At 40.3% G+C, this 144179-nt stretch overlaps 1 pseudogene; it reads left to right on the forward strand.

Annotated features, from left to right (window-relative positions):
- Positions 1-65055: 65055 nt before the first annotated feature.
- On the forward strand, positions 65056-65215 carry LOC148808711 (U2 spliceosomal RNA; annotated as a pseudogene).
- Positions 65216-144179: the final 78964 nt, after the last annotated feature.

Here is a 144179-nt window from a genome sequence, read left to right on the forward strand (position 1 = left end):
AGGAGTGGTGCCCAAGTGAGTCCTTTTAAAACCGAATGCTGGCTCAGCCGCAATTGTATTTAGTTGCAAAGATGATAGTATATTATGACAATGCTCCCCACAAACAATTATATATAACAAAACAAAAAAAAAACATGAAAATGGAACTAGTACACACACACACAAAACAAACCCTTTCTCTAAGAAAGAGATCAGGAGTTCTACCACACATTGGTCCTATTAGCTCCACACTGTAGCGATAGCGAGACTAAGCCCCGTTAGATCTCTCCCCCCCCCTCCTAAATAGGTACCATATAGCCCTGCCCCCTTGGACTGTACCACTGTTACAAAATTATGGAGCTGCATTTCACCCCAGATAGACTAATTTCCCTAACATGGGAATTCCTTCTTTCTTTTAAAGAATAGTGTAAACAGAATGTACAAAAGAAAATTACCAACCCTGAATACATTTAACTTATTTTTACCTCCTGTAAAAATGGTACTTTCTTTGCCGGAAGATGTGCACATGCACCACTCCATGTTGACATTATAAAGCCAGGCTGAAAACGGGTATTGGGTTTGGACCCATGAGGCCACCATACCCGGAAGTCAGACAGCAACAGGGAAGAGACAAACAAACAGACGGAGCACTCTCTCACACAGATAAGTACAAATAAAGAGAAACAGAGTTTGTGTTTGTGTCTCTTCAGGTAACAGAAACTGATTTTGAAATAAAAGGTGATAAGGTATTGCATGTATGAAAATAGGAAAGTGCTAGCCAAGCCCCGGGTGTGCACCCTCATGAGCTAGCTAGCCGACAGGAAAGTGTATGCGAGATCGTGTGTAACTTAAGATGGATAATGAGTGTCGTGTAATGTACTGTTTGCGGACGGTGACAGAGATCCCTCTGTCACACAAACAAACATGGAAATATAAGTAGCAGAAAAATAAATAAGTATACACTTACATATATAGCATAAATAACAATTATGTTCTTAAAATAAAAATATATATTTTAAATCTGTTTAAAAAAAATAAGACCTACTTCCATTTCAGACTATTACATTTGTACATAAAATGTACATAAAATTTTAATAAAAATGTGCTATTATAATAATTATTATAAGAAGTTATCATGACTTTTAACATCTCAAGAACCACCTAAAAAACACCTAACATCCTCATTTGCAGTTTGTAGGACTGACTCTCCAAATCTAAGCACTTTTTGGAGAGGAAAAAAATACTTGAAAATTTGTGATGCTACAGCTTGTGTTGCACTGAAAAATCCTCGTATGCAAATGCTGAATTGGCCCACAGGAGGCCCCAGTCCCTGACACTTTGTGTGAGATGTGTTAGTAAGTGACAGTTATATGAGCAGTGTTCAGTGCCATAAAGATCTGTAACCTGAGCTACAAACTGTATAAGGCACAACTGAGCTCTTCATCAGTGACTGGGACAAAAGTATACACAGTGCGCAGACAAGAAGCATCCAGTGGTTACAACATTGCCTGGGCAAAGAATTTCTCAAGATGATGGGTGAATACAGGAGAAGAAAAGCTCGCCATTCAGATGCTTTCCAAAGATTTCTGTCTGAAAGAGGCCTTGGGTTTCTACGAACCTCATTTGGAGGATGGATTCCACACTTATTTTGATCTATTTCTGTTCGTGTGGAAGGTGTCAGATGGAAGGGTGAATTGGCATAGCTGGAATCAAACCAGAGGTTGACAGACTGTCTGACAGGCCCAAGACATACAGAGTGCATGTAGTCTGGTACAAAGCCTCTGATTATATCAAATGATGGTACCAAAACGAGGGGGCTTGGACCTTTTACACTCATGTCAGCTTGGCCATTATTCCTCTCTGGGATCAGTTAAGCCCATTGTATCTTCCATGTGTCTCGATTCCGATTCCTCCTCTAGACAGTAAACCTAGTGAATCCCCTGCCTTTAGCAACTATCTGACCTTGGTGATAGCAAATCCCACAATCAAATGTGCCATTTAACTGTTTAAAGTTCTGAACCATGGCTCGTGCTACTGTATCACACACACATACCTGGACTTTTACTCTGCTCCTATGTAGTAAAACATTTCTGTCTTCCTAAGTAAACCCAGCACTACCTAACTTCTGCATCTCGGAGATAATAGGGGTAAAATATGTGTCAACTCTAGATTTATGTCTGGCAAACCCTACTGTGTGCAATACAACATTTTACATCTATCAAAGACAGCTCATTAATGGTGCACAAAATGGGCCAGATAGGAATGTGTGATTACAAAAATTAATTATAATAAACCTAAATCTTGTCTTCATACATAGAAATCTGTAGCAATCATTCTCCTTAAAAATCACTGGAATTCTCCATTGATTACTTTGAAACACACTGAGGTATCAACTAAAGCTAAGCCCCTTGACCAGTGTTCTGGGTTTTAAAACTGGAAAGCAATTTGAAAACAGGGGACCCATCACAGTTGAATGATACTGTAATGTTCTCAGCAACATCTGTAAATTCCGCCTGCTCTTTGTAACCACAGAATGTATTAATCTCTGTGGAGTGGAAGTGCTTCCTGATCTTTGCATGAACTGATATCAGAATGAATACCTGAGCTGATTTGTGAGGGGCATGACTAAGAAGTAACTGGCTAATTTCAGTAGGCTTTCCTTATTAAATCTCATTTGACAGTCATCACACTGGGCACCAGGATTAACACCAAGGCAACGATGACATTCAGGACAGTAGTAGTGGGCTTGGTGTAACGAAGCGTCTTTCAGGACCCTATGCAGACGACACAATACGAGAAGAGTGAGGAAAACAGGGAAAAAAGCATGCAGGGGTCAGGAATGAAAACAGGGGTGCGTCCATGGTGCGCAGGTGTTCTGGGGGGTGTATCCAAGGAAAACTTTCCACAAGGGAGTCCAAAGGGAAATCCAAGACGAGACAAATGTCCAGAGCCGGACGGTCCATCTGAGACTAAGACAAACGGAATTAAAAACCGGAGCGGGATCCGGTGGAGGGTCGGGGGGAAGAGGGGGGGGAACGGGACCAGGCGCTCCAGGTTCCGGAGTCGCCTGGTACAGGAACCAACTCAGAGCCCGGAACAGAGTGAGCGTCTGGCTTTAAGGTGGGCTGGAACAGGGGGCAGGTGCACAAAATCAACTCAGAAGTGAAAGAGCCAGAGCAACCTTAAGGGGGAGGGACTACAGTCGTGACACTTTGGCTTTGTCACTCAAATAAAAAAACTGCTTGTCTAGAAACCTTTATGTTTTTGGAACACATCCTGGCACAATATACTTTTAACAGCTCAAGTAGATCTTTTGTAGCTGCTATTGACAATTTGTCTCAAGATAAATGCCATCATACTGTAAGTATTAGGAGTGCACCCATGGTCAGGTATGACCCAGTGTAGATCTTTTTGTCCGGATTGAAAGAGGCATCAAACAAGTTTTCCTGTTGGGCCATGACGGACTTTTATATCCTTGCATGCAGGCCATAAATAGTCCAATAAAACTAACAATAAAAAGGGTAAGAAATACAATCCCAAAAATTTTAACAAAAACAGCAAAGGGATTAAAACAGTCCATAAACCAAACTAAATAAACAAGTATAATAGAAATGTCCAGATGGGGCCACACAAAACACCTAACAAGGTGTACTGCATTACTGGTAGCTGGCAGCACAAACTGAACTATGATGGAGGTTGAGATGACGATGATATTATCATCTCACGTAAGATCTTGTATTATTTCAGGATTGGAATATACACACCTCTATGTCGTCATTATGAAAATCATCCTCATCAGTTGGGGTCTCATCAGATTCTTCTCCAATTAGCTGCAATGCTCAACACATTTATCAATCATGACAGCATTTTTTCTAATAATGGCATGACTTGCATTGTGACTTGGGGTGTGTAGTTAGAGAAACATATTTTTTGTTATTTTGGGATTGTAAGTCGTCATTATGAAAATTATCCTCTTCATTTGGGGTCTCATCAGATTCCTTACCACTTAGCTGCAATATTAAACAAATTTGTTAGTCATATCAAAATCTTCTCCATTAAAACACGACTTATATTGTGATTGGGCTATGTAGTTAGTGAAACTCAGTTTGAAGCTTTTTCTTTATTTAGGATTGAAATATACACACCTGCATGTTGTCATTTTCAATCACATTGTCTGAGTCCTCTTCACAGTGCTGCAGTTTGAGACAAATGTCTAATTATTAACAAATCAGCAAACTACATATGCCAGCAACGTAATGAACACTAGGTTAAAACTTCAGTAATGTACAGTGTATCCATACACTAGATTTTAGATTATGTTAACAAAGTTAAATCTTTCTTCTAACTTTAGACTGCGACCCCTTAGTAGTAGTCTAAGGTTCATTGTATAGGGTTAAGTGAGTTACAGAGTGTCATCTCCTACAGATGACAAGGCTGAACACATTGAAATAAGGAAAAGGCTGACAAGTACAGAGGAGACGTCGAAGAAATTCAGAAAAGGACATCGTACTAAGTGTTTAACAATGAGTCCACTGAGGTATGCCAAGTTCCAAAAAACACTTAACATGAACTTAACCTACCACTTTATTAGAAACACCTACCTTGAACCTACACTCACTGGTCACTTAATTAGGTAGGCCTACATCTACAGTACCTTATAGGTGTATAGCTTGTATTTATTTGAGATGCAGTCATTTTCTTGTATTTGGTTGTCAATGCGTGATGAAGTGGAAATCGAATTAGTAAATTGATTCTTAAAAATGTAGAGAGCTTTGAAAAAAATATATTGGTGCTTTTAGATAATATATTTCAAGGATGTAACTGCTGTGCTACAGTACGTGCAGAATTTTAGAAAACAGTTCGTCAACAAAGTACACTGTTTAGGTTAGTTTAGAAGACAATGTACCAAAACAATATATGCTGTCTGGGTCATTAGAATTAGCTGAAAGTAACTGATGAGCTTTGAATAACAAATCTAGTTTTTCTTCTCTCGCTCTATGATGTAATCTGTTTTCTCTTAGAGAAAGGGGAAGTTTTAGAAGGGACCAAGTCCTGAACTTTTTTACAGCGCAACGTCTTATAAAAACCCTGTACTGCTTGTAACAAATTGAGTCTCTGATTGCACTTTGCGAAGTGGCAGCCGGGCTCCCAATATTGCAATATTGAAATAAAGACCTTACTCAGGTGAGAACTCTCTCTTGTGGCTTCCTTGATAGTTACAGTGCCTTGCGAAAGTATTCGGCCCCCTTGAACTTTTCAACCTTTTGCCACATTTCAGGCTTCAAACATAAAGATATAATTTTTTTATTTTATGTGAAGAATCACCAACAAGTGGGACACAATTGTGAAGTGGAACGAAATCTATTGGATTTTTGAAACTTTTTTAACTAATAAAAAAATGAAAAGTGGGGCGTGCAAAATGATTCGGCCCCCTTGCGTTAATACTTTGTAGAGCCACCTTTTGCTGCGATTACAGCTGCAAGTCGCTTGGGGTATGTCTCTATCAGTTTTGCACATCGAGAGACTGAAATTCTTGCCCATTCTTCCTTGCAAAACAGCTCGAGCTCAGTGAGGTTGGATGGAGAGCGTTTGTGAACAGCAGTTTTCAGCTCTTTCCACAGATTGTCGATTGGATTCAGGTCTGGACTTTGACTTGGCCATTCAAACACCTGGATACGTTTATTTGTGAACCATTCCTTTGTAGATTTTGCTGTATGTTTGGGATCATTGTCTTGTTGGAAGATAAATCTCTGTCCCAGTCTCAGGTCTTTTGCAGACTCCAACAGGTTTTCATCCAGAATGGTCCTGTATTTGGCTGCATCCATCTTCCCCTCAATTGTAACCATCTTCCCTGTCCCTGCTGAAGAAAAGCAGGCCCAAACCATGATGCTGCCACCACCATGTTTGACAGTGGGGATGGTGTGTTGAGGGTGATGAGCTGTGTTGCTTTTACGCCAAACATATCGTTTTGCATTGTGGCCAAAAAGTTCGATTTTGGTTTCATCTGACCAGAGCACCTTCTTCCACATGTTTGGGGTGTCTCCCAGGTGGCTTGTGGCAAACTTTAGACGAGACTTTTTATGGATATCTTTGAGAAATGGCTTTCTTCTTGCCACTCTTCCATAAAGGCCAGATTTGTGCAGTGTAAGACTGATTGTTGTCCTATGGACAGACTCTCCCACCTCAGCTGTAGTTCTCTGCAGTTCATCCAGAGTGATCATGGGCCTCTTGGCTGCATCTCTGATCAGTCTTCTCCTTGTCTGAGCTGAAAGTTTAGAGGGACGGCCAGGTCTTGGTAGATTTGCAGTGGTCTGATACTCCTTCCATTTCAAGATGATCGCTTGCACAGTGCTCCTTGGGATGTTTGAAGCTTGGGAAATCTTTTTGTATCCAAATCCGGCTTTAAACTTCTCCACAACAGTATTACGGACCTGCCTGGTGTGTTCCTTGGTCTTCATGATGCTCTCTGCGCTTTCAACAGAACCTTGAGACTATCACAGAGCAGGTGCATTTATACAGAGACTTGATTACACACAGGTGGATTCTATTTATCACCATCAGTCATTTAGGACAACATTGGATCATTCAGAGATCCTCGCTGAACTTCTGGAGTGAGTTTGCTGCACTGAAAGTAAAGGGGCCGAATAATTTTGCACGCCCCACTTTTCATTTTTTTATTAGTTAAAAAAGTTTCAAAAATCCAATAGATTTCGTTCCACTTCACAATTGTGTCCCACTTGTTGGTGATTCTTCACATAAAATAAAAAATTTATATCTTTATGTTTGAAGCCTGAAATGTGGCAAAAGGTTGAAAAGTTCAAGGGGGCCGAATACTTTCGCAAGGCACTGTATGTGCTGGTTTTTGCTTTTGCGGTTTTGTTGGTAAAAATGTATGATATTGACATGCTGTGCTGGCCGGGTGTTTTTATTGGGATTCTGCTAGTTCATTAATTTATTGGTTTATTGCATTATACTGTCATATCTGTGGAAACACACTTTATGGTTTTGCTGTGATCATATTGGAGAATACGTGCATGTGAGAAAATTTGTGGAGCGGTTTAAAAAAAAACGTTGTTTATCTTGCGTTTTTATTTTTAAAAAAAGTGGCATCTGGGGAGACAGGCGTGGTCACCAGTGACCACGATCCGGGCAAACAGGTTATAGAGATATGGTTAATTTGATTAAACTGTTACGTTTTTATAATTAATAGTGATTTCTTAATTATACATTGTTGGAATGTTCCTGTTTTAGTAAATATACAAAGAGTAAATAACTTAATATATTGTTAAATATTGCTGTAAAAATCATTATTTCTTTAAAGAAATGCAATAAAAAGATTACTTTGCTTTATATTGAGTAGTGATGGCTCCCAAGTGCAGAGAGGACTTGAAACAGGGTTTTGTACAAAAGAATATTACAGATGCTTTTTCATATCTCTTTCACACTAACATCAGATTTGCAGTATTTCTGCCTGCATAGACATCAGACCTTGCTGCACAGAAAGCTTTAGTTTTATCTAATTATTTTCTGCTTCTTGCTTTCAGCAACAGGGGAAGCAGAACTGGGCATTTGTTGACAACATACTGAAAGTTAACTACCCAGGTAGACATTTATTTTGATAGAGGGAGTAAAGAAAAAAAATTTAAGAGATCTGTAAAAAAGATTTGTTATCCAAGGTCTTGGCTGTAATTTGTATTTAAAACTTAAAATCCAAGATTTGATTAAAAAAACTTCACTTTGTTATAGGATTGGATTATATTAGCAGTGTTTACTTTTCAGTGCCCAGTCAGGGGGTGGTGTGGGTTGGCAGTGGGACAGCCTTTCCCCTACAGGCTTCTGTCAATCAATCAATCAAGGTTTATTTATCAAATGCACAACAATACAGCATGCAGCAGTAGTTGCCGGTGTAAGGAATATGCCCCTGTGTATACCAGGGATCTCAGCCTCCCGAGCTGGGGGAGTTCTCCTTTAGCTCAGCCGGCACTGAGCCGTTGTGTTGTGTGACGCCGGAGACCCGGGTTCGAGCCCAGGCAGGGCAGGAGCACCGAGGGTAGAAACCCCAAGAACCGTTACTATGCAATACACCAGAGTAACGGAGTCACGTAATGCTTACAGTACTCAATTGAACACATACCCCTGCACAGTAGAATGTTAATAAGATCCTATTGGTTATAAATCCATTTCTTTTCAGGGCAACTAAAATATTGCTCACCTCTACAGTTCAGAAGGTATGGACGGAGAGGTTTGCGATAATGACATCACCAGCTACTGTACCGAAGTCTCTTAAAGTGACAAAACAGCCATCAGCAAAGGTCTTCAGCCCGGCTGCAGAACAAACATAAACATGAACAGTGCAACACAAATAAAACTGTTTACACAGAGCGAGTCAGGATGTGGTGAAGATTCATATTTTTTCTACATGTCCACATCTTCGTGTTTATTTTTGCTATTATACAGATGGCTTCAGTAAAGAACTGCCAGACCCAGGCTGTTGTCCGGCTGTTCAGTTTTCATGTCGGTCTAACGGATGTCCGAATAAGAGCCCAACGCAGAAGACTAACATGCAGCTGGGTTCCATGCAACGCTGGAGGACTTCTCTATCGAAGCCCCTGGATCTCATCCTGCAGGTGCCGCTGCAGCGCCGGTTTTTGAGACGAGGAACGTCCCGGGGAGGCAACTTTCTCCGCTCTCTCCCCCCGGCGCAGTGCCTTCTTCTCCTGGGCCTCTCTTGGGAAGCCGAGGGCTCTGCCTGGGGTCAGGTGCTCGAGTCTCTTGGGTTCGCAGCAGGAACCTCGACTCCTGGAAGCTGCCCGCCAGCTCCTGACTCTGCTCCTCTTGCTTGAGGACACTATCGGTCCTCATCCATGGTACTGTAAGCCTCCAAGGCCTTGTCTGTAAGCAGAGGCACTAGCCGACAGGGCCACTCCTCCTCTGGCCACTTCCGGGTTCTGGCCATGCGCTCAAATCGCAGGAGATAGTTTTCAATGTCCTCACCTTGCTGGTAGGGGGGCATCTTAGGCTCTTTACGGAACATGCCCTCTGCTGAAGCACGTGTAGCAGACATGGGGGTTGATGTCACTGTGTTGTCGTGGTACTGGTGTAGGAAGAGCAAGCCGTGGACTTTCTGCTGTCTCCATGTTTCCAGGTGTCACTCCCTAAACCTGCGATGCCGGTACAATAATGGGTACAATTAAGATCTCCTGAAGGGAGGTTTTAAGTCCACGTAATTCTTCAAACAATCCCTCCTCTCTCTTTTGTTGCCCAGACAGAAAGTCTCGGAGAAGGCTCACCATCTCCCCTTGAGGTTTTGTCTTGGACGCATGTCTCACACCTGTTACTTGTTGAGAGGTGACTCTAGGACTAGCTTCTAGCTCTTCACAGCATTCTTCTTCCTCTGATAAGGCCACCGTGTCCCAAGGCTCATCTGCTTTGAGCTGTGGCAGTGCCTTTCCTTGTGAACACAGTGCTGCCCGTTTTTTCCAGGGACGCACTGTCTTGCAGATAGCCATCCCACCGCTGCCACCAAATGTCACTGGGAGGGCAGGAGGGGTGCCCAAGTGAGTCCTTTTAAAACCGAATGATGGCTCAGCTGCAATTAGTATATTATGACAATGCTCCCCACAAACAATTATATATAACAAAACAAAAAAAAACAACAAAATGGAACTAGTACACACACACACACACACACAAAACAAACCCTTTCTCTAAGAAAGAGATCAGGAGTTCTACCACACGTTGGTCCTATCAGCTCCACACTGTAGCGATAGTGAGACTAAGCCCCGTTAGATCTCCCCCCCCCTCCTAAATAGGTACCATATAGCCCTGCCCCCTTGGACTGTACCACTGTTACAAAATTATGGAGCTGCATTTCACCCCAGATAAACTAATTTCCCTAACATGGGAATTCCTTCTTTCTTTTAAAGAATAGTGTAAACAGAATGTACAAAAGAAAGATACCAAGTTAAATGTATTCAGGGTTATTTTTAACCTCCTGTAAAATGGTACTTCCTTTACCGGAAGATGTGCACATGCACCACTCCATGTTGACATTATAAAGCCGGGCTGAAAACGGGTATTGGGTTTGGAACCCTGAGGCCACCATACCCGGAAGTCGGACGGCAACACGGAAGAGACAGACAAACAGACAGAGCACTCTCTCACACAGATAAGTACAAATAAAGAGAAAGAGTTTGTGTCTCTTCAGGTAACAGAAACTGATTTTGAAATAAAAGGTGATAATGTATTGCATGTATGAAAATAGGAAACTGCTAGCCAAGCCCCGAGTGTGCACCCTCATGAGCTAGCTAGCCGACAGGAAAGTGTATGCGAGATTGCGTATAACTTAAGATGGATAATGAGTGTCGTGTAATGTACTGTCTGCGGACGGTGACAGAGATGCCTCTGTCACACAAACGAACATGGAAATATAAGTAGCAGAAAAATAAATAAGTATACACTTACATATATAGCATAAATAACAATTATGTTCTTAAAATAAAAATATATATTTTAAATCTGTTTAAAAAAAATAAGACCCTTCCATTTCAGACTATTTCATTTGTACATAAAATTTTAATAAAAATGTGCTATTTTAATAATAATTATAAGAAGTTATCATGACTTTTAACATCTCAAGAACCACCTAAAAAACACCTAACATCCTCATTTGCAGTTTGTAGGACTGACTCTCCAAATCTAAGCACTTTTTGCTACAGCTTGTGTTGCACTGAAAAATCCTCGTATGCAAATGCTGAATTGGCCCACAGGAGGCCCCAGTCCCTGACACTTTGTGTGAGATGTGTTAGTAAGTGACAGTTATATGAGCAGTGTTTAATGCCATAAAGATCTGTAACCTGAGCTACAAACTGTATAAGGCACAACTCAGCACAACTGAGCTCTTCATCAGTGACCGTTTGGGACAAAAGTATATGTAGTGTACAGGCAAGAAGCATCCAGTTGTTACCACATTGCCTGGGCAAAGAATTTCTTAAGATGATGGGTGAATACAGGAGAAGAAAAGCTCACCATTCAGATGCTTTCCAAAGATTTCTGTCTGAAAGAGGCCTTGGGTTTCTACGAACCTCATTTGGAGGATGGATTCCACACTTATTTTGATCTATTTCTGTTCGTGTGGAAGGTGTCAGATGGAAGGGTGAATTGGCATAGCTGGAATCAAACCAGAGGTTGACAGACTGTCTGACAGGCCCAAGACATACAGAGTGCATGTAATCTGGTACAAAGCCTCTGATTATATCAAATGATGGTACCAAAACGAGGGGGCTTGGACCTTTTACACTCATGTCAGCTTGGCCATTATTCCTCTCTGGGATCAGTTAAGCCAGCCACATGTCAGCTTAGGGCTGGGCGACATGGCCAAAAACATTATCACGATTAAAATGTTCATATCAGTCGATATCGATAATTATCATGATAAATGTCAAATCATTATTTCTTTCAAGTTTAAAGGCAGATTTTTTCTCCTGAGTGAAAGTTGAAGAAACCAGACAGTTAATTGGTAAATGAAACAACTCTTTAAGAACACAACAAACACTTGCCAAATGCAGAAACATTAAACAAATTCAAGTCTTTTTTAGGTCAAAATATACATGAGTAAAATATATTAATAGAAAAATTAAATACTGCAGTGTGATAAATCACACATAGAAGATGGCTCAGACAGACTGCAAAGTTTAAAGTGCTCTGTTTTATGTCTGTTTAGGTTTAGGTTTTAGGTCTGTTTTATGCTACATAACAAAGGGCAAGACGAATACACATGAAGCTGTGAAACAAAACAACTTCCTGAGATCATACTGTATATAAGAGCTGGGAAACCCTTGCAGTTTGTCTGTCCTGCGGGGCAGACCCAACGCGCGTTGATGTCATTATTGAGCTCAATAAAACAACTGAATCCACAAAGACTGTCCTGCTCCTTGGATGAAGGATTTCCCACAACAATTTGGCGTAGTCGGCAAGGATTCTCCAGGTCTCCGGTAATTCCCAGACGGCACACAGGGTGAGTATATTGTGTACGTTACCACCCAATTAGGTTGCCGTAAGGGAAGGACCGGAAACGGAGAATATAAAGAATCATTTATAGGGAAAAGAGTAAGGACACGTCTCTGTGAGATTCAGGGTAAAAATCCCTAAACCGAGACAAGACACGATTCCTCTGAGCTTGGTTTCGAAACCAAGACAAGACGTGGTTCCTCTGAGCTCGGGGCAGGTCTCTAAACCAGGACGCTTTCCCCCTGGGGCGAGTCAAAGTCCCTAAACGGAACAAGGTGAGCTGAGCGACGGTATTGTGCCAGCAAGATTCCCTCTGAGTCCGGGCGGGCACCCCCTAAGGAAGCTAAAGTTAATATTATATTAATAATATGATTATAGACCAGTTGTGCTAGCAGTTTAATCACCAGTGACTGCTGAGCTGAGAGTTAAGCAAGGAGTTGGTCCTGTATGCTAACACCAGACTCATATTCACTGATTGACTGCTTCACAAGGGTACTTGTAAGTGTGCCGGCAGCTCGGCTGGCAGCACTGAGAGATCTGGAGATAGTATCTAGTCCAGATAAAACAGGGTCGGTTCTAGACCACTAGAGGAATATTTTAAGGACTAAAGAAAAGATGGTAAAGGGAACATGAAAAAATGAGTTGTGTATTGGGCTTGAATTATGAACAGAGTGGCAATAGTAGTGTTGTTGGGTTATGAGAATATGGAAAGGGAATCCATAAGAATGTTGTTTAGCTTTGCTAAATCAAGAAAAGAAGTCAAACATCTTTAACAGCAAAGTTAAAAGAAGGGGTTGTGCGACTAATAAAACGGGTAAAAAAAGAAGGTAGTGAGGGGCTGCGAGAGGTAGCGATGGCGGAGAAGAATGTGTGGTGTGATGAGGACAAGAAGTGTAAGTTTGGATATGGGATATAAAATGTGAAGAATAACCTTCCGCCTTCCACCACGTAACCCCGGTGAGGCGAGAAAGAATACTACAGCGCACAATAGCACAGAACGTGTGCTCAAAAGGACGATAAAAAATGGATCAACTGGATTGGAAGTAACAAACATTGCTTGTTGGAAAAAAAAAACCCACAATGGAATATGTGATGCTGTGTTTTAAAAGTTACAGAGCTGTTAAAACAGATACATGTAAAAGTAAAATGTATACCGCGTTTACGCTAAAATGTTCGTGAAATACGACACATGATCCAACAATTTCCAAATTTAATGTAAAAACACTATAGATGTGTACGTGTGTTTTTATTAATTTGTGTGCCGGCCTGTGTGTGTGTGCGCGTGTGTAGGTGAAAAAGCTCAGTGTGTGACTGCGTGTTTCAAATAAGACTATGTGAATGTTTTTAGCCAGCCGGACTGGCTAGACATTAGCGGACTTGATTAAAATAAATCAAGAAGCAACTCAGGTGAACAGAAAAATATAAGAACATCTAAAATGTATAAATACAAATACCAACAGAGTACAGGTAGACCTAAATGACTCAGATATATAAATAAGTCAGATAGTATTTGTATAAAAATTAGCTATACAAATTTAGTTGAAACAAAGCTGAAATACACGAGGAGAGCACAATCTCACAGTAATTAGCATTTGTGCCTCATACAGCTTAGCCTTGGGTTCAATTAATGGCGTGCTGTGTGCATGTCTTCTCCCCGTATTTGTGTGGGTTCTGTTCCTACGCTCTGGATTCCTCCCGCAGTCCAAAGACATGCGGGTGGGTCAAATGGAATCTAAAAAAAAGGGAAAGTTTGACCTAGGTGTGAGTGTGTACAGAGCCCCATATCTGTGTGTGCCTTGTGGTGGACTGGTGTCTCATTCAGGGTCTTGGACAGGGATGAGCTCCAGATCCCCTGCAAAGCTGAGATAGATAAAGCAGTAAAAAACAAAAGGGGAACAGATGAAAATAAGATTAGGACCCCTGGTTTTCACTTTAGAAGTAAGACCTCATAAAGAGTTTATAGTTCTCAGATAGGCAGGGAGTGAGCTTCAGAGCGGTGGAACAAGGTGGCTAAATTCATGTCCTGAAAAAAAATACTAAAGAAACTATTAAAAGATGTGCCTTAGCAGAGAGTTGGGCCCTGCTTATTTTACAGTTAGTAATTAAAATGTAAAGCATTGCAGGGTTCAGAATGCGAGACAGCCGAGGGTAAAAGTTAACAAATTTAAGTCAATGTGCTGAATAATGGAGAGCCAGTGCAGAGATGCCACAGTTGGGGCGATGTGGTCACAGTGCCTTAAATGTGTTAGGAGTCACACAGTGGAGTTTTAACCATATAGTTTATTTAGAAGGTGAATAGAGAGACCCACTGTAAACTTATAACAGTAATCTTGTTGAGGTGTGATGGAGGCATGAGTAAGGGTGTTTGCAGCACTGTGTACAGGGTGGTCTTGGCAGTTATGACTATGTGGTCTTCCTCACTATATGTTTGACTTAGATGTCTGAAAGCTGTAGTCGTCTATGTCTAGGAGAAGACTGACAATGACAGAGTCACAGCAAATTTAACAATGCGTTCTCAAAAGGGATTCTACAGTTGATTGAATGCAGAATTTATAGGGTGTGGGACAACACAGAGCCCTAAGGCAATCCAGTGGGAGAACAAAGCTGTTCTGATGTAACACCTTTAGGTCTCACTCTTTGTCATCATTTAAAAAAGGTAGATAAAGGCACCACTTTGTAACAAGAATGAGATTAAGGAATTTTTGACATCATATAGATTCCTTCTGGATGAAATAGCCATAGTATGTATTGAATCTTATTGGAATATACAAGTTTGGGAGTAACAGACGAATGTCTATATAATTAAGGTCGTGAAGGGATAAGCTAAGGTAATGGCCCTTTTGGTATCTGAAGTGACAGGGTCTTCCCAAATAGGAAATTTAAATATTCAAGACATCCAACAGAGAGCTTCACCCAGAGAGGAAACGGAATGGAAGCAGCAGGGTGTAACACCTGGAGAGAAGGGAATCTGGAGAGATTCTGAGCAGAAAGATACAGGAACTCCGAGGAGTTGACAGTCATAAAAATCAGGCCTGTTAAGTGATGGAATTTGATGCCACGAGCCCTGTGACCTCACGGAAGGAGCACAAAGCAGTAGGCCCTGGCTGATCAGAGCTGAAAGGTAAATGGCGACCAATCCTAATTTCTTCAGATAGGACAAGGGAAAAGCATGCGTCTAGTCCATTTGGAAGGATTTCTATCCAGATCAACGTGAAGTCTTAATGAATAACGACCCGTGTTTGTTGGACATCTTGTGAGAAAAAGGTGAAAGTAGAGAGGAAAATTGATAAAAAACTGTTATTAACATTCTATTTCTTCAGCAGGAGGGCCAGTAGCTGCTTTCTAAAAAATCTCATTACAGGTGTTATAATATCTGAGCGCTCGAAGAGTGAAGGCCTTGCTTCCGTTACCTTATCAGTCGTAAAACGCAACTCTGATTAATCTGCTTGAGGCCTGGGTGTGTTCAACTCCCAACAGGAGGGACCGGATTGACAAAATAACCTGGCCTTTTGGGTTCCGAGATGGACTTGACCTAGTGGACCACCACGTTATCACCCCAACGACCTCAAGTTAAAGGATTTATTGTTCTTTTCTGAACTGTGGATCCCAATGTTCAGGACGGACAGAGATGCCCCATTTATCTGGGAAACTGGACTGAACTATGAGGGGGGGGGGGATAACCTGACAGATGGTAAATATAGGTATAAGTGTTGTATTTTATTTTGTGCACATCGGAGGCCTGTGCAATATCCTGTTATTGCAGAGGCGCCTGATGATATTCTTTGTTATAAGATACCAAGGAAAGTGTTATATGTTGAAGTTTAGTCTAGTGTCTGAAATTGAGTTTTACATTAATTCCGAAGTAAATGGATTACATTGCATTTGAGCAATGACAAGTCAAGCTTTTGGAGAGTGTGAAACCAATTGGACTAAGTTAAACATGATAATTTAAAGAAGTTAATTTAGTAGTGAATTGGTGGTGATTTGTGCAATGGTGTGGAAATGTGGAAGCCATTATGAATCCTTTACTGGTAAACCCTTCCTCAGATAGCTCTGTGTAATATTTTAGTAATTAAGCTTATCTAGGAAAGCAGAGTTTATCACAAGAACCATAGAGGTTATAAAATATAGCCTGTGTAATAGCACAGATGACCACTCAGTAAGTAATGCACTGAGTCAGTCCATTAGATTACATTCTCTTGTGGCACTGCTTATATGTTAAATAATACCAGTTCTGATATAACCTCTTCTGAGCCAATCACTACCTCTTTAAGGGCTGTGCAGAGGTCGCCAACCCTGTTTTTCATGGTATCGAGGCATGGTGTGCCTGCAAAGTCTGTGCTGCTTGGTGCCACTGGCATCCACGTTCTGCCCACAAGTGTCAGGCTCCTTCACACTAGAGGGTTATTGTCATTTAAACCCTGGTGGAGTGCAGAGCTGACTGAAGATGGAGAACTAGGAGAGGTGGTTTAGCCTGCAGTATCCAGTAATTAACAGGCAGGACAATCATTAAAGAAGAGGAAATTAAAGGTCAGTCTGGAGCACGGAATAGTGATGAGGTTGGCAGACTGTGATGATTGGTGTGTATATAGCTCTTGACACAATTGGTGAGACATTGGGCAGTTGCCACATCAGGAGCCTCAGTGCTAGTTCCTGTGACTAGCATCATTATTTATTATTTACCAAACTGTGAGATTTCTATTCATGAAATAGTAATTGGCCTTCTAGTCAGATACGAGGAACTAGGGTTTTACCACTGACCCCTCACCCACACCACCAGTTCTTCAACAGAGTTCAGGAAATCAAATCTAAAACTCCCAAGCTCAGGTCCTTCCAATAGGGAATGGCTAAGGCTGTAAGAGGAGTACAAATACCCAAAACGTCAGGTCAAATGAGTCGACGGGCTCTGCTGATGTGTGCATGGAGGGTAATAGGTAACCTACCGGGGCTATCGCCAGGTGGTTAACAGGAGGGACTGAAGTAGAACATAAAACATACTTATATATATTATTGATGGAAAATATATATATAATTTATCTGTATTCAACACAACAATTTAATTCAAGCACATTGTGTAATGTGTCAGCTGTCTTAACATATCTTAAGCAGCTCCAACAATTACAGCTACACATCAAAGGACAGGACCAACCCGTCAACTCATGCTACATAACAAAGGGCAAGACGAATACACATGAAGCTGTGAAACCAAACAACTTCCTGAGATCATACTGTATATAAGAGCTGGGAAACCCTTGCAGTTTGTCTGTCCTGCGGGGCAGACCCAACGCGCGTTGATGTCATTATTGAGCTCAATAAAACATCTGAATCCACAAAGACTGTGTCCTGCTCCTTGGATGAAGGATTTCCCACAACAGTCAGATAGATCAGACTGTTGTCATCTTTCAGACAGTGAAAGATCAGACAGTGTAGATCTTTTTGTCTGGATTGAAAGAGGCATCAAACAGGTGTTCCTGTTGGGACATGACGGACTTTTATATCCTTGCATGCAGAGAACAGTCTATAGACCAAACTAAAAAGACAAGTATAATAGAAATGTCCAGATGGAGCCACACAAAACACCTAACAAGGTATACTGCATTACTGGTAGCTGCCAGCCCAAACTGAACTATGATGGAGGTTTAGATGACAATGATATAATTGTCCCACTTGAGATCCTTTGTTATTTCAGAATACACCTGTATGTTGTCATTATGAAAATCATCCTCAGCAGTTGGGGTCTCATCAGATTCTTCTCCAATTAGCTGCGATGTTCAACACATTTATCAATCATGCCAGCATTTTTTCTAATAATGCCATGACTTGCATTGTGACTTGGGGTATGTACTTAGAGAAACTTTTTTTTGTTATTTTGGGATTGTAATTTACACACCTGTAAATCATCATTATGAAAATCCTCCTTCTCATTTGGGGTCTCATCAGATTCTTTACCACTTAGCTGCAATATTAAACAAATTTGTTAGTCATATCAAAATCTTCTCCACTAAAACACGACTTATATTGTGATTAGGCTATGTAGTTAGTGAAACTCAGTTCAAAGCTTTTTCTTTTTTTAGGATTGAAATATACCCACCTGAATGTTGTCATTTTCAATCACACTGCCAGAGTCCTCTTCACTGTGCTGCAGTTTGAGACAAATGTCTAATTATTAACAAATCAGCAAACTACATACAGATGCAGCCATTCAAAATGCACGGTACAAACCCGCGGTACGGGAAACTACCCACAAGCCACCGCAGGGCACCACGGTAAGTGATTGGCTGGCCAAAATGACCGACAGGGGCACTCGTGGTGCATTGGTCGGTAGTGACCAGATTTTATCATTTAATCTCTTTACTGTGCACATTTTAATCCGCTTTGTATTGAATATTTATATGGAATTTTACCACTAAAGGGAAATTTTAGTAGCTGAGCATAAAAAGAAGAGGAGCATAAAGCATCTGAAGGTCATAAATGATATTAATTTAGGAACATAAACATTACTGTATGTAAACCGTACTGTGTATGGCTGGTCTTGGTAGTTTTAAGAAAAAATACACACCAGTCTTCCATTTCTCCCTAAACATTTTAAGCATGAAAGTTTTATGAAACGGTACCCAAATATGCGATTGCTGTATAGAATTAATTTAAAAAAAAATTATTTAACACGAAAATTAAGCTGTTTACGTCTTCCGCCTGAGAACATAGTCACCCGTTGCTACCCAACGCAGAAACACAGCCACTAACTAGCAAAGAGAGGACATTAGCTAGACAATATGATAAAGAAATAAATGATTATTTTGTTTATTTCTTTTGCACATTTATTTGAACATTTCCATCGATTGTACAAGCACTTTGAAACTGTCCAATCCCTAGTTCATCAGGCATTTTCTTTTACGCTGCGGGCATTCTCCCGGTCTGGCGCCGGTCTGTGTCTTCTAGGATATAATGGCAGCGATTTTTTGTTAAATTTGGGTTTCAAATTTGCTGCAACCAGTCCAACCCCAGGATACAGTCCTCACGGACTGGGGCAAGGTAAAAGGGGTGTTTCACCCTCGCAGCCCCAAAGTGCACGGTAAGCGCCCTGGAGGTCCGGCTGCCTCGGTTCCCGGCAGGACACCAGGCCAGGGCAGGGTGATGGTCGAACCGGTGTCGACAAGGGCCTGGCATGATCTGCCCTCGATGAGGCAGGGAAGAAATAAGCCCCGGCTGTGGCCAACCCTTCCCACAGCAGGCGGGGTGAAGCGCTCCTTCTGGCTTTCCGGAGCGGGGGTAGCGTCGCTCAAGGGCGGCCTTCCCCCCTTTAGGCCACCCCACTCCTGTTTCCCCAACAGCCTCTGGAGTCCCCGGGGATCCAGCGCCTGGCACTCTTGGGCGATGTGTCCCCTCTCCCCACAGCGGTGGCAGATGACCAGCCGTCGTCGCTCCCCTGGTGTCGCCGCGCTGGCCGTCTCCTCCTCCCCATCTGATTCCCCGTGAGCCCCTCTGTTGGTGCCCACCAGTCTCCTCGAATATGGCATCAACCTGCTCAGCCAGAGCCAGGGCCTGCTCCAAGAGGATTGGCGCGGCCAGCATCATGTGCCGCTGCACCTCAGTCGGCACCAGGGCCCAGAGAAACACCTTGAGCGTTATCTCCCGGTGGGCCTCCTCCGGGAGAGTATGGTAACCCTGGCAGGCTAAGTAGGCCACGTCTGCGGCGACTGGACCCAGTGGCTCTCCCGCTAGGCAGTAGCGTTGGGCCAACCTTGCCCGGAGCAGTCCTGGCGCCTCCCCTCTCCTGCCAAAACGCCTCCGGAAGGCCGATGCCAACGCCGCGTAGTTGTACCACTGGTCCCCGGGTACATCCAGCAGCACCTGGCAGGGCTTCCCCTCCAGGACGGCGGTGAGGTGGCCCACCATCTCCACCTGAGACCAGCCATTTGCCCAGGCCGCCATCTGGAACCGTTTCAGATATTTCACCGCCAGTGGCCACAGCCCTTATCAGGGCTACCCCACAGTGACCTACTCAGCGGAAGGGGGGCCCTTTCCCGGGTCACCTCAGGCCATGTGGCAGGAAAGAGATGCCAGACCAGCAGGGTCCAGCCCGCCACCCTTGCTCCAGCCTGCGCTGGCGAGACCGAGCCGTTATAATGGGGAGATCCCATGGCAAATGTTTGAGGGGCGCGATAATTGTTTTGTTCCTTGATACAGTATCTGATCTGCAAGGCCATTTGGCTGCAGCGAATGTGAATTCTGTCTGGCATTACCAGATTGTGAAAAAATAAAAGTATTTTAATCAAGATCCCCTTATAAAATTAACGTGAAACAAAAACTAAAAATAAGATACAATCTACAGACATTCACAACATAAACATATCTTAAAAAAATTACATATATTGTTAAATTATTACTTTAGATATATACTTTAGGTTACTAAAACAGCCAGTTAATAAAATCGTTGCAATTTTGTTCTTGTTTGGAGGTGGGGATATTCTGACAACAACTGATCTGTCAAAGTGCAATGAAACAATTACGCTGGGTGAACGTTCCAAGGTCAAATTCTTCCGCGACAGGGGTACCTTTAAAGCGCAGACGACGGCACCGAAAAATTTTGGCGCGCCCTCTCTTTAAAGCCCTGGCCAAATACGAAGACAGTACGTACAGTTATAATTCAAACTGAATTAAAAACTACTCCCGCAGAGAGTGATGAAAACCACGCAGCGTCAGGCAAATGCACATTAATATGTTGGGCTTTTGGGTTCGAGTGGATTTGCGCCCTACAGTTCAACCTGCGGTACCGCTGTGTACTGTACATACAGTATGAGCATATGTTATTTTGAAATATAAAAAATGTCAATATACTTTAGGAGAAATTGAGTATTGGTGTGTATTTTTTTCTTTAAAATACCAATAACAGCAACATACAGTTTACATAATATGTTTATGTTCCTAAATTAATATCAGTTATGACCTTTATGACCTTCATTATGCTCCTCTGCGTTTTATGCTTAGCTACTAAAATTTCCCTTTAGTGGTAAAATTTCATATAAATATTCAATACAAAGTGGATTAAAATGTGCACAGTAAAGAGATTAAATGATTAAATCTTTTTACTAACGACCAATACACCACATTATCTTCCGTGTCGCATTAACATTGGAATCATAACATTGGAGTGTCAAAAGAAGCGATACACAACCTGTCTCCTCTATAACTCTTCAGTTTACAGAGAAATTCCGCCAGAGCCTCACAATATTGTCCAATGATACTCTTCCTGTGTCTAATCTTTAGTTAAGCAGGATTTGAGCTACAGACCATAACGGACCAAAAAACAGAATCCACCTGCGATTCGGGTGTTAACAAAACGTGTTTACAAAGAAAGTGAAATACAGTAATACTACCAGCTATATAGATACAGAGATTTGGAAATTTAGATCCTTAAATTAATATCATGATTAATTTACATATTGCTTACATATTCTCGATTATAAAACAGATAATTCCAGGCCTGGAATCTGACTGGCTGACACCCTTCTGAAGCGGTACCATAATCTCTGGTATACGGATGCCCCTGAAATTTGACTTGTTACTGTGTGATAAATTTTAAAGACGTGGATAAAAAAGTTTGGATTCTCATGTATCTGGTACAAGTATCTTTTAAAACAGTCTTTGTTGTGCTCTTGAGGATCCTTGTGATATTTTGAGCTCTGGTTGAATGATAAGTGTCGCAGTTTAAATAATTTTCGTTAGAAATTATGAAACGCTCTGTTAAAAGCAAGGGAGTTTTTATGTCTGTTATACTAAAAGAAAATGCCCGACGAACTAGGGATTGGACAGTTTTTCAGTGCTTGTACAATCGATGGAAATTTTCAAATAAATGTGCTAAAGAAATAAACAAAAAAAGTTATTTATTCCTTTATCATATTGGCTAGCTAATGTCCCGTACTTGTTAGTTAAATCAACGAAATGCTGTGTTGTTACTTTTTGTCGATGAAAAAATAGTCATTTCATTTAAAATGACGGTAACAAATAATGTGGACCAGCGTAATACTTTGAGGTTACAGCTTGTCCAAGGTCATTCATTATTAATAATATGAGTAATATGTTCGGTAAAGGCTTTGATGCATAAAATATTTCTGCATAATTAAAATATTTATGATAAAGGTAGGTTGTGTACTTTTGCCCAACTGAGCAATCTTGCTTTCATAAAATATACCAACTTTTTAATGACTGATGATTAACATGCTGTAATACAGTTTAAATTTAAAAGCTCAAATGCTGTACATGAGAGGTTAAGCTTTATTGGCTCCTCCTGGCGGTTTTACAAGATGATTCCGGACACTTTCCGGTATGACGTCAAATGACGCGATACACCGCATGATACTACGTTTTGATGCAACACGCCCACCATGAAATACCCCACCCATTTTGAATGGCTGCATCTGTATCTGCTACACACCTCTGCAGTGCAATCTACAACAAGATGTCCCTCTGCACAAGTAGCTGCCCCAGGTAATACAAAAAGCCTCTATTGGAGCCTATGATACAGTTCCTTGTACATCAACTTATCTTTTAAAAAGGTATCTTCTTCCAAGGTTAAACAGATGTGCTGTCAGAGGCCTAAACTCTCTTGCAAATAAAGGCTCAATGAAAAAAAAAAAAGTCCATGCTTTTTTACTTTGATAGCAGTCCCTGTTCTTGAATACTGAACAGCAGACACCAAGGCAAAGTCAAAGATCTTTTTACCTGGAAAATGCTGAAGGCAGTAGACGTCCTCCAGCTCCAAACCAAGTGCCTGAAATGCACTTCATCCAAAAAGGTACTTCTTTTAATAAACCCATTATTCATGGTTGTTCTTCATCCAGTAATCCCTATTTATAGCCAAAAAAAGACTCAGACAAGCAACAAAAAAAAAAAACAAGTCAATAAAGCCGTCACTGGAACGAGGTGCAGGCATCTCACTAGTGGACTGCAGTATAGGCTGTTACCTCTGGAGCCCTGCAAAGGCACAGCTGGTGGCTTCCCTACAGCAGGGGGCCACTTTGCCTCCACTCCTGCTGTCACCTGCTACCAGCCAGATGCACTGGCGGGGGTCCTGATCTTCTGTCAATGGCCTGACAATGACCACAGCTATGGGGGAGGTTAACTCATTAGCATAGACCCACCCACAAGCAGCAGCAACACCTACCAACCTGAGAACAAAAATGGACCGACACCTACTGACCTGAAGGAGAAGGGAAGACACAGGGGAAGGAAGGAAACTGACAAAGCTGGTCTAATAGCATCAAATTGATGTCATTCATTTTGTTTCCGACCAGAAGGGAAGGTAAGAACTTAGGCCTAGGTAGGAATTTTTGCTACTGCCTGAAAACAATGAATTGCAGTTCATCCTCTCTAGCAGTTTCTGGAGGCTTTCTAAACTAATTGAAATAGCTATTAGAGCTTTTTATTATTTTTCAGTACTTTTTACAAAATTTCCTGGTATGTGAACAATACAATTCCAGGCCCTGTCTTAAAAAATACGTTGAATTTTATATATTAGTTCAATTTGTCTCAATTTTGTATCCAGGCTGGGAGACACACAGGGCAAGATCTACAAGCATTTTCATCTTCTTTTTTCAGGACACAACGTGAAAAATTGATCTTTGAACAAGAAAAAAAATCTGTTTCTTCTTGTTTTGTCTTTTTCATCTGGATATTTCTGTCTGGTGAGTGGACACAGTAAGACATGTTAGAAACTTGGTTTACATTTGATGCCCAAGGGGTTAACCCTTTAGGGCCATCTATCCAAGGATTCATTAGGTACAGTACATTATCTTTGCTTCAGAGAATCTATCTGGATCCTGTTTTATATTCATCTCAATTGTGCAGATTCACCACCATCACTGCCCTTCCTCTGCGTTGTGTTGTGGAATCAGATAAACGACTCAGACCAGGAGAGCACATTAAAAAAGTAAAGCCCACATGAGACAGGCTCCTCCTGGTTCGTCTGACGAGGGTCGACCTAAAGAACCACAAAAAAAAAACATCACATATAACCAAACTTATTGTAATTGTATGATTAACTTATGGTACACTAATTAATATGAATTATATATCCTTCCCAAACCCACCGGGAAACCTACAGTGAGGAGAGGGAGGGGCAGGAGAGCAGGAGCTCCGCTCAGGGCAACGCAGTGAGGAGAGGGAGGGGCAGGAGAGCAGGAGCTCTGCTCAGGGCCGCACAGTGAGGAGAGGGAGGGGCAGGAGAGCGGGAGCTCTGCTCAGGGCCGCACAGTGAGGAGACAGTGAGGAGAGGCAGGGGCTGGAGAGCAGGAGCTCTGCTCAGGGCTGTGCAGTGAGGAGACAGTGAGGAGAGGGAGGGGCAGGAGAGCAGGAGCTCTGCTCAGGGACCCACAGTGAGGAGACAGTGAGGAGAGGGAGGGGCTGGAGAGCGGGAGCTCTGCTCAGGGCCGCGCAGTGAGGAGAGGGAGGGGCTGGAGAGCGGGAGCTCTGCTCAGGGCTGTGCAGTGAGGAGACAGTGAGAAGAGGCAGGGGCAGGAGAGCGGGAGCTCTGCTCAGGGCTGTGCAGTGAGGAGACAGTGAGGAGAGGGAGGGGCAGGAGAGCAGGAGCTCTGCTCAGGGACCCACAGTGAGGAGACAGTGAGGAGAGGCAGGGGCAGGAGAGCGGGAGCTCTGCTCAGGGCTGTGCAGTGAGGAGACAGTGAGGAGAGGGAGGGGCAGGAGAGCGGGAGCTCTGCTCAGGGTGTGCAGTGAGGAGACAGTGAGGAGAGGGAGGGGCTGGAGAGCGGGAGCTCTGCTCAGGGCCGCTCAGGGCCGCGCAGTGAGGAGACAGTGAGGAGGGGAGGGGCAGGAGAGCGGGAGCTCTGCTCAGGGCTGTGCAGTGAGGAGACAGTGAGGAGAGGGAGGGGCAGGAGAGCGGGAGCTCTGCTCAGGGCCGCGCAGTGAGGAGACAGTGAGGAGAGGCAGGGGCAGGAGAGCGGGAGCTCTGCTCAGGGCCGCGCAGTGAGGAGAGGGAGGGGCTGGAGAGCGGGAGCTCCGCTCAGGGCCGCGCAGTGAGGAGAGGGAGAGCGGGAGAGTGGGAGCTCCGCTCAGGGCCGCGCAGTGAGGAGAGGGAGGGCAGGACAGCAGGAGCTCCACGCAGTGAGGAGAGGGAGGGGCTGGAGAGCAGGAGCTCTGCTCAGGGCTGTGCAGTGAGGAGACAGTGAGGAGAGGGAGGGGCAGGAGAGCAGGAGCTCTGCTCAGGGCTGTGCAGTGAGGAGACAGTGAGGAGAGGGAGGGGCTGGAGAGCAGGAGCTCTGCTCAGGGACCCACAGTGAGGAGAGGGAGGGCGGGAGAGCAGGAGCTCTGCTCAGGGCTGTGGCAGCGTGGCGCAGTGATGAGTGGGAGGGGAAACCAGACTTTCAGTCAGGAGCAGCTTCCTGAGAGCCGCCTGGCCACGCGTCTCACCCCACGTGTCCCTGAACTCTGCGTCATCTGCCAGATCTGCCCCAAGGACGGCCTCTTCGCCCACAGCTGCTCTGGCCACCTCATGGCCTGCTACTCCTGCGCCAGCAAGGTGTGTCCGGTGTGCAGGTGGCCCATCCAGGCCGTGGTCTTCACCTGCTGCAGCTGAGAGGACGCCTCAGTGAGCTGAAGTCCTCTAAGGGTCTGGGAGAGGCTTGAGTTCATGTAGATGTACAATTGGCAGAGGCAACACTGACAGTGAGCTGTTTCTGGACTGAACAATAAACTGATACATCTGTTCTTTTTCTTTTTCCCGTTTACAACCGTTTATGGGCAATATATGCCAGGGACCTGTGCAATACATTTATATTTATATTAATATTGTGCAATACGACTTTTTTGTGTACTGTACTGTTCTGGATTGTTCTTTGTGTGTTCTGGACTGTCAGTAATTCTTCTTAGTACACTTCTCACTGTACTGATTGTATTGTATTATTATTGTATCATTAATTACACTGTTGCTGTGTTAAGCTGCTGTTGCACTGCAATTTCCCTCACGGGATCAATAAAGTATCTATGTGTGACCTGGTGGTGAATAGCTGTCTGTTATGCCACGTCCAGTAGATGGCGCTGCCTCTTAGATAGCGGTGTCTCTTAGTTCCTGCCAGTTAATTTCAAAAACAACAAACTGCTGCAGAGAGTTGTAACGGTAAATACTGTTGTTTTCCTATTTACACTCTAAATGAGGTCTCAAATCAAAAGTATTAACGAGTATAAAGGTGTATTTCATAGACAAGATTAGTAAAATAGATGTTAGATTTTGACCGAGTGGACTGAAGCCGTAGCCTGAATTTCTAGACATCTACTCTGGCTAGGAAAACCTGTTTACTCATTTGTAAGTAATGTTTTTTCTATGTTCCTTTTATTTTGTGTTCCTTATACTTTACCGAGACTTATGTTTAGTTGTGAAATGGGTACAGCACCGTTTGCCAAGTGTATGCCATTGTAAGAGTATTATTCAATTTTCCGTTGTAATGTAGTTCTCAGTGAGGGTGGAGCCGAGAGGTGACCTGCGCAGCCTGTGAGCGGCCTATTTTTACTCGCGTTGCGTGGCGAGTTATTTCAATTTAAACTGCAATGTAATTCATTTTCTTGTTCAGTGTAGATGTGATTTTGTAACGGTTAGATGGAGAACCAAGAATGTTGAAACCGTCAAACTAAAATTTGTTTTTTTTAAATGTTCCCCCTCATGGTAGGAAGAGCCACTACCGTATTTTGTGTAGCTGAATATATCATTCTATGTCATTTCTTTTGTTTTTTATCATTTCCCAAACTAACAAAACAGATCAGGCACCATACTTACCTGGAAATAAAGAACCCCAAAAATATATCTGTGTCCTGTGCTGGTTATGCTTTGCCAGGCTACACATATGTTGGAGTTTTTGGTCAGTGTAAAACCTTGATCACCAAAGCTATGGCTTACAAACAAAAACCACTCTGGAAGACAAAACAAAAACCACATGGCTCTTAAGTAATGAAGCTGGAAATGTCTTTATCTTAATAAAAACGACACATTTTCATGAGTGGTTCATAAGTTTGTTGTCATATACAGAACACAATGAGACAGTTTAGACTCATTTTTGGGCAGTCACCCACAGTCCCTGTAAATCAGACACTGGATACAAAACCCACACCACCACCCATGGGTGTGAAGTAACCAGTAGAGCTGCTTCGCTTCAGCACTTGGGTATACTTCTCTGAGATCTGTACTTAACTGAATTATTTTAAGTACTTCGTCTTTTACTCAAGTACACATCACAGAGGACTTAACCTGGACCCACCACACCAACAACATGGTCAAAACAGCACAGCAGCGCCTATCCTTTCTCCACAGGCTACAGACATTCGGCGTGCCATCACATCCAGGCCAGCTTCTACAGGTACACTATTGAGAGCATCCTGACTGTTTGCATTACTGCCAGGTACGGGAACTGCTCTGCCCAGGATCGCAAAGTACTGCAGTGGGTGGTGAAGTCAGCGCAGCTCATTACCGGCTGTGAGCTACCAAACATCCAGGATATCTGCTCAGCTAGATGTCTGAAGAAGGCCAGGTCCATTCTCAAGGACCCCAGTCATCCCAGTCACAAACTGTTTTCTCTCCTACCGTCCGGTAAATGGTACCGAAGCATTCGGTCCAAGTCCAACAGATTACGGGACAGCTTCTACCTCCAGGCAATAAGACTGCTAAACAGCCAACCTGCAGCTCCTTCAGCAAATCACCCGTAATGGCTACATGGACACACAGTTTTCATTGTATTGGCACACTGCACTACTTGGACATAATGTATTGCATACACCCTGGTCACATCGCAGCTCTATTCATATTGAGTTTTGTCTGAGTTTATTTTATTCAATTTCTATTGCATTATTATCTATTATTATGTAACCTTAAAGTTGTGATTTTGAGAAATGGCATTTCACTGCCATTTCTGGCAGTGAACACACACAGAACTGACGTTCTCTGTGTGCGGGTAGCTGCACATAAGTCTTCTGCTTTGGGCTCTTATTCGGACATCTGTTAGATCGACGTGAAAACTGAACAGCCGGACAACAGTCTGGGTCTGGCAGTTCTTTACTGAAGCCATCTGTATAATATCAAAAATAAACACGAAGATGTGGACATGTAGAAAAAATATGAACCTTCACCACATCCTGACTCGCTTTGTGTAAACAGTTTTATTTGTGTTGCACTGTTCATGTTTGTTATGTTGGTTCTGCAGCCGGGCTGGAGACCTTTGCTGATGGCTGTTCTGTCACTTTAAGAGACTTCGGTACAGTAGTTGGTGATGTCATCATCACAAACCTCTCAGGCCATACCTTCTGAACTGTAGAGGTGAGCAATATTTTAGTTGCCCTGAAAAGAAATGGATTTATAACCAATAGGATCTTATTAACATTCTACTGTGCAGGGGTATGTGTTCAATTGAGTACTGTAAGCATCATGTGTCTCCGTTACTCTGGTGTATTGCATTGTAACAGTTCTTGGGGTTTCTACCCTCGGTGCTCCTGCCCTGCCTGGGCTCGAACCCCGGTCTCCGGCGTCACACAACGGCGAACTTGCCAGCTGAGCTAAAGGAGACCTCCCCCAGCCCGGGAGGCTGAGATCCCTGGTATACTCAGGGGCATATTCGTTACACCTGCAACTACTGCTGCATGCTGTATTGTTGTGCATTTGATAAATAAACCTTGATTGATTGATTGACAGAAGCCTGCAGGGGAAAGGCTGTCCCACTGCCAACCCACACCACCCCCTGACTGGGCACTGAAAAGTAAACACTGCTAATATAATCCAATCCTATAACAAAGTGAAGTTTTTTTAATCAAATCTTGGATTTTAAGTTTTAAGTACAATTTACAGCCAAGACCTTGGATAGCAAATCTTTTTTACAGATCTCTTAAATATTTTTTCTTTACTCCCTCCATCAAAACAAATGTCTACCTGGGTAGTTAACTTTCAGTATGTTGTCAACAAATGCCCAGTTCTGCTTCCCCTGTTGCTGAAAGCAAGAAGCAGAAAATAATTAGATAAAACTAAAGCTGGTACGTCTCACAGAATTGGTTCTCACACTGAATGCATTCTCATTCAATAACCTTTTTTACCAACAGGATAGTGGAGTCGCCATGGGCACCAGAATGGGACCCAGCTATGCTAATATTTTTTGTCAGCTGGGTAGAATGCTTCTTCACTTCCTATACTGGCTTTGTCCCTGACCTCTACAAGCGATACATTGATGACTGCAGTGGTGCCGCCACATGCTCCAACAACCAGCTTGAGCACTTTCTGCATCACTTCACCAACTTCCACTCATCCCTCAAATAAACAGTTAACATACTTTCCACTACTCTTCCATTTCTAGACATCAACTACCCCCAACTCTCTAGTTCGGTCCATTACAAACCCACTGCTTCACACCATCTCCCATATAGCTCATTTCACCCCAAACACTAAAAACCCTCCCTTTTTCATAGTTCCTTTGGCTTCGATGACTCTGTAGCAACATCGATTTCCAGAACCAGCCTCACAAAATGTATTCCTCCCCACCATCAACAGAGGATACCATAGCAGCGTTATGGACAGGGCCGTTGCCCAAGCAAAAAACACCCCTAGGAGCACTGTTACGGAGCCGAAACTCCCACCATAACAACTGCATTCCTTTGGTGCGTCCCCACCACACTTTCTATCCCCAGGACTATTAACTTTTCCATCCGACAGGATGATGCCTCCATTGCTGGGATTACAAAACAGTGTAACCTTGTTCACAGCTCCCTTAACTGCTCTCAGCGGCCATCCACACCAGGCACTTTCCTTTGCAACAGAGGTCTCTGCATCACCTGCAAGTACATATCTAACACCACACTCATTCAAAGCCCTTCAGGATGATTCCGGATCACTCGGATGACATCTTGTACCTCCAGCAACCTTACTGTATCTCTTGCAGTAAATGCCCAACCAAAAGTGGGGAAAGCATATGAGGGCTGTGAAGATGAAAGATTTCTCCAAGCCTATTGTTTCTCATTTCATCCGACGGCCATGATCACACTAATCTCTATTGTCTAAGATGGATCCCCCCCCCAACTCCCACAGAAAGACAAACTAAAGTTATCCTGCAGCTAGGATCACACCTTTCCCCTTCTCTCAGACTCATTCTTTTAAGTTCTCTCTATTCATCGTAGGTTTCACTTCACACCTCTCTTCACCTATCCCGACTTCACACTACATCTGATTGGCCACTCCGTCTGTCCCCTGCTCCCACCTCCTCTCTCCCAGCTTTTGGTTTTCCTATGCTACATTACCTTTGCTTACTGCCTTGTTTTTCTCGCATCTGAAGAAGGCTCCACGGCCAAAACATTGCATTTTCTTTCTCCTCTTTTCAGCATGGAATACACCTATTACTTGTTGCTTTGCAGCCTATGCAGCTCCCCACCTGAATTGTCTAAAAAAATAAGCTTATATAAGAAAACTTTATTTAAATGAGCAGCTCGGTTAAGGAGAGTGTTCTAAACACACTGCACCCTTTTGAATGGGTGGTTTGGGCAGAGTGAAGGAGACTGAAATAAATGACAGGCCTTCCCTGTAGCACAAAATGATAATGCGCTGACTGGCACGAAACATTCCCTCCCATTTTAATCATTCTGTGTCCAAATCTAAGCCAGTGAGAGAGAGTAGGAAGAGACAGACAAAAAATTGAAGATAAAATAATTTGAAATTAAGACTGAATTCATTTTACTTATTTTCTGATAGTTGAATTTAATGTATTTGAAAAAAGTCTGTAAATTAATGTTTTTACAAGATGTGGAAGAAGTGCAAATTACAATGCAAGTTATTATTGATTATTAATAGTTTATTTACATCTGAATAAGAAAGCCAGGTGTTAACAATGTTGAATAAAGTGCGAGATGCACTATTTTGTCAGCAACCTGCTGCTCTACTTAACGCCTGTAAAAAAAGGGGATTTTTTTCTGTATGCGCGTTTACAAAACTAAAATGTTTAAATAAATAAAAAACCTTACACAAAGACTAAGCTGATTGCGTGGAAGAAACGTCACCCGTTTTAAATGGATTTGAAAGTCATGCAATATCTAATTTAGGCAGGCATGAGTTAGTTTCTTATTTTTGATCCTTTAAAATTGAAAATCAGTTGCCCATCATTCCATTCCATATTATCTTTCAACTGATGCATAAAAATGTAGCCTAATGCCTTTTCGCATTTTGAGCTCGCTTACACATGGGACTGGCTTTATTCAAGATAAGGTTTCTAAAAATGCAATTTGTTGCACACAGCATCCGTTTGGGGTTTACGACACTGTTGCTCTTTGGGTTTTGGGGGTTACCGCTTTATGCCACTTGGGTGCCTTGGCGGGTTTTTGCCATGCTGCGTCAGTTACGAGTTATGCACAATAAAGAGCAGACGCCTGTGATATCTGTCCACCTCAGTTCCTGGTTGTCTGTGGTGTAACATTGGCAACGAGGATAGAGCTTCCACTCCCACCACCTCCCCCATTCCTCGCCACTGCCCTGGACTCGCTGGCTGGACTCTTGAGACTTACTGGGCTGCACTTGACCTCAGAAACGTGCCGGTTGCCCGGAAAAAAAAAGCGATCCTCGTACACTGCCTAGGGACAGAGGGACAGCACATTTTCCACTCTCTCAGCTCTGTTGTAACATACGCTGAAGCTGTGGAACTTCCACAGCTTCAGTGTATCTTCTGAAAGCGCAGCTCGTCACCCCCAGAGTCTCATCCTCCACACGATTCTCTTCAGACAGCGCAAACAGCAGGTGGGCGAGTCTGTGCATCAGTTTGTTGCGGACCTGTGGGCACTGGCCTCCTCTTGCCAATTTGGTGTGATGCAAGAACCACCTGCAGAAGTTCTCAGATGACTCTGCAATTGTGGGATGTATCAAGGGTGAGCAGGAGGAGGAGTACAGAGGACTGGTCAGCAGCTTTGTGGAGTGGTGTGGGGTAAACCACTTGGAACTGAATGTTACAAAGACAAAGGAACTGGTGGTAGATTTCAGGAGGAAAAAGGTCAAACCTACTCCTGTCTACATCCATGGGAGTGGCGTGGAGATAGTGGACTCGTACAAATACCTGGGAGTGCTTATCGACGATAGACTGGAATGGTCTAAGAACATCGAGGCCATCTACAAGAAGGGACAGAGCCGACTCTACTTCTTGAGGAGGCTCAGGTCCTTCAATGTGTGTAGTAAGACGCTACATATGTTCTGTCAGTCGGTGGTAGCGAGTGCCATTTTCTACACAGTGGTGTGCTGGGGCTCTGGGATTAGAGCAGTGGATTCTAACAGGCTGAACAAGCTCATCAGAAGAGCAAGCTTTGTCAACTAGAGGCCATCATGGACAATGTCTTCCATCCCCTCTATGACATGCTTGTAGAAATTAAGAGCATGTTCAACAATAGGCTGATCCATCCACAGTGCGACAGGGAGTGCTACAGAAGGTCATTCTTGCCTTCTGCCATAAGAGTATACAACGCATCCACCTTGCATCTGGACAGAGGCAACATTGACAGTGACCTGTTTCTGGACTGAACAGTAAACTCCTACATCTGTTCTTTTTCTTTATCCTGTTTACAACCGTTTTTGTGCAATATACAGATGCAGCCATTCAAAATGCACGGTACAAACCCGCGGTATGGTAAACTATCCACAAGCCAGGGGCACTCGTGGTGCATTGGTCGGTAGTAAAAAGATTTAATCATTTAATCTCTTTACTGTGCACATTTTAATCCGCTTAGTATTGAATATTTATATGGAATTTTACCACAAAAGGGAAATTTTAGTAGCTGAGCATAAAAAGAGGAGGCATAACGCATCTGAAGGTCATAAACGATATTAATTTAGGAACATAAACATTACTGTATGTAAACTGTACTGTGTATGGCTGGTCTTGGTAGTTTAAAGAAAAAATACACACCAGTCTTCCATTTCTCCCTAAACATTTTAAGCATGCAAGTTTTATGAAACGGTACCCAAATATGCGATTGCTGTATAGAATGAATTTTAATTTAAAAAAATTATTTAACACGAAAATTAAGCTGTTTACGTCTTCCACCTGAGAACAGTCACCCATTGCTACCCAACGCAGAAACAGCCACTAACTAGCAAAGAGAGGACATTAGCTAGCCAATATGATAAAGAAATGAATGATTATTTTGTTTATTTCTTTTGCACATTTATTTGAACATTTCCATGGATTGTACAAGCACTTGGAAACTGTCCAATCCCTAGTTCATCAGGCATTTTCTTTTACGCTGCGGGCATTCTCCCGGTCTGGCGCCGGTCTGTGTCTTCTAGGATATAATGCCAGCGATTTTTTGTTAAATTTGGGTTTCCAATAACACCGCAGCAAACTCTTGTTTTTATGTCCACTATAACAGACAATCTCCTTTGCTTTTAACCGAGCGTTTAATAATTTCCTAAAATGAAAATGATTTACTTTATTTCCCTCACGGGATCAATAAAAGTATCTATCCTCTATCTAAACTATGGGACAGAATTCTGGGGTCTCCCCATACCAGAGATTACGGTACGGCTTCAGAATGGTGATTGGCTGACACCATCTGACACCCCTCTGATTGGGGAAAAAAAGACCTGCTGGTCTGCTATACATACTGTACCAGGAAGAGGATTTCTTTCTATTCGAAACGTGTATTTTAAAAGTTTAATTAAGAAATAAAAACCTTACAGCGTACACAGATTTCTAAACTGATCAGGAGGAAGAAAAATCACCCGTGTTTCGTGCATAAAAAGTGGTTATTAACTATCGAAACCTGTTTTATTTATTTTATTTTTATTTAGATTAAGAGTTCCCGTCACCCCCATTCCCATTTAAATCACAAACTCGTGTTTAATTAAATGTCTTTTAACGTAAATCGTTATCTTTGTCTTATGCATAATAATGTTCACCACTCTGTCCAGCAAATTAATAATAAACTTTATTTTATATAGCGTTTTAAACGAATAAGTAATTAGATTACTCATAAACCTAATCACTTATTCTACATAAACACAGCGTAATTGCTCTCTGAAAATGCTTTTTTTTATTTAGGCTTCTAAACTGTGAAAACATGTGTCTGTCTTTCCGTAGGGGGAAGGGAATCTGATCTGCAAGGCCCTTTGGCTACAAAAGTAAACAGAAGGTGCTCGCTCTCTCTCTCTTTTGATTATTACACCAATAATCAAAAATGACACAATAAACATAATAACCATAATAATGACCAACCAACAAAAGCAACCATATAAACATAATACCAACCAAAAACATAGATAACAACCACAATACAAAATCAAATATATCAAACCATTAAACTCTCTCAAATTCCTCCAATTATCATAATCCCGCCCCTTATGCAAAACCAAACCCTCCTCCCATCCCAGTTTATCCTCTTTATCATAAACAAAATCCACCTCAATTGTCAACATAAAGCATTGCACAAAATCAATACCTCAGCACTCCATACTCAACAACGATAATTCACAAACAGCCAGAACATGTAACTCCACATTCCCAAACAGACCTAATTTCCATAGCCCCGCCCCTTATGCAAAACCAACATCCCTCCCCTGTTCTCTCCCTCCCCTGGCGTTTGTAATCGTTTTTAATTTTAAATAAATTTTAGCAAAGTCATGTATTTTAAAAATCTTAACACTTCTATATTTATGTCTTTATTTATTGGTTTCATTAGTGACAAAGGCTAAACTTTCTTGGAAAAATGTCTTTCACGTAAACCATGTTTGCTTTTAATTCATTCAGGGCTAGAATATGTTCATTGTCTTCCAATGAAAGAAGAGTTCCTGTCTCTCCGTAGTCGGGTTGACATTAGAAGCTTGCCACGCCCGGACTGTTACACCAACGCATTAGCATGTTAAAGCGATTTCATTGAGGAGCCTTGCTTTCTTAACTAGTAAGTACTGTACTTACTGGGTTTTTGAGGGAGTTGTCTTTCGCTGGAAATCTCGCCCCCTTCTACTTTGAAAATACCTGTGAAACCGGTTTAATTCGTCACAGCCAGCACTCCCGCAGAGAGGGGGGTTGTACTTGCAGTGCATCGGTATAGATGGGAAAGCCAGAGCCGAGTCAAGTCTAGCCATGAGTGAGTCTAGTCTCACAGAGCTTCAACAGCAGATGACAACTTGTGAGTTCGATTAAGAATGAATAAAAGCATTTCATTAATAAGGCGTTTGCGTTTGTCTGGGTGCTGACATAGTAAAAAACAATTACTTTTTGACAATGAAGAACTGTGTGTGCGTCTCTCTCTCTGCTGGCGTTTGTAATCGTTTTTATTTTTAAATACATTTTAGCAAAGTAATGTACCATAAAAGTATTGTGAGACGTATTTGGGTGAACATGTTCAGTGTTCAGTGTGTGGTAATTTGTTTGGTGCGAGTGAAGTTTTATTTAATCTCTGACCCAGGGAAAAGTGTGGTGTGGACGGCTGAGGAGAGGATGCAGGCTCGTGCTGTGTCCGTTCTTCTTTTTGTCTTTTTGAGCCAGTGAAAGCTCTGTTGTCCTTCACATGAATGCCTGAAACATTGTACCGAACCCAGGATTTTACAGTATTTTTTCTTTAAAATACCAATAACAGCAACATACAGTTTACATAATATGGTCGTTTATGACCTTTATGACCTTCGTTATGCTCTTCGTTAATGTCTAAGCCGGAACACATCATTATATCTCATTTTGTATTTCTTAAAAAAAAATCGTTTGCCCAGCCTAACAGTATTATTGTTAATGTTTTTATCCTGTAAAGCGCTTTGAGGAGCCACCTTTAAAGGCACCATATACAATAAAGTTCATTATTATTACTATTGTTAATTTGCTGGACAGAGAGGTGAACATTATTACGCAGAAGACAAAGACAGCGATTTACGTTGCATTGTGCATTGTGCTGCTGTAATACAGTTTAAAATAATTAAAAGTCTAAACAGTATCAGCTTTATTTATGGGTTTTAAATAAAGGCGATTTAAACACAATTTAAACATTTATATTGATTTAAATCGCAACGCATAGGTGACTATTCATTGTTATTAAAATGACCTAAATTCGATCATGTTGTGATATTTAGAAATATAAATTTGTTTGGTGCGAGTGAAGTTTTATTTAATCTCTGAGCCACATGAATATAATTATATCGTTATTAATTTCTTTAGATACGCGATTCCATATTATATTCCCTTTTAATCAAATTCTAAAAGTATGCTTGTTGACTCCGGTATCACGTTAGTTAAAGACTTCGATGCTTAAAATGTTTAGGGAGAAATGGAATACTGGTGTGTATGTTTTCTTTAAAGTACCGAGACCAGCCATATACTGTATGTTTATGTTCCAAATTAATATCGTGTATGGCCTTCACACGCGTTTCAGTATGCTCCTATTCTTTTTATGTACGGCTACTAAGATTTCCCTTCAGTGGTAAAATTCCATATAAATATTCAATACTTAAACGGGCACAGTTAAGACATTAAATATACATATACATACTGTATACAGTACAGTTTGCATACAGTAATATGTTTATGTTCCTAAATCAATCTCTTTTATGAGCATGTGAAAGGCATGGTGAATCTGAGATTCTCAAAAATTACTGTACTTTGCATGATTGGAAACAAATGCGTGATTGCGAAATGCTGCGGTGTTACTTTTACAAAGATGGTCAATGAGAAAAAGAGTGTTGACCAGGGCAATACTTTAAGTTTACAGCTTGTTCAAGGTCATTCGTTATTAATGCTATAGTAATATCTTTGTTAAAGACTTTGATGGCGACAGCTCAAACATGAGAGGTTGAGCTTTATTAGCTCCACCTTGCGGAAATTCCGGATACTATTATTTTAATTGCGGTACTATACGAGAATTTACGGTAACTCGCGGTAGACTGTGTCAAGCACACCGCAAAATAATGCGGTATCGCCCGCTTGTTTTGAATGGCTGCATCTGTACATTACTGTTGACTTCAGACCATAGCCTGCATAAGGCTCTGGTCATCTTTGAAGATTTTTCCAGTGTGCGGGATGTCATGCACAAACAATCTGACCAGACAGACTGGATGCCCGCGAGCGGACTGTCACTTTACTGAAATGATTGAACATGTTTTCTGGTTTTGTGTGTTTGCACAACAAGTGTGGGAGAGGTGTGTGCCCTTTTTGGATGCCTTAGAGACTGGTTTCAAGATCAATCTGGCAACCATAATGTTTGGGGTTAAGGGGAGAGGGAGAACGAAGGGAATGGCCTTCATGATATGGTTTCTGATCAGCTGTGTGGCTTCTGATCAGCTAGAAATATGGTGGTCTGGAAAGGGGCGATAGTGAACATGGGAGGGGTTTGGAGCAGAATTGTGTGGGACATCAAATGTATGGTAGCAGCTGCCCAAAAGAAATTGCAGTAACACACAGCTAAAGAAAAATGGAAAATTCTTATGGATATTTAGGAGAGAATCATTTGAAAAAGGGCCTAGTGTATTCTATTTTTCCTTTGTTTCAGTCCTTATTTTCATAGTTTTTAGTCATTTTCCTTGGTTTGTGTTCATTTGAAAATGTCAGTATATTTGTGCATTGTAATCATTGTTACTTTTGATTGAAATCTCCCTCTCCCTCCCTCCAGTGGGGTGCTGTGCCTGCTGTCCAGAAAATTAAACTGTCCCTTTCCATTCAACGGGTGTCTGAGTCGCTGTGACCTCTCTCCTGACAGTCACTGTTGTGACTGTCTGTAGAGTTTATCTTACTTTTTGTATTGTGCCGTATCCGCCCCGGGCACAGCTGAAGAGTGGCCGCCTGGGGTGCGCTATGACGGACAGGACAGGAGTGCTCAGGGCAGGGTTTCAGAAGACTGCTGACTATTGCAGCTATCACACAGTGAAAGGGGCGTACAGGCAGCGGAGATCACCCGTTTACCATGTAAATAGTTCCCTGGTTCCGCACCCCTCTCCCTTTCCAGAAACAGCTCAGTGAGCTCCTCCAGTCAGGACAGAAGGCTCTACTGTACACAGAGAGGGGTGGGAGGAGGGAACAAGCAAATACCCTGGCTTCTCACACAAACCATAAGAATCAAGTAATAGGTTTATTCAATGCTGAAAAAAAGAAAAAAAACCTTCCATAGGAATCAGCACCTTCATATAGCACCTTTAAAGGTGGCTTTTCAAAGTGCTTTACAGGATAAAAACAACAATATTGTATTCCATTGCATTTTGACAGATTGTCTTTAAATCTATTGTTGATTTAAAGTTCGACAGTAAATGTTTGTGCGTTACAATATATTTCTTTATAAAAATTTAAAATAGCCTTTGCGCATCCTAAGGGGGGGGTCTGCTCTCAGTGACAGCTGACAATCCTCCATACACTCAAGTGAAAAATTAATAATGCCAATGTAAACATCATATTTACAACTTGTTGATAATAAAAATTGTAAGTTAGTATGTGCCAGAAACCCAAAACTATTCTCTGAATACATGCTGGCAGTGCACAAAATGTTGTTCTAGAAATGATTTTTTGCTACTCACGAGCCGAGAAGTATAACATGAAATAGGCGAGTATCTAGATCTGCATTTGTTCTGAAAGTTAATGCTAATTTGCATTGGATAATTTATTCCTTTGCGTTTTTAGAAGCATTCAGACAAATTAAGTGTTTAAAAGGAGGAGATAAAACAACTCGCAGACTGGTGCCGAACCAACAACCTATGTCTCAACATCAGCAAAACCAAAGAGCTGATTGTTGACTTCAGAAGACAAGGAAAAGTTCACTCCCCCATCTACATAGAAGGGTCTGCAGTGGAGATGGTGAATAACTTCAAATTCCTAGGCGTTCACATCTCTAAGGACCTTACATGGACACTGAACACCTCCAGTCTCATCAAGAAGGCACAACAGCGGCTGTACTTCCTGAGAAGGCTGAAGAAAATACACCTACACCCACTGATCCTCACCAACTTCTACAGATGTGCGGTGGAGAGCATACTGACCAGCTGCATCACAGTCTGGTACGGCAACTGCACCGCATCCGACCGTAAGGCACTACAGCGGGTGGTCAAAACTGCCCAACACATCATCGGCAGTGCCTTACCATCCATCCAGGAAATATACAACACCAGGAGTCTGAAAAAAGCCACCAAAATTATGTCTGACCCCACTCACCCTGGTCATAACTTGTTTGTTCCCCTACCATCTGGCAGAAGGTTCCGGTCACTCCAGTCACATACAACTAGACTCCAAAATAGCTTCTTCCCCAGAGCTGTCAAGTTGGTGACGCCCCCACTCCCTTCCACCTTATTATGAGCTCTCCTAACATCCTCCTGTACCCACAACCACTGTACTCCTACACCACCACACACACACATGTAAGCCAAAATTGTACTGTCCCCTCGATAGCCCAGTAAAATTGTAACAGGCATAATAATATTTAATATTTATTAATTAACCATACTTCTTTTAACCATACTATCCTTTTTTTTTTGCACTGTTCCAAGAATTACCTTGCACTGTTTTTGTCCTGTTAAATTTTCTCTGTTTGCGGAATTTTGCACAGTTTTCGATTACATGTTATTTATGTTATGTTATTACATGTTGTTACTGTTATTGCTATTGTGTAACTGTCTATTGTCTCATCTTCTGTCCTATTTATATACTGCACCTGAGTGACTAATGAGAAACACTTTTCATTATACTATGCACCTGTGTAAGTTTAATGACAATAAAGTTGAATTGAATTGAATTAAAACTGTTTGAAGTGTTTTAGTACTTAAAACCTTTATAAGTTTATGCAGGTAAATAATTGCTATTAGGAATGTTTTTAATTTATCAATGTTAGATAAAAAAAAACATTGCCTGATGTTAGAAAGCATCCTGCATTATCTTGCTTGAAAAATAATTTTGCTTTTGCTTTTGCAGGTAAGGAGACGGACTATGGCCAAAATCATGAAGACTCTCACACCAAATAATGAAGATGAAAAGAAACAGGAAGTCAACACGAGACATTGTACAGAATTTGGCTTCCATGGACATCTTTGTGAAAGCACAATGAAACGACATTAAAAAGGGGAGAGGAGGCAAAGAGAATCTAAACCAAGGATGATGCAAAGGTAAATAACTTTAACAATATTCTATTACATGTGAATACAACTACACACTGTTGGTCTTCCCCCCCCCAAGTCCTATTGTGCGAGCCATTGACAGACTGACGGAGGAAAATGATGAGCTATCAGCAGTGCAAGTTCAAAGACGGCTGTGGGCTGACCTCGGTGCGAGCGCGAGTCTGACATCGATAAGAGTGTGCAGAGGGCTTGGATAGAGATATAAAAAAAAAACACAACACATGCCCCATAAGGGTAAGAAACAAAGAGGAAAGCCATTTCATGATGTACTTTTCACTGATGAAACAGTGGCTTTGGAACAGTTTTCAACCATGTCATTTTGTAAAAAGGTGAACAAGCCAAAGCCCAAACACCCACTGATGGTTCACATCTGGGGGGGGTGGGTATACCTAGAAGAGGCCCGGGACCACTTATTTTCGAAGGAATAATGGATTTGTGAATTCTTCGAGGAAGTTGTGGTCAAACATCATGCTGTCCCGTACATCAGGGAGCACTTTGGATCAAGGCACCGTTTCTTTCAAGACAACGATCCAAAACACACAGCAGCAAGGGCGAGGCTTATAGCAGAAGGAAGGAACTGGGTGAAAACTCCAGCCGAATCCCCAGATTTAAATCCAATAGAGATGGTATGGCATTCGCTTAAAGACTATGTTCAGAAAACTGCTAAACCCAGCACAAAGCAAGAACTGATCACTGCGATCTACAAGTTTTGGGAGGAAGAACTGACCGAACAAAATTGCAACAATTTTATTAACAGGCTATTCTGTGTTCTTCCTAGGACTGTTGAGCAGTTGGGCATTCTGGAATGTGAGTTATGCGAGTCAAATCATGAATGAATAAAAGCATTTTATGAACAAGTGTTGATAAGAAAGAGAAGAGAGAAATAAGAGTCCCCGTTAGCCCTATTTCGATTTAAATTGCAAATGCGTTTTTAATTAAATGTCATAATCTGACAGTGCAACATAAATTGTTATTTTTGTCTTCTGCATAATAATGTCCGCCTCTCTGTCCAGCATATTTTATTTCATTGCGCTTTGACAGATAGTCTTATAATCAATTGTCAGAATGTACCAGCTGTACAGAAATTATTTTCGACTCTCTCTCTCCCCCCCACCCCCAAGTTCTATTGTGCGAGCCATTGACAAAGTGATGGAGGAAAATGACCTATCGCCAGCTCAAAGACGGCTGTGGGCTGACCTTGGTGTGAACGCGAGTCTGACATCGATAAAAGCGTGCAAAGGGCTTGGATGGAGATAAAAAACCCAACATGCCATATGATAAGGGTAAAAAATAAAAGGCTCAAGCAAGTGTTTCAATGGATAGAACAGGGAGAAGCATTTCATGATGGACTTTTCACTGATGAAACAGTGGCTCTGGAACAGTTTTCAATGGTGTAGATTTCATAAAAAAGGGCAGATATGAATAAGCCAAAGCCAAAATATCCACTGAAGGTTCACGTTTGGGGGGCTATTTCTAGAAGAGGCCCGGGGCCATTTCTTATTTTTGAAGGAATAATGGATTGTGAATTCTTTGAGGAAGTTGTGGTCAAACATCATGCTGTCCACAGAGCCCACCTGTCCGAGGGCTGTTCCTTCTCAGCCATGCGCTCAGCACTCTCCTCCCCAACAGGGCCACAGAGCACGCCCCGACTGGCAGCTCACCAGCCTTCATCATGCTCGGCCGTGAGCTACAAATGCCCCTGGACAGGTTCCAGGTGTACCAGCTCCAACCCCTCCAGTGCGCACCCACAACAGGGTGACAAAATGCCAGCATCACACGAAAAAGGCAGTATGACAGGTCACACAGGGTGAAGCCGCGTGGGAACACAGTCCAGGATTGGGTCCAGATTTGAAGGCCCATCTGCAGCACAAACTCCAGTCTTTTGGAGTTCTCCTTCACAGGTCACAGAGCTGCTCGGTCCTGGCACTTTCCTTTCTGATGGGTCACGACGGCCATGAGCTACAAATGGCCCTAGACCCCCCAGGAGAGATCGATGTCCTGGTAGAGCCATCCGTTCCTGTGGGAGAGTAGCCCATAGCCCCTTCTCCATGGCCAGCCACGGTCCAGGTCAGCCTGGCTTTAAATTTTGCTTTCATTTTGCTTGCCAGCACTACTTCCAGCAATGCTTTTCAGTCTTCGAGAACTGCGATTGTTTCATTTTCTGAAGGGGTGGGTGAAATGGGACACTGTGTGCAATAAATTTGGGATTTATGATGCTGTTATGCTTTGGGTTTTGGGGGGTCACCGCTTTACTGCGTGTGGGTGCCTTGGCAGGTTTTTGCTAGTATTGTGCATAACTTGTAACTGACACAAGAAGAGCAGATGTCTGAAATCACATTGCATGACTTTAAAAGCTGGAAAACAGGGTTTAGATAGCCACTTGTAAGAGCAAAGTGACTTATTGTTAAGCCATGTTAACTATGCTAAAAAAAAAAAAATCAACCCGGCTTTTCAATGAGCACAGACAGACAGGCTAAACAGAGAAGAAAACAATTATCTGCTGTCTGCTGCTGAGGCTGGGAGAGAAATCACGCCCGGCTTTTCAATATAATTGCATTAACTTGCTAATGTGTCTATCACACTGCCTGGCGTATTGTTTTAAATGTGAGTATTTTATATTGTGTTTGAGTTGAGGAAAGAAAAGTTGCCCAGATATTAGCTAGTCAGTATAGTACATGTTTATCTGTACCATTTGTTGGGACAGACGACATACTGCACTATAGCTTTGGTAAGGAGACAGACTATGGCCAAAATCAAGAAGACTCTCACACCAAATAATGAAGACGAAAAGAAATGGGAAGTCAACAAGAGACATTGTACAGCATTTGGCTTCGGTGGACATCTTTGTAAAAGGCAAAGAGAAACTAAGATAACGATGCAAAGATAAATAACTTTGTAACAATATTCTATTACATGTGAATACAACTACACTATATTTATAAAATGTTGATTTCTTTTTTTTTAAGTCCTATTGTGTGAGCCATTGACAAACTAACAGAGGAAAATGAGCTATCAGCGGTACAAGTTCAAAGACGGCTGTGGGCCGACCTCTGTGCAAGCATGAGTCCGACATCGATAAGAGTGCGCAGAGGGCTTGAATGGAGATATAAAAAAAAACAACATGCCCATGATAAGGGTAAGAAAAAGAGGAAAGGCTCAAACACTTGCTTCAATGGATTGAACAGGGAGAGGCATTTCATGATGTACTTTTCACTGATGCAACAGTGGCTCTGGAACAGTTTTCAACCATGCCATTTTGTAAAAAGGGGAGATATGTGAACAAGCAAAAGGTCAAACATCCACTGAAGGTTCACATCTGGGGAGATATATCTAGAAGAGGCCTGGGACCACTTACAGATGCAGCCATTCAAAATGGGTGTGGTATTTCGCGGTATACCGCGGTGGGCGTCGCATCAAAACGCAGTATCGCGTCATTTGACGTCATGCCAGAAAGTATTTGGAATCACCATGTAAAACCGCCAGGAGAAGCCAATAAAGCTTAACCTCTCATGTACAGCATTTGAGCTTTTAAATTTAAACTGTGTATTACAGCATGTTAATCATCAGTCATTAAAAAGTTGGTATATTTTATGAAAGCAAGATTGCTCAGTTGGGCAAAAGTACACAACCTACCTTTATCATAAATATTTTAATTATGCAGAAATCTTATGCATCAAAGCCTTTACCCGAAGATATTACTAATAGTATTAATAATGAATGACTTTGGACAAGCTGTAAACTCAAAGTATTACGCTGGTCCACATTCTTTCTAACCATCATTTTAAACAAAAAGACTTTGACAAACACCACAGCATTTCGTTGATCTAACTAACGAGGACAGGACATTAGCTAGCCAATACGATAAAGGAATGACTTTTTCCCCAATTTTTTTAGCACATTTGTAGAAGCACTTGGAATCTGTCCAAGCCCTACTTTGTCAGGCATTTTCTTTTACTGTAACGGACATAAAAACTCCCTTGCTTTTAACAGAGCATTTCATAATTTCTAACTACGAAAATTTAAACTGCGACACTATCATTCAACCAGAGCTCAAAATATCACAAGGATCCTCAAGAGCACAGCAAAGACTGTATTAAAAGATACTTGTATCAGATACATGAGAATCCAAGCTTTTTATCTATGCTTTCTTTTCTGCATAACAGATATTATGGTACCACTTCAGAAGGGTGTCAGCCCGTCAGATTCCAGGAATCGGTACTTTAAAGAAAAAAAATACACACCAGTATTCCATTTCTCACGAAACATTTTAAGCATAGAAGTCTTTAACTAACATGTGAAATAGCATGTAAAATGCTAATATAATATGGAATCGCGTATGTTAAGAAATGAATAATGATATAATTATATTCATGTACTGCAACACAGTAATACACGCTGTACAATGTCTGTTGATTCTGTATGTGTAGGGCATTCCTATTATCCTATTATTCCTATTCCTACTGCATACAGGTACAGACAACAAGCTGCACTACTGTATAGCTTTGGTAAGGAGACGGACTATGGCCAAAATCATGAAGACTCTCACACCAAATAATGAAGATGAAAAGAAATGGGAAGTCAACACAAGACATTGTACAGCATTTGGCTTCGATGGACATCTTCGTTTGTGAAAGCACAGCGAGACGACATTATAAAGGGGAGAGGAGGCAAAGGGAATCTAAACCGAGGACAATTCAAAGGTAAATAACTTTCTAAAAATACTTTTCTTGCATGTAAATACAACTACGCACATTGTTTTTAAAACAAACTGTTGATCTCTCCCCCCCCCCCCCCAAGTCCTATTGTGCAAGCCATCGACAGACTGACGGATGAAAATGAGCTACCAGCGATGCAAGTTCAAAGATGGCAATGGGCTGGCAATGGGCTGACCTTGGTGTGAGCGTTAGTCCGACATCGATAAGAAGAGTGCGCAGAAGGCTTGGATGGAGATACAGAAAAACCAACACATGCCCCATGATAAGGGTAAAAAAAAGGAAAGACTCAAACAAGTGCTCCAATGGATTGAACGGGGGAGGAATTTCATGATGTACTTTTCACAGACGAAACAGTGGCTCTGGAAGAGTTTTCAACAATGTCATTTTATAAAAAGGGGAGATATGTGGACAAGCCAAAGCCCAAACACCCACTGAAGGTTCACGTCTGGGGGGGTATATCTAGAAGAGGCCCGGGACCACTTCTTATTTTCGAAGGAATTATGGATCGTGAATTCTTCGAGAAAGTCGTGGTGAAACAGCATACCGCCCTATACATCAGGGAGCACTTTGGATCAAGGCACCTTCTCTTTCAAGACAATGATCCGAAACACACAGCAGCAAGGGTGAGGCTTGTAGCAGAAGGAGGGAACTGGGTGAAAACTCCAGCCGAATCCCCAGATCTAAATCCGTTAGAGATGGTTTGGCATTCGGTGAAAGACTACGTTCGGAAAACTGCTAAGCCCGTCACAAAGCAGGAACTGATCGATGCGATCTATAAATTCTGGGAGGAAGAACTGACCGAACAAAATTGCAACAATTTTATTAACAGGCTGTTTCGTGTTCTTCCTAGGATTGTTGACCAGGGCGGGGGACATTCGGGAATGTGAGTCCGTTTAAGAGTCTCACGTTTGTGAACATTCCTGTTAGACGAAGAATGTAAAAAAAAAAATTTGTTAATGAAAACCGGTGTGTGTCTCCATCTCTCCTTTTAACTGTTTTTACATCTACTGTATTGCTTTGAGATGCCACTTTTAAAAGGTGATATATAAAATAAAGTTTTTTATTATTGTTTTAGAGAAAAATGATCAGATTTTCCCTGGTTCAGAAAAAAAGATCTAAAGTATACTAGTTTGTCACTCTTCTCATTCCCTCTTCGCTAAATGGCTTTCAATACTAATCTGATCAATCTAACTGCCTGTTTTCTGTGCTTTCTATCCTTTAAAGTAAACTATTATTCCACATTGCAGAGTATTACATGGCCAGTATCACAGGCCACAGGCCAGTTCACAGGTTTGCATGCATAATTTAATTTTGAAAGCCACTGAGACATCAGGTACTACTGTTGTATTTATGAAAAAGAAACAAAACAAAAAGCGTACTAACAACTGTGCCATCCTACTCCTTAGTTAATACATTTTATTATTTATAAACACTTAACATTGTTAGCAAAATATTTTGAATTATATTTTACCCTGTTTTTTCTTTAGTTTTGTATTTAACTTATTATATGATAGTCAGATTTAATGTATATTATAACAATGAAAATATATTTTTACAAGATGCGAGGGAAAGTGCAACAACTTATTACAGTGCTAAATTCAATATTATTGATTACTAATAGTTTATGTTAACACCTAACTTTCTTAATTAGATGTATTCAAAACAGTGAACTAAGTGTAACAACATTCAGAAATACAATCGAGAATAGTTTTGTGGTGTTTGTATAGATGAAACGTTTCTAAAATGTATAACGTAACAACATTAGAAGACGATAAAAATCTGTAATCTTTCCACTTTATGTCATTAGAAAATTCTTCGAGGAAGTCGTGGCGAAACAGCATGCCGCCCCATGCATCAGGGAGCACTTTGGATCAAGGCACCGTCTCTTTCAAGACAACGATCCGAAACACACAGCAGCAAGGGCGAGGCTTGTAGCAGAAGGAGTGAACTGGGTGAAAACTCCAGCTGAATCCCCAGATTTAAATCCAAGAGATAGTATGGTATTCCCTGAAAGACTATTCAGAAAAACCCAGCACAAAGCAAGAACTGATCAATGCGATTTACAAGTTCTGGGAGGAAGAACTGACAGACCAAAGTTGCAACAATTTTATTACCAGGCCGTTCCGTGTTCTTCCTAAAATTGTTGAGCGTAGTGGGGGACATTCAGGAAAGATTTCACAGATGCTTTTGCTCCATCTTGCATTGTCAGATTGTGAATCAATACAAGCATTTAATTAAAACACGCATTTGCTATTTTAATCCAAATGGGGGCAACAGGGACTGTATTATAAAAGCCCAAAAATACATACATAGTAATAAATGTGTTCTACCTTGACCTTTTTACTAAGTGATAGACAAAACACAGGGCAATGACTTTCTCTGCAAGCTAGTCGAAAAAGTAGGCGGATCAAAGCTCCAAGCCCAGCAGCAACAATAATTAATACCGTGTATTCTCCTGTCAAGGTATAAAATAGAGCAATGCAGAGTATACAATGTGGTTATGCATCAGGAATATTTGCAAATGCTGCGATAATTATGCAGTATATGCTTTTGGGAACACATTCGTTTTTGAGCAGGTAATTGCTCACTTCTGCTGCAGTAGAACATTTTGGAATCTACATGCTCATAGTTAGACAATGAAAAGGTCTCTAGAATAGGCTGACTGTATAAATGATAAAGCAGAGGCTATGGAAACAAAATCACTACGGAAGCACATCTGCAACAGAAAGCAACTGGTTTGACATGTATAGTAAAATGTGACACTTCTGGAGCAACAAGTGCATATCCTACCGTGTGAGCTCATTTGCAAGGCTACTAAAAAAGGTTGATCTAATTAACAGTCTGGGTGTGGCGAGTTTCGACTGCCACCTGCCAGTCTTGGGCGAAAGTAACCCATCTTTTATTGGAAGGTTCACCTATTCTACTCGTACATGAGAATATAATATAAATACACCAAGGGATTTGGTTAAGTTGAGTTCCCATTACAAAAAAAAAATCTGCGAGCCTGCACTAGAACAGCCATAGTATGGAGACAGACTTCACGGGAAGGGACAGGGAGCTTCAGCTGCCTCGGATTGCAAAGTGCGAGGGGTGAGCAAATACAGCGGGATTCATCTGAAATAGCTGATTATAGTGCATATTACAAGGTAATCTGTATTGATTTATACATTCTATTAGAAATATTTCTTTGCAGCCTGTTCATCAGGAAAACGCCACACACAAAACAAGCTTCGAAGACTACCAGGACAGTAAAAAACTTATTTTCATCCGTCTTACTGCTTTATTTTGACGTCTGGTCAACAACTGCTGAATACTACTGGATGACGTTATTTCTTGCAGAATTCACAGGTGCCAATCCAACGTACTGTTCTCCCAGATATCCAACTGTTGCCCATCAGTCAAGAGAAGGAGAATGTTCGTGCAGTGCATCGGCATAGATGGGAAAGCCAGAGCCGACTGCTACACCACTCTTGTGTTTCGTAATCTTGTGACTTATGAAATTTACTGGGAGCGGACCACATCCATACATTTCAATGGGTCCAGAGGGAAAAGGGCCTTGTCTTGCAATCCCCAGGAAACCATTATCGGCATGATGAATTGGAGATCAAAACTTACTTACTTCGTACGAATGGAAAATAATGCGATAGGATCAATGAAATGCTTTGAAGAAAGAGGCCCTCTCTTCCTCTGGTTTAACAGTCTGTGCAAAACAACCTGGTTTAACCAGAGTGTGGTGTTAGTTTTTTTTACATAAAGTATTTACTGTCACAACATTTAAACCGATACAGACAGTTACAAAGAAAGTGGAGCACAGTAATACTTTGAGCTTACAGCCTGTCCAAGGTTCTTCATTATTAATTAGTTATATCTTCCATAAAGACTGAGGCATACAATATTTATGATGAAGCTGGAAGGTTGTGTACTTTTGTCCAACTGAGGAATCCTGCTTTTATAAAATATTCTGACTTTTTAATGTTTAATGATTAACATGCTGCAATACACAGTTTAACATTACTAAAAGTCTAACGAGTATGTGATTTAAATTCTTAACTGGAAAAAGATTGTCCCTCAGCAGTGATCGGGATTTGAAACCAGGCATTTTCTGGCGACAGCTCAAACGCTGTACATGAAAGGTTAAGCTTTATTAGTTCCACCTGCCTGTTTTACAAGGTTATTCCGGATACTATTATCATAACCCGCATTGTGATCAGCCATGCCTAACACATTTTAATGCGGCATACTACACATTTTGAATGACTGGATCTGTATTCGTATTTAATTTGGGTGGGGAAATCTCTTGTCAAATACCTACGGTATCTTGCAAGCTTGGATACACAGCAACCAAATCAATCAATATCAGTAGGATATCCACCTTTAATATTAGAAGGTTCCCAGCAAAGGACAAATGCTTATTCTCCCATAACCCCAAACTAACCCACATCTTTTCTAATCTCCATAACCAGTTATATTGAGCTGCTCCTTGACCCACAGAGAACCCAGAACTCGTATTGAACCTTCACAGTTCTCCAGTCTCAATAGTGCATCCGTCTGTCCTTTCCATAACCCAAAGAACTTCACCATACTAATTTCTACTCAATGTGGCTCCAGATGTGCAAGACAAAACTCAAAAGACCTCCAACGTTTTTTGCAAGCTGACATCATCCGCATAGAATGCCTTCTCTACACACTCCCTCCACTCCCTGGTACCAGTACACCGTCCATGCTTGTGAACTGCTAAGGCAAACACATTCACTCCTCTACCAACGCCCGCATAAAACGTTACATTCAAACCCCCTTCGCTCCATCACTCACCACAAAAAACCTTGCGAGACCTTATCAAATGTTTTACCAACATTAAAGGAATATTCCTTTGCTCTGCCCACGCATCACATCCCTCAGCAAATGTGAAGTTCAACTGATCTTTCTTCCTTTGACCCTGCAAGTCTTACTTCTTTCAAACAGTTACCCAACACTTTAGCTATTATTTTATAATCTGTACAAAGCATTGTCAAAGGTCTCCAGTTTCTCAAGTAAGTTGTCTGTCCTTTTTTAAGAGGCAAGGTTAATAAACCTTCACACAGGGTCACCCATTTGTCTTTTACAAAGAATATGCCCACATATTTTGCAATAATCAGTCCCAGTATGTCCCAGAAAACCTGAAAACTCTGTAGGCAGCCCATCAATACCCAGCACTTTACCCAAATTTATTCCTACCAGAGCCGCTCTCAGCTCCTCTAAATTAAAAGGTTTCTCAAGTCTCTTTTGTGCTCCTCTGGGATCTACGTCATGTTTTCCAGAAAACTCCTTCAGTTCCTCATCTACTTTTTAGAAAAAAGGTCCTGGTAGAAAACAGTTGCTGCTTCCAACATTACCTTCTCCGTGACCACAACACCGTCCTTATTCTGAACTCCCATCATCCTTCTCCTTTGTTTTTGCATTTTTTGACTGAAAAAGAAGGTGTAGAAAGTTCCATTCTGCTGCAAGAACGCCAAGCAGGCTTGAAAAAAAAATATTCCTTGTCCCTCCCCACCATAAAAGAACCTTAATTTTATATTTAAAGCTGAAACTATTTCCGTATCTATACAAAGACCTTCATTACATGTGATATACCTTATTCAGTTCGTCCTGCAAAATTCTTCCCTCTTTCCAGACAACAAACCTGAAACCTTTCTTCCATTTCTCTTATACTCCATTATATTTCCTCAAGACTCTTAATTCTTCCTGGGTAAGAAATTCTCCTTCACCCATTCACACTCCCTCAAAAAACCTTCAGGTGCCTCCATCTTTTTTTACTCCGTTGCAGAAACATGTGCAGACAAGACGGCCTCACACGACTGTGGTCTGCCAATGCCCCTACTGCTTACAGCTGCAAAGCCTTTTGCCCTCTGTGAACAGTCTTTACACACAAATTACATTTGATTTCCTCTGCACAGGCAGACACCAAGTGACCTATTGTGCCACATCTACTACACACCTCTGCAGTGCAATCTACAACAAGATGTCCCTCTGCACACAAGTGGCTGCCCCCGATAATACAAAAATCCTATCATACAGTTCTTTGTACATCAACTAATCTTTCAAAAATATCTTCTTCCAACACATACGGGCTGAACAGATGTACTGTCAGAGGCCTAAGCTCTCTTGCAAACAAAGGCTCAATTCTTGAACACTGAGCAGCAAACAAAGTCAAAGATCTTTTTACCTGGAAAATCTTGAACACAGTAGACATCCTCCAGCTCCAAACCAAGTGTCCTGAGAAGCACTTCATCCACAAAGGTTCTCCTTCCAGCAGGCCCATTCACGGTTGATCTCTATCCCATCTCTCCACATCTATCCTTCACCACCTCCTTTCTTACGGCCAAAAAGTACATCCACCTAGCCTGAAAGACTCAGACGTGCAAAAAATCCTCTACAAAACAATGACCTACTCGCGAATGAGCAGCAGGCATCCAGCTGGTGGACTGCAGTATAGGCCGTTACCTCTGGAGCCCTGCAAAGGCCCTCCTGGTGGCTTCCCTACAGCAGGTGGAAACCTGGCCTCCACTCCTGCTGTCACCTGCTGCCAGCCAGATGTACTGGCGGGGACCCTGATCTTCTGTCAATGGCCTGACAATGACCACAGCTATGGGGGAGGTTAACTCATTAGCATAGACCCCGCCCACAAGCAGCAGCAACACCTACCAACCTGAAAACAAAAATGGACCGACACCTCCTGACCTGAAGGAGAAGGGAAGACACAGGGGAAGGAAGAAAACTCTGACAAAGCTGGTCTAACAGCATCAAATTTATGTCATTCATTTTGTTTTGACCAGAAGGGAAGGTAGGAACTTAGGCCTAGGTAGGAATTTTTGCTACTCCCTGAAAACAATGAATTGCAGTTCATCCTCTCCAGCAGTTTCTGGAGGCTTTCTAAAGTAATTGAAATAGCTATTTGAGTTTTTTATTATTTTTCGGTACTTTTTACAAAATTTCCTGGTATGTGAACAATACCATTCCAGGTCCTGTCTTTACAAAAAATATGTTGAATTGTATACATTTGTTAAATTTGTCTCAATTTTGTATCCAGGCTGGGAGACACACAGGGCAAGATCTACAAGCATTTTCATCTTTTTTTTCAGGGCACAACGTGAAAAATTGATCTTTGAAGAAGAAAAATCCTGGAGTCCTTGCACTGGCTTCTGGTCAAATTCCACGTAGACTTTAAAATCCTCATGCTCACCTACAAGGCTCTACATGGCTTGGCACCTCAATAGCTGTCTGAACTATTATCGCCCTACTCCCCACCTCGCAACCTCCGCTCTTCAAATTCTGCCCTCCTTACTGTCCCCCAAGCCCCTCTACACTCTAGGGGTGACAGGGCCTTCTCCTGTTATGCCCCCAAGCTCTGGAACTCTTTGCCCAAGGATATCAGAGAGTCACCTTCTCTAAACTCCTTCAAATCCAGACTCAAAACCTTCTTCTTCAGAAAAGCCTTTACTGAACTGGTTCCATTCTTCACCCCTCTGCTCTTCTTAATACCACCCTCCACGGTCTCCTCTATTGTTATTGTTGTATTGTTGTAATTGTAATTGTGTCTTATCTTGTGTATTCTTCTTATGTATTGTTGTATTCTTCTTATTTATTGTTATTGTCATCCTGTAAAGTGCTTTGAGAAGCCACCTTTAAAGGTGCTATAAAAAATAAAGTTTATTATTATTATATTATTATAAAAAAATCCTGTTTCTTCTTGTTTTGTCTTTTTCTTCTGGATATTTCTGTCTGGTGAGTGGGCACAGTAAGACATGTTACTGGGTTTACATTTGATGCCCAAGGGGTTAGCTTCAATTTAAGAGCTAGACTAGATCTCTACTATCTATACTTCCAGAGATATTACAAAATGTTTGATGGAATCCATTCCAGTTGGAAATTGCCTCTGTGACACTAACAGGTACTAGATATGCAATCTGTCAGTTAGTAACAGGTAGTGCAGTAAGAGTATTAGTGATGCCGTGTTCATTTATATCTGTGTTTTAATTTTCTAGTCTGTAAATTTGCAGCTTTTTTATTAATCCTGGATGTGGGTGTTTAAGAGACAAGATACACTTGTCCAGTCTTCCTCTTGCCCCTGCTTCTCATCTTCCTCACTGGCACAGCAGCCTATTAGGAGAACATTGCTACAGGACTCACACACAATTTTAATGAAACAATTAATTCGCCTAAATTAAGGAATGTGAATACAAATGAGCTCTGACTGTTTCACAGTGTTAGAAACCATAATTGTTTAAGAAATTTCTGATTGTTGTTTACGATGTATAAAGTCAAAGTGTTGAGCTGCAGGCAAAACTAACAGCTACAGTATTAATGTGGATCAGAGTGGTGCAGCCAGCTCTGAGCACTGAAACAGATGTATAAAGTGTATCTATCAGGGAAAAACCTTTCTGGGTGAGAATATTTTCTAGAGTTGTGAAAGGTTAGTTCTATTTAATGTTTACATTCCTATAATTAATTTTAACTTCTCCTCAATGTTAAAGATGCTTTAAATTGCTTGGTTTGAGTACAGCCTCAGCATATAGCTAATAGATGCCTCTATTTGCTCAGTTTCACTTCAAATGGATAATTTGGTGAAACATTTTATTTTCATTGGGGTCACAGGCCTTACAGCACTATGACACTATAGGATATCACAGTAGTTATTATCAGCAAAGATCCTGGTCTCTAACAAAGTACAGTGTCTATGCTCAGACAATTATCTCCAATTCTTTTTAGCTAACTGCACCAGAACAAGTTCACAATCAGTCCTATGCTGATGACCATGTCAATTACATCCAATTATCTTCAAACTGAAGGAGAGGCAGCAAGGATTATCTTGGTGCTTATGAAGATAGAACAAATAGAATAGTTGTAGAGGAAAACAAAAGATTCCCAATCTCTCTGTGTGCCAGACAGGCTGAGATCCTGATGAAAGACCAAAGAGAAAAAAACATCCATCAATGGCACTGGAACAGTAAACAAGAGTAAAAAAAAATAAGAGAAATGCAGGTGATGTGCAGGTACATTGAATTGCTTGAAGAAATATTCAGTGATAATAAAAGAAAAGATGCACAGAGGAGGGTGGATGGGATGAAGAATGTGCGGCAGTTAAAAAAACCTACAGAGACCCAATAGACTTCCTGTGTTAAATCATTACTAATCAAGGTTTTTGATTGTACAAACTGTTCATTAAAGTATTACAATTATTTTGCAATCCAGAATGAACAGGTCTTTTTCAAAATCCACCAACAGAGGCTAAAATGAAACAAAAACATGGGTTTGACAAAAAGGGTTTGTAAAGGGTTTTAAGCTCTACTTCCAGCAAGAGATAATTGTGACAGGCTATCAGCTGGTCCTCATCAGAGATCAGTGACCAATGTGAGACTGTGAGCAAGACTGAGACACTACAGGCCAGAAACACTGCCAGACATTTTATCCCATTTTTAAGAATAAGCAAAGCTTCGGAGCTGCTTCCTCCATAATTAGAGCTTTAAATGGTCAATTTTTATCAAGTCAATAACAACAATAATAAATAACATATTGTAATATCATCCAGGGTGTGGAATCCCTCTTTGAGAGGTAGGTGTTACTAGGAGATCACAGCTGAACAAAGTTTATGTGTTAAAGAGCTTCAGCTGTGGGAGGGCTTTAAGAGCAGGCTGAGTATCTCCCTTTGTGGACATTAAGTTTGGATGTCAGTTCTGGTCTTGCTGCAGAGCTGAGTGTGGCTCAGGACCTGAACACACTTCAATACAGCTCAGAGATCTTGGCTTCTTGCACATCTTGTATAATAAAAGACTTTCAAGCTCAATCTTTGCAAGTAGGTGCCAAAGCAAAATCAGTCTCTTGAACATTTCAAGTTCTCTCTGTTACAGCACTATGTAAAAGAAGTGTAGGCAGCCAATTACTATGATGGACAGAGAAGGTGTCAGTGATTAAAGTGAGCTAATTGTTTTAAAAAGTCCTCAAACGGTTCTAGAATAGTTTTATATTTTTACCAGCACAGCACACAGTGGCATTCAGACCAGTATGATCACTTTATCCAGTTTATAGGTCTCTATTCCTTTTCAGATCAGCACAGTGTACGGCAGGGTTAGGTGTTGCCCTGCAGCAGACTGCACAGTTATTCACACAAAAGATGACTTATTAAAGTGTATCTGAATGTGTCTGACATCACAAGTCTCTGATTCTCAAAGTGTCAGCACGTACAGTTGACAAACTGAATTTAGTGGTTGCACCACTGTTTTTTTTGTTACTTAAGGGTATGAGAAGTATATAGAAGTATGTTTCTGTATGGTGTGATTCTGCTTCCTGTATGCAGACTTATGCAATATTAAAAGTTATCTGCCAGGTGTTTGTCCAGTCTTGAATTCCATCTACATCTTCTTAATTTCCTTTGCTGCTTGTACCGAATATTTAATATTCATGAAGACCCTCTGGAACCATGTCGCTCAGCTCTTTTGCTCTGGGGTTTGATTCCAGCCTGAGGCTCCTGCTGTCATGCGAGTTCATGATGTTCTCTAGTGCAGGTCAGGCAGATGTGCAATAAAACCAGAGGCAAACTAGGGCAAACAAACAGATTTATTTTAAAATAACGCAACTAAACAATGCATAAATTTACACATCATACAACGTTACACTGCATACAAAAAAATCTCAGAGGCCTACATTCTACAGAGCTGTAACTCAAAAGCTTGTACAGTTGCAGCCACTCCTTATTACTGCATTAGTGGTACCACACAGCACTGCAGTACGGCAGGGAAGTGTGGTTCACTGGCCAAAGACGATCGATAGATGTCACTTGTGGTACGTTAGGTGTTAGTGAAACGATTACTTCATTTAGTCTTTTTCTCTACTGTGCATGTTTAAATCCCCTTGGAATATTAATATGAAATTGTACAACTAAAGGGAAATTTTTTGATTCTGAAAATAAAAACGGAAGTATAGCATAATATATACCTAAAGTAATGCAAATTTTAGCAACAAGTAATCAGGAAACAATCTAACTAAATATTGATATTAAAAATATATATTTCACACATGCTGTACTATAGTGGCTTTAAAGTCATTTGGTCTCATATAGTCTCATGCATAACATATACCTAATGTACATACAGTAGATGGTAGTGATGGCTAAATCTCTAAGCACACACAGTATTCCACCACCTCCATAAACATTTTGTGCATCAAAGTCTTCACCTCTGTAACTTACGGTAGATATTTTGGAAATGTTTGTGCTTGTTCTAACTATACGCAGTCTATAAACTTCATAAAAAACTATAATGTTGTATCCTTTTCTAAGAATACATACAAGTGCCGATGCCGATTTCATGTCAAATGATAAGTAATATTAACATTGAACCACACAACTAAAGAATTTTGGCAGTTAAAAATATCAGCAACACTTTATAATAACTTTCATTAATGAGTCATTAACAAACATTATATAATGATGCAAAGGAACAAGTAAGAGGTTTATTCCATGCTGAAAAAAAGAAGAAAGAGAACACAACGTTTCGGCCGTGGAGCCTTCTTCTCTTTCTTCTTTTTTTCAGCATGGAATAAACCTATTACTTGTTCCTTTGCAGCCTACGCATGCTGACGCAGCTACCCACCTGAATTAAATAATGATTAACAGATCATTAGTTCATATACATTCACATAGTTATAAATGCCATTAAGTGATAATTCATATTTTAGGTAATGTGTTTTCAAATAATAAAGTTTGTTGTTCATGATTTGTAGTCTGTTAAACTGTCTATTTCATGTTTCTGTCTGCTTTGTAACATTGAAAGAATGTACGCAGGTTTTTACACTTTACGTCTTTACATATAATTTATTCAAGAGTTGTAGAGCTAGGTTGACTTGGTGAAGCAGTGAGTTGGGGGTGGGGGGAGGTGCAGTTTAGGGTGTACCAGGATGTACATTGATGGGGTCATTTTGCTGCAAGGGAAAGATGGATGGGGATTAGGTTGTAGGGTCTGTAGTTGGATGGTTGTATTTTTGTTCTGTATTTTTGTAATTGACTGTTTGGAATAAACATTTTTTTAAATCTTTTCTTTTCAGTTTAATATCCAAAATGTCCCCCATATGGGTAACCACATATTAAACAGATTTTTGGAACAGGGAAATTGATCAGGAGCTTGCTATGCATAGACAAGGTATTATGTTTTCATGAATGGTGCACTATCTTCTCTCAAGGTCCAGTGACAGACCACGCAAGCAAAGGGGACTGATGCTCTTCCTTTTTCCTTTCTCTGTCCTTTGTCTGGTAGGGAGGTAAATATGTGTGACCTGAAAGCCAGTTTGTCATTTCCTTACCTGCTGCTCTGTTTCTGCCTGCAGGTCAGTAGATGCTGCTGCTTGTGGGAGGAGCCTTAGCTAATGAAGTAGTCACCCCCTGGGGCTGCGGTCATTGTCAGGTCATTGACAGAAGATCAAGGCCCGCATATCAGGCTGGAAGCTGGGCAACAGTGGGAGTGGAGTCCAGGCGGCTGCCTGATGCAGGAATGCCACTAGCCAGCTGTGGTGGCCACCTCTGGATCCCAGAGAAGGCAGCCAATGCCACGGTCTGGAAAAGGGACCCCCACATGTTTGTCTACAACAGTATCGGGCATCGCTTCTCACTCTTTTGGCGAAGATCCCAAGTGTGTGGCCTGACCACAGCTTGAGTTTCTAGACTTTTTTGTGGGGGAGAGGATTCTGGCCATACTGCTGAAAATGGAGAAGACTTCGGCCATCAAGAATGCAAAGCCAAGGTACATGGTATGTTTCGTGCTACGGAAAGAAGCTTTCGAAAAGGACTTTGAGAGGGATGCCTTTGAGGACAACATTATCTTCAAGTACCTGCCCTTGCAACCGGAAGATGTTTATTGCCTCCAGAGCTTCCTGGGTAAGAACATTTTTGATCTTTCACTGTCATCTCCTGACCCGTGTGTGAAGGTGTGGTCCATACTGACTGCACGTAGACAAGAAGAGCCTTTTGTAAATTTTTTACTCGAGCCACTGTTTGCTCGTGAGCTGAGGCCCTTATGGGTCCATATGTTTAGCCCCTATGACATGTTCATGTTCAAAGATGACATTGTGAACTTCCTAAAAAGGTTTTTGGATGTGCAGGATACTGGGGTAAAGATACTTGACAGGAAGAAAATATGGAACAGGAAGAGAAAGTACATGGTTCGCTTCAGAGCTGACCCCAAAGCAGAGGACAGGCTTTTACACCACCCTGTGTCCTTCACAACTGGGGTAAAAAGAGGCTACCTGTATTACCTGTATTACCTGTATTACCCAGAGCAACATTTTGAATGTAGGCGTTATGGGCAGAGAGGTCATTATGCTTCGGACTGCAAGGTCCAGGTGTGCAGGAAATGCGATGAAGTAGGTCACAGTGCACTGACATGCAGATCTGAGCCCAAATGCAATTTGTGTGGGGGCTCTGGGCATCTCTACAAGTTGCTGCTGTCACCGGCAGCATACCTACAGCAAGCACGTCCTCGGCTCATCACGTGAAGGACCCTGCAGCTGTGCCAATCGAGAAGCCGGTGTCTGTGCCGGTGACACCATCGTGGAAGAGATGGAACCAGGAGAGAGTGACAGGTGCGTAACGAGACGAGCTGCAGGCAGACGACGGCAGAACTCACCTTTGAGGAAGATCACCACGGCCAAACAGAAGCTTCAGATCTGGATGGTGCAGAGAGGGAAGACATGGGAGTCACGCACGACTCACTGGAGTGTTTGCGGGCGATGGTGGAAGAACCAAGTCTTGACCCTGTGGAGAAAAGAGTGTAATTGGGCAGATAATATGGAAGACGAGGAGGACATGGACACCACTATCATCAAGAAGACTGGGAAAAGGAAGGCGGCAGGTCACACGTCTTCTTTAGTGAAGAAACCGGGCAAAGGGCCCTTGGAATTTTTGGAGGAGATGGCTGAAGATTCGCTGGCCCAGACCGATGGCTCATCACAGGGGTCTGAGAGTGTAGCAGGAACCCATGTCAGGGCTGGAAGTGTCTTCTAGATCTTGCATTCCAGAAACTGAAGAGACGCTGGGTTCGGCAGAGGCCCTGGAAGAATGTATGCAGCCACAGGTTATCCGGCAGAGAGAATAGTCTGAGGTCTGTATATTTGCGGAGGTACCCTTGAGGTTCAAGGCTTACTGTAAATGGGACGAAAAGGCCAATAAGTTAGTTTGGCCTAAGACTGAATTTAGTGGTTGCACTTTGATGAGTAACTGGTATCTCGGGCAGGGATTGCGGTGCAGTGTGGGCATTTTGGTGGGGAAATTACAACACTAGAGGGGCTCAATCGGATGGAGGCAATCAATAAGAAGGTGTTACTGGTGGATCTAGTTAATAAAGGATAAAGGTGAATTTAAGGAAATGTTTGAGAACGGGGTCCAAAGACATGCTAACATGGTGGGGAAGACTTTGGAATCTCCTGTGTAGTTCCTAGAACACTGTGCATGGAAGAATGGGAACATGCAGTACCCAACCCGGGCGTCAAGTTTTCACCGTGGAATGAAGGCGCTCATGGGGGTGACAGTGGGTTGTGAATGGGTGGGAGGATAGAAAGTCTGTTTTTACGGAGGCAAAGAGGGGTGGCTGTGCGTCAGGCTTATATGGAGCTGATGCCGTTCCTATGCCAGTACTCAGAGTCCTTGTTATAACCCTAATGCTGAAGATCCTAACATTAAATGTACGTGCGTTAAGGAACACGTTTAAGAGGACGGCGGTGTTCACTTACCTGAAAACTATGTGCTTTGACATCTGTCTGCTGCAGGAGGTCCACTTAAAAGATGAGAGTGATGTTCTACAGTTTACACGGGAGTGGGATAGAGGAGACTCACGGTGGAATATTGGTGGAGTCCATTCCTCTGGCGTAGGAAATCTTACTAGGTAATAACGATTGTATGGTAGAAAGATGTGAGAATGTAGTGCCTGGGAGAGTGTTGGTTTTCGATATTTGTTTTGGTGTTAGTAGCTTCCAGTGTGTGTGTGTGTGCCCCGGCAATGGCACTTTACGGGCAGACTTCTTTAAAGACCCTGTCTGCCTGACTAACAAGTGGATTGTTATAGGAGGGGATTTTAATGTCGATCTCCAGGACAAGAAGGGCGAGTCAACTTAACCTCCTTTTATCTCAGTTTGGCCTTTTTGACTGTGCCTTTCGGACAGCAAAGGGGAAAGCCGGGGCCACGTAGAGGAGCGCTCAGGGCACTGCAAAACGCCTTGACTATGTTTTTGCTTCACAGGCGGCACTTGCTGAGAAGGCGGTGGTGCAGCCAGTTGGGTTTTCAGACCATGCCCAGGTGGAGATTCACGTTCCACATTTAAACAATCAGTTTGGACGTGGGGTGTGGAAACTGAACACCGAGACCCTGAAGGAAGCAGAGTATGTCAGTCTAATGAGATCTAAACTGTGTAAGTGGTGGAAGGAGAGAAAGCAAGGTATTTCCCTGATTGACTGGTGGGAGCAGTTGAAGAAGAAGATTAGGGGGGAGTTGAGAGCTTACTTCTTAGTAAGACTCAAGCGAGAATGGCAGAAGGGTAGGAAACTGCAGGAAGAACTGAATAGCTTATATTCTCAGTGTAATAAGGGCACGGTGGTGAGTTTGGAGGCTATTTCAATGGCAAAAGCTAAACTACGAGGTTATTATGAACAAAAGGCAAAAAAGTACCTGTTTAGAGCTCATGTGAAGTACTTACAAGCACATGAAACATGCTCCAGCTTCTTCTTCTGCCAAATACGACAGAGGCAAAGGCGGAGAGTGATGGCAGGGATCCAGACCCAAGGGGGGAGGATAGTACCTGGTAGCGATGAGATGTTGGAAGCAGTGAGGAACTATTATAAGCTTCTCTTTTCCCAAAAGCCAGTAGATGAACTCATGGGGACAACGTTATTAGATAACATCGTGGCACAGATACCCAAAAAGGCCCAGGAGCACCTGGAGGTACCAATCAGCCTGAAAGAACTTGGTGATGCTTTACTAAGCATGAAGCTAGGTAAGGTGTGTGTGCGCGCGCGTCCCCGTCCCTCCCGAGAGAGAGAGCTGCCCCTTGCCTCTGCCCGCAGGTGCTGGCGGTCCGCTTTCGCTTGCAGCTGGTTGGGCACAGCTGCTGCCGGTGGGAGGGGCCTAAGCTAAGGAGGCCGGGTGGCTGGCACCCCCCGTGGCTGTGGTCTTTGTCGGGCCGTTGACAGAAGATCAAAGAGCAGGGACCCCACCTGGGACTGGCAGGCAGGCAGGAGAGAGGGGGAGCGGAGTCCAGGTGGCAGGCCTCTGGCTGCAGGGAGGCCGGCAGCTGCGCAAGTTCCAGGCTCCAGGGCAGTCGGCCTGTGCCAAAAGATTTTCTTCTGTTGGATTTGCTTCTTCTGCTTGGATTATTCTTTTCTTCTTTTTGGGTTTGGACGCTTCCAAGGACTCCCGGAGAAGGACGGGCGCTTGTTCAGAGTGCCAGGTGAGTTTCTTGCTATCTTTGGGGTTTTCTTTTTTTGTTTTTGCTGGACATGGACGCTGGCCTCAGGCCTGGACTGAAGAACACGCTCCAGTTTAGATGGCTGGGAGATGTTGGTTTGATGTTGGGGAGGGAGGACTACTCCCAGCATGTATTGAAGCAAGTTCTGGATCTGAAGGAGGTGTTTTGTGTGCAAAGTTATGCATCTTTACGGCTTTTTAATGTGGCTTTATGCAAAAGTTATGCATCTTTACGGCTTTTTCTAGCCTCTTGTGCCAGAAACGGATTTATATGCCTTCTTGCATCGGTACGTAGACATCCTGAGTGAGGCACAGAGGGTGCAAGACGGTCTGGGGATCTGGACTGGCCATTGGCAGTACAGATTCCAGACGGATGACATGTCGAGGGGTGGTTTTAGACATCCACCGGCAAACTTTTTGGGATCCAATCAGGTGTTTCTATTTTATGCAGGACAGCCGAGATTGTGCTGAAGATGTGGTGGCCATTTGGCGGCAGAATGTAATAAGATGATTTGCTGGAGATGCAGGGGGGAGGAGCACGAGATAAGGGACTGTGTGATAAGGGCCAAGGTGTTCCTTATGTAATGAAGCTGAGCACCTGTTTAAGGACTGTTGGGACCGACAACCGGAACAGGTAATAGTTCTTCATAATAGGTATTTGGAGCAATTCCCAGTTGATGAAGAGGCAGAAGAAGAGGAGGAGGACAGAAGACAGGATGCTGGGGGTGCGGGAAAGACTGGTGGGGCGGGGGCAAGAAAGAGAGTGTGGTTGGGAGAAATGTAAGGGAGGAGGCTGGTAAGCCAGAAAGGGGTGAGTCAGGTAGAGTTAGAGGGGAGGAAGTCAAGATGTTAGTGGAGGATAGGGGAGTGAGGTAGGGGAAGGCATAGCTGTAGGTGGAAGGGACGGGGAGGAGGCAAGTGAACTTGTAAGGGGCAGAGGGGGAATGGGGTGGAAGTCAGTGGAAAGGAGGGGTTAAGGGAGGAGGAGAGTGAAGGGAGTGGGAGTCAGTGAGAGGCTGAAATGAGTGAAGATGGCAGTATAGTAGAAGAGGAAGGAGGGGAGGGAGATGGTTTTGAACTGGTGATAGGAAAAAAGAAAAAATGGAAGTGGAAGTTGAAGGAGAAAGCTGGAGGGGAGTCGCTCTCGCCTCCCAGGTTAATATCCAAGGTAGTAGAAGGTGAGGGGGTGTGTAAGGAGAAGGCGCTAACTTGGAATCCCCAGCCCCAGGGAGTGGGAATTGGGGGGATATAGGAGAGTTAGGGGGTGGAACGGAGGTCAGCAAAAGCCTCGCCTGGTCTCCTAGCTCCCCGAGTAGCACAAGTAGTTACGAAGGCCCACCACAGGATGCGGCCAACATAGAAGAGTTCTTGAGCAATGCTGGTATAGGTAACTACTCCCCTCCAGGTTATCCTTTGTGGGGAAGGTGGTTGTGTTGAAGGCTGATGTACTGCCTGCCTTGGTGTATCTGGCTTATGTGTATCCACTGCCGAAGACATTCAGGAGACTGCTGACCCGGATGGTTTTTGAGTTTACGTGGGGAGGGAAGTATGAATACATTGAGAGGGATATTATGTACATGGATGTTAGTGAGGGAGGGTGGGGCGTTCCAGATTTGCTGCTGAAACTAGATTGTAGTTTCTTTTCAGGGCTGTGTAAAGTCCTTGGTGGTGGGGTTGAGGGGTGGTTTAAGAGTTTTGTGTGTTTGTGGTTTGAGGCATGTATGAGGTCTGTGTATGGGTGGATGAATGTAAGGCCACATGCTGCTCCTGCTTGAGTCCATTATGGGAGAGCACGGGAGATGAGGAGGGAGCTTTTTCCCTTTGAGGACAGGGACGTTCGCGAAAGTCACAAGCAGCTGTATAGTTTGGTAATGGGGGCTAAAAAGGTTAACCTGGCAGTGTTGGGCACCGTTGGGATGTGTGAGCCCGAGTGCAGCCTAAAGGTTTGGACCATGGATTGATGGACTTGAACTGGCGAATAGTCCATGACAGGTTGCCATTACGGCAAGTGTTGTATAGGCATAAGTTATCTAAGATTAAAAACTGTCCAACAGAGGGGTTCTCAGGGGAGGAGACTGTGCAGCACGCTTTCTGGGAGTGTAATTTTGTTCAAGAAGTATGGGAGAATTGTCATGATATTTTGCTGAATTCGCCTTCTTCCTTTGTTCTGTCCTTTGATGTAGTTCGATGGGGGTTTAGGTGTACCCATGTTCCATGTACAGTGGGATTTTGGGTTGGTTGTTTGTTAGTCTAGTAAAACAGGTGGTGTGGGATTCAAGAGAAGAGCTAGCCAAGCGGAATGTTGTGTGGTCTGTGAAACGGGTGGTGGAGAGGGTTAAGGGGACGGTGCGAGGGAGGGTTCTAAGGGATGTTTGGAGGTGGGGTTACTTTGCCGCAAAGGAAAAATGGAAGAATCTTTTTGATTTGTGATTTCATGTATTGATTGTTGAATTGTGAAAATGTTATTTGCCCTCTTGAGACTGTATGGTGAGGTGTGACTGACGTGATGATTTTGTTGTGTTTTGAATAAAACTTTTGTAAAAAAAAACTGTTCTTATCTTCTTCAGGCCCTGGAAGGACAGGATGACGGCGCCGTAGGGTCTCGAGCTCTGCACAGAGCTCCTCAAAATACTGGGTGTTTCCTTTTAGAGCCAGAACAATGAGACCAGCAACTGGACCGAGAGGATCGCCAAGGTGAATGCGAAGCTGGGTCTGTGGAAAACGTGGTCGCTGTCCTACACGGGGAAAGTGATGACATCCTGCTGGCTTTGGTTTACCTGGCAGTGGTGTACCCACTGCCGGACAGACTCAGATGAGCGCTGCAAGGGATAATCTTCGGGTTCATCTGGGGCGGCAAGTACGAGTACATCACAAGGAACAGGATGTGCCAGCTAGTCGAGGAAGGGGGTAGAGATGTCCCACATTTTCCCCTGAAACTCGACTGCATCTTCTTCTGCAACCTCTGTCGGGCGCTGCGGGAGCCCATCGGCCACAAGTACCAGTACATTGTCAGGCTGTGGCTCTCCGTCCCGATGAGGCACTTGGTCCAGTGGTCAAACACTGGGCCCAAGGCAGAGAGGCGACCGAAGTTCTACACCCACGCTGTCAAGTGGAGCAGGAGGTACGAGGCCACGAGACAGCCGGAGCTCTGCACCAACCACAGAGCTCTGTACAAAGAGGTGAGGGGGCATCTGGTCGCCGACGAAAGAACTGGACAACGAACTGAAGGACCTCAACTGGATGGCCGTACACAAGAGACTGGCTACCAGAGAGGTCCTCTACAGACACTCGATCACCAGGAATCCGCATTGCCCCCGGGACACGTGTTTCGTCGAGGAGACTCAGGAGCACGTGTTCTGGAGCTGCCCCTTCGCCAAGGCGGTGTGGGGCAGAATGGACAACATAATGCAACTCCTGGGAACGGGTGCGGTGCTCAGTTACCAGTACATTCTGCTGGGGCTGGCACCTACCGGAATAGACAAGGGGACGCAGTTCCTGATGTGGCTGCTGCTGTCCCTCACAAAGAAAGGCCTGTGGGACGCGAGGAACAATCTCATCCGGCACAACATCAAGTGGGGAGCGAGGGAGCTGGAGGAGAGGATCCTGGCGGACCTCAGGAGGAGGATGAAGCGTGACGTTGCCAAATGGGGTTTCCCTACGGCAAAGGAGCGCTGGAAAGGACTATGGACCCTGTACAGGGATTAATGGGTTACAGCAAGTGAAAAGTTATGCTATGTTTATTATTTGTGATAATGTTTCCTTTTTTTGAATTGTAGTATGGAAATAAGGTATATTTTGTAAAAAAAGAATGTTCTTATCAGTTTAATATCTTGATACATCCCCCATCGGAGGACTACATATTAAACCGTTTTTGGAACAGGGAGCTGGATCAGGAGCTTGCGCCGTCCTCGGCCCGGTATTGCAGCGCCTCTGGGAACGGTGCACTACCTTCTCTCAGCGGCGAAAAGACAGATGTAGCCAGCCAGCAAGCAAGAGAGGTGGACTGGAGTTCCTTCTACTCGAGTCTCATCTCTCATCCGTCTGTGTCTCTCTCTCCCTGTCTCTGTCTCCTTTCCCGTCCTCCCTCTGTGCACTTTCTTACTCTCAACTTTCTCTGCAAGCAGGCAGGCCCCCTTTTCAGCTCCCATGCGTTTCCCCCCAAAAAACGTAGATGTATAATCTTTTTTTTAGGGAGGCAGGTGTGGTGTGGTGCAGTGCATGTCCCCCTCCCAAGAGGGAGCTGCCCCTTGCCTTTGCCCGCAGGTGCTGACGGTCCACTTTTGCCTGCTGCTCGCTCGGCACAGCTGCTGCTGGTGGGAGGGGCCTAAGCCAAGGAGGCTGGCGCCTTTTGGGGCATCGCTTCTCTGCCTTTTTGGCCAATTTCATGCAGTATGTGGCCTAACCGCGGCTGTACGATTTACCAAAAAGGCCCGAAGGCGACAGGAGGACGTGGGGAGAGAAGACTAGACGTCAGGGGGCAGCAGGAGCAGCGGAACACCAGGAAGACCTTTTCCATCAAGCCGGAATCGCTCCAGCTGAAGGCTGGGCACTCACTTTCCCGTGAGGGACATTTGAAGTATTTAGTGCACTTCGTTTTGAAGTCGGAGTCGGAACCGTGAAGGTTGGAATGTCCAGAGGGACTTTTGAGAAGGATAAGCCATGCTGTTTGAGTTGGGAACAACTCTCCAGAGATCTATAGAATATGGGATTCTGTCAGTAACCCAGATAAAGGAAGGGGAAAAGGAGGGGGAGGAAGGAGGGGCTGGAAGAACCTTCTAGAAAAGTAGTCAAAGAAACAAGTTTGGAGACACACTCTCTTGCAATCCTGTGTATTCCATCTTTCATGAACATGAGTTCGGTTAGCTCTGTGGAGTGTCCAACTCTGGAGCCTTTCTCAGAAATAGAAGGGAACAGTGACTTAAAATAGCCTTCTTAGTCCTAATGGATAACCTTTCGGTGTGTACCATAAACGTAAGAGGGCTAAGAAGATATAGTAAGAGGATTGCAGTCTTTGATTTCCTTAAGAATTTGAAAGCTGACTTTCTCTTCCAACAGGAAGTTCTTGTTTAGGGTGTGGAAGACAGCAGGCGTTTTACCAAAGAATGGGGGGAGGGCATCTCAGAGTGGAGTATAGGAGTGGAGTACATTCTGCAGGAGTAGGCATTCTTATTAGAAATTAATGTTTTAAACTAGCAAACTCCTTTGTTGTGACACCCGGAAGAATACTAGTAGTGGATGGACAGGTGGGGAGCGAGAATCTAAGACTAATAAATGTGTCCGGCACAGAAAAGATTAAGGAGAGACTTCTTTACAGGGATAGAGTCTTTATTTTTGACAAATAGGAAGATCATACTCGGGAGAGACTTAAATGAGGACCTTGATAGTAGTAGGACAGAAGGAACTAGGAGGATTTGCTCCCTTTTCCAAAACTATGACCTAGATAGTGTAAGGCAGAGCAGTGGAGGAAGAGGGTGCCCACTTTGGAGCAATAGCCGAGGCTCAGAAAAGAGACTGGACTACATCCTGCTGTCACAAAGTTTTAAGGTAAGGCAGACAACAATAGTCCCAGCATGGTTTTCGGATCATGATTTAGTTAAAGTAGAATTCAAGAGTGATAAGGTTAGCTCGGACCCAGTTTCTGGAAGTGAAATACAGAATTTTTAGTAAAAGACTAATTTAAAATACAAATAAAGACCAATTAGAAAAAAAATGGGAATCAAGAAGGACCCTATTTGATTCAGCAATGGAGTGGTGGGAAAACACCAAAAAAAAGAATAAAGGGAGCATCAATTAGATACTGCGGGAAGAGGAGTGGTAAGGAAAAGGAGCAAATCTCTAACTTCTGGACTGAGTTTGCTCCACTGAAAGTAAAGGGGCCGAATAATTTTGCACGCCCCACTTTTCATTTTTTTATTAGTTAAAAAAGTTTCAAAAATCCAATAGATTTCGTTCCACTTCACAATTGTGTCCCACTTGTTGGTGATTCTTCACATAAAATAAAAAATTTATATCTTTATGTTTGAAGCCTGAAATGTGGCAAAAGGTTGAAAAGTTCAAGGGGGCCGAATACTTTCGCAAGGCACTGTATGTGCTCTCCTGTAGTTCTTGTTGGTAGCGGCTTGCAGAACAGAAAGTCCTCATGTGACATGCCCTCAAACTCATATCTAACGTAAACAAGCACATTTGCCAAATTGACGACATCTACAGACTCATCTAATTGCAGTGTAAAGCATCTGCTCATCTTAACGCGCTCTGTCAGCGTACTTTTGACATCTGCCATATCAATAATTCTACAAGTGACTGTGTCATTCAAAAGGGCCACCAGGTCGAGCTGTTTAGCATTTTTTTCTCCACACATAAGTATCAGCTCTTTTGCCAACGGTAAACAAAGTTCTTCACCGATAGTGTGGGTCTTACCTGCTTTAGCAATCTGCAAGCTTGCATAGTAAGAGGCTTCTTGGGATTTGGAAATTGGAGTGGCACTGTTCCTTATGGTGGACTTACGCTGCTTCAGATCTTTAAGTTTCCTTTGAAAAAAATCAACAGGCTTATCCTTCAAGAGCGCATGTTTCGTGGTAAAGTGCCGTCTTAAATGTGCTGGCTTCATGCTTTCATTGCTAAGACTCTCACAGCACACGACACACTGTGGTCTTGGCTCTTCCTCTGTCCCGGTGTAAGTAAATCCCAAATTGAGATCATTTGGATCTTACCGCCTTGTAGCCATTTTCCGACGCTTGCTGACACTAGCAGGTGCAGCAGCAGAGTTTGTGTCGGTGGCCGATGTATAATCCTCCTCAGTCTCAACAGTTGTGTGTGATCTGTCGGAGCTGGCGTCATTACTCTTGGTGTCTATTCCTTTCAGCCAGGACGTAACACTTGATTTCTGCGAGGTATTCATTTTCAATCAATTGTTGAGGAATGTGGAGCTGTTGGAGAAATATTTCCCATTTCCCCTTTAAAGGCTGTCAGAAGTCCAATTCAGAAGTTTTTATTTCATGCGCATGGATGCGAAACAGAGATACTTGATGTATTTTTCTCAAACTAACCCAGAACAGTCCTTAAATATTTTTCTGTTATCTATCACGCTTTCCCATGCTTACAAGATTGGCGGTGTTCCAAGATCACGCACATTCTCCCACCTTCCTATTTGCTTTTTTTAAATACAATTGGTCACTTCATAGCATGCATTCCTATAGAGTGGTATAGAATTACATTTCTAGCTGTGTCCATTCAAGTACTAGTGCGCACTGTACCGTAGTACGTAGGCTGCGTATTCGACACGCATTAAAATAGAAAATATGAAAAACCCGTCCCGATTTTTCAGCGCACACAACACAGTTCCAGGGTCATTTGGCGTACCACCTGGCGGCACTCCACAGTTTGAGAACCACTGGGTTAATGAATCGTGTGTTTCATTACAAAACCTAAAATATTTTAAATAGCCTGTACATTTTATGTTAGCTTTCTATTTTCTCTGCTATCTTCTTCAGGATGAATAAAGTGGGCCTATTTATCTATCAATCATATTTTAATAACTAGTGTTCTGTACCGTGGTACCCCTAAAAGTACCACACTTGTACCATACTGCTGTCAAAATATCATAGGATAAAATAGGTTTCAACATACCACACTGCACTTTAAGAATACCATGGTATACTGTATAAGTTCCATGGTACATGTACTATGGTACTGTCAAAAATACCAGGGTACCATACCATGGTACAATTTCTTATGGGACATTTTGTTCCAATTTTAAAATAACTTTTTTGGAAACATTTTTATTTTGTAATGTGTATTTTTTAATGTAATAAAAATTCATATTTAACTTGAATGATTTTCACTTTCATTTTGTCCGATCAAATGCACTTTTTCACCAAGGTCGTTTAATTTTGTAAGACGGGAAAAACGTACTATACTGTAGGTTTTGCAAGAATGCAAATTAAACGTTATCATTCGCTACTTCAGAGGGTTTTTTGCAGGACTCATAGTACATTCACTGTGATACAACATGGGATGATTAGGAGAAAGGACACAAACACGTTTAGCGTGTTGTTTTTTCCGATTTAAAGTATGTTTATATACGACTGGGTTACTTGGAGACAAATCGGTATTTTTACTCTGGATTCTGTTTGAATCCGAATTTTTATTTTTAATTCGTCCACTAAATTCACTCTAAGTGCACATCCAGATATTTGTTTAAAAGTATTTTTAATTCAGTTTGGAATATTTTACCGTTTATTTAGAGAATTTCCGTACGGTTTTTTTCTGAAGTGCTCCCAGTTTATTTGTGGAAGGTTTTTCCTCGCCTCAGAAATGAAGCGTCTCTCTCTAAATATGTGACGGTTGTCTTTTTTCCCCAGTTCTTTTACAAAACCACATTTAAAAAAAAAAACGCGACCTACAGTTAAACGGGATTTTAAGTTTTAGAAGCATTAACATCCAAAGCGAATATTTTTCTTTAAATACTGCAGCTTTCAAACAAATTTTGTAATCTACTTCCTGGTGCTTAACCGATACTAAAAGTAAAGTACATTTGAAGTTAATTTTTTTCGTCTTTTCAGTTCTTTCATAAAACCACATTTAAAAAAAACGCGACCTCCAGTTAAACGGGATTTTAAAAGTTTTAAAAGCATTAACATCCAAAGCGAACATTTTTCTTTAAACACGGCAGATTTCAAACAACACGAACACAGTTTGTAATCTACTTTCGGTTTCTTAACTTATACTAAAAGCAAAGTATATTTTTAAGTGAATTTAACTAAAGTTTATTTTTTGTCGAAATACTGGCTTGAACTGTGTTATTGCTACTCGTGGTAGGAATTGCGTGGTCAATGTGATTAAACTATTACGGTTTGTAATTGTACACTTGGAATGTTCCTGCTTTATTAAATATATAACGATGGCACTTTGTTAATTTTAACAAATTAAACACGTTGTTATTGGCTTTAATTTGATATTTTTTGTTTTTAATGTGTTTTATATCCGGTACTGATTCAAATATTTCACTCGGTAATAATACATAAACGTAATTGAAAATATTTTGAATTCTGTGGAAAGATGTGAAATTTGTTAAATCATAATTTCTATCAACTACATTTAAAAAAAATAAAATATCGCTGTTAAAATTTTGTAGAAATGCAAATAAAAAGATTATTTTGGTTTATATTGAATAGTGATGTCTCCCAAGTGCCGAGAAGACTTGAAATGGTTTTGTTCAAAAGAATATTACAAATCCTTTTCATATCTTTTTAAGACTATCATCAGATTTTTAGTATTTTTGCCTGCATAGACTAACCTTGCTGCACAGAAAGCTTTAGTTTTATCTCGTTATTTTCTGCTTCTTTATAGCTTAAATATATCTTATGGGAACAAACGAAAGCTTTTTTTGTATGCACCTATCTAAGGGAATGGATCATTTGGATTTGCTTTGTGCTTTAGTTCTATGCTGGATAATGGCATAATATACTGTATTTTACTGAGGGGGTTGTAATTGGAGTAATTCTATGTTGTAAGCCTCTGATTAAAACTATGATTTTTATAATATTTAGTCATCCTGTAACATTCGGTTTTGTAATCTTACAATACATTCTTTCAGTTTTCACAAAACATTCTCAAGTTTTTGTTTGTAATACATTTTCGTCACAGTAAGCTCAACTTGCGTTCATTAAAAAGATGCAGCCCTAAATGAATGCAGCCACTGTCTTGAATTCAAAAGGTTACTCATCACCTTAATAACCCTTTTCTGCTTGATAGCGATGTTAAAAATGGTAACTTCTAGGACTTGAGGCCAGGTTCTACTGTAATTATTTACTAGTTTCCAATAGTCACTAGAGATCAAATGAAGCTAAAAACTGCACTACTGAATGTATTGAAGTCTCTAGCATATGGTAGATGACCGTGAAGTCGTACTCCTGCAGGATCTCAATACATTTGACCCTCCGGCTCCTTGAAACTGAGCAGCCAGGTGAGGGACGCATGGTCCGTCCGCAGTTTGAACTGGATCCCGATCAGATGGGGCTTGAAGTGGCGGACCGCCGAGACTACAACCAGCAGCTCCCTCCAGGTGACGCAATAATTCCTCTCGGCCTTATCGAGCGGCCGGCTAAAGTGCGCGACGACCCTCTCCCCGTGTGGCCCCTCCTGTGCTAGCCCTGCGCCCACCCCCGTATCAATGGCGTTTGTATCTAGCACATAGGGCAGCATCGGATCTGGGAAGGCCAGGACGGGGGACCCCACCCTCTCCCGCCAAAACGTCATAGGCTCCAGGTCTGGTTAGGTTATGGTCTGGACTCACTTTGGTTGAAATTAGTTCAGTGGCCTGTTGTCTCTTCAGATGAGCGAAAAGCTCCAGGAAATACTTATCAAAAAGAGAAGATGGTACATATTTCCTTTTTTCTTCGTACTAATTGAGATATATATGCTTTCATTAAAGTTCAGCCCATATATACGAACGTTAAAGTGTCTCCATATTTCAGTTTGTTTGACATTGAAAATCCTAACGACAGCATTCCTTAATGAGCTTGATAACAACAAGCGTATGTATAGAACACATTGCTAATACACTTTCTTGTGTACACAAACAGAAAATAACAAAGGAGAACAAACATAAAGGTGCTGTGAACATGTGTAATAACAGTAAAGAACAGAGTTTTGGCTGTTCTGTGAGCACATCCAGCCAAGCCACAGGACGGAAACCTGTGTTGGAGAAAGCAAGGCTGCCTGGTGATGGTTTGGGAGGTCTTGGATAGAAAAACACGCCAGGGGTTTTCCACTCCGACGCATCGTTAGAAGCCCTGACTGTGTCACGCCCTGCACATCTAGAGGGCGCTCCTGCTCGGGCCTGTTCCTAGTTTCCCTTGTGCTTTCCTTGTTCTTCCGGTGTGTCTTGTTGTCTGGGGCTTTATATTCCGGGTCTCCCTCTCCTCCTCGCTCGGCATTGGGACCGGTTGTCGAGAGACTCGCCTCACCAGGTCGCCCCATGTCTGCTACCTGAGGGCTCATGTCTCGCTCCGACTCCGCCTGATACCATCAGCCCGGACCGAACCCTCTCGTTTGCTCCGTTCCTGCCATTACGCATAGGGTCCTCCCATCTCACCAGTCTCTCTCCACGGCTAGCCCCCGGCTACTGTGACAGACTGCTCTCAAACAGGACCACAGAGACAAATTCCTAGTAGAATGTCATAACAAAATATGATCATACATTTACAGCTGGGTTTCAGTTTTGATAGTAGACATTCCTGTAGCTCAATGTGAAGCTGGATAAAATCTTTATATTGCCTCCATGATCTTCAGCTTGTCCAGAGCTTGTTGATAGTTTTAGAAAGATTTTTATTTTCAAGCTTCAGTTAAGAAGACCTATTGCACCATTTCACTGTCTGTGCTCTTTTGTGGACTTTAATTATGGTGATAATGTTTACCTGGTTTCCTCAGCAGCACAAGATTTCTGGGAGGCCTATAGTCAAAGATTACTTTTAAATTAGACCAAACGTTTATCTGGCACACGTTGGTTGATTTCTGACAGGACTTGTGTGAGTCATATAATTATGGATCCATTTGTTGAAACGTTCGTTGTGAATGATTTACACTTTATGTAACCACAGCAGTGTTACTGTTTCCTATGCACAGATAAAAAGTGATATGTGAAACATTGTTACTTTTTTATATACATAAATAAATATTTTATACTTGCAAACATTTATGTCCAATTAGAGCCCAATCCATCATTGAGGATCCTCACCATCCCTCAAACTGGCCACAGACTGTTCTCCCCCTGCGTTCTGGCCAGCGGTGCCGCACTGTTAAATCACAGCTCACTGGACTCAAGAACAGCTTCTATCCTACTGCAGTACTTATCCTCAACAGCTATCTGCGATTCCTCTGTTACGATGAGGTTTACAAACCCTGTGCAGGTCTCTGATGGAGTCCGAGGTGAACGAGTCCGAGAAGGGCGAGGCAGGGGAGTAGTCGATCGGTACAGGCATAGTGGAGTCCAGAGAGGAGAGCTAGGCTACCAATCTGAGAAAGAAAAATGGTCAATAGGTACCAGTTGGACAGGGGTCCGATAGACGAGCAAGATGTTGAAGGTCATAAGTACTGAGAGCTCAGGAGGCAGAAAGATTCCTCATACCGAGCATCGGTTTGGAGTGAGCAGAGAGTTCGAATAGTGAAGGACAGGGTGTGGAACGCAGATTGAATAATTGGGGACAATTGGTGCTGTCTGTACTTGTAACAGCCTCAGACTCAATACACATCTGCACCACACACTTTCTACATGGTGTACCATGTTTTTTCTTTCACTACTACATATTGTTCTGGTTGTCTGATTTATTACAGTTTGTCACCATGCACTGCCTACACTGTGTGGTGTCGTCTGCTGTACTGTTTACATCCTGAGAGATCACATGAATACGAGGTCCATTGTTCTTGTCCATATGGCCATAAACTCCTCTACTCCTCAACTCTACTTGACTCGGCATCTCCCTGTCAAACCCAGGATGTGGAAACGGCGACCACTACAACAGATAGATAAGACTTTATTGATCCCAAAGGGCAGGGTGTGAATTATATCTTGGCATTAGGGGGAGCTCACCCCTGGTTGGGGGGGGGGGCATCACACATGAAGGGCCAGTCAACTAACACATACAAAGTGACCATTGGATTATATAGTGTGGTGCCTCCGGGGGAAAGGTTTATATAACTGAGACAAAAGTACTCACGCCACACTTCTCTTCCTTAATTTCCGTAGAGACTTCTCTGGTCCGTTTGTCTTCCAAGCCAGTCCGCAATCCGTTCTCTCAATCCTTATTCAGTCCGAGTAATAATAAGCCTTTTGGGCTTCCCCAATTAAATAAGGTGATACTCTCCCTGCCCATTGCTCTTTGGGCCATGCATTCCTGCCAGCTGTTCTTTCAAAAGTTGTTAAATATGCTTCCACATCATCTAACTCTGTCATCTTTTGAAGCTCATTTTCTTCTTACTGGGATCTCTCCCTGTTACTGAGGACCATCTAATTTCCTCTCCTAATCTTTGGAATTCCTCTCTCTCCAAATTCTGTTCTTCTGTAATTCGTTGATTAGTCTCAGTATGAATTTTATTATCCTCCTGCTGTGCCTGTATAGCATCTTGTTGTCCTTTTAAAGCCTGGAACTGGGTGAGGGTGGCTTGGGATAGTTGTTGTATCAGTTTTTACATTTTTCTCACAAACCGAGAGAGGCAAAAAAAAAGTCAGCTTTTTATTCCCACAATTCTCAATCCCGATCAGCGGCTGCCCACATCCTCCACCAAATGTGGCGCCTCTGGGGGAAAGGTTTATGTAACCGAGACAAAAGTACTCACACCACACTTCTCTTCTTTAATTTCTGTGGAGTTTTTCTCCATTTCTCCAGTTCGTTTGTCTAACAAGCCAGTCCACAATCCGTTCTCTCAATCCTTATTCAGTCCGAGTTCTAAAGTCTGTAAAGTACCACAAATCCACGTCGTATCCAAATCACAAAACCGTAAACCATAATCCTTAATTTCTTCAATCTGTACCAACACCAACCTGATTCCACTATCTCCTCCAAAACTCATTCACCTGCTGGCTTCCGCGCTGGTTCACTGTTTCCGGGGCATATATATTTTGTTTTCTGACGAGAGACACCTGTGTCTCCTTGTTTTTCGGAATAAGGTCAGCTGGTTTTCTTGGTGGCCATCTTGCTGAGGTCTAAGTCGAGTATATTGAGCAGGTCGTTCCTGAAATACCGGTCCTGGATGACCCTTCCCCTGGTCATCTTACAATAGTTAAGAAAAAAAGACTTCTGAATCAGACCCAGATACCACAGAATAGTGTAATGGTGTAACGATTGCTTACCATCCAGCTAGACTCCCTGGCTACACTTTCCAGGCCAAGGCTGCAACACCAATGAGAGAGTTCACACAAAGTCAGTGAAATCATCCACCGTGGAGACCAGAGTAAAACTCTGACCTTTACAATAGAAGTGACCACAGAGATCTGGGCTCAGCTATCTTCGGTGTCCGTCCTGTTGCCCATGAAGTGGGGGAACCGGCGCTTCTCTGAGTTCTGCAACTGGTTCTACAAAGGGCTATTTACATCTCCATGAAACACTCCTCAGATAAATGCATGCCAAGTGCTTTTTCTGACAGCAGAAGACTCTTTGCATCTCTGCATATGCTGCATCCCAACTTTCAATTCTTAACGAAAGGCCACGGGTTACGTTTTGAACCCACGGTTTTATTGTTGAACCCAAAAGTAGCAAGTGAAGTTCCCTGTTTTCTCTTGGGCATTATCGTCGCTTTTCAATAACACATACAGAAATGTCACTGGAAATTTTCTCTGCAGATTCACTATGCGCCTTTTGTTGGAAAAAACTTAAACAAGAGTGATTTGTTAGCTTGTCTTCTTGTCAGTGCAAATCTAAAGATGAAACGTTGCCTACTTTTGTAACAGCACTACCAATGCCTTGATAAGTAATAGTATTAAGTTGCTTAGCTATTTCTATAGCAAGAGCAAGCTCGAAACATAAACATAAATGTCATCTGTACCGGAAAGAAAGGTGTGATGTCAGTGCCACTGGTCTGTAGTCATTCAGGACTTTAGGGTGCCCCTTTCTGGGTACTGGCACCAGGCAAGATGTCTTCCAGAGCACCGGAACCCTTTCTAATCTCAGGCTGAGGTTGAAGATGTACTGAAGCACTGACCCCAGTTGGTCCGCGCAGATCTTTAGCACCCTGGAGCTGGCACCGTCAGGACCCGCTGCCTTCCCTGCATGAAGTCTCCTCAACTCCCTTCTGACCTGGTCATCTGTGATGGATAGGCCGAGGAGGGCAGGGGAAGATGGAGTAGGAGTAGGAGGGATCTCATGATGGGGTGACTGAGGATATGAAGAGGGTGCCTGGGGTGAAGGCCTGTGACGTGAATGGACATTAGACCCTGTATTGAATCTGTTAAAGAAAAGATTCAGCTCATTGACCCTTTCCAGGCCTCCCTCACTCTGTTGGCCGCCAGACAGCTTGTATCCGGAGATCTTCCTCATGGCATTCCACGCTTCTCTCACATTGCTCTCCCTCAGCCTGTCCTCCATTTTCCTCCCATAAGCCACCTTGCTCTCCCTAACTCTCACCTTCAGCTCTTTCTGCACTCGCTTCAGCTCCTCCTTGTCACCTGCCCAAAAAGCCCTCTATTTCCTATTTAGGATGGCCTTCAGGTCACTGGTGACCCGGGGTTTATTATTGGAGAAGCACTGCACTGTTAACACAGACGTTTATGTAGTCAGTGATGCAGTGGGTAAGACCATCAATGTCATCTCCATAAGGCTAACAGATTATCTCCCAGTCTGAATTGTGTAATGGTGTAACGATTGCTTACAATCCAGCTAGACTCCCTGGCTACACGTTCCAGGCCAAGGCTGCAACACCTCTGAGAGAGCTGTGATGGCAAGGGTTCACACAAAGTCAGTGAAATCATCCACCGTGGAGACCAGAGTAAAACTCTGACCTTTATAGTAGAAGTGACCACAGAGGTCTGGGCTCAGCAGTCTTTGGTGTCCATCCTGTTGCCCATGAAGTGGACAGGCGATGGCCTGCTTTAATCCCAGATGATACGAAAGGCATAGGATCGAATCTCTCCAGAGGAGGTCCATTCAGATTAACACAAAAAGTGAGGCGAGTGAGGAGTGAACTTTTTATAAGCTAGTCTTTCCTTGGCTACCATATAGGCAGATCTGAATGAAGCTGTGGTTTCTTGAATTAAATTAGCATTCATTTCAAGTACCGTCTTTTTGCTTCGTCTTCGTATCAACGGCACTTTTATGTGATAAGCTATCACGGTGTTTCGCATACGGCCACCATTGAGTGTGAGAGCTGGCTTACCAGAGCGGTGACATCACCGCCCTTCCCTGTATTAGCTGCTGGGCTGAGGTGCGATCTCTCTTTAGCTCAACAGGCTGGGTCCCTGTTGAGTGACGCGGTAGGCCCGGGTTCGAGTCCCCGACGTTGGGGGGCCGACCTGATGCGGCAGCAGGCGAGGGTGCCCAAGTGAACCCGGTAGCGTTGCAATATTTTGTTTTCCGGAACTGGTTCTGCAAAGGGCTACTTACATCTCCATTAATCCACTCCTCAGATAAATGCATCCCAAGTGCTTTTTCTGACAGCAGATCTCTGCATACTATGCATCCCAAGTTTCCATTCTTAATGAAAGGCCACGGGTTACGTTTTGAACCCATGCTTTTATGGTTGACTGCCTGAACATACGGTCTCTGACTTCTGCATCTTTAGGAGCGTCTTCAACCTCCCAACCCTTCCCAGTAATGAGTTGTACTGCTCCCACTGCCGCAGAAAAGTCTTCACACAGGTGCTGCTTTTGCACGTTGGCACCCTGGCCAGTGGCCAAGAGCAGAGACCCACAGCCTGTAGCAGAATAACAGAATCCATGTAAGAAATAACGTCATCCAGTAGTATTCAGCAGTTGTGGACCAGACATCACAAACTTGTTTTCATCTGTCTTACTGCTATCTTTTTTGACTGTCCTGGTAGTCTGTGAAGATCATTTGTGTGTGCGGTGTTTTCCTGAAGAACAGGCTGTGAAGAAATATTTCTAATAGAAAGGATAAATCAATACAGCAATATTACCTTTTTAATATGCATTATAATCGCATATTTCAGATGAATGCTGTATTTGCTTACCCCTCACACTTTGCAATCTGAGGCAGCTGAAGCTCCACGTCTCCTCCCATGAAGTCTGTCTCCATACTATGGCTGTTCCAGTGCAGGCTCGCAGATTTTTTTTTTGTAATGGGAACTCAACTTAACCAAATCCCTTGGTGTATTTATATTATATTCTCATGTACAAGTAGAATATGCGACCCTTCCAATGAAAGACGGGTTACTTTCACCCAAGACTGGCAGGAGGCAGTCGAAACTCGCCACACCCGGACTGTTAACTCGATCAACCTTTTTAAGTAGCCTTGCAAATGAGCTCACACTGTAGGAAATGCACCCGATGCTGCAGAGGTGTCACATTTTACTATACATGTCAAACCAGTTGCTTTCCGTTGTGGATGTGCTTCCATAGTGATTTTTTTCCTCCATAGCCTCTGCTTTATCACTTATACAGTCAGCCTATTCCAGAGACATCTTCATTCTCTAACTATGAGCATGTAGATTCCAAAACGCTCTACGGCAGCAGAAGTGAGCAATTACCTGCTCGAAAACGAATGTGTTCCCAAAAGCATATACTGCATAATTATTTATGTTTGCACCATTTGCAAACATTCCCAATGCATCACCACCTTGTGTACTCTGCATTGTTCTATTTTATACCTTGACAGGAGAATACACTGTATTAATTGTTGCTACTGGGCTTGGAGCTTTGATTCGCCTACTTTTTCGACTAGCTTGCAGAGAAAGTCAATGCCCTGTTTTTTGTCTATCACATAATTAAAAAAATCAATGTAGAACACTATTACTGTGTATTTATTTTTGGGCGTTTATAATAGTCCCTGTTACCCCCGTTTGGATTAAAATCACAAATGCGTGTTTTAATTAAATGCTTGTATTGATTCACAATCTGACAATGCAAGATGGAACAAAAGCATCTGTGAAATCTCATACCCGAATGTCCCCCACCGCGCTCGACAATCTTGGGAAGAACACAGAACAGCCTGTTAATAAAATTGTTGCAACTTTGTTCTGTCAGTTCTTCCTCCCAGAACTTGTAAATCGCAGTGATCAGTTCTTGCTTTGTGCTGGGTTTTTCTGAATAGTCTTTCAGGGAATACATCAGGGAATTCAGGGGATCCATCTCTTGGACCTAAATCTGGGGATTCAGCTGGAGTTTTCAAACAGTTCACTCCCTCTGCTTTAAGCCTCGCCTTTGCAGCTGTGAATTTTGAGTTATTGTCCTGAAAGAAACGGTGCCTTGATCCAAAGTGCTCCCTGATGTATGGGACAGCATGCTGTTTGACCACAACTTCCTCAAAGAATTCACGATCTATAATTCCTTCAAAAAAAAAGAAGTGGTCCAAGGCCTCTTCTAGAAATAGCCCCCCAAATGTGAACTTTCAGTGCATTTTGGCTTTGGCTTTTTCATATCGGCCCCTTTTTATGAAATCGACACCATTGAAAACTGTTCTAGAGCCACTGTTTCATCAGTGAAAAGTCCATCATGATATGTTTCTCCCTGTTCAATCCATTGAAGTGCTTGCTTGAACCTTTCCTCTTTATTTTTTACCCTTATTATATGACATGTTGTGGTTTTTATATCTCCATCCAAGCCCTCTGCACACTCTTCCTATCGATCTCGGACTCCCGTTCACAGCGAGGTCAGCTGCTGATAGCTCATTTTCCTCCATCACTTTGTCAGTGTCTCGCACAATAGAACTTGGGGGGTGGGGGAGGGGAGAGAGACAGTTGAAGAAAATAATTTCTGTACAGCTGGTACATTCTGACAACAATTGATTATAAGATGATCTGTCAAAGTGCAATGAAATAAAATATGCTAGACAGAGAGGCGGACATTATTATGCAGAAGACAAAGATCTGTGAAAGACTGTCAGTCTTGTGAATCAAAGACACTTAAAAACGCGTTTGCAATTTAAATTGAAATGGGGGGGGGGGAATGAGGACTCTTATTTCTCTTATTATCAACAATCGTTAATAAAATGCTTTTATTCATTCATAATCTGACTTGCATAACGCACATTCCCGAATGCCCCCCTATCAACAATCTTAGGAAGAACATGAAACAGCCTGTTAATAAAATTGTTGCAATTTTGTTCTGTCAGTTCTTCCTCCCAGAACTTGTAAATCTCATTGATCGGTTCTTGCTTTGTGCTGGTTTTAGCCGTTTTCCAAATGTAGTCTTTCAGGGAATGCCATACCATCTCTGTTGGATTTAAATCTGGCGATTCAGCTGGAGTTTTCATCCAGTTCACTCCCTCTGCTACAAGCCTCACCTTTTGCTGCTGTGTGTTTTGGATCGTTGTCCTGTAGGAAACGGTGCCATGATCCAAAGTGCTCCCTGGTATATGGGGCAGCATGCTGTTTGACCACAACTTCCTTGAAGAATTCACGATTCATAATTCCTTCCAAAATAAGAAGTGGTCCCAGGCCTCTTCTAGAAATAGCCCCCCAACGTGAACCTTTAGTGGATATTTTGGCTTGGACTTGTTCACATATCTCCCCTTTTTACAAAATGACATGGTTGAAAACTGTTCCAGAGCCACTGTTGTTTCATCAGTGAAAAGTACATCATGAAATGCCTCTCCCTGTCTCGTTTGAGTCTTTCCTCTTTTTTTTTTTACCCTTATCATGGGGCAAGTGTTGGATTTTTTTATATCTCCATCCAAGCCCTCTGCGCACTCTTATCGATGTCGGACTCACGCTTGCACAGAGGTCAGCCCACAGCTGTCTTTGAACTTGCACCGCTGATAGCTCATCATTTCCCTCTGACAGTTTGTCAATGGCATGCACAATAGGACTTCAAAAAAAAATCGACATTTATAAAAATGTGTAGTGGTATTCACATGTAATAGAATATTGTTACAAAGTTATTTACCTTTGCATCGTTAACTTAGTTTCTCTTTGCCTTCTCTCCCCTTTATAATGTCGACTCACTGTGCTTTCACAAAGATGTCCACCGAAGCCAAAAGCTGTACAATGTCTCTTGTTGACTTCCCATTTCTTTTCGTCCTCACTATTTGGTGTGAGAGTCTTCTTGATTTTGGCCAGTCTGTCTCCTTACCAAAGCTATAGTGGAGTATGTTGTCTGTCCCGACAAATGGTACAGATAAACATGTACTATACTGACTAGCTAATATCTGGGCAACTATTCTTTCCTCAATTCGAACACAATATAAAATACTCAAATTCTTCTTTAATTTACGTGAAGTTTTTCTCCGTTTCTCCAGTCCATTCGTCTTCCAAGCCATTCCGCAATCTGTTCTCTCAATCCTTATTCATTCTGAATTCCAAAATCCGTAAAGTACCACAAATCCGCGTCGTATCCAAATCACAAAACCGTAAACCATAATCCTTTATTTCTTCAATCTGTACCAACACCAACCTAATTCCACTATCTCTTCCAAAACTCATTCACCTACTGGCTTCCGCGCTGGTTCACTGTTTCCGGGGCATATATATTTTATTTCCTGACGAGACACACCTGTGTCTCCTTGTTTTTCGGAATAAGGTCAGCTGGTTTTTCTTGGTGGCCATCTTGCTCAGGTCTAAGTGAAGTATATTGAGCAGGTCGTTCCTGAAATACCTGTCCTGAATGACCTTTCCCCTGGTCATCTCACAATAGTTAAGAAAAAAAGACTTCTGAATCGGACCCAGATACCACAGAATAGTGTAATGGTGTAACGATTGCTTACCATCCAGCTAGACTCCCTGGCTACACTTTCCAGGCCAAGGCTGCAACACCAATGAGAGAGCTCACACAAAGTCAGTGAAATCATCCACCGTGGAGACCAGAGTAAAACTCTGACCTTTACAATAGAAGTGACCACAGAGATCTGGGCTCAGCTGTCTTCGGTGTCCGTCCTGTTGCCCATGAAGTGGACAGGCGGTGACCTGCTTTAATCCCAGATAATACGGAAGGCATAGGATTGAATCTCTCCAGAGGAGGTCCATTCAGATCAACACAATGTCACGACCACCAGCCAGCTGAGATCAACACGTAAGCGAGCTAATCCGCACCAGCAGCGGATTACTACTAACAAGCGCCGCCGCACGAGTTAACACACCTGCATTTGCTCTACCGTGCGTCACGCCGGGTTATTTATACCATTCTTACCTGATTCCCGTTGCTCGGTATTGAGTCCTCTACTTGTTGCTCAGCCTAGCGTTCTTACCCCTCTCTTGCCTTCCTGGAATTCTGCCTTCACCTTTTGCCTTCGGACTTCGGATCTCGTCTCGCCCCTTGGATTGTTTGCTATCTTTGCCTGTTTTGGATTTGACCCTGTAGCCCTCTTTTTGAGCACGAATCTGCCTCACGTTTTGGATTGTTCGCCACCAGTGCCTTTACCGGATCTCGACCTACCTTCGCCTTCAGACTACGACTCAGCTCCTGGATTTGCTCGGTACGCTTACTTACCTCCCTGCGACTCCTGCATCTGCATCGGATCCTATTCACCTCTACAGAGCAGCGTTACACACAAAAAGTGAGGAGACTGAGGAGTGAACTTTTTATAAGCTAGTCTTTCCTTGGCTGCCATATAGGCAGATCTGAATGAAACTGCAGTTTCTTGAATTAAATTAACATTAATTTCAAGTACCTTGTTTGGGAGAATTTCATTTTGCTTCATCTCTCCAATATCAACGGCACTTTTATGTGATAAGCTATCACAGTGTTTATATTTTTTTTTCCACAACTGGTTCTGTTTTATGGTTGAACCCAAAATTAGCAAGTGAAGTTCCGTTTTCTCTTTGGCATTATTGTCGCTTTTCAATAACACATACAGAAATGCCACTGGAAAATTTCTCTGCAGATTCACTACACGCCTTTTTTGGGAGAACACTTAACCAAGAGTGACTTGTTAGCTTGTCTGCTTGTCAGGTGCAAATCTAAAGATGAAACGTTGCCTACTTCTGTAACAGCGCCAGCATGGCCTTGATAAGTAATGAAATTAATTTGCTTAGCTATTTCTAAAGCAAGAGCAAGCCCAAAACATAAACATAAATAGCCACCGTTCAGTGAAAAGCTAAACCCCCCCTGGCTCTCCTGTAATTTGCACCATGCCAAAGGGAAATTGAGGTGTTATAGCAGCCCAGCCCAAGAAAGCAAGACAGACATCAGAATACACTAAAATTAAAAACTACAGTAATACAATAAGAAAACAGAGTGAGGAAAAATAGGTGTATGCAAAATATGCTAATAGTCACTGTAAAACAATAAAATATGTGCAAAATGCGCATACTGTAGGTATATACAGATTGGACGTACCACAGTATAAACAGTATAGTAATGCAGTGTCCATGAGTGCAACATGCTGTCCATAGACGAGCAGATGAAGGGTAGCAGTCCTAGCCTAGGGCAGTGTTATACACCCTGACTGCAGCTGGGAGGAAGGACCTGCGGAAAAAAAGTACTCCACTGTCTAACTGCCTGCAAAACAAATTCATCTTAGTTTTAATCTCTAATGCTGCTTTTCAAGTACTGATACTGGCATTACACTGTAAATAAATAGAAATGTTCTTGGGGGATCATGGCTATAGTTTCTATATAAACCTAGAAACAAAGCTGTACAAGCCCATACTCAAGCTAACAATGGTGAAAAAGTGAAGAGGGTTGATGAACAATTCACACTTATCCCCCAGCTTGGGCGTGTGCCAGTTCATGGTTATTCTCATCACCTTTTCTCTGTTCCTGACAGACGTCTCTCAAAACTGCATCATCTTGCTTTGATTGATGATTCAGTTCCACCTCAGTATTAAACGCATTGTTTCCACATTTAGTACTGCTCTAAGATCTCTGCTTTCTCCAAAAGGCATAAACGATTGCAGGACTGGTTCATGAATAGTTCTGGTTTTCTAACGTATTTGGTGTAGGGCATGTTTCTTTGCACCCTTGAATTCCAGAACCACCTGTATTTTCTTGGGTTTTCTCCTCATTGAATTGTTCTCCTGCTGTAATCTTATCAATGTTGTTGGAGTGGACGGTGTAAGTTTGAAAGCCTCAAGCACAGGCATGCTTGACTACACATATACAGTCTGGTGTCTGGGTGCAGCTTCTTCGATTCAAGGATAGCCCTCAGGTGAAGGTCAGACGGGATAAGTCTCTACTTCCTCAAGTACCCCTCCTTTTTAATAACACACTAACAGTTCAGACCAGGGGTATGAAAAGTATTCAAATAATGTTACTTGAGTAAAAGTACTGCTACTTCCAAAAACAAGTAACTTAGTAAAAGCACGTTTCCAGTTTTGCTACTCAAGTAAAAGTAGCAAAGTATAGTCTCTTAGCAATACTCCAGTAATCGAAAGTAAAAAGCAGTTGTCCTTTCTGCTGTTACCCTTGTTGTAACAGACAAATAAGTTCTGGATCCCAAGATGAAGTTTAAAAAGATGAGTTTTATTGCATGCAAGGAACAATAAAACCAAAGTATTGTTCAGAGTGCGGGTACAAAACTTCCAGTTTATATAGCTCTTTTCTGCCGCTTCTGACGTAGCTCAGGACTATGGTAATGGGGGGAGGTCATGGTGTTCGGACAGTTCACAGACTTTGGCCAAATGGTCAGTGTTAGGTTTCCTTCCTTGAGAACGGGTGTTTCTAGCTGGCATCTGGAATCTTTATCAGTTAGCCCCCCTTTCCTGCCATTACTCTAAGCCTGGAATGTCTTGTCACAAGAAGTCCATTCCTTGTGCAGAAAGGAATCAGTTAACGCCTTCTTCACATCTTATATCCTTCTTCATTCCCCCCTAATAAAATATGGCATACGTCTTTGCTGCCTATTTTTATACATAAACAATGTCAGGGCAGATCTTTCCTTTCTAGGAGTACAGGCATGCATTACCATGACATTGTGAGTTCCACTGTTACAGCAAGATGTGATTAATGTCTTTGTACAAGTGATGGTTACAATTATACATAAACAATATTAATCCTACAAATAAATATTGTAATAAAGTTCCACCCCAGACCCCAAACACAGGCCTCAGCCATGTAGAGATCTATCATCAGGACCTTGGTATAACAATATACTCTGATTATTATCTGTGGCTGATAGATATGACAACTTCAGCAAATATTAGCAGCGATACCATATTCCCCAGTAATGCTCCTGTAGGGAAAATAACCGGTTCAGGGACGCCAAATATGTAATCATAGTGGCTCTCTGAAGGCACCAGTTCTGTAGGGTTTGGGCATTTACTGAGACAATTATTAATTGTAGCAGTAAATCACAAAGTTGATTCTTTTGATGGCTTTAGAATCCAACCATGCGACATAACTCAAACAACGCACACACACAGGTACTAATACACGAGGATACATTTATTAATACATAGAATATGCATATAAACCTAACAGATCTTATCGAGAGGGTTGTCAGAATACAAAAGATATATATTCATTCAGTTACGAAGTGTTACACATCAAGAGGACATACGTTCAGTATATCATTCATTTAGACCGTTTCGTAAATGAACTTGGTTATAACCTCTACATTAGATACTCAAAACAAGTACATAACTCTTAGGAATTAAATTGATATCAACTGGTTTGGATAACAATTGAATTCTCGAGCAGTAATGGAGTGAAGTTGAATACTCATCCAATTTCTGGGGATTCAGATCTCCTGCGGGCACAAAGAAACAGTTGCAGGCTGTTGCTGTCCAATCCGCGCTCTCTGGCTGTGTGCCAGGCTGTGCTGTGCGGCTTGTGACGGTGCGCTGCTGATGCTCACTGACCGGCTAGTTAGTGTTGGCTTTAACTAGCACAGTTTGTGCACAGGAGAAAAGATGACTGTGGGTCCCAGCAAGTCAGGAAGAGGACCGGTTCGTTCCTGATGAAGACTAGTTCTGAATAGTGATTCAGCTGTCCACAGTTCCGATCTGTTCACGAGGCCTGCTGCTGGTTACTCTCTGGCAACCTCCACTCTAGACTCTTAGAACAAAGGAAAGTTCTGGCACTCAGACACACTGGCCGTTCCGTGGTTGTCCGGGCTGAGTCTCAGGATGGTCAGGAGGCGCGCTGCGAGAATGTCCTGCCCTTGGGAGCCTTCTGCTCCTGGGCTGTCCTGCCCTGGAATTCTCCTTTGAATTTCACTGAATCTTCTGAATCTGAATCTCTGTGTTGCCTGTTTTTACCTGGAGGAACTTCAGCTTGTTGATTGGCTGAAAGTTCCATGGGCATCAGAGTCCCACATGGGTTACTCAGCCCTGCCAGTCCCTGATTGGTTGATCAAGGTGAGATATGAGTCATTTACTCTTGACACTTAGGAATGCAGTCCAGATGTCCAACTGGCACTCCCTAGACAGATAGGCGCCAATGGATGACCATTGATCATGATAGCCAGGCTTAGCTAAGTGCATCCCCCTTTGGGAGCTGTCCTAGGACCTTAAATCACCCTGCACTAATGGTCTCTCTCTGTGGCTGCACCACAGAGATGAACAGAGAAATGGGGCCTCATTTGGGAAGCTCAGAAACACTTAATTCTGCCTTATTATTAAGCCTCGCCGCTACATATCCCCCCTTTTTGAAGGTCACGAGGTCCTGAGGCATTGTTGCCTTCAAAACAAAACAGAGTTAAGTGATGTCCCTTGCCATTAGAACATTAATCTTAAATGTCTACATTACTCCTCGAGAATTCATACCGGAACCAGCATTGGATACAAACAGGATGAATAACATCTGGAGTATGTATAAACACGGTAGGAGACATTATCTAAGTCTAGGAATTACGCATCAGGAAGTTCACTGTCAATATCTGATACCTCTGTGGTAGATATTTGGGGAGAAGTCACTTCCTTTCTTTTGACATGCTACCTTTGACTCATTCATGCTACCCAGAGTACATCTTGATGTGAGAGTACATCATTCGGAGTACACTGTCAGTCATGATCCAGCTACCTGGCAGTAGTGTTACAATAACACCAGTTCCTGTTCCCAGCCCCCCGATAAACCACAACACCTGTGTTGGGTATCTGCTAGGGTGGTTTGGAGGTTTGTTCCATTAAAGCAACTAACTACCTGTACGTCTTCAGGGCTTACTGTTTCTTGGATTCCTATCCAATTCAATAGTGTGGCACCTGAAGGCATCCACGACCTCAAGTTTGGTCTTATGTTGTCTGGTTCCAGACCGTACAGTGTTAAGTTACCATGCTGTACTATGGCCTCCTCAGGAACTTACAGGAACTGTTTTATTAGGTAGCTGCATCATGCCTGTCACAAGTCACAGTGTCAGTTAAACGTGGTGTGCCGACCAGCCATTTACTTCCCACCTGCTCTTCATGGGGTTCATTAACCTCCCTCTGCTCGTTAGTAGCTTTACACCCTTCATTGATGAATCGTTTAGACACAGCCAATGGATAGCTTTGGTAGCCATACCCATCTCAAGATTTGGAACCAAATTCAATCTTGGATTGCCTTCTGGGTGAGCTATGAGCGATGGGGTTAATGTCACATACTCCTCTACTGAGAAGAGTGGAATCAAGTGGGTTGGGAATTGTGCCGTGGTTAGACTGGCTACAGTGGCACTAAACTCCCTTAACAGGTCTTGTGTCAACATTCTGGCCTGTTGCACACAAGCATATACCCACTGTATAACACGAACAATCATGTCCACTGGTTGGGGAATAAGGTTTAACCCTGTTGCATAGGAAGTTGCCTGTAGGGTTTTCCCTAAGCTTTCCAACTTTTGCTGCTGTCGATACAGTCTGTCACTACCCTCTGGCATCTCCTTAACCTGCCTTCTTGGGGCAGTCAGGGTGAGAGTGCCAGTAGCAAACAAACCTACCAGAAATAGCAAATGCACAACAGTGGCGGCAGCAATCAGTCCTCCCAAAAGTCTTTTAGGGTGGCTGATCCCAGTCATCTCCTTCTGGGTGACTGTTGCCTTTCTAAGCTGGCGCAGCATGTACATGGTGTCTTTCTCAGTATGCCATGTGGCATCTTGGGCACCAACATCTTGGAAATCTGGGGAGATCTGACGCAGCTGCTGATGCTGCTCCTCCTTTTCCAGGGCATCTGCTTTTTCGTTTTGATCATGCCTGTGCTCTAGGAAACCTGCAGGGGGCGGTGCAGCGGTGGACCATGCCTGACCCTCGGCTGAGTGGTCATCTGGAGCACCTGAGTGATCTGGGATTGTTATCCCATTCTCACTGTTCAGGTCCACCCTGCACACTTCCTGATTGAGGAATCCCTCTATCGGCATGTTTACAATCGTTCGCTGGGGGTAGGTGTAGGACACCTGCTCGCTCCCCCCTTCCCTCGCTAGGGGTTCAGGGAGCTGCCCCAGCACTGGGATAGCTAGTTCATTGTCTTTGAACTTACTATCACCCACCAGGCCCATGTCAGTGCAGGCGGGGATTCTGACTCCCCTCTTTGCGATGTCCTGCACTGGCAGGCGGGTGACTTGACCATCCAGCTCCAGTCTGGCTGAACCACTGTTGGTCAGACTCAGACTGACAGACTGAGCTGGTGGCTGTAAGAAAACCGGCTCGGCTTTCATTCCCTGTCCCTTCTGGGGGACTGGGTGTGTTGGCAACCCTGCCGTTGAGGCAGGAACAATCAGGTTAGTCTCACTCACTACCTGGTAGTTGTGAGAAATAATGTTACCTGACTGCAGGTTCCCTGGGTCACAGCAGAGGGAATCGGCATCTGGGATCAGGTGTGTCCACAGCGCAGTAGTCTCAGCGTCCAGCTGGACCTCCTGTCTAACCTGTGAATGTTGCACCAGGGGCACCTGGCGGTGGCCCCGTGACAGCTGCTCAAGCAGATCCTCACTAATAGAGGACCTCTCAGGGCTAAGGGTGAGGGCTACATCACTAACCTGCTCTCCTGCCATCTGGATCCCTTCCCCCCCTGCGGGGTGGTGTTCCTGACCCCTCTTGGGTGCCAGGGTGCACAGGGAAAGCTCCTTTTCATCGCCAGGTGGGGAGATCTGCTCCTCTTTAGGGATGTAAAAGGTGTGTGCTTTACCTGGTGGATCAGGCGGCTGCTCGGAGCACCGCTCCTATGGCATGGAGGCTGTTGTGACCTCAGCCGGGACACGACTTCCCTGTATATCCGGGGAACAAGGAAATATTTTTATTTCTTGTCCAGAGGGAACAGAAGGAATCTTCACATAGGCTTCTGTGTTCGGTGGGCACTGTGTGAGCACAGTCTGCCTCTTGGCCCCCCTTTCCTTCTGTACAGAAGGCTTAGGAGCCTTGACCTGTTTCCACACTTTGCCTTTCTGGCGATCCACCAAAGGTTCCACTCTGAGTCGCATACCCTTTTCTTTTTCTACCCGTTTGAGCTTGCCGTGTGACATCAAACACCTTTCAACCTCAGTGTCAATCAGTGTCTCACTGGGTAAGACATCTCCCATGGCAGCCTTGAGGTAAAAGCTTCCTGCTTTTCCTCTGTGTTTTACTGCCTGCTCTGTGACTTCAGGGGTGGCGTCAGCACTCACTTGGGAGTGGCTGGCCTCATCCAGGCAGGAACCCTTCTGCTCAATCAGATAGACTGAGGGAGGGAGAGGGGGCGGGACTCCGCCTCCTCCAGTGGAGAGTATCAGCTCATTCACGCTTCCGGCAGCCTTTGGGAGCGGTTGTCCCTGTCCTAATAAAGCTTGTTCAAGCCTGGCCAGGCGGGCGGCTACTGAATCCTTTTGTTCAGCTTTATCTAGCCCTTTCCCTCCCCCGGTGTTCTCATGGCACTTAGGACGCTGGGTGCGGTCCTGTGTGCATGCTTTGGAACGGGGCTTAGCCAGCTCAGGAGCCTGTGCTCCTTCGAGCAGGAGGGAGTTAACCCTGCTGGCTCTGACGGCGAACACAGTCGCTTTAGCAGCTTTTTGCTCAGAGCGACTTTGGACATCATACTCCCAGGCTTTCTGCACGAATCTCTTAATATCAGTCATTTTCATGGTCTGTGCATCTGTATGCATTAAGATCATATTTCTGACTGATGGGTGGAGATTCGAAATGAATAAACCCTTGAAATGTGTGTTCTCTTCGCAACCCTCATCATTTCGCCCTGCAAAATAAGTTCGTCTAAGTCTCTCGTAATATTCGCGAGGGGACTCTGCTCTCGTGCTTAATGTTCAGAGCGGCGGCTATCGCAGCAGTCGGGTCAATAAACGCACTGTATTCTTCGATAAGTGCATGACATAGCTCCTCAAAATCATTACAGACTTCTTTCATTCGCCTAGCCATCCACTCACGTACGGCTCTGCTGGTAGTTTTCCTGACCAGAAACACTTTCTCCTGTTCTGTGGCGTTTGGCAGGTACTGCAGGGTATACCTGAGGTCCTGAATATAACTCTCGATATTATTCTCTGACACTGCGGGGTCAAATCTCTCTATGTCCTTCGCTAGCTCTCTCAGAGAATGGAGATTTATCCTTCTAGCTTCTCCGCTGACGGAGATATGGAAGAGATCGTGGTCAGACCTGTCGCTGCTAGAGAGAGTGCTTAATAGCGACTCGAATTCAGACCTTTTAGCAACCATCGTTAAACTTAAAGAGTATTACTTTTAAGTACGAAATCACAGTTTTACCACAGAAAACCACAAGATCAAGTATGCAATCAACCTGGTAGATTGCAAAAGATCACAAAACAATCAAGCACTGCTTAAAGAGCAAGGGGAACTTTTCTTTTTTCTTTTCGGCTTTCAGCACAGACTGTATTATCGTGTATGAAACCCGCGGCGTTTTATATGAATTATTCCGCTTGGTTGATTCATTTCAGTCTTGCCACGCCCACCCAGGGACGCCAAATAATGTAGGGAAAAACCGGCTCAGGGACGCCAAATATGTAATCATAGTGGCTCTCTGAAGGCACCAGTTCTGTAGGGTTTGGGCATTTACTGTGACAATTATTAATTGTAGCAGTAAATCACAAAGTTGATTCTTTTGATGGCTTTAGAATCCAACCATGCGACATAACTCAAACAACGCACACACACAGGTACTAATACACGAGGATACATTTATTAATACATAGAATATGCATATAAACCTAACAGATCTTATCGAGAGGGTTATCAGAATACAAAAGGTATATTCATTCAGTTACGAAGTGTTACACATATCAAGAGGACATACGTTCAGTATATCATTCATTTAGACCGTTTCGTAAATGAACTTGGTTATAACTTCTACATTAGATACTCAGACATAACTAAGTACATAACTCTTAGGAATTAAATTGATATCAACTGGTTTGGATAACAATTGAATTCTCAAGCTGTAATGCTTTGAAGTTGAATACTCATCCAATCTTTGGGGATTCATATCTCCTGCAGGCACAAAGAATCAGCTGCAGGCTTGTTGCTGTCCAATCCGCGCTCTCTGGATCCGTGCCAGGCTGTGCTGTGCGGCTTGCGACGGTGCGCTGCTGATGCTCACTGACCGGCTAGTTAGTGTTGGCTTTAACTAGCAAAGTTTGTGCACAGGAGAAAAGATGACTGTGGGTCCCAGCAAGTCAGGAAGAGGACCGGTTCGTTACTGATGAAGAGCTAGTTCTGAATAGTGATTCAGCCGTCCACAGTTCCGATCTGTTCACAAGGCCTGCTGCTGGTTACTCTCTGGCAACCTCCACTCTAGACTCTTAGAACAAAGGAAAGTTCTGGCACTCGGACACAGGATTGGTCTCAGGAGTCTCAGGATGGTCAGGAGGCGCGCTGCGAGAATGTCCTGCCCTTGGAAGCCTTCTGCTCCTGGGCCGTCCTGCCCTGGAATTCTCCTTTGAATTCCCTTTAGAACAGTCTACAGAATCCTCTCCAGAATCTTACTGAATCTCCCGAATCTTGTTGAATCTCTGTGTTGCCTATTTTTACCTGGAGGAACTTCAGCTCGTTGATTGGCTGAAAGTTCCATGGGCATCAGAGTCCCACGTGGGTTACTCGGCCCTACCAGTCCCTGATTGGTTGATCAAGGTGAGATATGAGTCACTTACTCCTGACACTTAGGAATGCAGTCCAGATGTCCAACTGGCACTCCCTAGACAGATAGGCGCCAATGGATGACCATTGATCATGATAGCCAGGCTTAGCTAAGTGAATCCCCCTTTGGGAGCTGTCCTAGGACCTTAAATCACCCTGCACTAATGGTCTCTCTCTGTGGCTGCACCACAGAGATGAACAGAGAAATGGGGCCTCATTTGGGAAGCTCAGAAACACTTAATTCTGCCTTATTATTAAGCCTCGCCGCTACATAGGTCAGAAAAAAATGTTGAGAAAACATTGAAAGAACTACATTCCTAAGTATCCTTTCAGCCCTAAAACACAGCCATACCGTCAAAAACTGTCTACATTGTATGGGAATAAAACCCTAACCCTAGCTTCGGGTTTTGCTAGTTAGGGTTAGGGTTCAAATATTTCTCAAAGACAATTATCTCAATATTCCACTCATTTGACTGGAAAATTTGCTTCTCTGAATCAAAGTATGAGTCTGAAAAGACAATACAACAATGCCAAAACCAAATTAGTGTGTCAGGAATGGTCAACTTAATTGTTGAAAGGATTTCTTTCACTGGAAATTTTGTGTTGAACGGAGTGCTGAATAAATGAACGTTTAGGCTTAACTGGCCTAAAAGTCTGAAACAACTAATACATTTTGGCTTTATCTGTTAATATGCCTGTGATTTCAAAGCCCATGGCAGAGTTTAAAAGTTAAATCAGGTTCTTTCTTACTGTTGCTTGTAGATCAATTTAGACACCATTCCTTTTTCGGACAGAGCACCATATACAGCCATATAGGTCAGAAAAAAATGTTGAGAAAACATTGAAAGAACAACATTCCTAAGTATCCTTTCAGCCCTAAAACACAGCCATGCCATCAAAAACTGTCTACATTGTATGGGAATAAAACCCTAACCCTAGCTTCGGGTTTTGCTAGTTAGGGTTAGGGTTCAAATACTTCTCAAAGATTACTATCTCAATATTCCACTCATTTGACTGGAAAATTTGCTTCTCTGAATCAAAGTATGAGTCTGAAACGACAATAAAACAGTGCCAAAACCAAATTAGTGTGTCAGGAATGGTCAACTTAATTGTTGAAAGGATTTCTTTCACTGGAAATTTTATGTTGAACGGAGTGCTGAATAAATGAACGTTTAGGCTTAAGTGGCCTAAAAGTCCGAAACAACTAATACATTTTGGCTTTATCTGTTAATATGCCTGTGATTTCAAAGCCCATGGCAGAGTTTAAAAGTTAAATCAGGTTCTTTCTTTCTGTTGCTTGTACATCAATTTAGACACCATTCCTTTTTGGGACAGAGCACCGTATACAGCCATATAGGTCAGAAAAAAATGTTGAGAAAACATTGAAAGAACAACATTCCTAAGTACCCTTTTAGCCCTAAAACACAGCCATGCCATCAAAAACTGTCTACATTGTATGGGAATAAAACCCTAACCCTAGCTTCGGGTTTTGCTAGTTAGGGTTAGGGTTCAAATATTTCTCAAAGACAATTATCTCAATATTCCACTCATTTGACTGGAAAATTTGCTTCTCTGAATAAAAGTATGAGTCTGAAAAGACAATACAACAGTGCCAAAACCAAATTAGTGTGTCAGGAATGGTCAACTTAATTGTTGAAAGGATTTCTTTCCCTGGAAATTTTATGTTGAACGGAGTGCTGAATGAATGTACGTTTAGACTTCAGTGGCCTAAAAGTCCGAAACAACTAATACATTTTGGCTTTATCTGTTAATATGCCTGTGATTTCAAAGCCCAAAGCAAGAGTTTAAAAGTTAAATAAGGTTCTTTCTTACTGTTGCTTGTAGATCAATTTAGACACCATTCCTTTTTCGGGCAGAGCACTGTATACAGCCATATAGGTCAGAAAAAAATGTTGAGAAAACATTGAAAGAACAACATTCCTAAGTACCCTTTCAGCCCTAAAACACAGCCATGCCATCAAAAACTGTCTACATTGTATGGGAATAAAACCCTAACCCTAGCTTCGGGTTTGGCTAGTTAGGGTTAGGGTTCAAATATTTCTCAAAGACAACTATCTCAATATTCCACTCATTTGACTGGAAAATTTGCTTCTCTGAATCAAAGTATGAGTCTGAAAAGACAATACAACAGTGCCAAAACCAAATTAGTGTGTCAGTAATGGTCAACTTAGTTGTTGAAAGGTATTCTTTCACTGGAAATTTTGTGTTGAACGGAGTGCTGAATGAATGTACGTTAAGACTTAAGTGGCCTAAAAGTCCGAAACAACTAATATATTTTGGCTTCATCTGTTAATATGCCTGTGATTACAAAGCCCATGGCAAGAGTTTAAAAGTTAAATCAGGTTCTTTCTTACTGTTGTTAGTAGATCAGTTCAGACACCATTCCTTTTTGGGGCAAAGCACTGTATACAGCCATATAGGTCAGAAAAAATTGTTGAGAAAACATTGAAAGAACAACATTCCTAAGTATCCTTTCAGCCCTAAAACACAGCCATGCCATCAAAAACTGTCTACATTGTATGGAATTAAAACCCTAACCCTAGCTTCGGGTTTTGCTAGTTAGGGTTAGGGTTCAAATGTTTCTCAAAGACAACTATCCTAATATTCCACTCATTTGACTGGAAAATTTGCTTCTCTGAATCAAAGCATGACACTGAATAGACAATACAACAGTGCCAAAACCAAATTAGTGTGTCAGGAATGGTCAACTTAATTGTTGAAAGGTATTCTTTCATTGGAAATTTTGTGTTGAACGGAGTGCTGAATGAATGAACATTTAGGCTTAATTGCCTAAAAGTCCGAAACAACTAATACATTTTGGCTTTGTCATTAATATGCCTGTGATTTCAAAGCCCAAAGCAACAGTTTAAAAGTTAAAAAAGGTTCTTTCTTACTGTTGCTCGTAGATCAATTCAGACACCATTCCTTTTTCGGGCAGAGCACTGTATACAGCCATATAGGTCAGAAAAAAATGTTGAGAAAACATTGAAAGAACTACATTCCTAAGTATCCTTTTAGCAGTAAAACACAGCCATGCCATCAAAAACTGTCTACATTGTATGGGAATAAAACCCTAACCCTAGCTTCGGGTTTTGCTAGTTATGGTTAGGGTTCAAATATTTCTCAAAGACAACTATCTCAATATTCCACTAATTTACTGGAAATTTTGCTTCTCTGAATCAAAGTATGAGTCTGAAAAGACAATACAACAGTGCCAAAACCAAATTAGTGTGTCAGTAATGGTTAACTTAATTGTTGAAAGGTATTCTTTCATTGGAAATTTTGTGTTGAACGGAGTGCTGAATGAATGAAGGTTTAGGCTTAAGTTGCCTAAAAGTCCGAAACAACTAATACATTTTGGCTTTGTCTATTAATATGCCTGTGATTTCAAAGCCCAAAGCAAGAGTTTAGAAGTTAAATATGGTTCTTTCTTATTGTTGCTTGTAGATCAATTGAGACACCATTCCTTTTTCGGGCAGAGCACTGTATACAGCCATATAGGTCAGAAAAAAATGTTGAGAAAACATTGAAAGAACTACATTCCTAAGTATCCTTTTAGCCCTAAAACACAGCCATACCATCAAAAACTGTCTACATTGTATGGGAATAAAACCATAACCCTAGCTTCGGGTTTTGCTAGTTAGGGTTAGGGTTCAAATATTTCTCAAAGACAACTATCTCAATATTCCACTCATTTGACTGGAAAATTTGCTTCTCTGAATCAAAGTATGAGTTTGAAAAGACAATACAACAGTGCCAAAACCAAATTAGTGTGTCAAGAATGGTCAACTTAATTGTTGAAAGGTATTCTTTCATTGGAAATTTTGTGTTGAACGGAGTGCTGAATGAATGAACGTTTAGGCTTAAGTTGCCTAAAAGTCCGAAACAACTAATACATTTTGGCTTTGTCTATTAATATGCCTGTGATTTCAAAGCCCAAAGCAAGAGATTAAAAGTTAAATATGGTTCTTTCTTACTGTTGCTTGTAGATTAATTCAGACACCATTCCATTTTCGGGCAGAGCACTGTATACAGCCATATAGGTCAGAAAAAAAATGTTGAGAAAACATTGAAAGAACAACATTCCTAAGTATCCTTTCAGCCCTAAAACACAGCCATGCCATCAAAAACTGTCTACATTGTATGGGAATAAAACCCTAACCCTAGCTTCGGGTTTTGCTAGTTAGGGTTAGGGTTCAAATATTTCTCAAAGACAACTATCTCAATATTCCACTCATTTGACTGGAAAATGTGCTTCTCTGAATCAAAGTATGAGTCTGAAAAGACAATACAACAGTGCCAAAACCAAATTAGTGTGTCAGGAATGGCCAACTTAATTGTTGAAAGGTATTCTTTCATTGGAAATTTTGTGTTGAACGGAGTGCTGAATGAATGAACGTTTAGGCTTAAATTGCCTAATAGTGCGAAACAACTAATACATTTTGGCTTTGTCTATTAATATGCCTGTGATTTCAAAGCCCAAAGCAAGAGTTTAAAGGTTAAATCAGGTTCTTTCTTACTTTTGCTTGTAGATCAATTCAGACACCATTCCTTTTTCGGGCAGAGCACTGTATACAGCCATATAGGTCAGAAAAAAATGTTGAGAAATCATTGAAAGAACAACGTTCCTAAGTACCCTTTCAGCCCTAAAACACAGCCATGCCATCAAAAACTGTCTACATTGTATGGGAATAAAACCCTAACCCTAGCTTCGGGTTTTGCTAGTCAGGGTTAGGGTTCAAATATTTCTCAAAGACAACTATCTCAATATTCCACTCATTTGACTGGAAAATTTGCTTCTATGAATCAAAGTATGAGTTTGAAAAGACAATACAACAGTGCCAAAACCAAATTAGTGTGTCAGGAAGGGTCAACTTAATTGTTGAAAGGTATTCTTTCATTGGAAATTTTGTGTTGAACGGAGTGCTGAATGAATGAACGTTTAGGCTTAAGTTGCCTAAAAGTCCGAAACAACTAATACATTTTGGCTTTGTCTATTCATATGCCTGTGATTTCAAAGCCCAAAGCAAGAGTTTAAAAGTTAAATAAGGTTCTTTCTTACTGTTGCTTGTAGATCAATTCAGACACCATTCCTTTTTCGGGCAGAGCACTGTATACAGCCATATAGGTCAGAAAAAAATGTTGAGAAAACACTGAAAGAACTATATTCCTAAGTATCCTTTCATCCCTAAAATACAGCCATGCCATCAAAAACTGTCTACATTGTATGGGAATAAAACCCTAACCCTAGCTTCGGGTTTTGCTAGTTAGGGTTAGGGTTCAAATATTTCTCAAAGACAACTATCTCAATATTCCACTCATTTGACTGGAAAATTTGCTTCTCTGAATCAAAGTATGAGTTTGAAAAGACAATACAACAGTGCCAAAACCAAATTAGTGTGTCAGGAAGGGTCAACTTAATTGTTGAAAGGTATTCTTTCATTGGAAATTTTGTGTTGAACGGAGTGCTGAATGAATGAACGTTTAGGCTTAAGTTGCTTAAAAGTCCGAAACAACTAATACATTTTGGCTTTGTCTATTAATATGCCTTTGACTTCAAAGCCCAAAGCAAGAGTTTAAAAGTTAAAAAAGGTTCTTTCTTACTGTTGCTTGTAGATCAATTCAGACACCATTCCTTTTTCGGGCAGAGCACTGTATACAGCCATATAGGTCAGAAACAAATGTTGAGAAAACATTGAAAGAACAACATTCCTAAGTATCCTTTCAGCCCTAAAACACAGCCATGCCATCAAAAACTGTCTACATTGTATGGGAATAAAACCCTAACCCTAGCTTCGGGTTTTGCTAGTTCGGGTTAGGGTTCAAATATTTCTCAAAGACAACTATCTCAATATTCCACTCATTTGACTGGAAAATTTGCTTCTCTGAATCAAAGTATGAGTCTGAAAAGACATAACAACAGTGCCAAAACCAAATTAGTGTGTCAGGAATGGTCAACGTAATTGTTGAAAGGTATTCTTTCATTGGAAATTTTGTGTTGAACGGAGTGCTGAATGAATGAACATTTAGGCTTAATTGCCTAAACGTCCGAAACAACTAATACATTTTGGCTTTGTCTATTAATATGCCTGTGATTTCAAAGCCCAAAGCAAGAGATTAAAAGTTAAATATGGTTCTTTCTTACTGTTGCTTGTAGATTAATTCAGACACCATTCCTTTTTCGGGCAGAGCACTGTATACAGCCATATAGGTCAGAAAAAAATGTTGAGAAAACATTGATAGAACAACATTCCTAAGAATCCTTTCAGCCCTAAAACACAGCCATGCCATCAAAAACTGTCTACATTGTATGGGAATAAATCCCAAACCCTAGCTTCGGGTTTTGCTAGTTAGGGTTAGGGTTCAAATATTTCTCAAAGACAACTATCTCAATATTCCACTCATTTGACTGGAAAATTTGCTTCTCTGAATCAAAGTATGAGTTTGAAAAGACAATAAAACAGTGCCAAAACCAAATTAGTGTGTCAGGAAGGGTCAACGTAATTGTTGAAAGGTATTCTTTCATTGGAAATTTTGTGTTGAACGGAGTGCTGAATGAATGAACATTTAGGCTTAATTGCCTAAAAGTCCGAAACAACTAATACATTTTGGCTTTGTCATTAATATGCCTGTGATTTCAAAGCCCAAAGCAAGAGTTTAAAAGTTAAAAAAGGTTCTTTCTTACTGTTGCTTGTAGATCAATTCAGACACCATTCCTTTTTCGGGCAGAGCACTGTATACAGCCATATAGGTCAGAAAAAAATGTTGAGAAAACATTGAAAGAACAACATTCCTAAGTATCCTTTCAGCCCTAAAACACAGCCATGCCATCAAAAACTGTCTACATTGTATGGGAATAAAACCCTAACCCTAGCTTCGGGTTTTGCTAGTTAGGGTTAGGGTTCAAATATTTCTCAAAGACAACTATCTCAATATTCCACTCATTTGACTGGAAAATTTGCTTCTCTGAATCAAAGTATGAGTCTGAAAAGACAATACAACAGTGCCAAAACCAAATTAGTGTGTCAGGAATGGTCAACTTAATTGTTGAAAGGTATTCTTTCATTGGAAATTTTGTGTTGAACGGAGTGCTGAATGAATGAACGTTTAGGCTTAAGTTGCCTAAAAGTCTGAAACAACTAATACATTTTTGCTTTGTCTATTAATATGCCTGTGATTTCAAAGCCCAAAGCAAGAGTTTAAAAGTTAAATCAGGTTCTTTCTTACTGTTGCTTGTAGATCAATTGAGACACCATTCCTTTTTCGGGCAGAGCACTGTATACAGCCATATAGGTCAGAAAAAAATGTTGAGAAAACATTGAAAGAACTACATTCCTAAGTATCCTTTTAGCCCTAAAACACAGCCATACCATCAAAAACTGTCTACATTGTATGGGAATAAAACCCTAACCCTAGCTTCGGGTTTTGCTAGTTAGGGTTAGGGTTCAAATATTTCTCAAAGACAACTATCTCAATATTCCACTCATTTGACTGGAAAATGTGCTTCTATGAATCAAAGTATGAGTTTGAAAAGACAATACAACAGTGCCAAAACCAAATTAGTGTGTCAGGAAGGGTCAACTTAATTGTTGAAAGGTATTCTTTCATTGGAAATTTTGTGTTGAACGGAGTGCTGAATGAATGAACGTTTAGCCTTAAGTTGCCTAAAAGTCCGAAACAACTAATACATTTTGGCTTTGTCTATTCATATGCCTGTGTTTTCAAAGCCCAAAGCAAGAGTTTAAAAGTTAAATAAGGTTCTTTCTTACTGTTGCTTGTAGATCAATTCAGACACCATTCCTTTTTCAGGCAGAGCACTGTATACAGCCATATAGGTCAGAAAAAAATGTTGAGAAAACACTGAAAGAACTATATTCCTAAGTATCCTTTTATCCCTAAAATACAGCCATGCCATCAAAAACTGTCTACATTGTATGGGAATAAAACCCTAACCCTAGCTTCGGGTTTTGCTAGTTAGGGTTAGGGTTCAAATATTTCTCAAAGACAACTATCTCAATATTCCACTCATTTGACTGGAAAATTTGCTTCTCTGAATCAAAGTATGAGTCTGAAAAGACAATACAACAGTGCCAAAACCAAATTAGTGTGTCAGGAATGGTCAACTTAATTGTTGAAAGGTATTCTTTCATTGGAAATTTTGTGTTGAACGAAGTGCTGAATGAATGAACGTTTAGGCTTAAGTTGCTTAAAAGTCCGAAACAACTAATACATTTTGGCTTTGTCTATTAATATGCCTGTGATTTCAAAGCCCAAAGCAAGAGTTTAAAATTTAAATCAGGTTCTTTCTTACTGTTGCTTGTAGATCAATTGAGACACCATTCCTTTTTTGGGCAGAGCACTGTATACAGCCATATAGGTCAGAAAAAAATGTTGAGAAAACATTGAAAGAACTACATTCCTAAGTATCCTTTTAGCCCTAAAACACAGCCATACCATCAAAAACTGTCTACATTGTATGGGAATAAAACCCTAACCCTAGCTTCGGGTTTTGCTAGTTAGGGTTAGGGTTCAAATATTTCTCAAAGACAACTATCTCAATATTCCACTCATTTGACTGGAAAATTTGCTTCTCTGAATCAAAGTATGAGTTTGAAAAGACAATACAACAGTGCCAAAACCAAATTAGTGTGTCAGGAAGGGTCAACTTAATTGTTGAAAGGTATTCTTTCATTGGAAATTTTGTGTTGAACGGAGTGCTGAATGAATGAACGTTTAGGCTTAAGTTGCCTAAAAGTCCGAAACAACTAATACATTTTGGCTTTGTCTATTCATATGCCTGTGTTTTCAAAGCCCAAAGCAAGAGTTTAAAAGTTAAATAAGGTTCTTTCTTACTGTTGCTTGTAGATCAATTCAGACACCATTCCTTTTTCAGGCAGAGCACTGTATACAGCCATATAGGTCAGAAAAAAATGTTGAGAAAACACTGAAAGAACTATATTCCTAAGTATCCTTTCATCCCTAAAATACAGCCATGCCATCAAAAACTGTCTACATTGTATGGGAATAAAACCCTAACCCTAGCTTCGGGTTTTGCTAGTTAGGGTTCAAATATTTCTCAAAGACAACTATCTCAATATTCCACTCATTTGACTGGAAAATTTGCTTCTCTGAATCAAAGTATGAGTCTGAAAAGACAATACAACAGTGCCAAAACCAAATTAGTGTGTCAGGAATGGTCAACTTAATTGTTGAAAGGTATTCTTTCATTGGAAATTTTGTGTTGAACGGAGTGCTGAATGAATGAACGTTTAGGCTTAAGTTGCCTAAAAGTCCGAAACAACTAATACATTTTGGCTTTGTCTATTAATATGCCTGTGATTTCAAAGCCCAAAGCAAGAGTTTAAAAGTTAAATCAGGTTCTTTCTTACTGTTGCTTGTAGATCAATTGAGACACCATTCCTTTTTCGGGCAGAGCACTGTATACAGCCATATAGGTCAGAAAAAAATGTTGAGAAAACATTGAAAGAACAACATTCCTAAGTATCCTTTTAGCCCTAAAACACAGCCATACCATCAAAAACTGTCTACATTGTATGGGAATAAAACCCTAACCCTAGCTTCGGGTTTTGCTAGTTCGGGTTAGGGTTCAAATATTTCTCAAAGACAACTATCTCAATATTCCACTCATTTGACTGGAAAATTTGCTTCTCTGAATCAAAGTATGAGTCTGAAAAGACATTACAACAGTGCCAAAACCAAATTAGTGTGTCAGGAATGGTCAACGTAATTGTTGAAAGGTATTCTTTCATTGGAAATTTTGTGTTGAACGGAGTGCTGAATGAATGAACATTTAGGCTTAATTGCCTAAAAGTCCGAAACAACTAATACATTTTGGCTTTGTCTATTAATATGCCTGTGATTTCAAAGCCCAAAGCAAGAGTTTAAAAGTTAAATCAGGTTCTTTCTTACTGTTGCTTGTAGATCAATTGAGACACCATTCCTTTTTCGGGCAGAGCACTGTATACAACCATATAGGTCAGAAAAAAAATGTTGAGAAAACATTGAAAGAACTACATTCCTAAGTATCCTTTTAGCCCTAAAACACAGCCATACCATCAAAAACTGTCTACATTGTATGGGAATAAAACCCTAACCCTAGCTTCGGGTTTTGCTAGTTAGGGTTAGGGTTCAAATATTTCTCAAAGACAACTATCTCAATATTCCACTCATTTGACTGGAAAATGTGCTTCTATGAATCAAAGTATGAGTTTGAAAAGACAATACAACAGTGCCAAAACCAAATTAGTGTGTCAGGAAGGGTCAACTTAATTGTTGAAAGGTATTCTTTCATTGGAAATTTTGTGTTGAACGGAGTGCTGAATGAATGAACGTTTAGGCTTAAGTTGCCTAAAAGTCCGAAACAACTAATACATTTTGGCTTTGTCTATTCATATGCCTGTGTTTTCAAAGCCCAAAGCAAGAGTTTAAAAGTTAAATAAGGTTCTTTCTTACTGTTGCTTGTAGATCAATTGAGACACCATTCCTTTTTCGGGCAGAGCACTGTATACAACCATATAGGTCAGAAAAAAAATGTTGAGAAAACATTGAAAGAACTACATTCCTAAGTATCCTTTTAGCCCTAAAACACAGCCATACCATCAAAAACTGTCTACATTGTATGGGAATAAAACCCTAACCCTAGCTTCGGGTTTTGCTAGTTAGGGTTAGGGTTCAAATATTTCTCAAAGACAACTATCTCAATATTCCACTCATTTGACTGGAAAATTTGCTTCTCTGAATCAAAGTATGAGTCTGAAAAGACAATACAACAGTGCCAAAACCAAATTAGTGTGTCAGGAATGGTCAACTTAATTGTTGAAAGGTATTCTTTCATTGGAAATTTTGTGCTGAACGGAGTGCTGAATGAATGAAAGTTTAGGCTTAAGTTGCCTAAAAGTCCGAAACAACTAATACATTTTGGCTTTGTCTATTAATATGCCTGTGATTTCAAAGCCCATGGCAAGAGTTTAAAAGTTAAATCAGGTTCTTTCTTACTGTTGCTTGTAGATCAATTCAGACACCATTCCTTTTTGGGGCAGAGTACTGTATACAGCCATATAGGTCAGAAAAAAATGTTGAGAAAACATTGAAAGAACAACATTCCTAAGTATCCTTTCAGCCCTAAAACACAGCCATGCCATCAAAAACTGTCTACATTGTATGGGAATAAAACCCTAACCCTAGCTTCGGGTTTTCCTAGTTAGGGTTAGGGTTCAAATATTTCTCAAAGACAACTATCTCAATATTCCACTCATTTGACTGGAAAATTTGCTTCTCTGAATCAAAGTATGAGTTTGAAAAGACAATACAACAGTGCCAAAACCAAATTAGTGTGTCAGGAAGGGTCAACGTAATTGTTGAAAGGTATTCTTTCATTGGAAATTTTGTGTTGAACGGAGTGCTGAATGAATGAACATTTAGGCTTAATTGCCTAAAAGTCCGAAACAACTAATACATTTTGGCTTTGTCTATTAATATGCCTATGATTTCAAAGCCCAAAGCAAGAGTTTAAAAGTTAAAAAAGGTTCTTTCTTACTGTTGCTTGTAGATCAATTCAGACACCATTCCTTTTTGGGGCAGAGCACTGTATACAGCCATATAGGTCAGAAAAAAATGTTGAGAAAACATTGAAAGAACAACATTCCTAAGTATCCTTTCAGCCCTAAAACACAGCCATGCCATCAAAAACTGTCTACATTGTATGGGAATAAAACCCTAACCCTAGCTTCGGGTTTTGCTAGTTAGGGTTAGGGTTCAAATATTTCTCAAAGACAACTATCTCAATATTCCACTCATTTGACTGGAAAATTTGCTTCTCTGAATCAAAGTATGAGTCTGAAAAGACAATACAACAGTGCCAAAACCAAATTAGTGTGTCAGGAAGGGTCAACTTAATTGTTGAAAGGTATTCTTTCATTGGAAATTTTGTGTTGAACGGAGTGCTGAATGAATGAACATTTAGGCTTAATTGCCTAAAAGTCCGAAACAACTAATACATTTTGGCTTTGTCTATTTATATGCCTGTGATTTAAAAGCCCAAAGCAAGAGTTTAAAAGTTAAATATGGTTCTTTCTTACTGTTGCTTGTAGAGCAATTCAGACTCCATTCCTTTTTCGGGCAGAGCACTGTATACAGCCATATAGGTCATAAAAAAATGTTGAGAAAACATTGAAAGAACTACATTCCTAAGTATCCTTTCAGCCCTAAAACACAGCCATGCCATCAAAAACTGTCTACATTGTATGGGAATAAAACCCTAACCCTAGCTTCGGGTTTTGCTAGTTCGGGTTAGGGTTCAAATATTTCTCAAAGACAACTATCTCAATATTCCACTCATTTGACTGGAAAATTTGCTTCTCTGAATCAAAGTATGAGTCTGAAAAGATAATACAACAGTGCCAAAACCAAATTAGTGTGTCAGGAAGGGTCAACTTAATTGTTGAAAGGTATTCTTTCATTGGAAATTTTGTGTTGAACGGAGTGCTGAATGAATGAACATTTAGGCTTAATTGCCTAAAAGTCCGAAACAACTAATACATTTTGGCTTTGTCTATTTATATGCCTGTGATTTAAAAGCCCAAAGCAAGAGTTTAAAAGTTAAATATGGTTCTTTCTTACTGTTGCTTGTAGAGCAATTCAGACTCCATTCCTTTTTCGGGCAGAGCACTGTATACAGCCATATAGGTCATAAAAAAATGTTGAGAAAACATTGAAAGAACTACATTCCTAAGTATCCTTTTAGCCCTAAAACACAGCCATACCATCAAAAACTGTCTACATTGTATGGGAATAAAACCCTAACCCTAGCTTCGGGTTTTGCTAGTTCGGGTTAGGGTTCAAATATTTCTCAAAGACAACTATCTCAATATTCCACTCATTTGACTGGAAAATTTGCTTCTCTGAATCAAAGTATGAGTTTGAAAAGATAATACAACAGTGCCAAAACCAAATTAGTGTGTCAGGAAGGGTCAACTTAATCGTTGAAAGGTATTCTTTCATTGGAAATTTTGTGTTGAACGGAGTGCTGAATGAATGAACGTTTAGGCTTAATTGCCTAAAAGTCCGAAACAACTAATACATTTTGGCTTTGTCTATTCATATGCCTGTGATTTAAAAGCCCAAAGCAAGAGTTTAAGAGTTAAATAAGGTTCTTTCTTACTGTTGCTTGTAGATCAATTTACACACCATTACTTTTTCGGGCAGAGCACTGTATACAGCCATATAGGTCAGAAAAAAATGTTGAGAAAACATTGAAAGAACTACATTCCTAAGTATCCTTTCAGCCCTAAAACACAGCCATGCCATCAAAAACTGTCTACATTGTATGGGAATAAAACCCTAACCCTAGCTTCGGGTTTTGCTAGTTAGGGTTAGGGTTCAAATATTTCTCAAAGACAACTATCTCAATATTCCACTCATTTGACTGGAAAATTTGCTTCTCTGAATCAAAGTATGAGTTTGAAAAGATAATACAACAGTGCCAAAACCAAATTAGTGTGTCAGGAATGGTCAACTTAATCGTTGAAAGGTATTCTTTCATTGGAAATTGTGTTGAACGGAGTGCTGAATGAATGAACGTTTAGGCTTAAGTTGCCTAAAAGTCCGAAACAACTAATACAGTTTGGCTTTGTCTATTAATATCCCTGTGATTTCAAAGCCCAAAGCAAGAGTTTAAAAGTTAAATATGGATCTTTCTTACTGTTGCTTGTAGATCAATTCAGACACCATTCCTTTTTCGGGCAGAGCACTGTATACAGCCATATAGGTCAGAAAAAAATGTTGAGAAAACATTGAAAGAACTACATTCCTAAGTATCCTTTCAGCCCTAAAACACAGCCATGCCATCAAAAACTGTCTACATTGTATGGGAATAAAACCCTAACCCTAGCTTCGGGTTTTGCTAGTTAGGGTTAGGGTTCAAATATTTCTCAAAGACAACTATCTCAATATTCCACTCATTTGACTGGAAAATTTGCTTCTCTGAATCAAAGTATGAGTCTGAAAAGACAATACAACAGTGCCAAAACCAAATTAGTGTGTCAGGAAGGGTCAACTTAATTGTTGAAAGGTATTCTTTCACTGGAAATTTTGTGTTGAACGGAGTGCTGAATGAATGAACGTTTAGGCTTAATTGCCTAAAAGTCCGAAACAACTAATACAGTTTGGCTTTGTCTATTAATATCCCTGTGATTTCAAAGCCCAAAGCAAGAGTTTAAAAGTTAAATATGGATCTTTCTTACTGTTGCTTGTAGATCAATTCAGACACCATTCCTTTTTCGGGCAGAGCACTGTATACAGCCATATAGGTCAGAAAAAAATGTTGAGAAAACATTGAAAGAACTACATTCCTAAGTATCCTTTTAGCCCTAAAACACAGCCATACCATCAAAAACTGTCTACATTGTATGGGAATAAAACCCTAACCCTAGCTTCGGGTTTTGCTAGTTAGGGTTAGGGTTCAAATATTTCTCAAAGACAACTATCTCAATATTCCACTCATTTGACTGGAAAATTTGCTTCTCTGAATCAAAGTATGAGTCTGAAAAGACAATACAACAGTGCCAAAACCAAATTAGTGTGTCAGGAATGGTCAACTTAATTGTTGAAAGGTATTCTTTCATTGGAAATTTTGTGTTGAACGGAGTACTGAATGAATGAACGTTTAGGCTTAAGTTGCCTAAAAGTCCGAAACAACTAATACATTTTGGCTTTGTCTATTAATATGCCTGTGATTTCAAAGCCCAAAGCAAGAGTTCAAAAGTTAAATATGGTTCTTTCTTACTGTTGCTTGTAGATCAATTCAGACACCATTCCTTTTTCGGGCAGAGCACTGTATACAGCCATATAGGTCAGAAAAACAATGTTGAGAAAACATTGAAAGAACAACATTCCTAAGTATCCTTTCAGCCCTAAAACACAGCCATGCCATTAAAAACTGTCTATATTGTATGGGAATAAAACCCTAACCCTAGCGTCGGGTTTTGCTAGTTAGGTTAGGGTTCAAATATTTCTCAAAGACAACTATCTCAATATTCCACTCATTTGACTGGAAAATTTGCTTCTCTGAATCAAAGTATGAGTCTGAAAAGACAATACAACAGTGCCAAAACCAAATTAGTGTGTCAGTAATGGTCAACTTAATTGTTGAAAGGTATTCTTTCATTGGAAATTTTGTGTTGAACGGAGTGCTGAATGAATGAACGTTTAGGCTTAAGTTGCCTAAAAGTCCGAAACAACTAATACATTTTGGCTTTGTCTATTAATATGCCTGTGATTTCAAAGCCCAAAGCAAGAGTTTAAAAGTTAAATATTTTTCTTTCTTACTGTTGCTTGTAGATCAATTCAGACACCATTCCTTTTTCGGGCAGAGCACTGTATACAGCCATATAGGTCAGAAAAAAATGTTGAGAAAACATTGAAAGAACTACATTCCTAAGTATCCTTTCAGCCCTAAAACACAGCCATGCCATCAAAAACTGTCTACATTGTATGGGAATAAAACCCTAACCCTAGCTTCGGGTTTTGCTAGTTAGGGTTAGGGTTCAAATATTTCTCAAAGACAACTATCTCAATATTCCACTCATTTGACTGGAAAATTTGCTTCTCTGAATCAAAGTTTGAGTCTGAAAAGACAATACAACAGTGCCAAAACCAAATTAGTGTGTCAGGAATGGTCAACTTAATTGTTGAAAGGTATTCTTTCATTGGAAATTTTGTGTTGAACGGAATGCTGAATGAATGAACGTTTAGGCTTAAGTTGCCTAAAAGTCCGAAACAACTAATACATTTTGGCTTTGTCTATTAATATGCCTGTGATTTCAAAGCCCAAAGCAAGAGATTAAAAGTTAAATATGGTTCTTTCTTACTGTTGCTTGTAGATCAATTGAGACACCATTCCTTTTTCGGGCAGAGCACTGTATACAGCCATATAGGTCAGAAAAAAATGTTGAGAAAACACTGAAAGAACTATATTCCTAAGTATCCTTTCATCCCTAAAATACAGCCATGCCATCAAAAACTGTCTACATTGTATGGGAATAAAACCCTAACCCTAGCTTCGGGTTTTGCTAGTTAGGGTTAGGGTTCAAATATTTCTCAAAGACAACTATCTCAATATTCCACTCATTTGACTGGAAAATTTGCTTCTCTGAATCAACGTATGAGTCTGAAAAGACAATACAACAGTGCCAAAACCAAATTAGTGTGTCAGGAATGGTCAACTTAATTGTTGAAAGGTATTCTTTCATTGGAAATTTTGTGCTGAACGGAGTGCTGAATGAATGAACGTTTAGGCTTAAGTTGCCTAAAAGTCCGAAACAACTAATACATTTTGGCTTTGTCTATTAATATGCCTGTGATTTCAAAGCCCAAAGCAAGAGTTTAAAAGTTAAATCAGGTTCTTTCTTACTGTTGCTTGTAGATCAATTCAGACACCATTCCTTTTTCGGGCAGAGCACTGTATACAGCCATATAGGTCAGAAATAAATGTTGAGAAAACATTGAAAGAACAACATTCCTAAGTATCCTTTCAGCCCTAAAATACAGCCATGCCATCAAAAACTGTCTACATTGTATGGGAATAAAACCCTAACCCTAGCTTCGGGTTTTCCTAGTTAGGGTTAGGGTTCAAATATTTCTCAAAGACAACTATCTCAATATTCCACTCATTTGACTGGAAAATTTGCTTCTCTGAATCAAAGTATGAGTCTGAAAAGACAATACAACAGTGCCAAAACCAAATTAGTGTGTCAGGAATGGTCAACTTAATTGTTGAAAGGTATTCTTTCATTGGAAATTTTGTGCTGAACGGAGTGCTGAATGAATGAACGTTTAGGCTTAAGTTGCCTAAAAGTCCGAAACAACTAATACATTTTGGCTTTGTCTATTAATATGCCTGTGATTTCAAAGCCCATGGCAAGAGTTTAAAAGTTAAATCAGGTTCTTTCTTACTGTTGCTTGTAGATCAATTCAGACACCATTCCTTTTTGGGGCACAGTACTGTATACAGCCATATAGGTCAGAAAAAAATGTTGAGAAAACATTGAAAGAACAACATTCCTAAGTATCCTTTCAGCCCTAAAACACAGCCATGCCATCAAAAACTGTCTACATTGTATGGGAATAAAACCCTAACTCTAGCTTCGGGTTTTCCTAGTTAGGGTTAGGGTTCAAATATTTCTCAAAGACAACTATCTCAATATTCCACTCATTTGACTGGAAAATTTGCTTCTCTGAATCAAAGTATGAGTTTGAAAAGACAATACAACAGTGCCAAAACCAAATTAGTGTGTCAGGAATGGTCAACTTAATTGTTGAAAGGTATTCTTTCATTGGAAATTTTGTGTTGAACGGAGTGCTGAATGAATGAACATTTAGGCTTAATTGCCTAAAAGTCCGAAACAACTAATACATTTTGGCTTTGTCATTAATATTCCTGTGATTTCAAAGCCCAAAGCAAGAGTTTAAAAGTTAAAAAGGTTCTTTCTTACTGTTGCTTGTAGATTAATTCAGACACCATTCCTTTTTCGGGCAGAGCACTGTATACAGCCATATAGGTCAGAAAAAAATGTTGAGAAAACATTGATAGAACAACATTCCTAAGTATCCTTTCAGCCCTAAAACACAGCCATACCATCAAAAACTGTCTACATTGTATGGGAATAAAACCCTAACCCTAGCTTCGGGTTTTGCTAGTTAGGGTTAGGGTTCAAATATTTCTCAAAGACAACTATCTCAATATTCCACTCATTTGACTGGAAAATGTGCTTCTATGAATCAAAGTATGAGTCTGAAAAGACAATACAACAGTGCCAAAACCAAATTAGTGTGTCAGGAAGGGTCAACTTAATTGTTGAAAGGTATTCTTTCATTGGAAATTTTGTGTTGAACGGAGTGCTGAATGAATGAACGTTTAGGCTTAAGTTGCCTAAAAGTCTGAAACAACTAATACATTTTTGCTTTGTCTATTAATATGCCTGTGATTTCAAAGCCCAAAGCAAGAGTTTAAAAGTTAAATCAGGTTCTTTCTTACTGTTGCTTGTAGATCAATTCAGACACCATTCCTTTTTCGGGCAGAGCACTGTATACAGCCATATAGGTCAGAAATAAATGTTGAGAAAACACTGAAAGAACTATATTCCTAAGTATCCTTTCATCCCTAAAATACAGCCATGCCATCAAAAACTGTCTACATTGTATGGGAATAAAACCCTAACCCTAGCTTCGGGTTTTGCTAGTTAGGGTTAGGGTTCAAATATTTCTCAAAGACAACTATCTCAATATTCCACTCATTTGACTGGAAAATTTGCTTCTCTGAATCAAAGTATGAGTCTGAAAAGACAATACAACAGTGCCAAAACCAAATTAGTGTGTCAGGAATGGTCAACTTAATTGTTGAAAGGTATTCTTTCATTGGAAATTTTGTGTTGAACGGAGTGCTGAATGAATGAACGTTTAGGCTTAAGTTGCCTAAAAGTCCGAAACAACTAATACATTTTGGCTTTGTCTATTAATATGCCTGTGATTTCAAAGCCCAAAGCAAGAGATTAAAAGTTAAATATGGTTCTTTCTTACTGTTGCTTGTAGATCAATTGAGACACCATTCCTTTTTCGGGCAGAGCACTGTATACAGCAATATAGGTCAGAAAAAAATGTTGAGAAAACATTGAAAGAACTACATTCCTAAGTATCCTTTCAGCCCTAAAACACAGCCATGCCATCAAAAACTGTCTACATTGTATGGGAATAAAACCCTAACCCTAGCTTCGGGTTTTGCTAGTTAGGGTTAGGGTTCAAATATTTCTCAAAGACAACTATCTCAATATTCCACTCATTTGACTGGAAAATTTGCTTCTCTGAATCAAAGTATGAGTCTGAAAAGACAATACAACAGTGCCAAAACCAAATTAGTGTGTCAGGAAGGGTCAACTTAATTGTTGAAAGGTATTCTTTCACTGGAAATTTTGTGTTGAACGGAGTGCTGAATGAATGAACATTTAGGCTTAATTGCCTAAAAGTCCGAAACAACTAATACAGTTTGGCTTTGTCTATTAATATGCCTGTGATTTCAAAGCCCAAAGCAAGAGTTTAAAAGTTAAATATGGATCTTTCTTACTGTTGCTTGTAGATCAATTCAGACACCATTCCTTTTTCGGGCAGAGCACTGTATACAGCCATATAGGTCAGAAAAAAATGTTGAGAAAACATTGAAAGAACTACATTCCTAAGTATCCTTTTAGCCCTAAAACACAGCCATACCATCAAAAACTGTCTACATTGTATGGGAATAAAACCCTCACCCTAGCTTCGGGTTTTGCTAGTTAGGGTTAGGGTTCAAATATTTCTCAAAGACAACTATCTCAATATTCCACTCATTTGACTGGAAAATTTGCTTCTCTGAATCAAAGTATGAGTCTGAAAAGACAATACAACAGTGCCAAAACCAAATTAGTGTGTCAGGAAGGGTCAACTTAATTGTTGAAAGGTATTCTTTCATTGGAAATTTTGTGTTGAACGGAGTGCTGAATGAATGAACGTTTAGGCTTAAGTTGCCTAAAAGTCCGAAACAACTAATACATTTTGGCTTTGTCTATTCATATGCCTGTGATTTCAAAGCCCAAAGCAAGAGTTTAAAAGTTAAATAAGGTTCTTTCTTACTGTTGCTTGTAGATCAATTCAGACACCATTCCTTTTTCGGGCAGAGCACTGTATACAGCCATATAGGTCAGAAAAAAATGTTGAGAAAACATTGAAAGAACAACATTCCTAAGTATCCTTTCAGCCCTAAAACACAGCCATGCCATCAAAAACTGTCTACATTGTATGGGAATAAAACCCTAACTCTAGCTTCGGGTTTTCCTAGTTAGGGTTAGGGTTCAAATATTTCTCAAAGACAACTATCTCAATATTCCACTCATTTGACTGGAAAATTTGCTTCTCTGAATCAAAGTATGAGTTTGAAAAGACAATACAACAGTGCCAAAACCAAATTAGTGTGTCAGGAAGGGTCAACGTAATTGTTGAAAGGTATTCTTTCATTGGAAATTTTGTGTTGAACGGAGTGCTGAATTAATGAACATTTAGGCTTAATTGCCTAAAAGTCCGAAACAACTAATACATTTTGGCTTTGTCTATTAATATGCCTATGATTTCAAAGCCCAAAGCAAGAGTTTAAAAGTTAAAAAAGGTTCTTTCTTACTGTTGCTTGTAGATCAATTCAGACACCATTCCTTTTTCGGGCAGAGCACTGTATACAGCCATATAGGTCAGAAAAAAATGTTGAGAAAACATTGAAAGAACAACATTCCTAAGTATCCTTTCAGCCCTAAAACACAGCCATGCCATCAAAAACTGTCTACATTGTATGGGAATAAAACCCTAACCCTAGGTTCGGGTTTTCCTAGTTAGGGTTAGGGTTCAAATATTTCTCAAAGACAACTATCTCAATATTCCACTCATTTGACTGGAAAATTTGCTTCTCTGAATCAAAGTATGAGTCTGAAAAGACAATACAACAGTGCCAAAACCAAATTAGTGTGTCAGGAAGGGTCAACTTAATTGTTGAAAGGTATTCTTTCATTGGAAATTTTGTGTTGAACGGAGTGCTGAATGAATGAACATTTAGGCTTAATTGCCTAAAAGTCCGAAACAACTAATACATTTTGGCTTTGTCTATTTATATGCCTGTGATTTAAAAGCCCAAAGCAAGAGTTTAAAAGTTAAATATGGTTCTTTCTTACTGTTGCTTGTAGAGCAATTCAGACTCCATTCCTTTTTCGGGCAGAGCACTGTATACAGCCATATAGGTCATAAAAAAATGTTGAGAAAACATTGAAAGAACTACATTCCTAAGTATCCTTTTAGCCCTAAAACACAGCCATACCATCAAAAACTGTCTACATTGTATGGGAATAAAACCCTAACCCTAGCTTCGGGTTTTGCTAGTTCGGGTTAGGGTTCAAATATTTCTCAAAGACAACTATCTCAATATTCCACTCATTTGACTGGAAAATTTGCTTCTCTGAATCAAAGTATGAGTTTGAAAAGATAATACAACAGTGCCAAAACCAAATTAGTGTGTCAGGAAGGGTCAACTTATTTGTTGAAAGGTATTCTTTCATTGGAAATTTTGTGTTGAACGGAGTGCTGAATGAATGAACATTTAGGCTTAATTGCCTAAAAGTCCGAAACAACTAATACATTTTGGCTTTGTCTATTCATATGCCTGTGATTTAAAAGCCCAAAGCAAGAGTTTAAAAGTTAAATATGGTTCTTTCTTACTGTTGCTTGTAGAGCAATTCAGACTCCATTCCTTTTTCGGGCAGAGCACTGTATACAGCCATATAGGTCATAAAAAAATGTTGAGAAAACATTGAAAGAACTACATTCCTAAGTATCCTTTTAGCCCTAAAACACAGCCATACCATCAAAAACTGTCTACATTGTATGGGAATAAAACCCTAACCCTAGCTTCGGGTTTTGCTAGTTCGGGTTAGGGTTCAAATATTTCTCAAAGACAACTATCTCAATATTCCACTCATTTGACTGGAAAATTTGCTTCTCTGAATCAAAGTATGAGTTTGAAAAGATAATACAACAGTGCCAAAACCAAATTAGTGTGTCAGGAATGGTCAACTTAATCGTTGAAAGGTATTCTTTCATTGGAAATTTTGTGTTGAACGGAGTGCTGAATGAATGAACGTTTAGGCTTAAGTTGCCTAAAAGTCCGAAACAACTAATCCATTTTGGCTTTGTGTATTCATATGCCTGTGATTTCAAAGCCCAAAGCAAGAGTTTAAGAGTTAAATAAGGTTCTTTCTTACTGTTGCTTGTAGATCAATTTACACACCATTCCTTTTTCGGGCAGAGCACTGTATACAGCCATATAGGTCAGAAAAAAATGTTGAGAAAACATTGAAAGAACTACATTCCTAAGTATCCTTTCAGCCCTAAAACACAGCCATGCCATCAAAAACTGTCTACATTGTATGGGAATAAAACCCTAACCCTAGCTTCGGGTTTTGCTAGTTAGGGTTAGGGTTCAAATATTTCTCAAAGACAACTATCTCAATATTCCACTCATTTGACTGGAAAATTTGCTTCTCTGAATCAAAGTATGAGTCTGAAAAGACAATACAACAGTGCCAAAACCAAATTAGTGTGTCAGGAAGGGTCAACTTAATTGTTGAAAGGTATTCTTTCACTGGAAATTTTGTGTTGAACGGAGTGCTGAATGAATGAACATTTAGGCTTAATTGCCTAAAAGTCCGAAACAACTAATACAGTTTGGCTTTGTCTATTAATATGCCTGTGATTTCAAAGCCCAAAGCAAGAGTTTAAAAGTTAAATATGGATCTTTCTTACTGTTGCTTGTAGATCAATTCAGACACCATTCCTTTTTCGGGCAGAGCACTGTATACAGCCATATAGGTCAGAAAAAAATGTTGAGAAAACATTGAAAGAACTACATTCCTAAGTATCCTTTTAGCCCTAAAACACAGCCATACCATCAAAAACTGTCTACATTGTATGGGAATAAAACCCTAACCCTAGCTTCGGGTTTTGCTAGTTAGGGTTAGGGTTCAAATATTTCTCAAAGACAACTATCTCAATATTCCACTCATTTGACTGGAAAATTTGCTTCTCTGAATCAAAGTATGAGTCTGAAAAGACAATACAACAGTGCCAAAACCAAATTAGTGTGTCAGGAATGGTCAACTTAATTGTTGAAAGGTATTCTTTCATTGGAAATTTTGTGTTGAACGGAGTACTGAATAAATGAACGTTTAGGCTTAAGTTGCCTAAAAGTCCGAAACAACTAATACATTTTGGCTTTGTCTATTAATATGCCTGTGATTTCAAAGCCCAAAGCAAGAGTTCAAAAGTTAAATATGGTTCTTTCTTACTGTTGCTTGTAGATCAATTCAGACACCATTCCTTTTTCGGGCAGAGCACTGTATACAGCCATATAGGTCAGAAAAACAATGTTGAGAAAACATTGAAAGAACAACATTCCTAAGTATCCTTTCAGCCCTAAAACACAGCCATGCCATTAAAAACTGTCTATATTGTATGGGAATAAAACCCTAACCCTAGCGTCGGGTTTTGCTAGTTAGGTTAGGGTTCAAATATTTCTCAAAGACAACTATCTCAATATTCCACTCATTTGACTGGAAAATTTGCTTCTCTGAATCAAAGTATGAGTCTGAAAAGACAATACAACAGTGCCAAAACCAAATTAGTGTGTCAGTAATGGTCAACTTAATTGTTGAAAGGTATTCTTTCATTGGAAATTTTGTGTTGAACGGAGTGCTGAATGAATGAACGTTTAGGCTTAAGTTGCCTAAAAGTCCGAAACAACTAATACATTTTGGCTTTGTCTATTAATATGCCTGTGATTTCAAAGCCCAAAGCAAGAGTTTAAAAGTTAAATATTTTTCTTTCTTACTGTTGCTTGTAGATCAATTCAGACACCATTCCTTTTTCGGGCAGAGCACTGTATACAGCCATATAGGTCAGAAAAAAATGTTGAGAAAACATTGAAAGAACTACATTCCTAAGTATCCTTTTAGCCCTAAAACACAGCCATACCATCAAAAACTGTCTACATTGTATGGGAATAAAACCCTAACCCTAGCTTCGGGTTTTGCTAGTTAGGGTTAGGGTTCAAATATTTCTCAAAGACAACTATCTCAATATTCCACTCATTTGACTGGAAAATTTGCTTCTCTGAATCAAAGTATGAGTCTGAAAAGACAATACAACAGTGCCAAAACCAAATTAGTGTGTCAGGAATGGTCAACTTAATTGTTGAAAGGTATTCTTTCATTGGAAATTTTGTGCTGAACGGAGTGCTGAATGAATGAACGTTTAGGCTTAAGTTGCCTAAAAGTCCGAAACAACTAATACATTTTGGCTTTGTCTATTAATATGCCTGTGATTTCAAAGCCCATGGCAAGAGTTTAAAAGTTAAATCAGGTTCTTTCTTACTGTTGCTTGTAGATCAATTCAGACACCATTCCTTTTTGGGGCAGAGTACTGTATACAGCCATATAGGTCAGAAAAAAATGTTGAGAAAACATTGAAAGAACAACATTCCTAAGTATCCTTTCAGCCCTAAAACACAGCCATGCCATCAAAAACTGTCTACATTGTATGGGAATAAAACCCTAACTCTAGCTTCGGGTTTTCCTAGTTAGGGTTAGGGTTCAAATATTTCTCAAAGACAACTATCTCAATATTCCACTCATTTGACTGGAAAATTTGCTTCTCTGAATCAAAGTATGAGTTTGAAAAGACAATACAACAGTGCCAAAACCAAATTAGTGTGTCAGGAAGGGTCAACTTAATTGTTGAAAGGTATTCTTTCATTGGAAATTTTGTGTTGAACGAAGTGCTGAATGAATGAACGTTTAGGCTTAAGTTGCTTAAAAGTCCGAAACAACTAATACATTTTGGCTTTGTCTATTAATATGCCTGTGATTTCAAAGCCCAAAGCAAGAGTTTAAAATTTAAATCAGGTTCTTTCTTACTGTTGCTTGTAGATCAATTGAGACACCATTCCTTTTTTGGGCAGAGCACTGTATACAGCCATATAGGTCAGAAAAAAATGTTGAGAAAACATTGAAAGAACTACATTCCTAAGTATCCTTTTAGCCCTAAAACACAGCCATACCATCAAAAACTGTCTACATTGTATGGGAATAAAACCCTAACCCTAGCTTCGGGTTTTGCTAGTTAGGGTTAGGGTTCAAATATTTCTCAAAGACAACTATCTCAATATTCCACTCATTTGACTGGAAAATTTGCTTCTCTGAATCAAAGTATGAGTTTGAAAAGACAATAAAACAGTGCCAAAACCAAATTAGTGTGTCAGGAAGGGTCAACGTAATTGTTGAAAGGTATTCTTTCATTGGAAATTTTGTGTTGAACGGAGTGCTGAATGAATGAACATTTAGGCTTAATTGCCTAAAAGTCCGAAACAACTAATACATTTTGGCTTTGTCATTAATATTCCTGTGATTTCAAAGCCCAAAGCAAGAGTTTAAAAGTTAAAAAGGTTCTTTCTTACTGTTGCTTGTAGATTAATTCAGACACCATTCCTTTTTCGGGCAGAGCACTGTATACAGCCATATAGGTCAGAAAAAAATGTTGAGAAAACATTGATAGAACAACATTCCTAAGTATCCTTTCAGCCCTAAAACACAGCCATGCCATCAAAAACTGTCTACATTGTATGGGAATAAAACCCTAACCCTAGCTTCGGGTTTTGCTAGTTAGGGTTAGGGTTCAAATATTTCTCAAAGACAACTATCTCAATATTCCACTCATTTGACTGGAAAATTTGCTTCTCTGAATCAAAGTATGAGTCTGAAAAGACAATACAACAGTGCCAAAACCAAATTAGTGTGTCAGGAAGGGTCAACTTAATTGTTGAAAGGTATTCTTTCATTGGAAATTTTGTGTTGAACGGAGTGCTGAATGAATGAACGTTTAGGCTTAAGTTGCCTAAAAGTCCGAAACAACTAATACATTTTGGCTTTGTCTATTAATATGCCTGTGATTTCAAAGCCCAAAGCAAGAGTTTAAAAGTTAAATAAGGTTCTTTCTTACTGTTGCTTGTAGATCAATTCAGACACCATTCCTTTTTCGGGCAGAGCACTGTATACAGCCATATAGGTCAGAAATAAATGTTGAGAAAACACTGAAAGAACTATATTCCTAAGTATCCTTTCATCCCTAAAATACAGCCATGCCATCAAAAACTGTCTACATTGTATGGGAATAAAACCCTAACCCTAGCTTCGGGTTTTGCTAGTTAGGGTTAGGGTTCAAATATTTCTCAAAGACAACTATCTCAATATTCCACTCATTTGACTGGAAAATTTGCTTCTCTGAATCAAAGTATGAGTCTGAAAAGACAATACAACAGTGCCAAAACCAAATTAGTGTGTCAGGAATGGTCAACTTAATTGTTGAAAGGTATTCTTTCATTGGAAATTTTGTGTTGAACGGAGTGCTGAATGAATGAACGTTTAGGCTTAAGTTGCCTAAAAGTCCGAAACAACTAATACATTTTGGCTTTGTCTATTAATATGCCTGTGATTTCAAAGCCCAAAGCAAGAGATTAAAAGTTAAATATGGTTCTTTCTTACTGTTGCTTGTAGATCAATTGAGACACCATTCCTTTTTCGGGCAGAGCACTGTATACAGCAATATAGGTCAGAAAAAAATGTTGAGAAAACATTGAAAGAACTACATTCCTAAGTATCCTTTCAGCCCTAAAACACAGCCATGCCATCAAAAACTGTCTACATTGTATGGGAATAAAACCCTAACCCTAGCTTCGGGTTTTGCTAGTTAGGGTTAGGGTTCAAATATTTCTCAAAGACAACTATCTCAATATTCCACTCATTTGACTGGAAAATTTGCTTCTCTGAATCAAAGTATGAGTCTGAAAAGACAATACAACAGTGCCAAAACCAAATTAGTGTGTCAGGAAGGGTCAACTTAATTGTTGAAAGGTATTCTTTCACTGGAAATTTTGTGTTGAACGGAGTGCTGAATGAATGAACATTTAGGCTTAATTGCCTAAAAGTCCGAAACAACTAATACAGTTTGGCTTTGTCTATTAATATGCCTGTGATTTCAAAGCCCAAAGCAAGAGTTTAAAAGTTAAATATGGATCTTTCTTACTGTTGCTTGTAGATCAATTCAGACACCATTCCTTTTTCGGGCAGAGCACTGTATACAGCCATATAGGTCAGAAAAAAATGTTGAGAAAACATTGAAAGAACTACATTCCTAAGTATCCTTTTAGCCCTAAAACACAGCCATACCATCAAAAACTGTCTACATTGTATGGGAATAAAACCCTAACCCTAGCTTCGGGTTTTGCTAGTTAGGGTTAGGGTTCAAATATTTCTCAAAGACAACTATCTCAATATTCCACTCATTTGACTGGAAAATTTGCTTCTCTGAATCAAAGTATGAGTCTGAAAAGACAATACAACAGTGCCAAAACCAAATTAGTGTGTCAGGAATGGTCAACTTAATTGTTGAAAGGTATTCTTTCATTGGAAATTTTGTGTTGAACGGAGTACTGAATGAATGAACGTTTAGGCTTAAGTTGCCTAAAAGTCCGAAACAACTAATACATTTTGGCTTTGTCTATTAATATGCCTGTGATTTCAAAGCCCAAAGCAAGAGTTCAAAAGTTAAATATGGTTCTTTCTTACTGTTGCTTGTAGATCAATTCAGACACCATTCCTTTTTCGGGCAGAGCACTGTATACAGCCATATAGGTCAGAAAAACAATGTTGAGAAAACATTGAAAGAACAACATTCCTAAGTATCCTTTCATCCCTAAAATACAGCCATGCCATCAAAAACTGTCTACATTGTATGGGAATAAAACCCTAACCCTAGCTTCGGGTTTTGCTAGTTAGGGTTAGGGTTCAAATATTTCTCAAAGACAACTATCTCAATATTCCACTCATTTGACTGGAAAATTTGCTTCTCTGAATCAAAGTATGAGTCTGAAAAGACAATACAACAGTGCCAAAACCAAATTAGTGTGTCAGGAATGGTCAACTTAATTGTTGAAAGGTATTCTTTCATTGGAAATTTTGTGCTGAACGGAGTGCTGAATGAATGAACGTTTAGGCTTAAGTTGCCTAAAAGTCCGAAACAACTAATACATTTTGGCTTTGTCTATTAATATGCCTGTGATTTCAAAGCCCATGGCAAGAGTTTAAAAGTTAAATCAGGTTCTTTCTTACTGTTGCTTGTAGATCAATTCAGACACCATTCCTTTTTGGGGCAGAGTACTGTATACAGCCATATAGGTCAGAAAAAAATGTTGAGAAAACATTGAAAGAACAACATTCCTAAGTATCCTTTCAGCCCTAAAACACAGCCATGCCATCAAAAACTGTCTACATTGTATGGGAATAAAACCCTAACTCTAGCTTCGGGTTTTCCTAGTTAGGGTTAGGGTTCAAATATTTCTCAAAGACAACTATCTCAATATTCCACTCATTTGACTGGAAAATTTGCTTCTCTGAATCAAAGTATGAGTTTGAAAAGACAATACAACAGTGCCAAAACCAAATTAGTGTGTCAGGAAGGGTCAACTTAATTGTTGAAAGGTATTCTTTCATTGGAAATTTTGTGTTGAACGAAGTGCTGAATGAATGAACGTTTAGGCTTAAGTTGCTTAAAAGTCCGAAACAACTAATACATTTTGGCTTTGTCTATTAATATGCCTGTGATTTCAAAGCCCAAAGCAAGAGTTTAAAATTTAAATCAGGTTCTTTCTTACTGTTGCTTGTAGATCAATTGAGACACCATTCCTTTTTTGGGCAGAGCACTGTATACAGCCATATAGGTCAGAAAAAAATGTTGAGAAAACATTGAAAGAACTACATTCCTAAGTATCCTTTTAGCCCTAAAACACAGCCATACCATCAAAAACTGTCTACATTGTATGGGAATAAAACCCTAACCCTAGCTTCGGGTTTTGCTAGTTAGGGTTAGGGTTCAAATATTTCTCAAAGACAACTATCTCAATATTCCACTCATTTGACTGGAAAATTTGCTTCTCTGAATCAAAGTATGAGTTTGAAAAGACAATAAAACAGTGCCAAAACCAAATTAGTGTGTCAGGAAGGGTCAACGTAATTGTTGAAAGGTATTCTTTCATTGGAAATTTTGTGTTGAACGGAGTGCTGAATGAATGAACATTTAGGCTTAATTGCCTAAAAGTCCGAAACAACTAATACATTTTGGCTTTGTCATTAATATTCCTGTGATTTCAAAGCCCAAAGCAAGAGTTTAAAAGTTAAAAAGGTTCTTTCTTACTGTTGCTTGTAGATTAATTCAGACACCATTCCTTTTTCGGGCAGAGCACTGTATACAGCCATATAGGTCAGAAAAAAATGTTGAGAAAACATTGATAGAACAACATTCCTAAGTATCCTTTCAGCCCTAAAACACAGCCATGCCATCAAAAACTGTCTACATTGTATGGGAATAAAACCCTAACCCTAGCTTCGGGTTTTGCTAGTTAGGGTTAGGGTTCAAATATTTCTCAAAGACAACTATCTCAATATTCCACTCATTTGACTGGAAAATTTGCTTCTCTGAATCAAAGTATGAGTCTGAAAAGACAATACAACAGTGCCAAAACCAAATTAGTGTGTCAGGAATGGTCAACTTAATTGTTGAAAGGTATTCTTTCATTGGAAATTTTGTGTTGAACGGAGTGCTGAATGAATGAACGTTTAGGCTTAAGTTGCCTAAAAGTCTGAAACAACTAATACATTTTTGCTTTGTCTATTAATATGCCTGTGATTTCAAAGCCCAATGCAAGAGTTTAAAAGTTAAATCAGGTTCTTTCTTACTGTTGCTTGTAGATCAATTGAGACACCATTCCTTTTTCGGGCAGAGCACTGTATACAGCCATATAGGTCAGAAAAAAATGTTGAGAAAACATTGAAAGAACTACATTCCTAAGTATCCTTTTAGCCCTAAAACACAGCCATACCATCAAAAACTGTCTACATTGTATGGGAATAAAACCCTAACCCTAGCTTCGGGTTTTGCTAGTTAGGGTTAGGGTTCAAATATTTCTCAAAGACAACTATCTCAATATTCCACTCATTTGACTGGAAAATGTGCTTCTATGAATCAAAGTATGAGTTTGAAAAGACAATACAACAGTGCCAAAACCAAATTAGTGTGTCAGGAAGGGTCAACTTAATTGTTGAAAGGTATTCTTTCATTGGAAATTTTGTGTTGAACGGAGTGCTGAATGAATGAACGTTTAGGCTTAAGTTGCCTAAAAGTCCGAAACAACTAATACATTTTGGCTTTGTCTATTCATATGCCTGTGTTTTCAAAGCCCAAAGCAAGAGTTTAAAAGTTAAATAAGGTTCTTTCTTACTGTTGCTTGTAGATCAATTCAGACACCATTCCTTTTTCGGGCAGAGCACTGTATACAGCCATATAGGTCAGAAATAAATGTTGAGAAAACACTGAAAGAACTATATTCCTAAGTATCCTTTCATCCCTAAAATACAGCCATGCCATCAAAAACTGTCTACATTGTATGGGAATAAAACCCTAACCCTAGCTTCGGGTTTTGCTAGTTAGGGTTAGGGTTCAAATATTTCTCAAAGACAACTATCTCAATATTCCACTCATTTGACTGGAAAATTTGCTTCTCTGAATCAAAGTATGAGTCTGAAAAGACAATACAACAGTGCCAAAACCAAATTAGTGTGTCAGGAATGGTCAACTTAATTGTTGAAAGGTATTCTTTCATTGGAAATTTTGTGTTGAACGGAGTGCTGAATGAATGAACGTTTAGGCTTAAGTTGCCTAAAAGTCCGAAACAACTAATACATTTTGGCTTTGTCTATTAATATGCCTGTGATTTCAAAGCCCAAAGCAAGAGATTAAAAGTTAAATATGGTTCTTTCTTACTGTTGCTTGTAGATCAATTGAGACACCATTCCTTTTTCGGGCAGAGCACTGTATACAGCAATATAGGTCAGAAAAAAATGTTGAGAAAACATTGAAAGAACTACATTCCTAAGTATCCTTTCAGCCCTAAAACACAGCCATGCCATCAAAAACTGTCTACATTGTATGGGAATAAAACCCTAACCCTAGCTTCGGGTTTTGCTAGTTAGGGTTAGGGTTCAAATATTTCTCAAAGACAACTATCTCAATATTCCACTCATTTGACTGGAAAATTTGCTTCTCTGAATCAAAGTATGAGTCTGAAAAGACAATACAACAGTGCCAAAACCAAATTAGTGTGTCAGGAAGGGTCAACTTAATTGTTGAAAGGTATTCTTTCACTGGAAATTTTGTGTTGAACGGAGTGCTGAATGAATGAACATTTAGGCTTAATTGCCTAAAAGACCGAAACAACTAATACAGTTTGGCTTTGTCTATTAATATGCCTGTGATTTCAAAGCCCAAAGCAAGAGTTTAAAAGTTAAATATGGATCTTTCTTACTGTTGCTTGTAGATCAATTCAGACACCATTCCTTTTTCGGGCAGAGCACTGTATACAGCCATATAGGTCAGAAAAAAATGTTGAGAAAACATTGAAAGAACTACATTCCTAAGTATCCTTTTAGCCCTAAAACACAGCCATACCATCAAAAACTGTCTACATTGTATGGGAATAAAACCCTAACCCTAGCTTCGGGTTTTGCTAGTTAGGGTTAGGGTTCAAATATTTCTCAAAGACAACTATCTCAATATTCCACTCATTTGACTGGAAAATTTGCTTCTCTGAATCAAAGTATGAGTCTGAAAAGACAATACAACAGTGCCAAAACCAAATTAGTGTGTCAGGAATGGTCAACTTAATTGTTGAAAGGTATTCTTTCATTGGAAATTTTGTGTTGAACGGAGTACTGAATGAATGAACGTTTAGGCTTAAGTTGCCTAAAAGTCCGAAACAACTAATACATTTTGGCTTTGTCTATTAATATGCCTGTGATTTCAAAGCCCAAAGCAAGAGTTCAAAAGTTAAATATGGTTCTTTCTTACTGTTGCTTGTAGATCAATTCAGACACCATTCCTTTTTCGGGCAGAGCACTGTATACAGCCATATAGGTCAGAAAAACAATGTTGAGAAAACATTGAAAGAACAACATTCCTAAGTATCCTTTCAGCCCTAAAACACAGCCATGCCATTAAAAACTGTCTATATTGTATGGGAATAAAACCCTAACCCTAGCGTCGGGTTTTGCTAGTTAGGTTAGGGTTCAAATATTTCTCAAAGACAACTATCTCAATATTCCACTCATTTGACTGGAAAATTTGCTTCTCTGAATCAAAGTATGAGTCTGAAAAGACAATACAACAGTGCCAAAACCAAATTAGTGTGTCAGTAATGGTCAACTTAATTGTTGAAAGGTATTCTTTCATTGGAAATTTTGTGTTGAACGGAGTGCTGAATGAATGAACGTTTAGGCTTAAGTTGCCTAAAAGTCCGAAACAACTAATACATTTTGGCTTTGTCTATTAATATGCCTGTGATTTCAAAGCCCAAAGCAAGAGTTTAAAAGTTAAATATTTTTCTTTCTTACTGTTGCTTGTAGATCAATTCAGACACCATTCCTTTTTCGGGCAGAGCACTGTATACAGCCATATAGGTCAGAAAAAAATGTTGAGAAAACATTGAAAGAACTACATTCCTAAGTATCCTTTTAGCCCTAAAACACAGCCATACCATCAAAAACTGTCTACATTGTATGGGAATAAAACCCTAACCCTAGCTTCGGGTTTTGCTAGTTAGGGTTAGGGTTCAAATATTTCTCAAAGACAACTATCTCAATATTCCACTCATTTGACTGGAAAATTTGCTTCTCTGAATCAAAGTTTGAGTCTGAAAAGACAATACCACAGTGCCAAAACCAAATTAGTGTGTCAGGAATGGTCAACTTAATTGTTGAAAGGTATTCTTTCATTGGAAATTTTGTGTTGAACGGAATGCTGAATGAATGAACGTTTAGGCTTAAGTTGCCTAAAAGTCCGAAACAACTAATACATTTTGGCTTTGTCTATTAATATGCCTGTGATTTCAAAGCCCAAAGCAAGAGATTAAAAGTTAAATAAGGTTCTTTCTTACTGTTGCTTGTAGATCAATTCAGACACCATTCCTTTTTCGGGCAGAGCACTGTATACAGCCATATAGGTCAGAAATAAATGTTGAGAAAACACTGAAAGAACTATATTCCTAAGTATCCTTTCATCCCTAAAATACAGCCATGCCATCAAAAACTGTCTACATTGTATGGGAATAAAACCCTAACCCTAGCTTCGGGTTTTGCTAGTTAGGGTTAGGGTTCAAATATTTCTCAAAGACAACTATCTCAATATTCCACTCATTTGACTGGAAAATTTGCTTCTCTGAATCAAAGTATGAGTCTGAAAAGACAATACAACAGTGCCAAAACCAAATTAGTGTGTCAGGAATGGTCAACTTAATTGTTGAAAGGTATTCTTTCATTGGAAATTTTGTGCTGAACGGAGTGCTGAATGAATGAACGTTTAGGCTTAAGTTGCCTAAAAGTCCGAAACAACTAATACATTTTGGCTTTGTCTATTAATATGCCTGTGATTTCAAAGCCCATGGCAAGAGTTTAAAAGTTAAATCAGGTTCTTTCTTACTGTTGCTTGTAGATCAATTCAGACACCATTCCTTTTTGGGGCAGAGTACTGTATACAGCCATATAGGTCAGAAAAAAATGTTGAGAAAACATTGAAAGAACAACATTCCTAAGTATCCTTTCAGCCCTAAAACACAGCCATGCCATCAAAAACTGTCTACATTGTATGGGAATAAAACCCTAACTCTAGCTTCGGGTTTTCCTAGTTAGGGTTAGGGTTCAAATATTTCTCAAAGACAACTATCTCAATATTCCACTCATTTGACTGGAAAATTTGCTTCTCTGAATCAAAGTATGAGTTTGAAAAGACAATACAACAGTGCCAAAACCAAATTAGTGTGTCAGGAAGGGTCAACGTAATTGTTGAAAGGTATTCTTTCATTGGAAATTTTGTGTTGAACGGAGTGCTGAATTAATGAACATTTAGGCTTAATTGCCTAAAAGTCCGAAACAACTAATACATTTTGGCTTTGTCTATTAATATGCCTATGATTTCAAAGCCCAAAGCAAGAGTTTAAAAGTTAAAAAAGGTTCTTTCTTACTGTTGCTTGTAGATCAATTCAGACACCATTCCTTTTTCGGGCAGAGCACTGTATACAGCCATATAGGTCAGAAAAAAATGTTGAGAAAACATTGAAAGAACAACATTCCTAAGTATCCTTTCAGCCCTAAAACACAGCCATGCCATCAAAAACTGTCTACATTGTATGGGAATAAAACCCTAACCCTAGCTTCGGGTTTTCCTAGTTAGGGTTAGGGTTCAAATATTTCTCAAAGACAACTATCTCAATATTCCACTCATTTGACTGGAAAATTTGCTTCTCTGAATCAAAGTATGAGTCTGAAAAGACAATACAACAGTGCCAAAACCAAATTAGTGTGTCAGGAAGGGTCAACTTAATTGTTGAAAGGTATTCTTTCATTGGAAATTTTGTGTTGAACGGAGTGCTGAATGAATGAACATTTAGGCTTAATTGCCTAAAAGTCCGAAACAACTAATACATTTTGGCTTTGTCTATTTATATGCCTGTGATTTAAAAGCCCAAAGCAAGAGTTTAAAAGTTAAATATGGTTCTTTCTTACTGTTGCTTGTAGAGCAATTCAGACTCCATTCCTTTTTCGGGCAGAGCACTGTATACAGCCATATAGGTCATAAAAAAATGTTGAGAAAACATTGAAAGAACTACATTCCTAAGTATCCTTTTAGCCCTAAAACACAGCCATACCATCAAAAACTGTCTACATTGTATGGGAATAAAACCCTAACCCTAGCTTCGGGTTTTGCTAGTTCGGGTTAGGGTTCAAATATTTCTCAAAGACAACTATCTCAATATTCCACTCATTTGACTGGAAAATTTGCTTCTCTGAATCAAAGTATGAGTTTGAAAAGATAATACAACAGTGCCAAAACCAAATTAGTGTGTCAGGAAGGGTCAACTTATTTGTTGAAAGGTATTCTTTCATTGGAAATTTTGTGTTGAACGGAGTGCTGAATGAATGAACATTTAGGCTTAATTGCCTAAAAGTCCGAAACAACTAATACATTTTGGCTTTGTCTATTCATATGCCTGTGATTTAAAAGCCCAAAGCAAGAGTTTAAAAGTTAAATATGGTTCTTTCTTACTGTTGCTTGTAGAGCAATTCAGACTCCATTCCTTTTTCGGGCAGAGCACTGTATACAGCCATATAGGTCATAAAAAAATGTTGAGAAAACATTGAAAGAACTACATTCCTAAGTATCCTTTTAGCCCTAAAACACAGCCATACCATCAAAAACTGTCTACATTGTATGGGAATAAAACCCTAACCCTAGCTTCGGGTTTTGCTAGTTCGGGTTAGGGTTCAAATATTTCTCAAAGACAACTATCTCAATATTCCACTCATTTGACTGGAAAATTTGCTTCTCTGAATCAAAGTATGAGTTTGAAAAGATAATACAACAGTGCCAAAACCAAATTAGTGTGTCAGGAATGGTCAACTTAATCGTTGAAAGGTATTCTTTCATTGGAAATTTTGTGTTGAACGGAGTGCTGAATGAATGAACGTTTAGGCTTAAGTTGCCTAAAAGTCCGAAACAACTAATCCATTTTGGCTTTGTGTATTCATATGCCTGTGATTTCAAAGCCCAAAGCAAGAGTTTAAGAGTTAAATAAGGTTCTTTCTTACTGTTGCTTGTAGATCAATTTACACACCATTCCTTTTTCGGGCAGAGCACTGTATACAGCCATATAGGTCAGAAAAAAATGTTGAGAAAACATTGAAAGAACTACATTCCTAAGTATCCTTTCAGCCCTAAAACACAGCCATGCCATCAAAAACTGTCTACATTGTATGGGAATAAAACCCTAACCCTAGCTTCGGGTTTTGCTAGTTAGGGTTAGGGTTCAAATATTTCTCAAAGACAACTATCTCAATATTCCACTCATTTGACTGGAAAATTTGCTTCTCTGAATCAAAGTATGAGTCTGAAAAGACAATACAACAGTGCCAAAACCAAATTAGTGTGTCAGGAAGGGTCAACTTAATTGTTGAAAGGTATTCTTTCACTGGAAATTTTGTGTTGAACGGAGTGCTGAATGAATGAACATTTAGGCTTAATTGCCTAAAAGTCCGAAACAACTAATACAGTTTGGCTTTGTCTATTAATATGCCTGTGATTTCAAAGCCCAAAGCAAGAGTTTAAAAGTTAAATATGGATCTTTCTTACTGTTGCTTGTAGATCAATTCAGACACCATTCCTTTTTCGGGCAGAGCACTGTATACAGCCATATAGGTCAGAAAAAAATGTTGAGAAAACATTGAAAGAACTACATTCCTAAGTATCCTTTTAGCCCTAAAACACAGCCATACCATCAAAAACTGTCTACATTGTATGGGAATAAAACCCTAACCCTAGCTTCGGGTTTTGCTAGTTAGGGTTAGGGTTCAAATATTTCTCAAAGACAACTATCTCAATATTCCACTCATTTGACTGGAAAATTTGCTTCTCTGAATCAAAGTATGAGTCTGAAAAGACAATACAACAGTGCCAAAACCAAATTAGTGTGTCAGGAAGGGTCAACTTAATTGTTGAAAGGTATTCTTTCATTGGAAATTTTGTGTTGAACGGAGTGCTGAATGAATGAACGTTTAGGCTTAAGTTGCCTAAAAGTCCGAAACAACTAATACATTTTGGCTTTGTCTATTCATATGCCTGTGATTTCAAAGCCCAAAGCAAGAGTTTAAAAGTTAAATAAGGTTCTTTCTTACTGTTGCTTGTAGATCAATTCAGACACCATTCCTTTTTCGGGCAGAGCACTGTATACAGCCATATAGGTCAGAAAAAAATGTTGAGAAAACATTGAAAGAACAACATTCCTAAGTATCCTTTCAGCCCTAAAACACAGCCATGCCATCAAAAACTGTCTACATTGTATGGGAATAAAACCCTAACCCTAGCTTCGGGTTTTCCTAGTTAGGGTTAGGGTTCAAATATTTCTCAAAGACAACTATCTCAATATTCCACTCATTTGACTGGAAAATTTGCTTCTCTGAATCAAAGTATGAGTCTGAAAAGACAATACAACAGTGCCAAAACCAAATTAGTGTGTCAGGAAGGGTCAACTTAATTGTTGAAAGGTATTCTTTCATTGGAAATTTTGTGTTGAACGGAGTGCTGAATGAATGAACATTTAGGCTTAATTGCCTAAAAGTCCGAAACAACTAATACATTTTGGCTTTGTCTATTTATATGCCTGTGATTTAAAAGCCCAAAGCAAGAGTTTAAAAGTTAAATATGGTTCTTTCTTACTGTTGCTTGTAGAGCAATTCAGACTCCATTCCTTTTTCGGGCAGAGCACTGTATACAGCCATATAGGTCATAAAAAAATGTTGAGAAAACATTGAAAGAACTACATTCCTAAGTATCCTTTTAGCCCTAAAACACAGCCATACCATCAAAAACTGTCTACATTGTATGGGAATAAAACCCTAACCCTAGCTTCGGGTTTTGCTAGTTCGGGTTAGGGTTCAAATATTTCTCAAAGACAACTATCTCAATATTCCACTCATTTGATTGGAAAATTTGCTTCTCTGAATCAAAGTATGAGTTTGAAAAGATAATACAACAGTGCCAAAACCAAATTAGTGTGTCAGGAAGGGTCAACTTATTTGTTGAAAGGTATTCTTTCATTGGAAATTTTGTGTTGAACGGAGTGCTGAATGAATGAACATTTAGGCTTAATTGCCTAAAAGTCCGAAACAACTAATACATTTTGGCTTTGTCTATTCATATGCCTGTGATTTAAAAGCCCAAAGCAAGAGTTTAAAAGTTAAATATGGTTCTTTCTTACTGTTGCTTGTAGAGCAATTCAGACTCCATTCCTTTTTCGGGCAGAGCACTGTATACAGCCATATAGGTCATAAAAAAATGTTGAGAAAACATTGAAAGAACTACATTCCTAAGTATCCTTTTAGCCCTAAAACACAGCCATACCATCAAAAACTGTCTACATTGTATGGGAATAAAACCCTAACCCTAGCTTCGGGTTTTGCTAGTTCGGGTTAGGGTTCAAATATTTCTCAAAGACAACTATCTCAATATTCCACTCATTTGACTGGAAAATTTGCTTCTCTGAATCAAAGTATGAGTTTGAAAAGATAATACAACAGTGCCAAAACCAAATTAGTGTGTCAGGAATGGTCAACTTAATCGTTGAAAGGTATTCTTTCATTGGAAATTTTGTGTTGAACGGAGTGCTGAATGAATGAACGTTTAGGCTTAAGTTGCCTAAAAGTCCGAAACAACTAATCCATTTTGGCTTTGTGTATTCATATGCCTGTGATTTCAAAGCCCAAAGCAAGAGTTTAAGAGTTAAATAAGGTTCTTTCTTACTGTTGCTTGTAGATCAATTTACACACCATTCCTTTTTCGGGCAGAGCACTGTATACAGCCATATAGGTCAGAAAAAAATGTTGAGAAAACATTGAAAGAACTACATTCCTAAGTATCCTTTCAGCCCTAAAACACAGCCATGCCATCAAAAACTGTCTACATTGTATGGGAATAAAACCCTAACCCTAGCTTCGGGTTTTGCTAGTTAGGGTTAGGGTTCAAATATTTCTCAAAGACAACTATCTCAATATTCCACTCATTTGACTGGAAAATTTGCTTCTCTGAATCAAAGTATGAGTCTGAAAAGACAATACAACAGTGCCAAAACCAAATTAGTGTGTCAGGAAGGGTCAACTTAATTGTTGAAAGGTATTCTTTCACTGGAAATTTTGTGTTGAACGGAGTGCTGAATGAATGAACATTTAGGCTTAATTGCCTAAAAGTCCGAAACAACTAATACAGTTTGGCTTTGTCTATTAATATGCCTGTGATTTCAAAGCCCAAAGCAAGAGTTTAAAAGTTAAATATGGATCTTTCTTACTGTTGCTTGTAGATCAATTCAGACACCATTCCTTTTTCGGGCAGAGCACTGTATACAGCCATATAGGTCAGAAAAAAATGTTGAGAAAACATTGAAAGAACTACATTCCTAAGTATCCTTTTAGCCCTAAAACACAGCCATACCATCAAAAACTGTCTACATTGTATGGGAATAAAACCCTAACCCTAGCTTCGGGTTTTGCTAGTTAGGGTTAGGGTTCAAATATTTCTCAAAGACAACTATCTCAATATTCCACTCATTTGACTGGAAAATTTGCTTCTCTGAATCAAAGTATGAGTCTGAAAAGACAATACAACAGTGCCAAAACCAAATTAGTGTGTCAGGAATGGTCAACTTAATTGTTGAAAGGTATTCTTTCATTGGAAATTTTGTGTTGAACGGAGTACTGAATGAATGAACGTTTAGGCTTAAGTTGCCTAAAAGTCCGAAACAACTAATACATTTTGGCTTTGTCTATTAATATGCCTGTGATTTCAAAGCCCAAAGCAAGAGTTCAAAAGTTAAATATGGTTCTTTCTTACTGTTGCTTGTAGATCAATTCAGACACCATTCCTTTTTCGGGCAGAGCACTGTATACAGCCATATAGGTCAGAAAAACAATGTTGAGAAAACATTGAAAGAACAACATTCCTAAGTATCCTTTCAGCCCTAAAACACAGCCATGCCATTAAAAACTGTCTATATTGTATGGGAATAAAACCCTAACCCTAGCGTCGGGTTTTGCTAGTTAGGTTAGGGTTCAAATATTTCTCAAAGACAACTATCTCAATATTCCACTCATTTGACTGGAAAATTTGCTTCTCTGAATCAAAGTATGAGTCTGAAAAGACAATACAACAGTGCCAAAACCAAATTAGTGTGTCAGTAATGGTCAACTTAATTGTTGAAAGGTATTCTTTCATTGGAAATTTTGTGTTGAACGGAGTGCTGAATGAATGAACGTTTAGGCTTAAGTTGCCTAAAAGTCCGAAACAACTAATACATTTTGGCTTTGTCTATTAATATGCCTGTGATTTCAAAGCCCAAAGCAAGAGTTCAAAAGTTAAATATGGTTCTTTCTTACTGTTGCTTGTAGATCAATTCAGACACCATTCCTTTTTCGGGCAGAGCACTGTATACAGCCATATAGGTCAGAAAAACAATGTTGAGAAAACATTGAAAGAACAACATTCCTAAGTATCCTTTCAGCCCTAAAACACAGCCATGCCATTAAAAACTGTCTATATTGTATGGGAATAAAACCCTAACCCTAGCGTCGGGTTTTGCTAGTTAGGTTAGGGTTCAAATATTTCTCAAAGACAACTATCTCAATATTCCACTCATTTGACTGGAAAATTTGCTTCTCTGAATCAAAGTATGAGTCTGAAAAGACAATACAACAGTGCCAAAACCAAATTAGTGTGTCAGTAATGGTCAACTTAATTGTTGAAAGGTATTCTTTCATTGGAAATTTTGTGTTGAACGGAGTGCTGAATGAATGAACGTTTAGGCTTAAGTTGCCTAAAAGTCCGAAACAACTAATACATTTTGGCTTTGTCTATTAATATGCCTGTGATTTCAAAGCCCAAAGCAAGAGTTTAAAAGTTAAATATTTTTCTTTCTTACTGTTGCTTGTAGATCAATTCAGACACCATTCCTTTTTCGGGCAGAGCACTGTATACAGCCATATAGGTCAGAAAAAAATGTTGAGAAAACATTGAAAGAACTACATTCCTAAGTATCCTTTTAGCCCTAAAACACAGCCATACCATCAAAAACTGTCTACATTGTATGGGAATAAAACCCTAACCCTAGCTTCGGGTTTTGCTAGTTAGGGTTAGGGTTCAAATATTTCTCAAAGACAACTATCTCAATATTCCACTCATTTGACTGGAAAATTTGCTTCTCTGAATCAAAGTTTGAGTCTGAAAAGACAATACCACAGTGCCAAAACCAAATTAGTGTGTCAGGAATGGTCAACTTAATTGTTGAAAGGTATTCTTTCATTGGAAATTTTGTGTTGAACGGAATGCTGAATGAATGAACGTTTAGGCTTAAGTTGCCTAAAAGTCCGAAACAACTAATACATTTTGGCTTTGTCTATTAATATGCCTGTGATTTCAAAGCCCAAAGCAAGAGATTAAAAGTTAAATAAGGTTCTTTCTTACTGTTGCTTGTAGATCAATTCAGACACCATTCCTTTTTCGGGCAGAGCACTGTATACAGCCATATAGGTCAGAAATAAATGTTGAGAAAACACTGAAAGAACTATATTCCTAAGTATCCTTTCATCCCTAAAATACAGCCATGCCATCAAAAACTGTCTACATTGTATGGGAATAAAACCCTAACCCTAGCTTCGGGTTTTGCTAGTTAGGGTTAGGGTTCAAATATTTCTCAAAGACAACTATCTCAATATTCCACTCATTTGACTGGAAAATTTGCTTCTCTGAATCAAAGTATGAGTCTGAAAAGACAATACAACAGTGCCAAAACCAAATTAGTGTGTCAGGAATGGTCAACTTAATTGTTGAAAGGTATTCTTTCATTGGAAATTTTGTGCTGAACGGAGTGCTGAATGAATGAACGTTTAGGCTTAAGTTGCCTAAAAGTCCGAAACAACTAATACATTTTGGCTTTGTCTATTAATATGCCTGTGATTTCAAAGCCCATGGCAAGAGTTTAAAAGTTAAATCAGGTTCTTTCTTACTGTTGCTTGTAGATCAATTCAGACACCATTCCTTTTTGGGGCAGAGTACTGTATACAGCCATATAGGTCAGAAAAAAATGTTGAGAAAACATTGAAAGAACAACATTCCTAAGTATCCTTTCAGCCCTAAAACACAGCCATGCCATCAAAAACTGTCTACATTGTATGGGAATAAAACCCTAACTCTAGCTTCGGGTTTTCCTAGTTAGGGTTAGGGTTCAAATATTTCTCAAAGACAACTATCTCAATATTCCACTCATTTGACTGGAAAATTTGCTTCTCTGAATCAAAGTATGAGTTTGAAAAGACAATACAACAGTGCCAAAACCAAATTAGTGTGTCAGGAAGGGTCAACTTAATTGTTGAAAGGTATTCTTTCATTGGAAATTTTGTGTTGAACGAAGTGCTGAATGAATGAACGTTTAGGCTTAAGTTGCTTAAAAGTCCGAAACAACTAATACATTTTGGCTTTGTCTATTAATATGCCTGTGATTTCAAAGCCCAAAGCAAGAGTTTAAAATTTAAATCAGGTTCTTTCTTACTGTTGCTTGTAGATCAATTGAGACACCATTCCTTTTTTGGGCAGAGCACTGTATACAGCCATATAGGTCAGAAAAAAATGTTGAGAAAACATTGAAAGAACTACATTCCTAAGTATCCTTTTAGCCCTAAAACACAGCCATACCATCAAAAACTGTCTACATTGTATGGGAATAAAACCCTAACCCTAGCTTCGGGTTTTGCTAGTTAGGGTTAGGGTTCAAATATTTCTCAAAGACAACTATCTCAATATTCCACTCATTTGACTGGAAAATTTGCTTCTCTGAATCAAAGTATGAGTTTGAAAAGACAATAAAACAGTGCCAAAACCAAATTAGTGTGTCAGGAAGGGTCAACGTAATTGTTGAAAGGTATTCTTTCATTGGAAATTTTGTGTTGAACGGAGTGCTGAATGAATGAACATTTAGGCTTAATTGCCTAAAAGTCCGAAACAACTAATACATTTTGGCTTTGTCATTAATATTCCTGTGATTTCAAAGCCCAAAGCAAGAGTTTAAAAGTTAAAAAGGTTCTTTCTTACTGTTGCTTGTAGATTAATTCAGACACCATTCCTTTTTCGGGCAGAGCACTGTATACAGCCATATAGGTCAGAAAAAAATGTTGAGAAAACATTGATAGAACAACATTCCTAAGTATCCTTTCAGCCCTAAAACACAGCCATGCCATCAAAAACTGTCTACATTGTATGGGAATAAAACCCTAACCCTAGCTTCGGGTTTTGCTAGTTAGGGTTAGGGTTCAAATATTTCTCAAAGACAACTATCTCAATATTCCACTCATTTGACTGGAAAATTTGCTTCTCTGAATCAAAGTATGAGTCTGAAAAGACAATACAACAGTGCCAAAACCAAATTAGTGTGTCAGGAATGGTCAACTTAATTGTTGAAAGGTATTCTTTCATTGGAAATTTTGTGTTGAACGGAGTGCTGAATGAATGAACGTTTAGGCTTAAGTTGCCTAAAAGTCTGAAACAACTAATACATTTTTGCTTTGTCTATTAATATGCCTGTGATTTCAAAGCCCAAAGCAAGAGTTTAAAAGTTAAATCAGGTTCTTTCTTACTGTTGCTTGTAGATCAATTGAGACACCATTCCTTTTTCGGGCAGAGCACTGTATACAGCCATATAGGTCAGAAAAAAATGTTGAGAAAACATTGAAAGAACTACATTCCTAAGTATCCTTTTAGCCCTAAAACACAGCCATACCATCAAAAACTGTCTACATTGTATGGGAATAAAACCCTAACCCTAGCTTCGGGTTTTGCTAGTTAGGGTTAGGGTTCAAATATTTCTCAAAGACAACTATCTCAATATTCCACTCATTTGACTGGAAAATGTGCTTCTATGAATCAAAGTATGAGTTTGAAAAGACAATACAACAGTGCCAAAACCAAATTAGTGTGTCAGGAAGGGTCAACTTAATTGTTGAAAGGTATTCTTTCATTGGAAATTTTGTGTTGAACGGAGTGCTGAATGAATGAACGTTTAGGCTTAAGTTGCCTAAAAGTCCGAAACAACTAATACATTTTGGCTTTGTCTATTCATATGCCTGTGTTTTCAAAGCCCAAAGCAAGAGTTTAAAAGTTAAATAAGGTTCTTTCTTACTGTTGCTTGTAGATCAATTCAGACACCATTCCTTTTTCGGGCAGAGCACTGTATACAGCCATATAGGTCAGAAATAAATGTTGAGAAAACACTGAAAGAACTATATTCCTAAGTATCCTTTCATCCCTAAAATACAGCCATGCCATCAAAAACTGTCTACATTGTATGGGAATAAAACCCTAACCCTAGCTTCGGGTTTTGCTAGTTAGGGTTAGGGTTCAAATATTTCTCAAAGACAACTATCTCAATATTCCACTCATTTGACTGGAAAATTTGCTTCTCTGAATCAAAGTATGAGTCTGAAAAGACAATACAACAGTGCCAAAACCAAATTAGTGTGTCAGGAATGGTCAACTTAATTGTTGAAAGGTATTCTTTCATTGGAAATTTTGTGTTGAACGGAGTGCTGAATGAATGAACGTTTAGGCTTAAGTTGCCTAAAAGTCCGAAACAACTAATACATTTTGGCTTTGTCTATTAATATGCCTGTGATTTCAAAGCCCAAAGCAAGAGATTAAAAGTTAAATATGGTTCTTTCTTACTGTTGCTTGTAGATCAATTGAGACACCATTCCTTTTTCGGGCAGAGCACTGTATACAGCAATATAGGTCAGAAAAAAATGTTGAGAAAACATTGAAAGAACTACATTCCTAAGTATCCTTTCAGCCCTAAAACACAGCCATGCCATCAAAAACTGTCTACATTGTATGGGAATAAAACCCTAACCCTAGCTTCGGGTTTTGCTAGTTAGGGTTAGGGTTCAAATATTTCTCAAAGACAACTATCTCAATATTCCACTCATTTGACTGGAAAATTTGCTTCTCTGAATCAAAGTATGAGTCTGAAAAGACAATACAACAGTGCCAAAACAAAATTAGTGTGTCAGGAAGGGTCAACTTAATTGTTGAAAGGTATTCTTTCACTGGAAATTTTGTGTTGAACGGAGTGCTGAATGAATGAACATTTAGGCTTAATTGCCTAAAAGTCCGAAACAACTAATACAGTTTGGCTTTGTCTATTAATATGCCTGTGATTTCAAAGCCCAAAGCAAGAGTTTAAAAGTTAAATATGGATCTTTCTTACTGTTGCTTGTAGATCAATTCAGACACCATTCCTTTTTCGGGCAGAGCACTGTATACAGCCATATAGGTCAGAAAAAAATGTTGAGAAAACATTGAAAGAACTACATTCCTAAGTATCCTTTTAGCCCTAAAACACAGCCATACCATCAAAAACTGTCTACATTGTATGGGAATAAAACCCTAACCCTAGCTTCGGGTTTTGCTAGTTAGGGTTAGGGTTCAAATATTTCTCAAAGACAACTATCTCAATATTCCACTCATTTGACTGGAAAATTTGCTTCTCTGAATCAAAGTATGAGTCTGAAAAGACAATACAACAGTGCCAAAACCAAATTAGTGTGTCAGGAATGGTCAACTTAATTGTTGAAAGGTATTCTTTCATTGGAAATTTTGTGTTGAACGGAGTACTGAATGAATGAACGTTTAGGCTTAAGTTGCCTAAAAGTCCGAAACAACTAATACATTTTGGCTTTGTCTATTAATATGCCTGTGATTTCAAAGCCCAAAGCAAGAGTTCAAAAGTTAAATATGGTTCTTTCTTACTGTTGCTTGTAGATCAATTCAGACACCATTCCTTTTTCGGGCAGAGCACTGTATACAGCCATATAGGTCAGAAAAACAATGTTGAGAAAACATTGAAAGAACAACATTCCTAAGTATCCTTTCAGCCCTAAAACACAGCCATGCCATTAAAAACTGTCTATATTGTATGGGAATAAAACCCTAACCCTAGCGTCGGGTTTTGCTAGTTAGGTTAGGGTTCAAATATTTCTCAAAGACAACTATCTCAATATTCCACTCATTTGACTGGAAAATTTGCTTCTCTGAATCAAAGTATGAGTCTGAAAAGACAATACAACAGTGCCAAAACCAAATTAGTGTGTCAGTAATGGTCAACTTAATTGTTGAAAGGTATTCTTTCATTGGAAATTTTGTGTTGAACGGAGTGCTGAATGAATGAACGTTTAGGCTTAAGTTGCCTAAAAGTCCGAAACAACTAATACATTTTGGCTTTGTCTATTAATATGCCTGTGATTTCAAAGCCCAAAGCAAGAGTTTAAAAGTTAAATATTTTTCTTTCTTACTGTTGCTTGTAGATCAATTCAGACACCATTCCTTTTTCGGGCAGAGCACTGTATACAGCCATATAGGTCAGAAAAAAATGTTGAGAAAACATTGAAAGAACTACATTCCTAAGTATCCTTTTAGCCCTAAAACACAGCCATACCATCAAAAACTGTCTACATTGTATGGGAATAAAACCCTAACCCTAGCTTCGGGTTTTGCTAGTTAGGGTTAGGGTTCAAATATTTCTCAAAGACAACTATCTCAATATTCCACTCATTTGACTGGAAAATTTGCTTCTCTGAATCAAAGTTTGAGTCTGAAAAGACAATACCACAGTGCCAAAACCAAATTAGTGTGTCAGGAATGGTCAACTTAATTGTTGAAAGGTATTCTTTCATTGGAAATTTTGTGTTGAACGGAATGCTGAATGAATGAACGTTTAGGCTTAAGTTGCCTAAAAGTCCGAAACAACTAATACATTTTGGCTTTGTCTATTAATATGCCTGTGATTTCAAAGCCCAAAGCAAGAGATTAAAAGTTAAATAAGGTTCTTTCTTACTGTTGCTTGTAGATCAATTCAGACACCATTCCTTTTTCGGGCAGAGCACTGTATACAGCCATATAGGTCAGAAATAAATGTTGAGAAAACACTGAAAGAACTATATTCCTAAGTATCCTTTCATCCCTAAAATACAGCCATGCCATCAAAAACTGTCTACATTGTATGGGAATAAAACCCTAACCCTAGCTTCGGGTTTTGCTAGTTAGGGTTAGGGTTCAAATATTTCTCAAAGACAACTATCTCAATATTCCACTCATTTGACTGGAAAATTTGCTTCTCTGAATCAAAGTATGAGTCTGAAAAGACAATACAACAGTGCCAAAACCAAATTAGTGTGTCAGGAATGGTCAACTTAATTGTTGAAAGGTATTCTTTCATTGGAAATTTTGTGCTGAACGGAGTGCTGAATGAATGAACGTTTAGGCTTAAGTTGCCTAAAAGTCCGAAACAACTAATACATTTTGGCTTTGTCTATTAATATGCCTGTGATTTCAAAGCCCATGGCAAGAGTTTAAAAGTTAAATCAGGTTCTTTCTTACTGTTGCTTGTAGATCAATTCAGACACCATTCCTTTTTGGGGCAGAGTACTGTATACAGCCATATAGGTCAGAAAAAAATGTTGAGAAAACATTGAAAGAACAACATTCCTAAGTATCCTTTCAGCCCTAAAACACAGCCATGCCATCAAAAACTGTCTACATTGTATGGGAATAAAACCCTAACTCTAGCTTCGGGTTTTCCTAGTTAGGGTTAGGGTTCAAATATTTCTCAAAGACAACTATCTCAATATTCCACTCATTTGACTGGAAAATTTGCTTCTCTGAATCAAAGTATGAGTTTGAAAAGACAATACAACAGTGCCAAAACCAAATTAGTGTGTCAGGAAGGGTCAACGTAATTGTTGAAAGGTATTCTTTCATTGGAAATTTTGTGTTGAACGGAGTGCTGAATTAATGAACATTTAGGCTTAATTGCCTAAAAGTCCGAAACAACTAATACATTTTGGCTTTGTCTATTAATATGCCTATGATTTCAAAGCCCAAAGCAAGAGTTTAAAAGTTAAAAAAGGTTCTTTCTTACTGTTGCTTGTAGATCAATTCAGACACCATTCCTTTTTCGGGCAGAGCACTGTATACAGCCATATAGGTCAGAAAAAAATGTTGAGAAAACATTGAAAGAACAACATTCCTAAGTATCCTTTCAGCCCTAAAACACAGCCATGCCATCAAAAACTGTCTACATTGTATGGGAATAAAACCCTAACCCTAGCTTCGGGTTTTCCTAGTTAGGGTTAGGGTTCAAATATTTCTCAAAGACAACTATCTCAATATTCCACTCATTTGACTGGAAAATTTGCTTCTCTGAATCAAAGTATGAGTCTGAAAAGACAATACAACAGTGCCAAAACCAAATTAGTGTGTCAGGAAGGGTCAACTTAATTGTTGAAAGGTATTCTTTCATTGGAAATTTTGTGTTGAACGGAGTGCTGAATGAATGAACATTTAGGCTTAATTGCCTAAAAGTCCGAAACAACTAATACATTTTGGCTTTGTCTATTTATATGCCTGTGATTTAAAAGCCCAAAGCAAGAGTTTAAAAGTTAAATATGGTTCTTTCTTACTGTTGCTTGTAGAGCAATTCAGACTCCATTCCTTTTTCGGGCAGAGCACTGTATACAGCCATATAGGTCATAAAAAAATGTTGAGAAAACATTGAAAGAACTACATTCCTAAGTATCCTTTTAGCCCTAAAACACAGCCATACCATCAAAAACTGTCTACATTGTATGGGAATAAAACCCTAACCCTAGCTTCGGGTTTTGCTAGTTCGGGTTAGGGTTCAAATATTTCTCAAAGACAACTATCTCAATATTCCACTCATTTGACTGGAAAATTTGCTTCTCTGAATCAAAGTATGAGTTTGAAAAGATAATACAACAGTGCCAAAACCAAATTAGTGTGTCAGGAAGGGTCAACTTATTTGTTGAAAGGTATTCTTTCATTGGAAATTTTGTGTTGAACGGAGTGCTGAATGAATGAACATTTAGGCTTAATTGCCTAAAAGTCCGAAACAACTAATACATTTTGGCTTTGTCTATTCATATGCCTGTGATTTAAAAGCCCAAAGCAAGAGTTTAAAAGTTAAATATGGTTCTTTCTTACTGTTGCTTGTAGAGCAATTCAGACTCCATTCCTTTTTCGGGCAGAGCACTGTATACAGCCATATAGGTCATAAAAAAATGTTGAGAAAACATTGAAAGAACTACATTCCTAAGTATCCTTTTAGCCCTAAAACACAGCCATACCATCAAAAACTGTCTACATTGTATGGGAATAAAACCCTAACCCTAGCTTCGGGTTTTGCTAGTTCGGGTTAGGGTTCAAATATTTCTCAAAGACAACTATCTCAATATTCCACTCATTTGACTGGAAAATTTGCTTCTCTGAATCAAAGTATGAGTTTGAAAAGATAATACAACAGTGCCAAAACCAAATTAGTGTGTCAGGAATGGTCAACTTAATCGTTGAAAGGTATTCTTTCATTGGAAATTTTGTGTTGAACGGAGTGCTGAATGAATGAACGTTTAGGCTTAAGTTGCCTAAAAGTCCGAAACAACTAATCCATTTTGGCTTTGTGTATTCATATGCCTGTGATTTCAAAGCCCAAAGCAAGAGTTTAAGAGTTAAATAAGGTTCTTTCTTACTGTTGCTTGTAGATCAATTTACACACCATTCCTTTTTCGGGCAGAGCACTGTATACAGCCATATAGGTCAGAAAAAAATGTTGAGAAAACATTGAAAGAACTACATTCCTAAGTATCCTTTCAGCCCTAAAACACAGCCATGCCATCAAAAACTGTCTACATTGTATGGGAATAAAACCCTAACCCTAGCTTCGGGTTTTGCTAGTTAGGGTTAGGGTTCAAATATTTCTCAAAGACAACTATCTCAATATTCCACTCATTTGACTGGAAAATTTGCTTCTCTGAATCAAAGTATGAGTCTGAAAAGACAATACAACAGTGCCAAAACCAAATTAGTGTGTCAGGAAGGGTCAACTTAATTGTTGAAAGGTATTCTTTCACTGGAAATTTTGTGTTGAACGGAGTGCTGAATGAATGAACATTTAGGCTTAATTGCCTAAAAGTCCGAAACAACTAATACAGTTTGGCTTTGTCTATTAATATGCCTGTGATTTCAAAGCCCAAAGCAAGAGTTTAAAAGTTAAATATGGATCTTTCTTACTGTTGCTTGTAGATCAATTCAGACACCATTCCTTTTTCGGGCAGAGCACTGTATACAGCCATATAGGTCAGAAAAAAATGTTGAGAAAACATTGAAAGAACTACATTCCTAAGTATCCTTTTAGCCCTAAAACACAGCCATACCATCAAAAACTGTCTACATTGTATGGGAATAAAACCCTAACCCTAGCTTCGGGTTTTGCTAGTTAGGGTTAGGGTTCAAATATTTCTCAAAGACAACTATCTCAATATTCCACTCATTTGACTGGAAAATTTGCTTCTCTGAATCAAAGTATGAGTCTGAAAAGACAATACAACAGTGCCAAAACCAAATTAGTGTGTCAGGAATGGTCAACTTAATTGTTGAAAGGTATTCTTTCATTGGAAATTTTGTGTTGAACGGAGTACTGAATGAATGAACGTTTAGGCTTAAGTTGCCTAAAAGTCCGAAACAACTAATACATGTTGGCTTTGTCTATTAATATGCCTGTGATTTCAAAGCCCAAAGCAAGAGTTTAAAAGTTAAATATGGTTCTTTCTTACTGTTGCTTGTAGATCAATTCAGACACCATTCCTTTTTCGGGCAGAGCACTGTATACAGCCATATAGGTCAGAAAAAAATGTTGAGAAAACATTGAAAGAACTACATTCCTAAGTATCCTTTTAGCCCTAAAACACAGCCATACCATCAAAAACTGTCTACATTGTATGGGAATAAAACCCTAACCCTAGCTTCGGGTTTTGCTAGTTAGGGTTAGGTTTCAAATATTTCTCAAAGACAACTATCTCAATATTCCACTCATTTGACTGGAAAATTTGCTTCTCTGAATCAAAGTTTGAGTCTGAAAAGACAATACCACAGTGCCAAAACCAAATTAGTGTGTCAGGAATGGTCAACTTAATTGTTGAAAGGTATTCTTTCATTGGAAATTTTGTGTTGAACGGAATGCTGAATGAATGAACGTTTAGGCTTAAGTTGCCTAAAAGTCCGAAACAACTAATACATTTTGGCTTTGTCTATTAATATGCCTGTGATTTCAAAGCCCAAAGCAAGAGATTAAAAGTTAAATCAGGTTCTTTCTTACTGTTGCTTGTAGATCAATTCAGACAACATTCCTTTTTGGGGCAGAGTACTGTATACAGCCATATAGGTCAGAAAAAAATGTTGAGAAAACATTGAAAGAACAACATTCCTAAGTATCCTTTCAGCCCTAAAACACAGCCATGCCATCAAAAACTGTCTACATTGTATGGGAATAAAACCCTAACTCTAGCTTCGGGTTTTCCTAGTTAGGGTTAGGGTTCAAATATTTCTCAAAGACAACTATCTCAATATTCCACTCATTTGACTGGAAAATTTGCTTCTCTGAATCAAAGTATGAGTTTGAAAAGACAATACAACAGTGCCAAAACCAAATTAGTGTGTCAGGAAGGGTCAACTTAATTGTTGAAAGGTATTCTTTCATTGGAAATTTTGTGTTGAACGAAGTGCTGAATGAATGAACGTTTAGGCTTAAGTTGCTTAAAAGTCCGAAACAACTAATACATTTTGGCTTTGTCTATTAATATGCCTGTGATTTCAAAGCCCAAAGCAAGAGTTTAAAATTTAAATCAGGTTCTTTCTTACTGTTGCTTGTAGATCAATTGAGACACCATTCCTTTTTTGGGCAGAGCACTGTATACAGCCATATAGGTCAGAAAAAAATGTTGAGAAAACATTGAAAGAACTACATTCCTAAGTATCCTTTTAGCCCTAAAACACAGCCATACCATCAAAAACTGTCTACATTGTATGGGAATAAAACCCTAACCCTAGCTTCGGGTTTTGCTAGTTAGGGTTAGGGTTCAAATATTTCTCAAAGACAACTATCTCAATATTCCACTCATTTGACTGGAAAATTTGCTTCTCTGAATCCAAGTATGAGCTTGAAAAGACAATAAAACAGTGCCAAAACCAAATTAGTGTGTCAGGAAGGGTCAACGTAATTGTTGAAAGGTATTCTTTCATTGGAAATTTTGTGTTGAACGGAGTGCTGAATGAATGAACATTTAGGCTTAATTGCCTAAAAGTCCGAAACAACTAATACATTTTGGCTTTGTCATTAATATTCCTGTGATTTCAAAGCCCAAAGCAAGAGTTTAAAAGTTAAAAAGGTTCTTTCTTACTGTTGCTTGTAGATTAATTCAGACACCATTCCTTTTTCGGGCAGAGCACTGTATACAGCCATATAGGTCAGAAAAAAATGTTGAGAAAACATTGATAGAACAACATTCCTAAGTATCCTTTCAGCCCTAAAACACAGCCATGCCATCAAAAACTGTCTACATTGTATGGGAATAAAACCCTAACCCTAGCTTCGGGTTTTGCTAGTTAGGGTTAGGGTTCAAATATTTCTCAAAGACAACTATCTCAATATTCCACTCATTTGACTGGAAAATTTGCTTCTCTGAATCAAAGTATGAGTCTGAAAAGACAATACAACAGTGCCAAAACCAAATTAGTGTGTCAGGAATGGTCAACTTAATTGTTGAAAGGTATTCTTTCATTGGAAATTTTGTGTTGAACGGAGTGCTGAATGAATGAACGTTTAGGCTTAAGTTGCCTAAAAGTCCGAAACAACTAATACATTTTGGCTTTGTCTATTAATATGCCTGTGATTTCAAAGCCCAAAGCAAGAGATTAAAAGTTAAATATGGTTCTTTCTTACTGTTGCTTGTAGATCAATTGAGACACCATTCCTTTTTCGGGCAGAGCACTGTATACAGCAATATAGGTCAGAAAAAAATGTTGAGAAAACATTGAAAGAACTACATTCCTAAGTATCCTTTCAGCCCTAAAACACAGCCATGCCAT

Source organism: Atractosteus spatula, unplaced genomic scaffold (assembly GCF_055471065.1).
Source record: "Atractosteus spatula isolate fAtrSpa1 unplaced genomic scaffold, fAtrSpa1.hap1 Scaffold_2, whole genome shotgun sequence".
Classification (NCBI taxonomy): domain Eukaryota; kingdom Metazoa; phylum Chordata; class Actinopteri; order Semionotiformes; family Lepisosteidae; genus Atractosteus; species Atractosteus spatula.